This window comes from Lytechinus pictus, chromosome 10 (assembly GCF_037042905.1).
Source record: "Lytechinus pictus isolate F3 Inbred chromosome 10, Lp3.0, whole genome shotgun sequence".
In the NCBI taxonomy this organism is placed as follows: domain Eukaryota; kingdom Metazoa; phylum Echinodermata; class Echinoidea; order Temnopleuroida; family Toxopneustidae; genus Lytechinus; species Lytechinus pictus.
Genome location: NC_087254.1, coordinates 10,959,610 through 11,103,788, shown reverse-complemented (window position 1 = coordinate 11,103,788; position 144,179 = coordinate 10,959,610). Strand labels below are relative to the sequence as shown.

The 144,179-nt window shown below is 36.8% G+C and overlaps 7 protein-coding genes across 9 annotated transcripts in view; 3 read left to right on the top strand and 4 right to left on the bottom strand.

The window, feature by feature from the left end:
- LOC129269098 (uncharacterized) overlaps window positions 1–18,695 on the bottom strand; it is a 34,856-nt gene extending 16,161 nt beyond the window's left edge. Inside the window, exons 1-14 of the mRNA XM_064105328.1 lie at window positions 18,583–18,695; window positions 15,020–15,171; window positions 13,860–14,006; window positions 13,373–13,543; window positions 12,035–12,800; window positions 11,172–11,304; window positions 10,182–10,279; window positions 9,576–9,643; window positions 7,873–7,923; window positions 4,893–5,031; window positions 3,810–3,844; window positions 3,008–3,235; window positions 2,226–2,425; window positions 683–753 (exon numbers count right to left, since the gene is read on the bottom strand). Coding sequence (XP_063961398.1) covers window positions 683–753; window positions 2,226–2,425; window positions 3,008–3,235; window positions 3,810–3,844; window positions 4,893–5,031; window positions 7,873–7,923; window positions 9,576–9,643; window positions 10,182–10,279; window positions 11,172–11,304; window positions 12,035–12,800; window positions 13,373–13,543; window positions 13,860–14,006; window positions 15,020–15,160 — 2,248 coding nt within the window. The 5' untranslated portion in view covers window positions 15,161–15,171; window positions 18,583–18,695. The remainder of the gene's footprint in view (window positions 1–682; window positions 754–2,225; window positions 2,426–3,007; window positions 3,236–3,809; window positions 3,845–4,892; window positions 5,032–7,872; window positions 7,924–9,575; window positions 9,644–10,181; window positions 10,280–11,171; window positions 11,305–12,034; window positions 12,801–13,372; window positions 13,544–13,859; window positions 14,007–15,019; window positions 15,172–18,582) is intronic.
- A 767-nt stretch (window positions 18,696–19,462) lies between these two features.
- On the top strand, window positions 19,463–24,210 carry LOC129269829 (small ribosomal subunit protein uS8). The gene is made up of 5 exons (XM_064105327.1): window positions 19,463–19,530; window positions 21,744–21,882; window positions 22,453–22,532; window positions 23,430–23,515; window positions 24,026–24,210. The coding sequence occupies exons 2-5, from the start codon at window positions 21,750–21,752 to the stop codon at window positions 24,117–24,119; spliced, it is 393 nt and encodes a 130-aa protein (XP_063961397.1). The 5' UTR covers window positions 19,463–19,530; window positions 21,744–21,749; the 3' UTR covers window positions 24,120–24,210.
- A 1,658-nt stretch (window positions 24,211–25,868) lies between these two features.
- On the bottom strand, window positions 25,869–49,308 carry LOC129269101 (ran GTPase-activating protein 1-like). Its single transcript, XM_064105326.1, has 16 exons — window positions 49,073–49,308; window positions 46,242–46,369; window positions 45,203–45,262; window positions 44,297–44,473; window positions 43,306–43,440; window positions 42,510–42,611; window positions 41,965–42,021; window positions 40,841–40,954; window positions 40,216–40,315; window positions 39,663–39,747; window positions 38,428–38,596; window positions 32,864–32,962; window positions 32,066–32,171; window positions 30,390–30,472; window positions 29,710–29,831; window positions 25,869–28,717 (listed from the first exon to the last, which is right to left on the bottom strand). The coding sequence occupies exons 1-16, from the start codon at window positions 49,179–49,181 to the stop codon at window positions 28,648–28,650; spliced, it is 1,716 nt and encodes a 571-aa protein (XP_063961396.1). The 5' UTR covers window positions 49,182–49,308; the 3' UTR covers window positions 25,869–28,647.
- Window positions 49,309–67,081: 17,773 nt separating this feature from the next.
- On the bottom strand, window positions 67,082–73,202 carry LOC129269828 (mitochondrial thiamine pyrophosphate carrier-like). Its single transcript, XM_064105325.1, has 5 exons — window positions 72,845–73,202; window positions 70,547–70,702; window positions 69,915–70,097; window positions 68,990–69,179; window positions 67,082–68,514 (listed from the first exon to the last, which is right to left on the bottom strand). Exons 1-5 carry the CDS (start codon window positions 72,995–72,997, stop codon window positions 68,213–68,215), a joined length of 984 nt encoding a protein of 327 aa, XP_063961395.1. The 5' UTR covers window positions 72,998–73,202; the 3' UTR covers window positions 67,082–68,212.
- A 14,642-nt stretch (window positions 73,203–87,844) lies between these two features.
- LOC129269099 (eukaryotic translation initiation factor 3 subunit B-like) lies at window positions 87,845–106,815 on the top strand. The gene is made up of 15 exons (XM_064105324.1): window positions 87,845–88,040; window positions 89,262–89,381; window positions 89,904–89,961; window positions 91,339–91,467; window positions 92,618–92,775; window positions 93,706–93,837; window positions 95,765–95,878; window positions 97,306–97,516; window positions 99,413–99,608; window positions 100,413–100,491; window positions 101,304–101,448; window positions 101,892–102,017; window positions 103,557–103,634; window positions 104,333–104,441; window positions 105,212–106,815. The coding sequence occupies exons 3-15, from the start codon at window positions 89,908–89,910 to the stop codon at window positions 105,319–105,321; spliced, it is 1,641 nt and encodes a 546-aa protein (XP_063961394.1). The 5' UTR covers window positions 87,845–88,040; window positions 89,262–89,381; window positions 89,904–89,907; the 3' UTR covers window positions 105,322–106,815.
- A 2,196-nt stretch (window positions 106,816–109,011) lies between these two features.
- Window positions 109,012–123,858, bottom strand: LOC129269100 (uncharacterized). Of its 2 annotated transcripts, XR_010294790.1 has the most exons (16): window positions 123,590–123,824; window positions 123,009–123,082; window positions 121,965–122,109; window positions 121,076–121,132; window positions 120,537–120,625; window positions 119,209–119,257; window positions 117,391–117,523; window positions 115,937–116,154; window positions 114,685–114,839; window positions 113,793–113,881; window positions 113,175–113,348; window positions 112,450–112,549; window positions 111,276–111,468; window positions 110,215–110,422; window positions 109,277–109,572; window positions 109,012–109,070 (listed from the first exon to the last, which is right to left on the bottom strand). XR_010294790.1 is itself a non-coding variant. In XM_064105322.1 (15 exons), the coding sequence occupies exons 1-15, from the start codon at window positions 123,656–123,658 to the stop codon at window positions 109,421–109,423; spliced, it is 1,905 nt and encodes a 634-aa protein (XP_063961392.1). In that variant the 5' UTR covers window positions 123,659–123,858; the 3' UTR covers window positions 109,012–109,420. The 2 variants fall into 2 exon arrangements, 1 of the variants encoding a protein (XP_063961392.1); XM_064105322.1 differs by having other exon boundaries at window positions 109,012–109,572; window positions 123,590–123,858.
- LOC129269094 (B9 domain-containing protein 1-like) lies at window positions 123,799–143,919 on the top strand. 2 transcript variants are annotated; one of them, XR_010294792.1, is made up of 8 exons: window positions 123,809–124,085; window positions 126,475–126,543; window positions 127,086–127,197; window positions 128,356–128,452; window positions 132,114–132,176; window positions 139,697–139,764; window positions 140,773–143,328; window positions 143,536–143,873. XR_010294792.1 is itself a non-coding variant. In XM_064105323.1 (7 exons), the coding sequence occupies exons 1-7, from the start codon at window positions 124,026–124,028 to the stop codon at window positions 140,961–140,963; spliced, it is 660 nt and encodes a 219-aa protein (XP_063961393.1). In that variant the 5' UTR covers window positions 123,799–124,025; the 3' UTR covers window positions 140,964–143,919. The 2 variants fall into 2 exon arrangements, 1 of the variants encoding a protein (XP_063961393.1); XM_064105323.1 differs by having other exon boundaries at window positions 123,799–124,085; window positions 140,773–143,919.
- Window positions 143,920–144,179: the final 260 nt, after the last annotated feature.

The window sequence follows — 144,179 nt, the reverse complement described above, 5'->3', positions numbered from 1 at the left end:
CACATGCAAGAGAAATCACAGATCTATAGGATCATCATAAAAACATGGTACCAAATGGCAACTTTAGTGTGTCATGCCTGCGGGAAACATGTATGTATTATTAGAGGATAAACATGGCAAATCTGTGAGTCCCTTTGAGTTATCTCATTCAATCTAATAAAAAGAAACATGATCCCTAATGATTTCATTTCTATAATTTCCATTCCTCATGATAAGAAAAGCAGGGTGAAAAACAATAATCGGTAAGGAAATTGAAGTTATGACAATCTAAATCTAGGGGGATCCACCCTTTACAAGCATTGCTTTTAGTGGACCCCCCCCCCCTCATTTCCATTTATGCTCAATTTCATACTGTTTTTTTTTCAAAGAGGTAAGAATGTTCATCTGTAAAATTGTATCGAATTTATATTACTTTTGTATAATGTTTGAATGGAAATGAAATAAAGAATTTAATCAAATTGGAAATCAAAACATATAATTTTGCAATTAGATACCCAGAAAGATAATAATCCTTTATCCTCATAATTCTTTCTGCGTGCAACGAATCTTTTGATCCTTGTATCACGGACAATCTAAAGATGAAAGAGCTTTATAACTCATCACATATATAAATTAGATAATTCAAAACCTGGCAGAAAAAAAGTATTAATACGAAATTCAAGAAGAAATGAGAAAGTCTTACTTGATCCCATAAAAGCAGAGATTTGAGCCGTTGCCATGGCATTGGCCACTGCCGCATTTCTCCATTTTCTCCTAAAGAAGGAAGATAAACATATAAGGATCATTGATAAGTCATTATATCTATCCAAAACTAATCTATATCAAAACTGTAATTTGGAAAGTATTGATGCCTTAAAATATTGTATAATAACCTCCTTTTGCTTTGAAAAAAGGTAAAGTGGGGGTCAAACCATTCTAGTCTACCAATGTTTTATTCAAATGTGGAACAAAAGATTATTCCTATTTTCATTATTACTATTATTATTGGGTCATGGAAAACTAGAGTATAAAAGTAGTCTACTACTACTACTACTACTACTACTACTACTACTACTACTACTACTACTACTACTACTACTACTACTACTACTACTACTACTACTACTATTAGGCCTACTACTTCTGCTACTACTACTACTACTACTACTACTACAACTACTTCTACTACAACAACAACTACTACTACTACTATTACTACTACTACTATTACTACTACTGTATATTGCTCGAAACTCGAGACTCGAAGTTTAGCAACACACACTACTACTACTACTTCTTCTACTACTACTACTACTACTGCTGCTACTTCTACTACTATCACTTCTACTACTATTACCAGTTTTTTTTTCAAAAACGTAAAAATTACCATTTGATTGTGAAGTTTTGCATGGTCAGCCCCACCCCCTCCCCTTTGGCTCAGCCCCCTCACTACTACTACTATTACTACTATTACTACTACTGTATATTGCTCGAAACTCGCTGCTGCTGCTGCTGCTGCTGCTGCTGCTGCTGCTGCTACTGCTACTACTACTACTACTACTACTACTACTACTACTACTACTACTACTACTACTACTACTACCACTTTTAAGATGACTACTACTACTACTACTTCTACTACTACCACTACCACTACTACCCCTACTAAACCTACTTCCACTACTACCCCTACTACCCCTACTACCCCTACTACTACTACTACTACTACTACTACTACTACTACTACTACTACTACTACTACTACTACTACTACTACTACTACTATTGCTACTGCTACTGCTACCGCTACCACTACCACTACTACCCCTACTAAACCTACTACCACTACTACCCCTACTACTACTACTACTACTACTACTTATACGATGACGCCTACTACTACTACTACCACCAGTACTACCACTACTACCACTTTTAAGATGACTACTACTACTACTACTTCTACTACTACCACTACCACTACTACCCCTACTAAACATACTTCCACTTCTACCACTACTACCACTACTACCCCTACTACCCCTACTACTACTACTACTACTACTACTACCACTTTTACGATGACTACTACTACTACTACTACTTCTACTACTACTACTACTACTACTTTAACAACTACTACTACTTTAACAACTACTACTACAACTACTACTAACATATTCTGCTTCCACTACTACTTTTACTACTAATAATGCAATTCATTCTTAGAAAAACAATGGACTTACATGACTATTGCTCCTCCAACATGTTTCTGAATAGCTAGCTTCGAGCTCTTCTTTCGTTTACTCTCCTTGCTCTTATAAACCAAGAGATTGGTTTCTTTGGCAACGTTCATCTGGTTGACGATTCTCTGAGCTCTCTCTTTACCATCGGGATCATCATCGTTCCAATCGCTGGAGATCCGCGGATAAAACTTTTCATGATTCTAAAGGTAGAAACACGAGTCATAATCATTGGGGGGAGGGAAACAATCAACAAATATATATTTCTACTGGTAACAAGGCTATTTCTCTACACAGAACATAATGATATAAGTCATCTCACTTAATTATCACAAAACATATATGTCATCTACCACCTCAAATTGTCAATTCCAATCTTTCCTTCTCTCATTTTCTTTTTTCTCTATATTTTTCTTAATATGATACTCATCTTGTCTTATCAAGCATCACTGGGTAATTCAATATGTTCCAATTTTTAAACTAAAAGAAACATGTTTTCATCTCTATCTCTATTTTTCTTTGTCCTTGTCCATTTGTCTCTATCTCATACTTCATATATCAACACCACCTCCCTTTTTCATACTAGATTCTTATTCCAATCATGATACACATTTCTTATTCTATTGAGATCAAGAAAAATAGCATTTATCGAATAAACTCTGATTATCAACTATTAAACACTGCTTTTTATGAAAGATACTGTTTATTGATCAATAAACATTTTGTTTTTACTAATAAACCAGGTTTATGAATATTTTAAGGCAAATGGCATGCTGTATACTCACCGTTCTGGTGAGTGGTAGTACGGCAGGCGGAGGTACGGGTTTTGGGTGGTAGACTAGCATGGGAGCGGTAGAGCTGATGGCTGTCCTGGGAGGACTTGCAAACGGCATCGACAGAGGCTCTTCAAACTCCGTCATGGACTTGGCAACGGATCTAGCTCTGACCATGGACATCTTGGTCTGAGGGCGGGTCTTATCTCCTTTGATGGGCGAAGGTTTCCGTGACTCCACCTGAAAGGAAAGTGTCAGTAATATAATGTAAGAAAGTAAAGTTTCCACAAAACCTGAGCCTATTAATAAGGCAAATGCTTGGGGTAAAGATTATAACAATAATAATAACTGGATTTATATCGTGTCTTTTGCCTGAGGATAAAAAGCACATGCAATTTTTACCCCAGCTTTAGCTGTGCTGCCCATATAGGCGCTCAATAATTCAAGGAATTTATTCCTACTGGGTACCCATTCACCTCACCAGGGTTGAGTACAGCACAATGTGGAGAAATTTCTTGCTGAAGGATAACACACCATGGCTGTGATTCGAACCCACGTCCCGCAGATTGAAAGACGAATCATTACCACTTGACCACGATGCCCCCACACAAAGATATATATGTTTGGGGCGACTTTTCAAAGAAAACTTTGATTATCAGAACATCATCATCGTGTTTCAATGTCATTCAGTTCATGCTGTGTATGTTATACAAGGTATATGTTTAGGAATAATTTTCTGAAATTACATAGATGAAATTAACAAGACCAAATGTATGCTTATGTTACAGTACATTTGTTTGTCATTCATACTTACAGGAATAGGAGAGGAATGAGCAGATCCGATCGAACCTAAAGCAGATATAAAATGAGATACAAATAATAAGGACTGAGTTTTCAGATCACAGATGTCTTGCAATTGACATTCACTGTTTTCTGCTCACCTAAAATGGAGTCCCCATCCCCATCCCCTCCCTCCCCCTCTCACATACAAATCTCATCAAATAACAAACACACACACAAAATCGTAAATGTCTCTATATATTTTTTTAATTTCAAATACATTGCCATACCCTTTTCCAGGACTGGCACAATAAACTGCTTTGGAAATCATAATAAACAATTGAGTTCGTCTTTCTCTTTCTGATCATATGTGTCCGCCCAGCTCAAATCTAGCACATTTTCAGCCATAAGAATTCAAATTTGGCATTTAGCACCCACTCTTGGTTATGTTTTTACATTCATTTGAAAATAGTCCTTTTAGCAAGTACTCTAAATCTTAGTAATTGGAGACTTACAAAAGCTACAAAGAATATATCAAGAAATTTTCATCCCATTCCATGCTAGAGAAGAGGTTATATATAAACAAGACAAAAATATACAAATTATTATTTTGATGCAAAATCCATTTAAACACATATTCCATATCTTTCACATAAAATCTGTGTTAAAGCAAACACCTTTATCTAATCTCGTAATGAATTGGAATGGTGACATGGATTTTACTAAAACTAAAAATAGGCTTAAAAGTTTGCTTTCTGGTATATAAATCTAATTTCGACAGGAAATACTTTAAAGCAGTCCTAAAGTGTTTATCATCCACCATAATGATTATTTAAAACAAAAGAGTTTAATTAAGGCTTGCTTGAAATCATATTTATTTCATTACCACATGCTTTTCCTGGTGTCAGTAACACAGAAAACATGTGTTGGTCCACACTTTAAACAGAAAGGCATTTTTCAGTAATTTCTCTCAGTAATCTTCATTTGCTATCAAATAGCTGTCATTACACATTTTCCTGAAAAATCATTCGGCATGCAGATTTCATTTAATTCTGTGAACGGTTTATTTTCTGTTGTTAACAGTACCAGAGTTTATCTTTAATATCATTGTACAAACCTTCAATATGGCTGAGATAAGCCCCATCTTTGTCCGGTGATTTGAAAGGTGAGATGATATCCACAGATCTAGCTGCAGCATCTTCCATCTTCCCCCAAATATCATGAATCCTTTCCGCTATCTTATCCAATGCTACTTTCTATCATGCAAAAATAAACATTCATAAAAGATAAATAAAACTAAGAATATTTCATTACCAGTAACATATTTAATGCTACTTCTCCCAAATAAAAAGTACACATTCATAATAGATAAATGAAAATATAATCTTTCATTAGTACCGATTTCCACTACATCCAATGCTACCTTCTTTAAACTAAAAATAAAACGTTACATATAGATAATTGAAAATCTTTTTAATAGGACTGTTCCCGTCACATAACATGCTCATTGGCTCAAACCAAAAGTTTTTAATATATCTAATCATATATATTATTAACCAATAAAAGTGTATTATTTATTCAAAGCTACTGAGCTGAGGAAAAATATGATCAGATTCATTCTTTAATATCATGCATCAAATGTCTTAATTTGTCTTTCCTACTATTTAGCTAGTTATTCCAAAAATAACTTTGCACACTTAAACTGATCAAATAAACGATATATTATCTTTACAGGTTCCACAGGTACATGTACATGTAATAATCATAAATATTTCTGTCTACAATGACAATTCTTAGATTCAAAATCTCTTTAATATAATAAATAATTAAGGTTAAAAGATGTATATCAAATACATTAATATTCAGAATTCATTCATTATTGAACAAAAATAATAATGAGCCTACTACATGTCTTGCCTATCATATTTGACTCAAATCAACTAGATCATAAAATATTACCACTGAGAGAAATAAAGCAAGAATCTTAAAAAATATATATCTTATCTTCTCTAAGAAAAGTGAAGAAAAATAAAAATAAAACACATGCACTTACTCCTTCGATCTGCAGCAACGTCAAAGCAAATGTAGAAGTCATGCAAAGTAAGACAGAAATAGAGATAAAGAGAGAGAAAAAGAGAGATGCACAAAGAAAGAGTGAAAGAAAGAAAGCAAGAGAATATAAAAGAGCAAGAGAGAGAGAGAAAGAAAGAGAAACAAAAAGGGAGAAAAGAAAACATGCCATGATCAAGAACTCAACATCATCTACAGAAAAATGAACTAAGAACTCACATTGGTTTCTGCTATCAAAAATACAAAGTTATTCATAGAAGGAAAGATAGTCAATATCAAAGAATCAAATCAAAATCTAAAAATACATTGTAAGGACCAAGCACTTGCTCCTTCCCCAACCCCGATCCCACCCCCCCCCCCATTATTCACCCGCACTCCTACATTAAGACAGTATTATTAAATAATGTTTAATTGTTTTCTGTGGTTGCCATGCAGTCAAGCTAAGGTTAGAGTGGCAATTAACCTGCAACGTACTTAAATTGTTATGTTAGAGAAAATACTTTGTTCTTTCTTTTGATTGTCAGATATTTTGCTATGTACGGTACTCTATTTATTGTATTTTCTTTGTTAATTTATATATGAAGAAGTTGCAGAAATCAATCAAATGAATTAGTGCAAATTGAAAATTTCTTTCCTCAAACATGATGTCACAAATCATCAAACATTTATCTTTGTATCAAATGATTCTTAAATGGGATACTAATAAGCTTGACATCTCCTTGAAGTATTACCCTAGAAAACATCACACAAACAGTACCCCTTCCTAATATCTGACTTCAGTCATTTCTTTAGAAATTCTTCATATCAAATTTCCTTTCGCCCTTTACTTTTGCCTTTTCTGTTGTCTGGGATCCAGGGCATATGTCCCTCATTACCCTTCCGGGGGGGGGGGGGGGGGGGGTGAAGGGGGGTGTTTCACAAAGATATAAGTATAACTTACAGTCGCAGTTAAACGCCGATGCTTATAGATTATGTAACGTGCAATCTTATTAATAAATGTGCAGTAGTGCGCATCCTCTTGGCATGATCTGACCAATGCGGTCACACCTTTTATACCGCATGCAACTAGGCATTTAGGTATGTGACTCTAAGTCATACTTTAATCTTTGTGAACACCCCCCTGATATGCTATGTTATAATCAATTGATCTATAAATTTGTCTGCATAGTTTATGTTTCCAACATACTATCCAAAATTTCTGCAATATACTTTATTGAATCATATGTAATTATACAAATGTTAACAATCTTCAAACCAATAGTTTGTTAATGAAGTTTGGTTTTAGACCACCATGGAATATAGATACCCTTCCCACCACCATTTCTTTTAGTCATTTCTTTTAAGTTGTATTTCAAAAAGTAACTTCAGCAATAAGTATAGTCTTCCACTGTTAAACAACCAAGATTATTTTTGCCCAAGTTATTGATTAAATTAAGTCACAAAAGGAAAAACATATCAATTTACAGACATCATATTAATTTAGGTTTTAAAAAAATGAAAAGAATCACCAAGAATGTAATAAGAACAATTTAGGTGACAAATAAACTTTCCAGAAAATTAGGAGACAAGAGAAAACAGAAACATATCATGTATAGAGAGAGACAAAAGACTGATGATTTAAGGATTATTGCAAGAACAATATATTTGCTAATTAAAATCTACTCAGAAATTTTCGATCGAATATGAGAAAATTAATCAATCCATTTGGAATAAACATAAGGAAATTAATATCAAGATTTGAGAATGATTTTGGGACTTTTCTTGCAACATCCCATAATCAAAATATCAAAGTATCAAAAGGAAAAAAGATTATATCACCAGCTTGTACAAAAGTATATTATAAAAGTTAGATAATATTAGAGATCATTAATCCTATCTGACTAGGAAAAAATTGAGTACAACTATCACCATATAAAGCTTAAGTACATGCAGTTATTCTCATGCACTTGATAGTTATATATATATATATATATATATAGATATAGATAGATATATATTGCATGCATTTTTATTTTCAACAAACTAACAAGTTCTTCAGCTTTAGCAGTAACTGGTCGGAGTGGCAGGAGTTTGTTCATCTGGAGGGGTGCAAAGCAATAAACACATCATTAAAACTCTCCAACACCAAAACACTGATTAGATAAGTATAAACAGCAAATTGGGTGGGGTTTTCACTTTTTAAACAGTTCATGGGTTTCAAAATAACAATCCCAAATGACTATCAAAATCAAATTATGCATGGCATACGCATACAGCATAGAATTCCAAGAATTTTTTTTTTTATAGAAAGCAAGTCAGGAGACACAGGTACTGTATCCCAAACTAAATTCACACTCTGCTGAATAAGCCAATATCTTTTGTATACTATGCAATGTATGCATCAATATTTTTTAGTGATTTTTATATGTTCTGCATATTCACAAATTCATAATTTATTTATTATTGTTTTCATTTGCAATTAAATACAGGAGTGGAATTAAAGCAATCATTTTGGGGAGTGTATAACCTAATTTAACTTTATCAACATTGTATTCATTAGTTTGTACATGTATGTATATTGTAAACATGTTCTTCTTGAGGCTCTCGTACTCCAGATTGGGGGTCGATAGAGATTAATAAACCTTATTTAACTTACACCTTGGTTTCCCAAAATTTGATTTATACAATTAGCCATTATGAAAACTTCAGCAAATACAGAATATGTACAAAGTTTGCCATTTGATTTTTTGGAGTATAACATTTACTTACTGACTTTTTATGGCAATGATTTGATTTCACATAATATTCAAAATAGGAGATTCAATTTGATAATCTTTTGCCAAATCTTCTTTTTTCTAGGTATTTAAAAAGTGCAAGAACTTTGCAAAATGAATATCTGATAATCCTTTTCCAAGCCTTTTTTTTCTTCTTCAAAGTATTTATAAAGTGCAAGAACTCTGCAAAATGAAATAAATATTACAACTTTTCTCAAATACTTAAAAATGAAATGGTAATCTAGAAGAATCTTCATCATGTAAATGTATATTTCTCATTCCATGGTAATTATAAGGCTTCATGAACTTCAATGACACTGCTTTTTAATCCATCTCAATTAAAAACAAAGAAAACAAAACAAAAGCAAAGAGCAAGAAAAATATTTTAAAGCAAATGCAAAGCAAACAAAATATAGTTAAATGTGCTGTGACATACATGAAAGTGCTTGGAAATATACAAATATAAAATATTAAATTTTGTTTTAATTAGAAAGCTATCCCATTTAGCAAATGGACTTCATATTGTAGACTTTACTTAAACAAGTCAAGGGAAATGAATATCTCTGACATCAAAATTTGCAGGTATTTTATTTCTTTTCTCCATCATTATGATGTGTGTAGTCATGAAATTCTTTTTTTTTTCTTTACACAACTATGAAATTCATCATGCTAACTAAAGGAGGTATGTTTCAATAACATTTGAAAACCATACAATAAATACTGTTAAAATTGTTTGATATTTTCATTTTCATTTCAATGAGCAAATCAAACATATTGCACATTTTTATTTGAATTTTATTTTCATTTCAATGAGCAAATCAAACATATTGCACATTTTTATTTGAATTTTGTTTTTCACTTCAATGAGAAAATCACATTTCTCGATATTGCACTTATTTTTCATTTCAATGATCAAAGCAAAATTCTTGATATTACACCTTTTTTTCCCCTAGAAACACCACATGCCTATTACTTACATGAACATCAGACATCTGTTCTCCTTTCTTGATAGGTATCCATGGCAACTCTGCTGCTATTTCAGGAGCTTAACAACAAAGAAAAAAACCCACATACTTTTAATTTGTGTCATAATACTAATTATTTATATTTCCTAATGTAGAAATTTAACACTTACTTGATCAGGCATTAGCACAGCAGCTATTCAAAGGAATAATTTCCTCTCAAGTAAACATTTACCTCACCTGGGTTGAGTGCAGCACAATATGTATAAATTTCTTGCTGAAAGAAAATCAATGTGTGCTGTAGGATTTGAGCTTAGGACCCTCTGATTAAGAGACAGGCATCAGAACCACTACACCATGTCCATGCATACTTATAAAATATAAAGATTTAAAATGTTTATTGCTGAGATATTAGATGTACACACATTTATTTTATGATTCTTTCATGAAATTAAACCAATCCATCACAAACAAAAAAGAGAAGTGCGAAGTACAACGATAGTTTGATTATGACTTTGAATTTGAAATGAGAATAAAATGATGTACGACATTTCCAGAGTGCATTATTTTACAAAACTTTCATTTGAATTTTCCCCTTGCACTCACTGTGTGAAATATTACCTGGTTCTATGAATGAAGAACACACAGCTAGACCAAGGTTGTGATATGACATGGGATTCTCACGACTAATAGCTTCACGATGATCATTGTATTCAAACCTAAAACAACAACAATAACCACAGATATTACAGACACCATAAATGATGATCATTGTATTCAAACCTAAAACAACAACAATAAACACAGATATGACAGACACCATAAATCAACAAAATAAATTAATCATCAACTTCTTGAATTCAAAAAGGTGGTTTCAAATGGATGAGGCATATTTGGCGTCAATAATTTATGCTAAATTCATACTTGAATTGTTGTGGTTTAACTATGAATAGCCAATTATAACAGGTCTCTCTAATGGCACAAGTTCAATTTTTCAGCTCATTTGGCATTCAAATCATTAATAACTGACTGGGAATAATTAATGAAGTAGTTTTGTACATCAATAAAACATGAGGAAAGAGCCAAGTAAACATAGGAAAAATATAACCGGTAATGCAAATTTATGAAATTTTTGACTGGAAAGGTCCTCATGTAATGTTATTGAACCATGTGATCTTGATGTTGAAAAGATATATCAATATACAGAGGAGCGAAAGCAAGAAACTTGATATCAATGGCTTGTTATCATTCATTTCACATATACAATATATTGAGAATACCATTGCAGAGAGAAGTATAAAATCTCAACAAATTCATTATAAGAAATGGTCCCCACCTAAAGACCTCATTTGAAATGATTTTAATGATAATTACCTTAATTCACACCTTATTTCATTGTATGTAATCTATACATGTTCTTTATACTGTCATTGTTTGTATTTGGTATGTGATCATATACGTTGCTACAATGTACACCAACAGTTTATACTAAATAAAATTTCAAAAGATAACAAAAAAGTCTTAACACAGAAGTAGACCATGGCCTAAGGTAAACCATACTTCAGAATAAGGGCCTATATGTCTATCATATATTTTGGAGTATTATCTTACTTGTGATGAGGTGATTCCCAGTAAGCAGCAGCCTCATCGACCTCCTCCTCCTCTTTCTCATCATCGCCTTGACCTCCGTCTTCTTTCTTGGAGAGAGAACTCATCAATGACGTCTCTCTGGTGCTCTCAGTTTCTACATTCAAATACATTTAAAAAAAAAAAATTTAATGTAATAATTTTTCTTCCAGTGCTCCTAAATGAGCTCACCAGGGCCCGTTGCATAAAAGTTACTATTATACATGTAGTAACTTTGCCATCCAATGGTAACTGCCATGGTAACAATGCTCATCAGCCAATTAGAATCAAGGATTTCAGGGAAATTACCATTTGATAGAAAAGTTATTATAATAGTAACTTTTAGGCAACGGGTGCCCAGCCCAATTTTGCTAAATTGCATTGCCATAACATTTGACCCTACGGGAATTCCAGGGGCTCTCTCTTTATTTCTCCAACGCTCTTTGAATATACAATAAATGATACAATATTCAGTGTTGAATGTAATAATTTACACTGACTGCATAAAAATTAGCAGACTTACGTTACATAAAAACATGTTATCAATCCTATAGCAGATAGTTATCATGGGCCTTTTCTTCTAGACTGAGTTGAAGTAACATCATAACAACACCTATGATATCTCTCTATACAAGATGGCTCAGAATACACTTGAATAATATGAAATCAAACAAAAATTGTTAAGGAACAAGTATCAATATTTGAAATTTGTTTTGACTTCAGGGAAATTTCAGAGGGTTCTTTTCAAATCAAATTACGCTTGACCAAATGCTACCCTATAGTAGGCATACAGTATTCAATCATCACTAATGAATTGTAGTAAAGTTGATAATACAACATCAACTCACCTTCAGTTGGAGCAGACTCTTGAGTCATGAAGACACCATTTTCAATCCCACCAAGGTCCCCTTCTTCTAGATCACTCCTTGCGCTCAAGTCACCACCAGTCTCTTCATCGTCACCATCATCGTCATCCTCATCATCATCTTCAATCTCTGTGGTTCCGCTACCTAAGATGTCCTCACTGGAGTCTTTGATACTATCTTCCACAGCTTGCTTCCTCGGTTTCCCCCCACCTGTTTTCATCCCTCTGTTTCTCCCAGTATGGTGCTTCGATGCTTCCAGGGACACGTCTGTTTCCTCATCTTCCGTATCCATGCCGGGTTGACGTGACCTGATGGCGTGGTTTCTGTCCACCGGTATATCCCTACCACCAACCTGAACGCCTCTCCCTCCAGGTCTACCACGCTCTCCCGCCCCTCCAGGTCTACCTCTACTGCGGAGAGCAAGGCGGTGCTTAGCGACCCATTCGCCGTCCCCTCCGGCTTCATCCCCGGTGCTCTGAGTCTCATCGGTCTCCAGGCCTCTAAGCTCATTTCGCTGGCGTCTATGATGCCTGTTTGGAGCCTGTCTATCGGTGTTTCCATGCCCTCTTTCTCGTCCACGAGATCTAATAACCTCTCTCTCGCTCTCATCTTCTGTAAGTTGACCCTTTGGAGGTTTCAAGATAGACTTGGGTCTTGATGAGTCATGAGTTCGCTTGGTCTGGTTTGTCCCTGCCCTTCCTGCTCCTGGTCTTGTCTTCTTCTCAGTTATGAACCTTGGTTGAATGGGCTGCAAGTGTCCAACAACAATAATAGTTACCAGAAATAATCATATTGGTCAGGTTTTCTATCGACTGTTAGAAGTATCACAAATACAAACTGTTCTATGCAGTTGAAAAGAGAAACATCTAAAACAATGCATGGTAGATTTACAACATATTGCCTAGCTTAATAATTATGAATGAACAAGCTCGACTATCTGCGCAATTCAGGTATTTAGCTGTATACAATGGGTAACAATTAGAATACAGTATAATTTTTCAATGCACTTACTATGTGAATGTATCTTGAAGGTGCGCCAACGTTTTCATATAGTTACAAGGAACAGGCTTAAGTTTTGTATGAACACCAAAACATGAAAAACATTCCTCCAAACAAGGAAAACTTCTCACTTGTGTGGAGGAAGGAGAGCTCCTTTTCACAACCTGTTGCCTATATCTGCAACATTAGACATAAGCTTTAACACATTGCATTGGATGGGGGTTTCCCATGGCTCTTTTAAGCATTTCGGAGGCAAAATCGCCCAGAGCCCTCAAGTAACGTTTTTCCCTGTTGCATAATAACAGGCAATGTGCTACGTACCAGTGGGGAATTGAGCCTAAACTCATTCCTGTAACGGCCAAGGAGATGTTCCATACGGTCTTCCAGCCAGACAACTCTCTTACGAGCGGCTCCAACGTTCCCCTGTGACTGGGCTGCCTGTTCAACCTCTACCTTGGCATAGAGGAGCTCTGCACTCAGCTTCCTAACAACCTGAAATGATCAGTCACAGATAACCAGGATAATAGAAATTACGTTTGACACAAGGATGAATTGGGTGGTCTGTCAAAATAAGTTTAGGAGTGAACTAAATGATCGCCATCATTATTATACAAAAATCTAGAATAAAAATCATATTTCACCCAATTTCCTTTCGTGTTTCCTTTTCACATTATTTTCTTGGTCAAGAAAATGGGGGGGGGGTCCATGGACCCCCAAGGCCCCCCTCCCCCATCTGTGCGCCAATGATCATCGTGAGCACCGCCCCCCCCCCTTCACTACATTACCTCAACCATATATCTCCTCTTACCTTCAGGATAAGAAGCATCTCATCACATTGAAGCTTGAGTCTATCAACCTCATTCAACCATCCTTTCTGTTCTCTCGCATCCTTAGATGATGACATCATCAACATCGCCTTCTCTAAGGCATCCTGGGTTTCTTTCACTAACGAAATCTGAAGAAATAAATAGTAGGCAAGTAATCACCATGGATGAAGAGCAAGCTATCACTTTCCAGGCATCTAGATGTAGCTAACTCTCCAAAGCAAAGCAGAGGAAAGAAAGTGAGAACATTTAGCAAGCCGAATAAAATAACGACTCCAATTACTGTCACAAACAGAGAGTTCATAGATTTGATAAATAACATATTTTAGTCCAGCTCTCTGCCTCATCTTATTGCTCTTTATATCTGTTTATTAAACTTATTAATCCATATATATGACCAAAAATATGGGCAATTTCAATCCACGTAAAACAGAATTAATAGATTTGCCTTGCCCACTGCTCACAGAGCCAACAAATATATCAATTGAACATACATGTATAGCAAAGACTCCCGATCAGTAAAAGAACTGCTGAAAATATATTATACCATCAAAATAGGTACTAAAAGATTATTCTATCATCACAGAACACATCCAATCAATGTGATACAGAAATGCTGAAGTTGAACGTAACAAGCCATGGATTCAATCTTACTTGATCATCAAAACAAATTATTATTAATTTATTATCATTTATTTATTATTTTCAGTTTTCTTTAATCAGGACGGCCTCATCAGTTAACAAACTGCTGTCCTTGAGGGCCCTGAGATAACATTCAATATGTAGGCCTACAATATTTACAAAGAATGAATACATTTATGGCATACACTACAACAACAAATATATACATGTAAGAAACATTAATAATACAATCCAATAAAAGATCAAAATTGAATTTCAAGAAAACTCGGTGACTTTGATGTTAAGACAAAGGAAAAAGAAAAGGCTATAGGAAACTGCTGAATACGATTTAACAGGAAAAGGGTGGATGACTGGTAACAGAGTAATGTTCCATTGATTGGTAATAATTTGAGTAGAGATTATAATGTTTGCCAAATTAGCATGCCAAATTGCCAAATTAGAAAATGAATCAATAACTCAATGTTATCAATGAAGTGTTTCACACTCAGGATGTCAATCATACCTGATCATCAAGAAGAATATCTGATCGATGTGCTACACGCTGAACTCTGGTCAGTGGAAGACCACTAGATATCTTTCTGGGTTTACCCACAAAACTCCTCTCCCGAGCTCTCGTGTGACGTGCTTCCGCTAATGTCGTCATGTTTACATCACCTAGAAATAAATGTGTGAAAAATGTTTTAATGAATTACATTGTATGAAAGCCTATCAGCTGTGAGGGTGGAGCCTCTAGATCCTTAGTCAAATCTAGAGAAAAGGGGGTGGTCTTGGGGCATTCTACTAAAAATCCTTAAGTCTTTTTTTTACCCTTGACTTTCTATGTAAAGTGCAGATTTTCAGGTTTAAATCATTAAGCAAATATCATCATCATTAAGCAATAAAATTTGAAAAAACAATGTTGAGTTGCCATGAAAATTCTCATTTTAATTTTCACAAAAATGAGTAATTGGACAAGGGACATGAAAAAGCTGCATGTGCCTAGAAAATAGGGAGCAGTTGCACGGTGCTGCACATTTGCATACGGGATAGGCCTATATAGCATGTAAGGCACACACATAGCTTGCAGCATATCAGTATCAGAAATGCAGTAAATGCTTGCATGCTTGTTTTTCAGAATGGAGGCAAGCAGAACTAAGCAAACGCATCCCATTTTTAGAGAGACAAAAGAGGTTCGTTTGGTAAGTAAATAATTATTATTTACCAATTTCTATATCAAAGCTATCAATAGTACTAATAAGCAAAATCAAATCAGCAAAAATAAGTTTTTTTTTAAACAACCAATCAATTATTTTGGGGTTTAAGAGCTTGACTTCAATCACAGAAATGGTCACGGCAAACATCCTTACATGTCCGATATTTGGGAAAAAACAATTCAATATTTATTCACGACATTAATATTCAACATTTTCACAATAATATGGTAAGGTCCCCTAATGTCTGTGCAGTGCCCCTTGTCTGTGCACACAGATCTAGACTAGAGTCTCATTTTATATGATTCAATGCAATTCAACACAAATACCTACAAAATATAAATATGCAAACATTTTGCTGAAATTGTTTTTCTTTTCTACGATATCAGCTTCCCATCGGGCCCCTCTTCGCATGTGAAATATTTTGGTCACTTGAAAAAAGTAAGGTATTACCGAACGTGTGTTTTCTATAGGAAAATTTGAGAAAACAACAAATCATAACCTTGTTCATTGAATGAGTGCAAAATCACTGATGAGCTATGAGTATGACCATATTTTATTATTCTGAGAATATAAAGACTATGAAAATGTGTTTTTTGACAATTTTTCATCATCTTTTTATTCAAGTTCCCTTTGGAAGGATGTTGCAAAGTTTTGAGCATATGAAATTATTTTCTGACACGTATGATCAATGATGCGTTTGTTCAATCACTCACCCTATACTTTGAGTCTTTGTGGGGGCCAATAAACAGTAGAGGCGCACGGCCAATATTGGAGACTGTCTCCAATGTGGGAGATTATCTCCAATATCAGATACTTTTGTAAAGAATTTGGGTATCCAATTTCAGAGACAGTCTCCAGTTTTGGAGACCAATTTCCTTTGTTTACATTTGCTGCAAAAGGATTACCTTGGCGGCAAATAAAAATGTGATAAGAAGATTCCTGATGAAAAATTACCCCTTTTCACCGTCTACTTTCAAAATTCACCGTCTACTTTTGTTTTGATAAGGAATTTTGTTGTCAATCACACACAAAACAAATGGGCTTCTGACCTCGGTGAGACAAAATTTTGGGTGGAAAAAATCATGCTTTTGTTGGTGTTGTTTCTTTTGTCCTTTTGCAAAGCAAGTCTCCAATGTGGGAGATTGTCTCCCCTATTGCAGAGAGTCTCCCATATTGGCTGTGCGGGCGCGCCTCTACTGATAGTGATAAAGGCAAAAGCCAATATGAATATATTATATGCTATTGCTAAGTTATAATTAAGAAGCCTCCAATATGTTGGTACTAACAAATGCTGCACTATCTGAAGAGCTAATTGAGTAACTTCTTCTTCTTCTTTGTTGTTCTTCCCCCGGTATTCGAGGATCAGCGGCTATCCGCAGGTTGGTTGTTGTGTTGAAGCAATTTCTCTAAACGAATATGATGAATTTTAAGAATGTATCTGAGGCAGTGGGTCATGACATTGGCAGCAAGAGTGACAGATAGGTGCGAGGAGGGTAATAAGATATTAGTGGCAAGGATGAGGGGATGAGCAGAGGTGAAGGCTTGGCTAACTGAAGCAGGGAGGCTTAGAGATAGGACATGTTGAATGAGAACAGACCGTTGGGGTTTGAGGGTTGGGCAGGAAGCAAGGAAGTGGGTGGAGCTTTCTTCCTCCGTTGAGCAAAGTCTACAGGTGGCGCTGGGAGACTTGCCTATGGTCTTCAGTCTTTGTTGTGTTAGGTAGGTGCCTGTCAGAAGTTGGGAGCGAAGTCTTGCAGCAATACGGAGGTGTGAAGGTAGTGCAGGGGGGAATAGACTGCTAGGGCTTGGAAACGTTGAACATTGCTTCCAGAAGGCAAGAGTGTGCTTCTCCTGAGTGGCATCAACTAGGCCAGCATTGTGCTTCTTGAAGATGGCCTGGCGGCACAGTCTTTTCCAGGTGAGGTAGTCGAAGCTCAGGGAGCCAGACAGGATGGCAGGCAAGCTGTATTTGGCGATTAGCTGCTTCCAGTAGGAGATCAAAGGGACATCGGCAGCGAGAGCATTTAGAAGTATTCTGTGCTCAAACCTATCGCTTGGTAAAGTAACCAGTTGCCCGAGAGTCATCAAGGTGTTCAGGTCGATCTGCATAGAGAGAGGGATGATTCCGGTAAGGAGAAAGACTGCCTCGTTTGCTGTGCTTCTGGGGAGCCCTAGGAACTTTTTGAAGAGAAGGGCCTGCGCTGAGTCTAGCTTATCCCTGGACCTCTTGGTAACTCTAATGGCAGCAATGCCATATAGCATCCTAGGAATGCAGTAGGTGGTCCACAACTTGGCAATGGTTGGAGGCCAGAAGTTGTTTCTTGAAGCCGAACCACCTAGCAGAGCGAATATGGAGTTATATCCCTTGGCAATGATGTTCGGCGCAGGATCTTGAGATGTTGAAGATTTGGTGACACCAAGTAACTGATAAGTAACATGACCACGATTCTAACAATAAAATAATTTATCTGGAACTTGGAAGTTAAGTTGTTAACTGTTTCTATTCTTTCTTTTTTAATTTATTTTTTAAAGAAACTTTCTCACGTCTCTGACTCTGTGCTCACCGTACAGTAGCTGAATATGCCAGCTTATGATTAAGTGTAGGAGTAACACTGTCATTGAAACAAGCAAAACAGAGACAGAATATAATATATATTCGGTCTATAAAAGTTCAAAATTCACACTCATTCAACCAACGTCAAGTGTCACATCCTCACACAGGACACAAAATAAAGCGTATGGGACTGAGGTGAACAGTGTTGTCAAGGACCTGTTAATGGTTGCTAAAGAATTTGTTTAACTATTTTACCATCGTATTCGATTACACTAGTCTATATAAGTTTAAAAAATGAACTTTCATATTCGAACTTACTATTTAAGAATGTATTGAGCCAGAAACTACATTGCTTCTTCGCCGAAAACGAATCTTTAGCTCCCTCTGATTTAGGCAGATTCGCACAAAATCTTAGTTTTTGACGTAGATTACGCGCCAGCCGTTTTAAAGGGGACGTTCACCCTGAAGAAAAGTTTGTTGTAAAATTAATATCAGAAAAAATAAAATAAAGTAAAAATATTGGTCTATATCTTAGATCTATATAAAATTGAAAAAAAAATCATTCATTTTAAATTTCAATTTATTTCATTGGTGAAGGTTTGAGAAAAATCCATTATTAAAAGCAGTGGCGAATCCGGGGGGGGGGGGGGGCAAGGGCCGACTGTGTCCCCCCCCCCCTGCCCTGGATCTGCCACTCTGCTTTAATGGCTTTTGAGAGGCATAATAATGAAAATTATAGACCTACACTCTAACGTTAAAAATATCGGGTAAAAGTGCGCCATGAGGGTATATCTTTTGTGCATGCAGTGTGATTAAATTTTTGCCCATTCTAAAGTAATTGCTGCTTATTTTTTAACCTTACTGGACGATATTCCTCTGCAATTGGATAAAATGCTATTGGTTGGCCACATATATAATCAAACCCTCGCGGTGGTAACATTTTTACCCAATATATTACAGTGTGTACCCGGTTTTACTAAAGTGTGCCCCCCTTAATTAGTGATCACTTTTTTTCTTTTTTTTCCTTTTTTTTTTTGCTTGTCAAATTTTCAGCGGACGAATTAAATGACCTTCAATTTTAGGTGAAAACGAGCAGATATGTCCCTAGTGTAAAATGCATTCCGAAATTATTTCAATGGTTCGTGATGCCTTATTTTGTTTTATTTTTAGAAACGGGGTGTAAACGACTGGTAATAACGACTAACAAGGAGCTAGGAATGACTTCCGGGTTATTCGACCTTTTCCAATCTCGATCTTGTACCAAGGGTTAGTTGAAATTTAAAAAGCATATTAAAATCGCTCTGAATCTTATTTAATCATTACAAATTGAATGAAATTTTTTTTGTTTTCATTGATTCAGTTACGTACCGTCCCTGTCAAAAATGCCCTGCCACGGTTATATGTGTAAAATTAGTGAAAAATCGTCCCGTAATTTGGCTGGTATTGTAAACATACATGTAACCAGCCGGGCCCCGAGCCGAGTACTAGTACGTTGCAGGCAGGTACACAGCTCGGCCCAGTTGGCCACGCACGGGCACGGTGATCGTGATCCATTCCCTGTTTTCACGCCTTGACTGCACTGCGACATCGTAATTCTTGCACGACCAATTTCCGTGGGAGATGATTTACACACACACCATTTGGCTCTGCACAGTGCACAGTCAGAAATTGGCCTTTCGAAATTTGTTTGCCCCACTCTCGTACTCGTCAATCAAAAGTGAAATTGAAAAGACGTAGGCCTACGGGGTGACCATAATTATGCGCATATTTCTAAAATTATGAAGTTGATTTTCAATAAAAAATTTCTCACAGTTCACACAAAATTAATCAAAATCATGAATAGTATTAGTAAACGGAAGGCAAGATCAAAGTGAAATTCGCTTGATACTATAAACTAAAAAGTAGGTCAAGGGTTTTGCTGGTATCACGATCTCAAAATTCCATGACGATCGACTCCTTCGTTCGGCTGAAAAACTAAAAGTGTCATAAAAAAGTGTGACCTTTGTGTAACTGTAAGATCATTTTGCAACCAAAGCCAAGAAAAAAAAAACGCAGGAAAATTTGATGTTTTTTGTGTGAACTAAATTGAAAGAATGGAATGTGAATGGAGTGTAAAAAATGCCAAAGGCAAAAGTAAAAAAAGTCCCCCTAAATGGGCCTAATTCCTAAGACCTAAATCATACATTGTGGCCAGGAGTTGGATCCTGCGCAAATGCGTGGTTAGAATAATGCACTCAATTGCACAGCACTGTCAGCAGTAAATGGACTACATGGATTAAAGAGAAATTCCAGTATTTGCAGTAAACACTGATTTCATGAGAAAGTCTGTAAAACAAGGCTTAATTGTCAGTATATCATCGAGGATCTAGATCTGGTACAGTTACATAAACTGAACTTTGTGAAATCTTGAAATCTACGCTGAAAAATGTTCACACTGAAGATCACCAACACAGATAGGCACACGTGGGACAGTGTATTATTATTGCTAAAATAAAGACCCGACGGAAGTGACCGAATCCGCGCTTATTTTGCTTATTTCTCAGCAATCACACAATTTCTTCCAGAATCCTTTGGCACATATTTTTTATTCATACAAACAGACACTTTGGTGGTCATTATATTAGATTCTGTAAAAAGTCATTTTTAGATCGTTACCAAAACTGGAATTTATCTTTAAGTTGGTGGCTTTCTGATATCCACAAGGCACAAAGCTGTGGACAGTAGACCGCACATGCTACTGCTAGAAAAAAAAATCAGGAAAAGGGATGTTTTTCACGTGAACTGAAATAAAGGAATGGAATGCAAATGGAGTGTAAAAAATGCCAAAAAAAGTCCCCCTAATCATGCATGGTGGCCAGGAGGAGTTAGATCCTGCGTAAATGCGTGATTAAATAATGCCTGGCACTCAATTGCACATCACCCCTAAGAACAATAAAAAAACTACCAAAGCAATTTTTAAAACAAAAAAAGGTGTGTCAAAAAATGCATTTCGTTGGCAGATGGTAAAATTAATCTTTGAAATATGATGCATGTTATTATAAAATTGTTAATTAAATTCATTGCTATTAATGCTAATGTCCTAGTCTCGACCAAAAGAAAGGTGAGACAAATTTGCTGATCTGCTGATGGTTGGATGATTACGCTCTCTTTGCTTTTGTCATCAGTAGAGGTGCCAGTCCGAAAACAAGGATCGTCCCAGAAAACAAGATTATATCATAAACCAAGACAAATCATGTCTTGATATGATAAACTGAGATTGTCCATATTTATGTCTGATGACAGCTTTTTTCATGTCCCCTCTGTGGGACATAGGCAGTAGTTGCAGAAATTGAGAGTGCTAATTCTGTGACCTCAATCCGCTCCCCCTCAAGTTCACCATCTACTTCTTATGACTTGCAGTGTTGTCTGATGAGGGGGGGGGGGAGACTTTAAGATTCCATCTTTCATTTAAATAAATACTCATTTTGTCTCCTATTCAGGCCACCATGGTGCGAATGAACGTTTTGGCAGACGCCCTGCGGTGCATCTGCAATGCCGAGAAGCGATGCAAGCGCCAAGTTCTGATCAGGCCATGCTCAAAGGTCACTGAAAAGTTCCTCATTGTCATGATGAAGCACGGTGAGTTTATGATTTGTAATCGTTCTTGTTCACCATAACACCTTTATTCCTTTTAGTTAGGAGAATGCTTGTGTCTAGACCTTATGTCCACACAGAATATCAATCCCCACTGATACAAAAATGACGCCCACTGTAGAATTCAGTTCATTTGTCTCCTTTGATATAACCCAAATCTATGCAATTTAAGAGAGGAGAGGGGATGAAGACGAATTTGATTGTCTTCCAAAATGGCATGGGTCGTCCCTGAATATTCACTGAAAAATATGAGAATCATGAAGCTGCTCACAGTGGTCATGCTAGTAATGTGTTGAGACCAAATCCATTGGATGAAAAATGAATGAAGATGCACTAATATCCTGTTGTCAATTTTCTGTTGTAAATCACCATTGTAGTACATTAATGCAAGCCAAGTAACATCAAGATGATTTGTGTTGCAGCCTTGTCATAATTTACTTGCTGCATACATGTTGTTGGTTAGGTATTGATTTTATTTTTGCATGAAGTCTTGCATACAAAACATGACTGTTATTCTGTTATTTATTGCTGCCTATTTTTCTTTTATAAATTCAGGTTACATTGGTGAATTTGAGATCGTAGATGACCACAGGGGAGGCAAGATCATTGTCAACCTAAATGGCAGACTCAACAAGGTTAGTAGATTTTAGATTCTATGAACTTTGGGCTAGAATCAGACAAAATTTGAAATCATTGATCATGATATTTGGAAGTACCTGAAAGGTCAAGTCCATCTAAACGTAATGCCCGAATTCACAAAGGTGCATTTGAAAACCATTGGTTGAACCCCTGATTTTTGCAGATTTCCTGTATAAATTACGGTTAATTTACCGCGTATACTGAAAAGTGTCTTCATGATTTTCTATTGAATTTCAATTATGATTATAATAAAGTCAGGTGATTTTTAAGGACCTATGCAAAGGACGTCAATGTTTTGTTACTTTTGACTGAGCGAAGTGGGAAACGAATCCCGAGTTACAAGCAATCTTGCAGAGACTATGCAATACTCAACTTACATATCAGAGAGAACATCCCATCATGTACCCAATATGTAAACAACAAAACAGAAAAATTCCTCTGGAAAAAACAGGATTTACCATGTACTTTGATTCATTTGAGAGAAAATCTACTCTCCGTGAGCGTTTCATCGAAAAGTTATCAGATCTGACAACTTTCCTTGCTTTTGATTTGCTTAGAAGCGCTTTTACTATGGTAACTGTCTGACAAATCCTCTCATTAAGACTATCCTGGTGGGTGTTTCATAAAGCTGTTCGTAAGTTATGAGCGACTTTAAGAATGACTGGTGATCCTTTCTTGAGTTAAATGGCATGTTCATTGGCAATGGTTTAGCGCGTAAGAAAGGATCACCAGTCACTCTTAACTTAAGAACAGCTTTATGAAACGGCCCCCGGGTCGTTTGGTTTACCAACCCAATTCTCATGAAAAGTGGAGTTTGAATGAAACACGTTATAATAGATTATCTATTCCTCATCATTTACTCATTGTGCATTGTAATTGTTCCATTTTAACAGTGTGGTGTGATCAGTCCTCGCTTTGATGTACCTATCGAAGACATGGAGAAATGGACCAGCAATCTCCTTCCATCTAGACAATTTGGGTGAGTTTCATTTTTAGATAGAAACATTTCACTTTCAGGTAACTCTGCCTCGGTCGATTCTCTTGGGATCGTAGAAATCAGAGTTACGAAAATCAACTTCGAAGAATTATGAACACACATTTGCATATTCTGGGGGGTGTTTCACAAAGATTCAAGTATGACTAGAGTTGAAATTAAATGCCTAGTTGCGTGGGGTACAAAAGGCATGACCGCATTGGTCAGATCATGCCAAGAGGACGTGCACTACTGCGTATTGATCAATGAGATCGCGCGTTGCATATCATGTACGCGTCGGGATTCCTGTGCAGTGCGATTTAAGTCATACTTAAATCTTTGTGAAACACCCCCCTGGTCTAAAATAATGCTTTGTATTAGGCGATAGTGTGACTTATGGAAGGTTGAAATGTGCGAGTCTTCTGTCATTCACTAATGAAATATAAAGCCTCATTATTCATTCTGCTGGTGACCTTTGTCTCAATGCATTCCATTGTTTTCTGTGTGTTTATACAGGTATGTCGTGCTGACCACATCGGGGGGTATCATGGATCACGAGGAGGCGAGGAGAAAACACGTTGGTGGCAAGATCCTGGGCTTCTTCTTCTGAAAGCATGTCCAGAAAACATGGTGTTGTAAAATCCACAACAGCAACAAAAAATTGATAAAATAAACAAAAAAAATGATAAAATACAGTTAAAGCGAATTGATTTCATTATGGGTTTGTTATTGCTGTAGTGTTGTGTGTTACGAGTGCAGTTCATAGGATGTTATATAGGGGTGTATATTTTATTGAGAGCATAGCAAGTCTGATTTGTCCATTGGATGTTCATTCAGAGTTGAGTGATCTGCCAATCGACTGCTTTCCATGACAACATGGTGGTGTTACTAGACAAATACACATTGTGGAAGATATAAGAATGAGAAGCAGGGACTGTTCCCCTTTTTAAATGACCAAATATGTAAAATTTGGTCCCCGTTAGTAGAAAAGTTACGATCATGGTAACTGTGTCATTCAATGGTAACTACCATGGAAACAAGGATTAACAGCCAATCAAAATTGATGATTCCATGAAGTTCACCATTGGATGGTAGAGTTACTGTATTAGTAACCTTTATGCCACTGGGCTCTGGGCCGATTTTCTGAAAATATATTGCATATTTCTTATCTTGATTATCGTAAGATAGCAGTGAAATCAGCGGTGTATCAGTACTCTGTTCACTTTTGACTTTGGTGTTTGTCCATGGACCAAAATTTGTGCATTTCAACCTGTTAAAATGATACCTTCAATTTGTTTTATTACATTGCTAGGATTGAGAGAAGAAATAATTGTTTTTGTATAAGGAATTTCAGAGGATGGCATTAGAAAAAGAATTGGGGCCTGGACTTTGGAATTATGTTAAATTAAGCATTATGGTAACTACCATGGTTTCAGGGATCATCAGCCAATCAAGTTGTAAAGGTTTCCGTGATAAGTGTATTATGATGGCAAAGATACCATAATAGGAAGTCTTCATGAAATGGGGATATAATTCTAATGAATGAAAGAAAGTTGTCGTGAGATGCAAGAATGAAGTTTTTTTTGTTGCTGGTTTTGAATGTTTAAAAAAATTTGATGTGGAGGAAATGTGCAAGAATCAAGTTTTGAAGAAAGAATAAGTAGGAAATAAAGGGAATGATACAGAGAGAGGGAGAGAATGAATGGTAAAGGGGGGAATAATTGAGTTAATAAATGGTTAAGGGAGATTAAATGGTAAAGAGGGATGAATTAGTGGGAAAGAAATGACGAATGATAAGAGGCAGAAATTGAGGTAAAGAAAAAAAATGATAAAGAATAAATGGTAGAGGGAGAATAGAGCCCCGATTCCTAAAAGGGGACATCCAATCTCCAAAAATTATTTTGAAAAAAGTTTGGGGGGTCTGAAGCCCACCCAGCCCCCTCCCCCGGAGCAGTAATCTGTGAGATCCATGTCAAGGAGGAAATCTGAAAGGGATGATGTTTAAAGGCAGAGTTCACCCTAGCAAAAAGTTGATTTGAATAAAAACGGAAAAATAATGTTTTCTTTAAATTTCACAAATATCATGCATGTCCTGGTTGGTATGCAAATGAGCAGGAACCAATGACATACCCCACTCCATTTCTTCTCTATTCCCCTCACACATCTATTCTCGTCCTATTCTATTTCTTCCTTGTGTGCAGCAGTGTGGATAAATTTCTTGCTGAAGGAAATTACACCATGGCTGGGATTCGAACCCACGACCCTCTGTTTCAAAGTCAGAAGACTAATCCACTGGGCCACAACGCTCTACATGAGTGAAATGAAATATCTACAACACACAATTCAAGAGCACAATAACTTACAATTGGATCACTTTATTTCTATACAGAACATGTAGCAACTTGACAATCTCACCCTCAAAATGAAACCATCATTACACTAAATTACATTATTTACAAGTATTAAAATAAAACTACACAGATAATTGATCCAAGTCAGCACTCCACATAAGCATGTAACTTGGGGCTGAAACAAAATATATATATCTCTGGCTACACTGCATTACAAAAGAATACTGTAATCGGCATTTAGTTACTCTGCCAGGGTTGGGGGATCAATGCTTTTTATTTCTTTTTTGCATGGTGGGGGGGGGGGGGGGTTCCAACCCTCTATTCATACCTTACATTACATATAATTATATTTCAGTTTTAACCTAAACAATTCACCAAGGTTACATTTATTTGGGCCAAATTGCCCTTGATAGCCCTTGTGCATCTTCCCTTAATTATTGAAAAAAAGAGAAGAAATAAGCTAGCCATTTATTTGTAACTTAAAGTAATTTCAAAGATGAATCAACTTTGCATTTTGACTAATAATGATATCAACATGCTTTAGCGCTTATCATTATCAAATGTGTCCCTATATGTACTTTGAAGAAGACAGAAAAGCTAAGAGAAAAAGAAAATTGCAATCATATTCGTAGCACTTTACTCATTCAAAATACTTTTTAAACAGTACATTTGAAGGTGGGTGTAGAAGAGTTCTTTACAGATGATTAAAGAGTATGGTAAACTTGCTAACATAATTCCTTTCACTATCTGATCTTTAGGCCCTATACAAAAATCTATTCCGATTTATAGCCATTTCCCAGCTCAAGTGTGCAGAAGTTACAGCAATTTTTCAGATTCACCTCTCCTATAATTCCTATTTTCTCCAACATTAGATTTGATGTCACTAGAATTACTTATGCTACGGTCACAAATACCTTTATGAACGATTTCATACCACTTATAGCTACGTATAAGAATCCTTTGTACAGTGTTTGTAAAGATATTTGTGGCCATAGCATAACATGTGATCTGAATACAAGTTCACGCATTTTGCTTAGCCAAGTATAATACTTGTAAAATCAGTACTTCTGACTGAATACCGCCCTGGTAACTAATGCCACATTCACTGTACACCTGAAGCTGATGTACATGTAATTGCTGCAAATAATGATTTCATGATAATTTTATATAACTAGCAAGGTTGATTGTCACAAGAATTTACTTTATAGATATGGGCGCCGTTTCATAAATAGTTACAACTGTTGTAACTTTGCCATAATGGCAACTCAATACCATGGCAGTTGCCATAATGGCAAAGTTACAACAGTTGCAAGTCCTTTATGAAACGGGCCCATGATCTGAACACCAGTATATGTAAAAAACTTACAAAATCAATACTTCCAACTGAATACCGGCAAGGTTACCTGTACACCTAAAGCTGATGTACATGCAATTGCTGCAAATAATGATTTCATGATAATTTTATTCAACTAACAAAGTTGATTGTCACCATGTCATCATATAGCTGGTACATTTTACTTGGTGAAATTACACATCTAAACCGAAAAACGATCACAATGACTGAACAGCATGGCCAATACACAGACAGTGTATTACTTTTGCTTGGAAAAAGACCCTAGACCTTGCTGACATGCCATGCTTACTTTGAGTTTATCAGCAGCGACACATTTTCTACCATATACATTTGGCACAAATTTTTATTTATAGATACAAATAATTTAGCTGGTCATTTCATTGGATTTTGTTCGAACTCATTTTGAGATTTTTTTTCACAATACCATTTTCATTATAAAAAGATGTGTTACACATTATACACATATACATTACATAACAACCCCGCAAATAAAACATTGTCAAGATGTGTGAATAAACTCAATACGTTACAATGCTATGTCATGAAAATATAGTCTGTGCAAGATAGAATCCATTTTGGGCTTCACTCTTGAAGTTGGTTGGTCGACAAGTTTCACAGGCAGGTGATTAAAAAATGGCTTTTGCCTCTGCAACATTCTATTTTTTTTGCATCATTTCCTGTTGATCCGTTAAATTATTTCTTGGTACATTTTTTACATGTTTTATAGGTTACAAATTTCCATAGGGAAAATGTGCCCCCTTTTGGAAAATCCTGGATCCGCCCCTGGGTATATTACCCCTTCTTATTCCAGATAATAGAATTTAGGTAAACTTAACAAAAACAATGCATTATCTTTCACAAGCAATCAACACTTCCATTTCATAAAAAATATAGAAAAAAACATGCTTGAAAAGTGGACAGTCGTTCTTCAATATCACTAAAGTTCATCAACTCTGAAGTTCATCTACTTTGAAGAGTATTGTAGAATCATCTCGCGAAAGCAATAATAAATCACCATGACAACCACATCCAAGGCAACGAGGTGAAGCAATAGACCTTTTGCATATGACATCATAATCTCATCATAGCGCCCTCCCTCAGAGGATATAGGAATACGCGTAAATGGAGTTGTCAGAGATGCGCCAGCCGAAGATTCCAATGAATGCAAGGCAATCGCTACAGCCTCTAAGACGACGGCGCACCGCAATGACGTCAATGCATAAGATCTCCAACAGCAAAAAATCATCAGTCCTTCCTTTGAATCAAATAAATCATGCCATGATCCAAGATGAACAGAAAAAAGATTGCTTTAATATTCAAAAAGAAAACTTATTCTTGGGACAAAACAATGCAGAATGTATTGTATCTCCCATTACAAGGTTTTAATATAGAGTCCACAGCGTCAATTATCGAGATGCAGTAAACAGTGCTGTTCAAATTTGAAAGAGTGCTTGGAGCAGAAGATGTTTCTCTTTGACGCATCTATCGATCCTATTATCAGGTCTGCAAGTTCAGGAAGAAAATAAGGAAATAAAAAGTAACGTATTGAATATTTCAATGCTTGTATCAAACTTTAATAGAGAATGAGGGAATTCAAAGATCTGTCGCATCTTTCAATGCAAGCCTTGCGTGTGACTCTGGGTGACTATTTTGCGACCCGCAGGTCAACCATGTTGACAGTATCTCACACGCAGTTGCCTGCAGGGGCGCACCCAAATCTGCTCGAGCTGCGGAAAGGTTTTTTAAGATGCTCAAAACTCTGCAAGGCTTGCATCGAAAGATGTGACAGGGTGATAAAGATTATCATTAACCAAATCAGACATCTGAGGAGGGCAACTTTAATACATTATTGCCTGCGATGACTGGGATCAAGTGGTCGGTCAATAAGTTTCCAATTGTTTATCCACGAACCCAATTTATTGCCCGCTCAGGAAAGTCAATGGGGAAAATGCGTGGAAATGTAGCACGCCGGCTATATACGCGTCAAATTGGACCGCGCAGTGATATACGTAATAATGTTGATCAAGTTGAGACCACGCTGGCCTACTGCGTCCCCATGCCATGAATGCGTCATTTCAATTACATTACAATGGTAAAGTTCAGAGGCCCAGTCTGCTCAACATGACAAAATAGATTCCCATTCTTACACTGTAAACTATGTAAATTTTCACATTAAGTATTTCGAGGGACAAAATAAAGTTTTTTCGGAGGGAAAACAGCATTGTCAACTTTTCTCTCATTTCATAAAAAACTTAATTGGCATTGGTGGTGATGTTTCATACTGAAGCTGTTCATATTAATGCACAGCTGGAACATGTTCTTGGGAGCTTTCAATCATTTTATTTGCTTCAGTTGAAAGCTGCCATGTAGATTAAAGTACCAGTACTTGTTGTTAACAACTACCTGAATACAAAAATAATTTGTCAAAATCTTGAATAGATTTATAGGAATTTCGCTCCCACTATGCAATGAGCCCAGAGAATTAGGATACAAACTTTAACAGGAAAGCCTGGAAGATCTGCACTGTGCTCTTGGGATAGTAGTGTTGTTTGACGGCGTGTTCTAGGGTCAGTAGCATCCCTGAGGGATCCCCAACTGGCTTCAGTTTCTCTTCTCCCTGAAAATCAATGGAGTACATGGGATAAGTTCAACAAGCTGCCATGAAGTTGTGGACTAAGCTACTAAATAATTGTTAGATAGGCTGATATAAATCTTTTGATGGAAGACACATCTCTTTCATTATTTTTTTCTTAAGCATAGGGAGTAAAATTCATTTTTGGTGATACGCATTATAAAAGAATGGTTCATCATCATCATCACCATCATCATCATCATCATCATCATCATCATCATCATCATCATCACCATCATCATCATCACCATCATCATCGTCATCATCTTCATCACGCTCTGATAAAAAATGTGATTCAAATATCCTAAGGTTTAATGCAGACTGCAATGTCAAGACATAAATAGCAGGGTTACGGTCAGAGACAATTCGGTGAAGAAGAGGTGATAGAGAGCTACATGTACGTCCATTGCTCGAACTACTCTCGTCATATATCAGGGGAGCGTTTCAAGAAAAAGTTAAGTCAATCAGATGAGAGGATTCGCAGTAGCTTATGACAATAGTTCGGTGAAAATAAGTGACTTTTTTATATAATGAGATTCATACCTTGATTAGACCCAGATGAACAAGAACAGAATTCACAACAGTTTCAGCTTTGCATTTATCAAACAGCTTCTTCAAAATGGCATCTGTATGAGATCAAAATAAGATTAAAGACTACCTTCATGATATGCACATCTTGCTTATCCAGTCAGATCAATATCATTCTCATGTGCACATAGGCCAGGGCCCCGTCTTACAAAGAGTTACGATTTATCAGATCAATCGCAACTATGGACGGCCAGCAACGTCAACATCTATTATGCATGTTTGTTTAAAAAAATTACTAGCTATGATGTATATTCATGCATTCATTGTTTTCCTGAAAATTCACTGCGCTTCTCTTTGCAGACAAAGGACGTTGTGCAAATTTTTTGTACGAAAAAATTATGACACTGATGGATTTCCATAGTTACGATTGATCAGATCAATCGTAACTCTTTGTAAGACGGGGCCCTGGTTTCATACATGTATCCAATAACTACAACTCTTATGCTTCTTCCATTTTCAGGTATCAGAATGAGAATTCCTTGTCAAACCAATAATTTTAACCAATTATTTTTTTTTTCGTGGCCTACAACAAAAGAGTTGTTAATACTGTACATCAGTAAAAAAAAAACAAAAAAACAGGGCTTGTGTAAGTTCGCCCCCTGAATTCTTAAAAGAGCCCTGGAAATAGCCCCAGAAAATCCCTATTTACAGCAGTGTTAAGGCTTACCCGATGTTGCTGATTATTTTTTAAATATCATTTTTCACCTGCTGTACATATATTACATTTTATATCCCTCTTATGAATATTCACGAGTATTCTAGATAAACGATTGGTCGATTCGTGATCATGTGACAAAGTATAATTTCAATAGGAAACCACATCGCTGCAAATAGCTCCATATAGTGTTCTCGTAGCGCGTTTATTTTTCGATAGACTTTCATGGGCAGAACTGCGCATGTTGATATTTTCTCTCAATGTTGAATTGCGCATGCTCCCTGACTTGACCCAGATCATCCGCAATCGATCGTAAATAAAGTAAAATACAAGCTTTCACTCAAATTACTTACAGACAGTTTGAAAAAACACTGGGAATTGGGTCTAGATTACAACACAGAAAATATAATTCCGACGGCCATTCATACAGGATCCTTAAATTTGGAATAATTATACCTTGCAAGGTGAGTCAAGATCTGATACTAATTTTTAGAGCATAGAAACTATATTTAGCCTGCGCGTATTTATTTACATTTTGAGAGCAACTGCAGCAACGGCCAACGCAGCACAGCGGACCACTTATTAAGTGCATTCAGGTAGAAGCCGCGCGCAGCATACCCAGGAACTGCTTAGCATCAACTCGACAGGCCTAAGAATAGGACTAGATCCGGCAACGTTAGATTTGGTCTAGATTAGTTAAACCCGGGGGTTAAACATCAGCAAGGTCTAGGTCCACAAGTTAAAGAGGGATATAAAACAAATACATCAGGCGTTTCTTTCGAAAGCATAGTGGGAATTATCAATCCTCAGTTGGACTGGCAATGTACTAGCAAATAGTAATTGCCAGTCCAACCTCCGATAAATGATTCCCCCTATACTTTCTCAAAGCCTGATATATTTCTATAATGTCACATCTGTTGTGTAGTCTAGCAGAAAAATGTTATAATTATTAGAGGAGTAGGAGTGACAGACGTACCTGCGCATTGATAGACTGCATTTTTGACATTATTATTCTTCTGGTCCATCACAGACGAGATCTTCACGAATGCCTTGATACCAGCCGACTCCTCGTAAACCTCATCCTGTCAACAACAAGAACAAGAAATATATAATATTTCCCAAAGGGCGAGGGTATTTGTTCTACTTTTATTCATTGAGAATTAGGAGTTGTACTGAGCCCTATCACAATTTTGTTGAGAGTTTGGTTAGGGGCAATTTCTTTAACTTCTTTTCATTGAAAATTAGAAATTTTATCAAGCCCCATTAAAATATTGTTGGGAGGAAGGGGAGGGGGGGGGGTTAGTGGATATTTCTTCAACTAGTGCTCATTCAAATTTAAGAATTTGATTGAGCCCCATCACAATTATGTCGAGTGTTGAGTCACATGATATGTATTCATAAACTAAAAGGGCAATCTATTTCATCATGTCTCAATGAGCCTTTAGGTGCTCCTGATATAAGAGCTCCTATTGATCTTATACCTAGTTCCCAGTTACTATTTGTGTCACAATTTGAATCCATGGTCTGAATTGTGGAGCAACTGTAGTGTTCATAACATATGGTATTAGGTCAGTCATAGCAATTGAGTTTTTCGCGATCAGCTGAGAAAGGCCAATTGTAGCATTCAAAGCGAATAGGATTAAGAATTCAATCAATTATCAGATTTTTTTTACAATGTATTAAATACACAATCCAGTATGTGCTTTCATAGCCAATATGCAATATTAAAAATGCACAAATGATTACCATCATCAAACCATTACCAAAAGCTTACCCCTAGCTCCTGAAGTATCTTCTCTGCACGCTGGTTCCCTAGAGCTTGTAGCTTATCGGCAGTGGGGAAGGCTAGAAAGTCTGCTGCCGTGACTGGGATCTGAATCAAATCAAAACGATTGTATACACGCGAATCAATGCATAGCTTAAAGGGCATATTGAATTTCCTACCAAACTCTTGGACATCCCTCACCTTCTCATCATCTCCAAATTCTTCCTCTCATTATATTTCATGTGTTTTTTCTGTGTTTTTGCACTGTGTGATGAGGTGTGGGTGTGTGTGTTATTTTAAAACCTTTTTTTTTTACCAGTAATGATATTTGTGTGATTTGTAGGGCCCCAGCTATAAGCAGTTTTGCTTCTTAGGGGTCCTGACCATTAAGTAATTTGTAACCTGTTATATTTTGTATTAGTTTGTTTGTATCATGATATTTTTGTAAATATTTTGATGTCTTTTTAATGGTCAATAAAATTGAATTGAAAATTGAATTGAATCTACTCCCTCTCTCCCTCCCTCCCCCACCCCACTCTCTCTCTCCTCTTCCTCTTTTACTCCACACTGAATAATTATATCACACATTTTGAGACACCATAATCTTATGAAAAAACACATTCACATTTTAATATAAAATCTACTTTGCTTATTATAAAAACAGTACAGAGTGAAGGCAAAGAGCACAAGAAGGCATAAACACGTAATTATCTACATAAATCATCCCCTTTCACTTTTCTCCTAATGTTCATTTCAAATTTAAAAAACTTGGTAACCACTCCAATAGTCAAACACTAGTTAGTCTCGATTAAACTTGATTGAACAATTAATTGCATCTTCTTTTTTTTGTAACAGGGCCTTGTATAATGATATCTACTAGGACTTGGAGGGAGTGATTCTTATTTTATCCACTAAAGAAATGGTAGAATTGCAGCTTTCTTTCCTAATTCTATTAATGACCTCGTTGTCCTTTAAGTAAAATATGCCTCGAGTAATATAAAATGACAAGTGTATGTTGATAGTTAAAGCTGCATTCAAAAAATCATATTGTTATAATTAGACGAACGGGCTGATGGACAGCATGGCATTAGACCATGTAGAATTAGTACAAAATGGGCACAAGACAAAGTGGTATGAGGTATTATGATCCTAGTATTATTATGATTTTGGGGTCCTTTTTCACTTTTCCTGTTGAAACGTGAAAGGGCATGGCTCATACAATATCCAAATTTGGGCATGTTCATGAAATAATTAAGATTTGTATGTCTAACTTCTTTCTTTTTTTCACTTCACAAACTGCTCAAGCAAACATTATTTGAGAGCAACACAAATTCTCATTTGAATTACAAAACAGAGATAAACTATTTCATGAGGGGCCCACAAACAGGGGGTCAGACGCAGATACACATACTTTATGGAATGGGTACATGGTTGTTACCATTGGAAAAAAGGCATGACTTGTAAATTAACAAACAAAATATTGCAAAGACCTAAGTCACATCATTGTGAGATTTCATTATCTAGATTTCCTATACCAATCATAAAACTACATGTAGAAGATGATTGTATTCTCCAAGAAATCAATGCCTGATGTTATTCATATACATGATAGTGTTTCTACATGTAGCAGGCTGTATGAAGAAGTTGATGGAATGGATGTGTGCTTGACCTAGCAAGCTTTTTCAGTTGTTTAATAGTTTAATGTTAAAAAGTTCTGGCTTATCACTTTAAAATATGTGTGTTATTTAATGTATAACTGTTTCTTTTGTATGTAATTTCATATTTCATATCGTACGCTGAAGATGCAAAATACATGTTTACATCTAGATAATCAGCTGTTTGTTAGCAGCAACCAAGAATGACAATTTCTTCATTTCAAATGGCAGTGGTCATTCCACAGAACAGCTGAATGAATTTCATTTGATAGTTGTTTTTTTTACTTGTAAGATACATCATTTTATTGAAAAAATTGCAGGACTTTGAAATGCTTTCACAAATATATACATACATGATACAGTACACTAAGATCAAAATATTTTCATTTTTCCACTTCACAAACTATCGATATTTCAAGAGAAAGAGGTAGATAACATGCTTTTTGGAAATTCTATTTCAGACCTGCCAACCTCTGGGAATTAAAAATTGTATTCTGTGATAAAAAAAACTTTATTTTTCCCCAAATAAGTGTATTTCATAGTAAAATGCGTGGTGCACTCGCTCATCGCGGTGCTCAAGCTGCATGCAAGCTAAAATGCGCACTGCTCTTGCAGATGAAAAAAAAAACATTGAAACATGTGTATATCTCACCATGGTTTTAACAAAATGATTGAAAAAAAAACAAGTTACCTGAAATTACATTGATCTAATAACAATATTTGTGTAAGTTTTATGAAATAGAGACATATAGAGATGATTTTTCTCAATAAATTACGATTTTTAAAAAGAAAAAGAAGAAAAAAATCTCTTTTTTTCTTACAAAAACATATTTTTTAAAAGAAAAAACGTACTGCCGTATTTTGGTTGCGAAAACGTACTAAATACGCCAAAAACGTACTGGTTGGCAGGTCTGCTATTTGTGTTTACAGTAGCATCGAGGATGGAATATCACTAATTTAAAAAGAGTACTAATTTGTACTGAGATATGAATAAAACAGATACATTGAAATATGACATGTACATTGAACAATCTTGCCTCTACATACTTCTAGCAGAAGACTCCCTGTACATGAGCTGTGTGCTTATCTTGATGCTATATAAAAAAGTTTTTTCTCCCTCAAACTTATTTCTCTTTCCCGTCATTAGTAATAATTTATTTGCACAGAGATGTATGCCATTAGGGAGGACATCGAATGTTTGAAATAGATTGATATATGACAGAGAATAAAATTCTATCATAATAACATAACAATATATTATAATAATTTGACGATTGCTTTTTGGCAAATCATTTGTGGCTTGGTCAAGAAGGACCTACAAAATTTAGTCTGAAATTTGACCTAAATATCATGTTAAAATGGTCACCCAGTTATTGCAGTTTATGAACACTCTAGACTGAACAAAATGTAATATACCTTACCTAGTGCATATATTTTCATATTAAAAAGTTTACCACAATGAAGTCATTGGGTGAACTGGACAGAAACTTAGATACCATGGGGTGCCAAAAATTTGATTTATTAGATCGTTTGTTCATTCTCTTTAACATATCTTTTAACGTCAAGTAGATGATTTTGTGCAAATAAAAATTTTTTTCTTTAAAAAATAATATTGTTTCACGACTGGGTATACCATTCAGGAATAGGATATTTACAGTTAAGAAAGCTATTGACTTTTTATTTTCACATATCAGCTTTGACGATCTCCAGCCATGATTTTCCACAAATATATCAAAAGGTTAAATATTCATGGTACATATTGTCCCTTTTTTGGTCTTAATGAATAATTATTAGTATACAATAACTCTGACATGGAATGGATCCTTCTAAGTCCTGAATATATTCAAATGGTGCATTTCTATCACCATAATCATGTAGGTATGTGACAAGATGAGAAAGCTATGGAACAGTTATTTAGCAGCTCTGCATCTAGGATGATAATGGTCATCATAATATTAATAATGATAATATGCATTCATATAGCGCCACCTTTCTTGAAATAATCTACTCTGAGGCGCAATATTATTACGACTACAGCTTTCACTAAAGCTACTGTTTCCAGCGCTGTGCATTCAATCAAAGAATAACATCATATTCATCAAATAGGTTAAGTGTTAGATAATGAGTGCACATTAGCATTTGGCATGAGTGTAACTCACATTTAACTATTTGTGAACCCCCCGGTTGTTCAAGGCCAGGCCCATGGCATGGGCTGTGTGTGAGGAGAGTTCCATTGCACCACAATGTTATTTCAATAAGATCCTAATTCTAATATTTTAGACAGCTTTTTTGTCAAAGATGTCTATCTATGCATCGGGGAGAATTTCATGAAAGAAGTAGTGATTTTCAGACAACTAATAAGATCTACTGAAATCCTTGAATATGATTTGTTCAGATAAATTGCTGAAAGCCATTCATAATATTTTTCATGAAACACTCCCTTGCTCCTACATGTACGTTAGGACTCTAACCTTAATCTTAGAATCCAATGCTGTTTTCAGCCACCTCCTTCATTACTTGAATTTATAAATAAGTTAATTAGAAACATGTTTTGTTGGCTAAGTCCTGTTGGTGGTGTCCAAATAGGATTTAAAAGCGGATGGAATGTCCTCTATTAAATTCTTTTTCTTGAGATGAAGAACTGTTCTTTTAGAGTTTATTTGATTGCCGAGTTTCACCATCAGAGCTTCATATTGTCCATGACTGATGCTAGATCTCCGGCATCTTGCACGTTCTGTATTATGAAAATAGAACAGAGAGAGAACCAGCATCAAGTCACCGTTTCTTGCTTCAAGTCCAGCCCAAATTCACAAATTTTATTTACCCAATTGCGTTTATTATTTTTCTGTTCAAGTTTAGTCAAAGTCACATTTTTAGAAGTAATCAGCATCAAGTGACTGTTTTCTGCTTTAAATCTAGCCCAAATTCATAAATTTTATAAATGTACAGTATTTTTTCTTTAATGTTGGCAAACATTATACTGCTTCAAGTTTAGCCAAAAGTTTCAGATTTAGAAATGAATCACATTTGCTCTTTTCTGACAGGAGTAACTACAAAGTATATTCCAGTGTGCTACGAACCAAGCCATTGGATAGTTTAAATTTTGGCAGAAGCCTCTGAACCTCTTTACAGTTGTATCAAGGAGACTCCATAGAGATCAGTTCTTCATTGGTTGGCAGAGTTGTCCATATTTTAAGGATGGTTGTGTATCTCAAGAAGTAATCAGTATAATAGCAATAATGGTAATAATTTGATTTATATAGCGCTTTTCCCAGAGGTTACAAAGCGCTATTAATGGCATATAAGACAAGTTGAGATTTATAGTTATACAGGTGTTTTTTTATGTTTTTTGAAGAGGTCAAGAGAAGAGATGTTTCTTAAAAATCTGACACCAACAACAGCAAGACAAACCTAAATTACTCTGTGCTAGAGTTTTCTCTGGAATTGCATCAGCGAATGTGAAAATGTTAGTAAAACACGGACGTCTTTTGTGTCGCTTCTGAGACAGTCTGAACTGCTCAACAAGCATCAGAAACCACAGTTTTGCAAGCAGATATCATCATTTTTGTTTAATGTGCTTGAAATATAAAGAACTCATGATACCTTATTGTTGGTTTTTCTGCTGATGTTCTTAATCAATAAGATGGTATACAGTTATCTAAAAATGTTACATTATGTAAATTTTTCATTTTTGTAGCTGTACATTGTAGCAGTCAGTGTGGTTTGTTACAATTATATGTATTTTGTCAATAGCTGTATCGTTGGGGCAGCGGAATGTGTACCAAAAATAGGAAAATAATCATCTCATTGTGATTTTATGAATGATCATTGCCCATCCCACCCCCACACTTTCAAAAGCATTCAGCAGCCTGACACTATTTTACATGCAACATCGATTTGATAACTTTCATGACTTACCATATACTTTGGTTCCTCTCTCCTTGGTGAGATGGCTGTTCCTTTGATTTGAAGATGAGGATCTTTGGATTCCAGTCCTCCTTTCTCGTCTTCGCCATCCTCGTCGTCCTCCACATCTTCGTACTCGTCATCGTCGTCGTCTTCTTCCTCATCCGATCCTTCGTCGTCGCTAAGTAATCAGATTCAACAAACAATATTTTAGTTTGAACGAGATGAATTTCTAGGCTGTAAGCAATTGAAATGAATGCCTTCACAATCACAAGATCTAAAATCTATTGCATACTTGGATTCTACAATTGTCAATAACTACCACAATCTAATGAGATCACCATTCCCATATTCATTTACACAACAGTTTTATCTTCTGGATCAACAGAAAGTTATGTTGATGAGCCATGACCTCTATGCCCCTGAGCTTGTAACCCTCTCCTGCCCCCCCCCCCCAAATAAAAGATCACCTGAGATTACTATCACTTGGAGTTCTTGGAGTTGATCCAATCAAAGGCTCTTCATTCACCACAAGAATGAAGGATTTCAGGTATATTTTATTTTAACCTCTGTGACCTCCGGCCTTTGACCTAATCAACCCAATATCATTAATTCTAATACCAATAATCAGATTAACAAAGAATTTTTTTTATTTAAAAAAAATTCTACTCGTCAGGGATATTGCGGTTTAACAGTATTTATTAACCATAGCTAAATAACATCATTCATTCAACAAACATGTTTTTTCCCCCCTTTCAAAAACTGTTTCCATTTATAGATGCCATTGGGTTGTTTTTCACAGTATTAAATGAAATTTTTCTTTAAAATTTCTGAAATATGGATTACATATAGTATACTAAGAGCTTTGCACAGAAAAAATTGTTAACTTTAACATTTCCAATTTAAGGATTGTAAAAGTATTTTCCATCAAAAGATTAAAATGGTCACAATACATGTACATGCACATTGTCCCCCTCTTTTTTCTCATTATTTAGAATGATTCTTAGGCGTCTGGATCAAACTACCGAGCTGAAACCATCAATGTGACCCATCTTCGGAACTGAGTCAAGAACAGCTTAATGTATAGGTGGTATTCAAACAGATATCTGGGCCCTTCAACACAAAACCTCGGCACTTGATTATACAGCTAATTCTTAACTATTGATTGGTCAAAATGTGCAGTCAAGTGTACAAATCAACTGTAGTATCAATCACTATTATTTGTGATACAGGCCCCATGATCATACCTCATGGTTCCTAGAGCATCAGCATGGTTGTTAGCATCCATGATTCCTTGTATTAACTCTATGCCTTCTTCTCCTATACTGTTCCCTGAAGTGGAAAAAAGCAAAAAGGTTAATGAACTTAAATTTACAGTCTCATAGCAATATATGCAAGTATGAAGAGATTCATATCTAACTGGTGTGTTGGCTCAGTTGGGAGAACGTCCGTCTCACGACCGGGAGGTTGGGAGTTCAAGTCCAAGCCACGTCAGATGAAAAGACGTTAAAAGATGGGAGTTGATAAAACTCTGTTTGGCGTTCAACAATTCAAGGCATAGAGCTACTTCAAATTGGCACTGCACAGAGGCTGCTGATCCACAAGCAATTGAGCATAAACAATTTTTAGAGTATTTCTTTTTCAGATTTCATTTCGAACAATTAAAAAATATGGATTTTTCATAAAGATATAAATGAAATACAAATGGCATGCACGATTGCAAATTCAGTTTGATTTTACACGAGAAAACATTGTGTTGATAAAATAGACTGGATAAAATGAATCAAAGAACACACTAACCATTGAGGTCCAGCAATTTAAGATGTGGTTTGGTGTCCATACTCTCGGCTACTCTGACAGCTGATTCACTCTTAATCTCACCGAATGCCAGATTCAATTCCTACAAAAAGAAAAAATCAAATCTTTGGTCAAATTCTCAATACCTTTTCCATTGTAATATAGAAAACAGACTGATTGTACAATTAAATGTAACTGTAAGTTTCTGACCAACCATGTGCAAAAGTCACATTAAATTGAGTATATGAATATATATACAAACGACCCAAGTTTACGCTTGGTCTAATTGAAAACATGAACCCAATCTTTTGTGTTATTTATTTCCCAGAAATTCACCCAGTAAGTATGCAAATTCCGGTGAGATAAATGAAAAACTAACGATAATCATCATTTGACAATTATGACCAAATAATTTTATTTCATTATTGATTCAACAAATTTTAGAAAAAAAAAAGAAGACAATATCCAATAATTTCAAAGATACCACACAAAAAGCATGATAGAGAGAAATTATTTATTTGGTTTTTGATGATTACTCAAAATAAAGATCATGGAATTGGGTGACTTGTAAATATTTATTGTAAATTCCTTTATTTTCTTATAGTGCCCATATATTGATTTGATTTACCTTGAGATTTGGTACTCCTTCCCTCAGACTGTCTGCAATAGCATCTGCTCCTTCTGATCTCACCAAGCAATCACCAAAGTTAATCACTTCTAACTTCTTTAGATTCTTTACAGCCTGGAAGATTAGAAGAAACATTCACAAGTATATGAAAAAGAGGCATCGCAGAGCTTAAACCTCAATTGGGCTGGGGGATGAGAGTGAAATCCACCCCCTATGACATTTTTCAAGATAAACCTGGAATGTCAAAAGCTGCCGGGAATGTCATTCTAAAACTGTTTTCTTTCAAGTCTTGCACGACTTTTGAGACCAAATTTGGCTTAATGCACCTGAAAAGCTAATAACATCAAAAGTTGAGATGTTGTGTGCCATATCCCAGCAGAAATAAGGATGCATCTATGCCTCATTGGTTCAGAAAAATCTTGCATTGCAATGACCCTAATGGGCAATTCCATAGGATGGTGGACATGAGCTCAATGTGTCTTTGTACATATAGCCCATCTGAACCGTAACGTTAGTAACCACTTTATCTGCACCCCTAGTAAAAACCATGTGTTCTTTATTTTTTTAATTATATACAAATTTGTCTCCCTAATATACTTCTTTGAAATGGATATAATCAACTTTCATAAAAGCCTTGCATGAGGACACTTTTCACTTATGTCCACTTTTCATTTTATGCATGTCCAAATCATGTAACATGAGTAACCGACACATTTCAAAGATTTGCCAGGAGCATAATGAAATTTCCCAAGTTTTGTTTGTATACAAAGGATAGTCAGACTGCGTACTATGTTGTGATAAAGAGATGTTTAGTTCCTGTCAATAATAATGGATTTACAGCTCCAAGTATGAGTCAAGGTGTCTCCAAATGTAACGTGGGTAACCGTGGAATAGCCCTAATGGCCTTTTTTTTTCAGACACACAATTCGGTGGTTTATCTTCACAAGTGGAACAATTTCATAGGATTGCTAAGGTGAAATGTCATTTTGGTTGTGAAATTCACAGACATAACACCACCGCGAACATATTCAGCTTCTACAAAGGATATATATTTTTTTAAATTCATAATCATTCATCTGCAGGATTTTGAAGACGATCATTTAAAAACAACATCATTACAATACCTTTGCCATTGGTATCGCTCCCTTTGCTGTGAATGTGTTGTCATTTAAATTCAGGATCTGAATTGAGAAATGAGAGAAAAAAAGGGGGAAAGGTAAATCAAATTACTTTGCACTACATGTAAATCAATATTCCGATAACTTAGGGTAAAATTCCATTTACGCAATCAGAAATTCGCAATCAAATGTAGTTGCTGATCATGGATACATCCATTTTAACAGCCTATTTAATACTTGCTCCAACTATTCAGTCTTATAGTCACTTGACCTGTCATTTAGTCTAATGGCCACATGGTCTAACTTCCACTTTGTCATATGAAAATTTGGTTTGTAAGCAGTTACGCTAACAGAAAGCTTCAAAGATTGTACCATGAAATTTCAGCATATTTCATTCCTGACAAGCAGTTTGCTATCAAAAGAAAGAAGTATGCAGATCACGTCATAACCGTCTTTAGGGCTTACATTTCTAGAATAAAGACATACACTTTGGGAGGAATTTACTAAAATAGGGTTCAATGATTGAAATTAAATATCAAGAAGAACCATACCTTGAGATTGTGACTGTGTTCTACTGCTTCTGCAAGCGCTGTTACACCTTCATGGTTGATACCATTCTGAGGCATGGCAATCTCTTCTAATGTTCCTATTGTCTGTAAAAAAAATATTGAATTAGATGTGTCAGAATTATACACTGATTGAACAATACATCATTCTAAAGTCACCTTGTGAATCTAAAAACAAACAAAAAATGAAAAATGAGAAGCTCAATCTTAAACATGCATAGTCTAGATTAGAGAGACCTCTATATTTCAACTGATTTCATTATAATCACACAGACCTAAAAAAAAATGAAATGTGAAAATTCTCTGTGCAATAGTTAACTCTACTACAATCTATGTGACAAAGCCCTTAATGTTAATATTCTTTTTCCTCTACATACATAATCACCTCTTTTCTATAGTTATTGGCAATCTTTTCAATCATCTGAAAAAGTTGTAATTTGCTTCAATCTTTGTAATCAAAGGAAATCAAGGACTTTTTCAGGACTTTCCTGGATTATAATTCAAGGATTCCAGAACTACAAAAAATTAAATAAAACAAGGAAATTTACTTCTGTAATGAAAATAACTATTACCATTTTTGTTAAAATATATTATCAAATCAGAGATAATTTTTGCGGTAGCACGAAATTCCAAGACTTTTTTTTAAAGAATTCAGGGACTTTTCAGGCCTGGAAAAAGAAAATCCAGGACTTCGCAGGTTTTCAAGAACCAATAAGAATCCAGGTAATGATAAAAAACATTCTAAAATAGAAAATAAAGTCAAAATAAAATTCAACCTCACCTTGAATGCCTTAGCTAATGCAATTGCCCCAGGGTTCTCTAGCCTATTTCTTCCCGCTATAAAGACCTTGAGAGCCAAAGGTTTGCCTGCTTTAGTACTCTTCTCATGACATGTGATCAAGGCTTCTGCCATTAACTGCGGGAAATGAAAGGGTTAAGGTAACACTTTCAGTATGGTGGTTACAAAAGTAATATCGAGATACAAATATTAGTAAACAATCTGTAAATTATCTATACACAGCACAAGAAAGGATGGAGACTGCGGCCGACACACCAATTTTGCAAGAATCTTCAATCTTGAAGGAGGCAGACATAACCAGAAGAAGAAAAGGATTTACATGACTCAGGAGATATTTAAAACTCTAAATTGGATATATACTGTAAATCTGAGATATTGAAACAGGTTTAAGCAAATTTAATGCTAAATTCATAAGAAATAAGACCAAAATATTTTCCAAAGTCTTCTTTCTAAACAATTAACCGTGACAAAAAAATGATAGAGTAAGCAGAGGAATTTGATTATGGCAGTTTGACCGGCAGTACATGTATAATTTACAGTACCTGAATATGTAAAGAATTTCGAGATTCATTCAAATATTTGTATACTAGTATTATACATAATATTTCTCATAGAACACATCTAAAAGTGAAGTCAGTGAGGTTCCAAACACGGACTAAGACAGCTGAAAAATTACCATAACTATCAGGTGCACAGGACAAGCCTGAAGTCCCTTTCAACCTTTCAGGATACCGTACATAAAACTACACATAAAAATTTTCATTTCCCCCCTCCCTCAAACACACCACTTACATCCACATGTACACAATGATAATGAATAAAACATAAGAAATGAAATCAGGGTCCCGTAACACAAAGGTTAGCGATTGATTGTACGCTTGATTATACAGTGTAGTCAATGGAATCAATCATAGCAAAATGTTCTACGATCATTGCTAAGTTTTGTGTCACGGGCGCCAGGACTGATAATTACCTTTCCACCAATGCCCAGACCATTGTTATTAAACCTCATCTCACTGAGAGTGTAGCAGGATGTACTCTCTAATAATTCCCTTACAGCCTTCACTCCGTCGGGACCAAACGCGTTATCACTCAGGTCCAGCTCCACCAAGTGAGCCCCCGCTGTCATGATGCCGGCGCCAAGACTCGTCTAAGAAAGAAGACAATGTCAGAATTTTGATGATGGCATGGTGATCCTGAACAAGTGCGGATCCAGGGGGAGGGGCAAAATGGACTAACATTCCCCCCCCCCCACGGTAGGAAATAATTTTTATTTTTAGGGGCTTTTTTTCTTTTCCACATTGGGGCGATTTCAGAAAGTTGGGGGCTATTTCTTTCATTTCAAGGGCTACTTTTAGGAGTAAAAAGTATTTGTGCAGTAAAAGCAAATACTATTCTTCTGCCACAGTTAGAAAACCTTGATTTTTCTAAACAATCTTGAATTTTTTGCATTGTAACATAATGGCAGTGAATTTCCTCATTATGACCTTGCCAAACCTTACTTTGAAAATGTTGAATTTTCCATTCAGAAGCTTACTAAAAATGAGAAATGAAATTGACAAAGATAAGATTTTGACTTCAGCTGATAAGAATCAAAATTGTATAATTTGGCATCAAAGAAAGGGTCACCAGTCATAAAGTTGTTTGTAACCTTTGTTAAGTCATGTGTAACCTTTGATAAGTCACAAACCAGTGGCGGATCGTGACCCGGTGGAGACAATGATCGGAGGGGCACTGTATAGTTTGTGAACAATGCTGTGCCCCTCCAATGCGTCACACTACCCTGGATTTGAACCTTTGACCTCCCATTTGTGAGGCAGGAAGTCATATCAACTAAACCAACATGCATGCCAACACTAATCAGGACTATTCAACTTACCAATGCTGGGGGTATTTCAGCTCGTAACCTCCCTGTAAACATGTCACTCCATCTCGCCCTCTGCGTCAAAGAAAAAACATTGACAAAATAGCAAATATTCAAAACTGTTTCTCAGCAATTCAAAAAAACTTATGGGTGTGGAGACTACCAAGGTACCTCAATACAAGTTTTCAAACTGTTTAAAAAGTGGTCTACAGAGTCTACAAAGTACAAAGCATCTCTGATATGAACTTTGACCCTATAAACAATGCAACATGGAACTGGAAGGCAGCCTGAAAAAAAGTACAAGTTTCTAATTAAATAAAACTAATTTCAGAGAAATGTAGAAAATTAATGGCCATTTCATGGATTTAAAGATGCAAAATGTAAAATTTCAGCAACTATTGGTGGAGCCTTTTTTTTTTTGTTACCCCGCTGGGTATACTTTAACACATGTTTATTAATAACGTTTAAACATTTTTCAAAATAAACGTAATGACTCGGGCCTGGAGGAAATTATATCAAGTTAAACCTCTATACTGAATTTTGAATATGGGTTTGAACATTGGTAGCGACATAATGCTACTGAATCAAATTGTTATATATATGTTGCTACTCTTTGGCTGTTAAAACCTAACATCTCTTTAATTCAAAACAAGTTTTATGACAGATCAGAAAAATTAGAATTATGGCATAAGTGGGAACCATCTTTTGCATAGAGAGAAAGCTCTCTACAAGAATTAGGAGACTATTTTCACGCAATACGGAACAGGGTTATCACCATTGCCATAATTTTAAAATACAGCGTTATGTGTTTTGAACATCGCATTCCGTGGGCTGAAGTGCAGAATTTTCATTTTATGATGCAGTTTTGTGATTTGCTTTTGCGTTGGAATTCATGATTTTCAATCTTCTTTTTTTTACTTCTAACTATTTGGCCTGAAAATTTTAGTTTTCAGTGAAATTGTGTGTTCTTACTGAATTCCCAGATTTTTTTTACCACTTTTCCTAATCACAGAAAGCTGGAGACTCTAGCAGCATCCAGTCATTTTCTACTTACCTGAAACTCTGGTTTAGATTCAAGTGACTTCGCGAGTGCCTTCGCAGCCTCCACACCAACTGTGTTGCCATTCAGCTTCAATGACTGCATCCCATCACAGGTTTTTATTGCTGCAACAACTTCCTTGGCTGAGGAGAGAAGAAAAATTTATACATTATGACTTTATGTAGAGTAAAGTCCGCAAACATCGGACGGTTCCAAGTCTTGGACGAAATGGCTTCAACTCCCTCTCCCCATAACTACAGGGACCCACACTGGCAGGGGACTTGCATGCATAAGATACATGAACATGTACCTGCTATTGAACTGCACACACAGTAGCTAGTAGCTCCAAGTTGCTGCTCAATACAAATATTCCAGGGGATAAATCCAGCGGTAAAATACATGATTTTGACTTCCTGAAATTCTTATGACCCTCACGCTCGCTAATTATCGACTCTAAAAGATCGATGACCAAAAAAAATCTCGTAAGGGAGAAGTGATTTCCGCCAGAAATATTGCAGCCGAGATCGCACATGTTCGATCTATCGAGAAAAAATCTGCAATAGCCTCCGCGGGGGTTCCCTACGGAGTGAAATTTGACACCCTTCCAAATATGGCATGATCCCAAACATCGGTCATATCGGCCGATTGAATTGGAAATGCGTGCTGTTGACGCGTACACGCTCGTTTTCAGAACGAAGTCGCGCGCAGCTGAGCCTGAGATAAGGCGTCCAATGTTCAGAGCCGAAAGAGGTCCGTTTGGTATGTAAAATATCATTATTTAAAGATTTCTATATCAAAATTATTGATACTGATAGTAATTGAAATTTGCGCAACAATTAATTAACGGGAAATAATAAGATGGCAAATATAGCGATCTTCAACGCTTATATATAAGCGTCGAAATTTGTAGCCATCTCCTTGTATTAGTCTATAATATACGACGTGTCAAATTGTAGCGAACTAGTTCGCCATTTCCAGATCTCCTCTATATATATATATACGAGGGGGAATTGTAGCGAACTAGTTCGCTATTTTCCAGATCTCCTCTATATACAAACGACGGGAAATTGTAGCGAACTAGTTCGGTATTTTTCGGATCTCCTCGATATATACACAAGGGGAATTGTAGCGAACTAGTTCGCTATTTTCCAGATCTCCTCTATATACATACTACGGGATTTGTAGCGAACTAGTTCGCTACTTTTCGGATCTCCTCTATAAAATTATATACACGAGGGGGAATTGTAGCGAACTAGTTCGCTACAATTCCGTCTCTTGTATATATAAAGATTAGAAAAATAGCGAACTAGTTCACTAATTCCTCCTCGTGTATAAAATTTTATAGAGGAGATCCGAAAAATAGCAAACTAGTTCGCTACAATTTTCCGTCGTATATATAAAGAGGAGATCCAAAAAATAGCGAACTAGTTCGCTACAAAAGAAGAGATCCGAAAAATAGCGAACTAGTTCGCTATAATTTCCCGTCGTATATATATAAAGAGGAGATCTGGAAAATAGCGAACTAGTTCGCTATGATTTCCCGTCGTATATATAGGGAGAGGAAATCCGAAAAATAGCGAACAAATCCCGTAGTATGTATCTAGAGGAGATCTGGAAAATAGCGAACTAGTTCGCTACAATTCCCCCTCGTGTATATATCGAGGAGATCCGAAAAATAGCGAACTAGTTCGCTACAATTTTCTGTCGTATATAGAGGAGATCCGAAAAATAGCGAACTAGTTCGCTACAAAAGAAGAGATCCGAAAAATAGCGAACTAGTTCGCTACAATTTCCCGTCGTATATATATATAGAGGAGATCTGGAAAATAGCGAACTAGTTCGCTACAATTTCCCGTCGTATATATATATAGAGGAAATCCGAAAAATAGCGAACTAGTTCGCTACAAATCCCGTAGTATGTATCTAGAGGAGATCTAGAAAATAGCGAACTAGTTCGCTACAATTCCCCCTCGTGTATATATATCGAGGAGATCCGAAAAATAGCGAACTAGTTCGCTACAATTTCCCGTCGTTTGTATATAGAGGAGATCTAGAAAATAGCGAACTAAGATCCGAAAAATAGCGAACTAGTTCGCTACAATTTCCCGTCGTTTGTATATAGAGGAGATCTAGAAAATAGCGAACTAGTTCGCTACAATTCCCCCTCGTATATATATATATATAGAGGAGATATGGAAAATAGCGAACTAGTTCGCTACAATTCCCCCTCGTATATATATATATAGAGGAGATCTGGAAATAGCGAACTAGTTCGCTACAATTTGACACGTCGTATATTATAGACTAATACAAGGAGATGGCTACAAATTTCGACGCTTATATATAAGCGTTGAAGATCGCTATATTTGCCATCTATAAAATACCGTTAATTAACTTAAACAATTATTTTGGGGTCTAGAGCACGATTTAAATTGCCGAAATATCAAATTGATCTTAGCGCACAACTCTACACGTTTGATATTGGGAAACTGCATCCGATTTTTGGCAAAAAACAAGCTTCTGAACTGAAGTACCGTAACTTAGATCTAACGACCGTTTATCATCATTTTTTCAATTTTTTTTTATGAGTAGGCCTAGGGCCTAAATTCAACATTTGTACTACGGAAATAAACATGATTTTTATTTGATTAAATGATTGTGTTTTCGCTTTGCTCCAATTAATCATGCTTATAAGCGTCCGATATTTGGGTACTTTACTATGTGTAATTTTGTAAAATAAAAATATGCAATATATGAATATGGGCTTTATTCAAAAACACAAAAGTAAACGAATGGGACTTAACACTTCCTTCAATATGCACGAGAAGAAATGTACGGACACTCACCATCTTCTGCAGAATTCAGCTTCAGTCCTTTTCCAGAGAATGACACTTCTATGAGTTGGTCCACTGATGTTTTTGCTAATAATTCTGTCACACCAGAAACATCTGCCATGATGAATATTTAGTGTAAATCTATCGAAAAATAACTGGACGCTCTTCGCTGTCTCGCGATCGCGAAAATAACTGAAAGTGCGCCCGCCGAAAACTATATTTCGGGAATTATTCTGCGAATAATATACAGTGCGTCCAAAAAAAAAAAAAAAAAAACAGACACCGAGTGCCGAGAACCATCGTTGTTTCATATCATGTCCACAATGTAATTTATAATTGTCTATATAAATGCAAAGCTTTAGAGCCTCTTCTTTAAATTGGAGGTACTCACATGATAATCCATGATTGTAAACGGTATATGAGAAGAAAAATAAAAGATAACAAAGTCAGGGGCCGCGGCCACAGTACAAGAAAGGGGGGGGGGGGGCGGCTAACCATGCAAAAAATCATAATCAGATGGTCCTGTTTACGTTATTGTACACGGTTTTTGAAAAAAAGTGTGGGGGCTGAAGCCTCCGCAGTCCCCCCCCCCCCCCCATTTCCGAGGCCCCAGAAGGTCGTTTGGCGGGTAAGGGGGACAAAATTTGACAAAAAAAGGTCATCACCCCCGGTCATCACCCCAAATGTAAGCTCATTTCGACCAAAATAAATTTGACAAGCAAGCAAGAAAAAAAGGTTCTCACCCCCCCCCCCAAAAAAAAGGTCATCTCGTCCAAAATACATGTTTTATTTCGATTTTGAAAGATGTATTTCTTTCCATCATAAACCAAAAATAGTAAAATAGTAGGGGATATTTAATATTGTGTCCCCCTACTATTTTGGGTAGGGTTATTCTTGGGTTATTCTCTTTGAATTAAGTATCAAATTAAAGAACAGATCATAATTTTTGAGACATTAAATTGTCTTTTTGAAATTCAGATAGGCCTATAAAACGTCAATAACTTCTTGGTAAAGGTCTATCCTCATTCTTCAAATTGTTTCTGCTAATCACTCATACACAATGAGGTAAAATATGAGTTACATCAGACAAAACCCCTAAGCTATTATAATGGTTGACCGATGATAATTTATCAGTGAGGTCAAATTTGTAATCAAGTTCTGATAAAACCTGGGATGCATCTATTACTACAGTATATAATTCGTGGTTTCGTTTTTTTTCTTGGGACGCACTGTATATGAACGACAAGAGTTTTGTTCCATGATGTTAACGTAGGAACAGGGGCGGACGTCGATCCATTTTTCAGATTGGGGGGGGGGGGGGCAAATAATCATGAATCAACTTTCCAAAGGCACTCGATCACACAAAACAAACAAACTCACACACACATATGCCTATATATATATACATATATGACTCATGAGATAGAGACACATATCTCACCAACAAATTAATGCGAGCGCGAGCTGAAATTTCTCTATATTCTGACCTGAGAGCTTGATATTCTAAGCATTTTTGGTACTAATTATTAAGATGGGTATCTAAAAAACAATAGATGCGAGCGCAAATCGCGAGCTGAAAATTTTGATATTTCGATCAGAAAAATTTGAGTTTAATGGACGTTTTTAATAAAGAACAAGATATATATCCAACAAAAGATTAATGCAAATCGAAGTGGGAGTTATTTTGAGGTCTAGAACTGAAAACGGGACATTCTATTCACCTATTTCATCATGAAAAGTATGGGTTTTTGCTACAGAAATGATGCGAGCGCCCAATCTGAAAAGTGGAAATTTTGAGCACGATTTTAGATAAAGAACGAGTTGCCTGTGTGTATCTCAATCTCGCTTGCTGATTTCTGTGTAACATTACAATCTTATTTTATTCTTTGCACATGCGGAATTATTGGGGGGGGGGCTAAACTATATTTTTGCCCCCCCCCCCTGCCCCCCTGGACGACGCCTCTGCGTAGGAAGCACGTAGATCGATGAGCTATAGGCCTAATAATATATGTATACATTCTAGATATACGTATAGTAATCACTTCTTTAATAAAGTTTACATCTGGCCTGCATAAAATAATGAGAGGATATAGGATTGATTTGCAGTGCAATCGACGCCATTATGGAGCTAGGGCATGCACTATATAGTAGTGTCGCTGTACATGCATTTCACTCCCAATACTGGGTGTTGCACTTACTTATTTCTCTATTTTTTTAATTTCAACCCTGTTAGTGATATATTTTTTTTATAGTGATAGATCTGTCTACCTTTTAAACTCACTGTAGAAAATTGGATTAGCATGCACTCCTTTATGTTAATGTTTTATACTAACTATAGGACCCCATTGGAAATAAGCCTTTCGGCTTTCATGGGCTATCCTGTCAAGGTATTCTTCAATTTTATTGTAATCTCCTGTGATATTCTTGACGAATAAAATCAATCAATTTGCCCCCCCCCCGTCTTTCTATGGATCAGAGGCGTCGATCCTGGGGGGGGGGGGGGGGCAGGGTCGGCACCAATGAAAATATTGGGGAGGGCAAACATATCGTTTTGCCTCCCCCCCCCCCCAATAATTCCGCATGTGCAAAAATAAAATAAGATTGCAATGTTACACAGAAATCAGCAAGCGAGATTGAGATAAACAACTCGATCTTTATTTAAAATCGTGTTTAAAATGTCCGCTTTTCAGATTGGGTTATAAAAATTTTCAGCGCGCGCTTCGCGCTCGCATCATTTCTGTAGCAAAAACCCATACTTCTCATGATTAAATAGGTGAATAGAAGGACCCGTCCTCAGTTCTAAACCTCAAAAGAACTCCCGCTCCGATTGCAATAATCTTTTGTTGAATATATATCTTGCTCTTTATTAAAAACGTCCATTAAACTGTCAAAGTTTTCAGATCAAAATTTTCAGCTCGCGCTTCGCGCTCGCATCCATTGTTCTTTTATATACCCATCTTAATAATTAGTACCAAAAATGATTAGAATATCAAGCTTTCAGGTCAGAATATAAAGAAATTTCGGCTCGCTTTCGGCACTCGCATTATCTGTGTAGTGAGATATATTCTCCACATATGAGTTACGACAAACAGTCCTAAACAGGTATCTTTTTCCTGTTTTCAGGTCAGTATACTATATATATATATATATATGTGTGTGTGTGTGTGTGTGTGTGTGTGTGTGTGTGTGTGTGTGTGGGTGTGTGGGTGGGTGAGTTTGTTTGGTGTGATCGAGCGCCATTGGAACGTTGATTCATGATTTTGCCCCCCCCCCCCATCTGAAAAATCTCTCTTAATCTTTTTGATGTCCCTTCTGTATATATCGTTAACCTTTTATCTAGCCTATATATATATGATCTTTTTTCTTTTCTTTTCTTTCATGCAGATTGTTGTGTCTTTTGCATTTTTATTGTTGTTACGAAGGTGATCTGCTCAACAAGGCTTTGCTTTTATACAGACCACCTTCCCATTCTGTATATTCTCAACACATTGTTCATGAGTTTATTCTATTTGTATTAACATCATGGATATTGTATATATTAATTAATGTATTTGTTTGTGCCTTTCAGTGGAAAGAAATAAAACTTGAAATTGAACTTGAACTAGGCCTATACACGAACAATTTAATGACTTGCCGAGGTAGGCCTATACATGATACAAGAGGGTTTCTTGCATATTATATAGGCCATGAACTTCGGGTTATACATGTAAAAATGTACCTAAATTTTTTTAACATTTAGGTCTATCATTCTGTTTCATATAATGGTTCACCTATTATAAAGTATGGTGAGAATAATCGCTAGAGCAGGGGCTCTCAAACTATACGGCCCGCGGGCCGGATCCGGCCCGCAGAGCTTCTCAATCCGGCCCGCGAGACTCTGCTGGAGTTTTTCAATCACTTTTAAGTCACAATATGAAACATACCTCAATATGATTACATTATAATTTATTTCCATGTAGACCTAACCGTAATAAAAGTAATGGCAGTCAAATTAATTTTACTTTTAAACAAAGTTTAGTGGAGTCTGTAACTGTCTGTCTGTTCGATCTACTTTCTTATTAGAGCGCTGTTCTCAACATGATTGGATCTACATACAGGTGCGAAAGTAAATTTTCCACAATGAACATTAAAAAAAACTAACTCATACCGATGTACCTTGACAGGGGCTGCGGAACGGTTTTCAAAGTGGGGGGGGGGGGGGGTGGGGGGCTGTCCATGAAAAAAATCACAATCATATGGTCATTACGTTTCTGTACATGGTTTTGGGGAAAAAAAGTGGGGGGGGGGGGGGCTTCAGCCCTCCCTCCCGCCACTTCCGCGGCCCCTGCTTGACCAGTGAACATTTGCACCAGTGCCTTCGTCTGGCAATTACACCTTTTGTGCCAAGGTTCAAGCAACTTGTTGCTGACAGACTGCCAGGTTTCCCATATTGAAAGTGACTATAGGAGACTGACATTTTTGTTATATAGATTCTACAACAGACATGCTCTATTATTCAATCTACCTTGACGACAATAAATATTGATACTTCAATACATCTGTCTCCCCAATACCAGGTATGTATAGGTACAATCTAGATTCCTTTTAACATGTTTAACAAAGTACTACAATCTTGTTATCATTTGTTTGGATTAAATGCTCCCCAAATAAGGGCAAGATTGCACAAGAGAGCATCTAGGACCCCGACCGCAAGGGTCTTTGCGTTTCGCGCACATTTTTTTCTAAGTATCCACTTCATCCTGGCCCTTTCAGGTTTACTTGTAGTCTTATCTGGCCCCTTAAAGAAAAAGTTTGAGAACCCCTGCGCTAGAGGGTATTCATTTGTCTCGCAATCTACTATGGTCAACAAGGAAATTCGTGATCACTCTCGCAAAAGTGTTCACTAGCTTTCTAGAAATTCGTGATCACTCTCGCAAAAAGTGTTCACTAGCTTACAAGTTCACGAGCTTTCGAGTGCCGCTGCAACTCTTTATCAAGTGACGAAAATTATCTGATAACGTAGTCTATTTATACCAATCCACAGGACCGTACGTGAGACAATCTTATTTAGTGACATCAAAATACTGGTTTATGCAGGGCCCCGTCTTACAAAGAGTTACGATTGATCCGATCAATCGTAACTCTATGGAAATCCATCAGTGTCATAATTTTTTTCTACGAAAATCTTGCACAATGTCCTCTGTATGCAAAGAGAAGCGCAGTGAATTTTCAAGAAAACAATGAATGCATGAATATAAATCATAGCTAGAAAATATTTTGGACAAACACGCATAATAGATGATGACGTTGCTGGCCGTCCATAGTTACGATTGATTATAGATCAATCGTAACTCTTTGTATGACGGGGCCCAGTACTGCGACAAGGGAAACTCGTGAAAACAAATGAAAAATTTCCCATTACCATCATTAATAGAGTCAGTCGTTTCAAACATTGATGTTATAGGTGATAAATGATAGGAAAAGAAATGGGGTAGGAATGGATTGGACCAGCAAAAGAAACATAATTTGTTATAAAACGCGTGTATGCCTCCTGGAACAATTAAGTTAGTGGTGAAATTCGTACAAAAAAAAATGGGATCGGCAAAAGGGGTGTACGTGGGCGGGGCGAGTGGGCCTATTATTGGTCCTTCCAATAATTCCATTCAAAAAGGGTTTTTAGGTGTAAGAAAATTAAGCAGGTCCGCCTCCTTAACCCCTTCGCGAACATTTTTTTCATTTATTTGGGAGCCATCATGTCTAGATTTGTGTTTTTTTAGACACACGATAGAACGTCTGTGTATACCCCCGGTGTATACCGTGGTCAAACCTTTAGGCCTAATGTGGTAAAAAAACAAACTGAATGGAAATTTATCAGCGGAATGTCAGACAAGTAATGGGCTTTCGATTTACACGGGATTTACATCATTTTTTAATTCCGATAATGAAATTTACTCCATAATCTTTACTCAATTTTTAATATATAATTAGAATCAATCAGTTGCATTGAGTTGATGCGGCATGATTCAATATTATTGAAAGAAGGAGCTGTGAGTAAAGTAAGAAAATTGTACTTAAACGGGGGCAACAACCAACGGGGGCAGGGGGCGACTGCCGCTATGAATCAAATGGAGAAAAAATTGGAGGAGGGAGAAAAGGGGAACAGGGGAAAAAAATTGAGACCCTGTACAGTATAACTCTATATTACCCCTAAAATCAATGAAGACACAATATGATGACATATTTAGGTCAATCACCTTGCCCCTCCCCCATGGGCTCCGTTCCTGCACTCAATACAAGACATGTAAGTCATTATAACCCAACTAAATTAATATTATTTCTTGTGCAGTGGAAGTGATAATTCGTAGTCAAAAACACAAACAGAGCCAAGACCTTTTAAAATATTTTACTTAAAGGGAAATGAAACATTTGGAACAAGTTGGCTCGTGTCGAAAAAGAAAAATCAAAGAATAAGAACAAAGAAAGTTTGAGATAAATCGGACAAATAATGAGAAAGTTATGAGTATTTGAATATTACAATCACTAATGCTATGGAGATCCTCCTATTGGCAATGCGACAAGGATGTGTGATGTCACGTGTGAACAACTTTCCCTTTGATCGACTATAAAATACCCCCCAAATTTCTCTTTTTGCTCTTTCTTATGGTGATACAAACTCTTTATCCATGATGTATTCTTTATAAATCTGTATTACATGCTCTCCTATAGAAAGAACTCCTGATCTACTGATAGATGTGATAAGAGGCAGTTAAGGTAAAATATATACTTAAGTAATGGGGAGAGTTGTTCATAAGTGACATCACACATCTTTGTCGCATTGCCAACAAGAGTTGCCAACAAGAGGATCTCCATAGCATTAGTGATCGCAATATTCAAATGCTCATAACTTTCTCATTATTTGTCTGATTTTTCTCAAACTTTCGTTGATCTGTTTCTTTGATTTTTCTATTTTCACACAAGCTATCTTGTACTTAAGGTTTCATTCTCCTTTAAATAAAAAGGCCTACACTATATTTTAGCCCTAAATATGTTTAGGGGTTCCAAAAAACTTATGATTTTGATCTGTTTATTTTCAGAATATGAACGATCCTCCTTTTATTTTGCTAGCGAGATATTCCATTTCATTTTTCTTTCCTGAACAAATTTTATTTCGTCATCAATTGCACTACAGTATCATTTTCCTGACTCGCTTTCATTATTCAGAAACTGATGGTATAATTTTTTTTTTTCAGTGAAGGGTATTTAATTCTTATCAGTGGATGGTAATTAATAAAAGCCATGACCAAAATAATCTTATTGGTAAAAGAATTTTTGTTTTCTTTTTATAGACAGACCTAAACATCAGTGTGGGTATGATGTTGCAATCGTTGATCAATAATTTCATGGGGGGGGGGGGTGTTTGGCAACTGTTATTGACAAGCAAAAAAGGGGGATGGGGGTTATTATGAACAGGAATCCCAAAATTCTATCATCACGGTTCACAGGCTCACATCTTTTCAAGAAAACAAAATTCCCTGATTTTCCCAGATGAAGTTTAAAAATTCCCTGATAATTATTTAAACCCATTCCTAGTTTCATATGTTTTCTAAGTTGTTGCAGTGAATTACATGGATTTTTCAGTATAAAAACAATAAAATGTAACTAATTACCACCATAACCAGTCATTCAAAACATCCATTGAATGACTGGTTATGGTGGTAATTAGTTACATTTTATTGTTTTTATACTGAAAAATCCATGTAACTATAACAGAGTCTGCTTTCGACTTTTGGGCCGATCAAAATTCCCTGATATTGCCCTCATTTTAGGCATTTTTCCCTGACTGGAAAAAAGTAAAATAATTTTCCCTGATCATATGATGGGCTGGGAACCCTGATCATCATTACATTTTAAGATCACCGATCAACTATCTGAAGATCTGACTTTGCCTAGTATTGCTGTTTAAGTTAATAATAATTAATATTAAAAAATAAATACATACATAAAAGTGTATGAAACAATGAGACAGTCATCAACAGGAAATAATAATAACAAAACCATTTCTTTATTCAATGACACATATGCCATATAACACTGCATAGTATAATAAATAAAACTCCCCTACACTAGTGCACACATGCACAACCCCAAAACACCCAAAACAGTTAAAAAGGTTATATTTTTTTGAGTAAACAAGTGAAATGCGCATATCATGCTTTAAAAAATCCACATATAACAAATTTGTGCATAACCCTTAAAACTTGGATATTTTTACACAAAAGATGGGGGCCTCCAGAATCAGCCCCAATCTTAATCCTATGAGGGTTAAAGATGTCACAAACACAAACAAGTGGAATGCCTCTGGCCGTCTCACCTGCATCACGCGATTCAATATAGCAGCAGTGCTGATTTTGAAAACTACTATAACTCGCACAAGATGTTCAGTGATACTTGGTTACTCGTATTTCCACGTTTTATGAACTAGACCAATACACTTATAGAGATATGATGGCAATTCAACAAATACCCCCAACGTGGCCAAAGTTCTTTGACCTTACATGACCTTTGACCTTGATCATGTGACCTGAAACTCGCACAGGATGTTCAGTGATACTTGATTACTCTTATGTCCAAGTTTTATGAACTAGACCAACACACTTTCAAATTTATGGCTGTAATTCAACAAATACCCCAATTTGGCCAAAGTTCATTGACCCTAAATGACCTTTGACCTTGATCATGTGACCTGAAACTTGCACAGGATGTTCAGTAATACTTGATTACTATTATGTCCAAGTTTCATGAATCAGATCCATAAACTTTCAAAGTTATGATGGTAATTCAACAGATACCCCCAATTCGGCCAAAGTTCATTGACCCTAAATGACCTTTGACCTTGGTCATGTGACGTGAAACTCATGCAGGATGTTCAGTGATACTTGATTAACCTTATGTGTAAGTTTCATGAACTAGGTCCATATATTTTCTAAGTTATGATGGCATTTCAAAAACTTAACCTTAGGTTAAGATTTTGATGTTGATTCCCCCAACATGGTCTAAGTTCATTGACCCTAAATGACCTTTGACCTTGGTCATGTGACATGAAACTCAGGCAGGATGTTCAGTAATACTTGATTAACCTTATGGCCAAGTTTCATGAACTAGGTACATATACTTTCTAAGTTATGCTGTCATTTCAAAAACTTAACCTCAGGTTAAGATTTGGTGTTGACGCCGCCGCCGCCGTCGCCGTCGCCGCCGCCGTCGCCGTCGCCGTCGGAAAAGCGGCGCCTATAGTCTCACTCTGCTATGCAGGTGAGACAAAAATGAGGAAAAGAGCACGTTTCTTTTTATAAATGGAAAGAGAAACAAGGAAAGGGATATGCTTTTGAAGTCTACTCATGGTGTCCACTCATGTGTATAAGGTATCCTTTTGCCTGGATTTTTTTAGCAATCTAAAATTCCTTTAATAAGGTATGGGGCATGTTTTTATAGGGTTCACACTGAATTGGGGAAATTATGGTTAGGGGTAAAAATATGCATAAAAATCACATGGAAAACCTGAATAGGCTAGTATTCAGACAATAAAAAGTATGGATTTAGGAGCCATTTTTTTCAAAACCTGTGGCTGCACGTCATGTGTACAGCAATATTAGTGCATCGCAAAATAAAACATGCAATAGTATATTTCAATAAAAATGTATTGCACACTTAAATTGGACTAGAAATTTAGTATAAATGACCTTTTCATGTATTCAAAGAAATAAGTAACTATGAATCACACACTTTGTCTTGTTCAAAGCTCATTGCTATGTTTTCTTTTTCAAGATTAGTAATTTTGTTTTAATAGCACCAGACAGTGTGGCAAGTATGATGTCAGAAATAGCAGTTGCAACAAACCACCATTCTTTGTCTTACAAACTCAAATCTGTGGAAAGGGCCAACACCCGAATTGCTAGACATTTTGAGGATCGAAAACACCTTTCTACAAATCTCTGTTAGACTATACAAGTTGATCCGGGGAGCATTACATGAAAAGTGATTTTCACTGGGTGTCTACAAAACGAAGACTTAAGACCTAAGACCCAAGACCCCATATATATACTACAAAAAAAACTACAAAACTAAGACCCAACCAACTACAAAACTAAGACCCTATGTAATATTGTTGTTGTTGTTGTTATCTTGGGTTTTAAGGCGCGTATCATTCAGATATGAATATTTACTCACAGGATGCAGCCTAGTCTGTACTACAGACCCAGTTATTGAGAAACACTTCAAACATACCACCTATATCCTGTATTTGATTCAAAACTACAAAACTAAGACCCTGTGTAATGTTCATAAAAAGGCTTGTTAAAACGCACATACAGACTAGGCTGCATCCTATGAGTATTACACAGGGTCTTAGTTTTGTAGTTTTGTATTACGTACATAGGATATAGGTTGTAGATTTGAAGTGTTTTTCAATAACTGAGTCTGGAGTACAGACTAGGCTGCATACAAATGAATATTAGACAGGGTCTTAGTTTTGTAGTTGGTTGGGTCTTAGTTTTGTAGTGTTTTTTTGTAGTATATATATGGGATCTTGGGTCTTAGGTCTTAGGTCTTCGTTTTGTAGACACCCATTTTCACTGACTAATTTGCTCTCAGCCAATCTGAGCCAAGGATTTGCAGTAGCTTATAACAATAGTTGGTGAAAATCACCATTTGTTTCATGAAATTATCTGTAATTACCTCATTTCGTAGCTGATACAAGGCTACGGACACTCTCCGTATCGTCCTCAAGGCCGTGGATAAATGTATGCCGTGTATGAGATTTGTATGAGCATCGATCCAGTTACAAAATACCGTAGTGTTTTGAACACTTGCAAGCTTGCAGGCAAAGCACAATTCCTTCTTGTTGGATGCTCGATATGGGGAGCAAGTCTGTTGATGATATAAACGCATCCCTGTCTGAAAAATCTATACAACTTCAGCATCTCACTGTCGTCATAGGTATCCAAGGGATGCGTTCGATCTCTAAAGACTCGTTCCCGTCTCAAGGCAGCTGCCTGTTGTATGGCATACAGTAGAGCAGCCATCTTGAAACTATTTTGCCGGAGTTTTTAGGACTTTGCCCTTGGTACAGGAGCTACGGCAAAAAACCACTAAATTTGCTTGAGTTTTTTTTAAAGTTTTGCCGTAAAAAACTCCGGCAAAATTTTATGCAACAGAAAACTCCGGCAAATTTTCTTTTGCCAGAGTTTCCTGATTTTTTGCTGTAAAAAACTCCGGCAAAAGTTTTATGCAACAGGCCCCTGAAGTGTACAGGCAGGCGGGTGTCTTTCATAAGGTATATCAAAAATACCTAGATGTTTGTTCTTTAGGGTGCTATTCATATATGCAACTGCTTGTTGACCAAGTGGATATAAACTATGCAAAGTATTCTTTGAATTCACTCAAACATGCAGTACTGTAGGTTTATCAAAACAAAATGTTTACATAAGAAATTTCCTGAGGCACATAAAATACAGTGCGTCCCACACAAAAATGAGAGATTTAGCAATGATTTATCCTAGCATAATCACAAGTACAATAGACAAATGACCTATCATTAATGTCAAGTCTCTTCTTTAACCCTAAAAAGACTGGGGGGGGGGCTGATTCAGCCCCCCCCTCAACATTTTTCGCGATAAATCTGTAACCCGAAAAGCTGTCGCCGCGCCGTTCCATGACTTTTTTCTTTCGAGTCTTGCGCAACTTTTGAGACCAAATTTGCGACGACCGGGTACGTGGTTCCAAAATTACGCAACATTTTGTAAGTGCATGTCGACCCGAAATTGCTCAAAAACATGAATTTGTGTACATATCCAATGCAAATTGTGTTTTTAGCCAAAATTCATAAATGTATCATTATTTTCAATTTTACTAATCAAACACAATTAATTTCATCTTGTTTATGGTCCGAATAAAGAAGCGGACGATTTCCAATGAAAAAACAATAAAAAACAAAAAGTCGAAAAACAAAGAAATACATAGGAAATTTTTAAAACAATAAAATACATAAGAATAGAATTGTGATATTTAATTTTTTTTAAAGTACATTTGATCGGATTCCTTCAAAGAGTCTGTGAATGAAAAATTAGCAGTTTAGAGGCCTTATTTAGTTAATTAGAGCAAATCTTTGATTTTACGCATAAATTAGCATAATTAATGAATTATGAGATTTTTCTGAAAATTTGATCCTTCAGTCTTGGAGATTATGCCATGGGTAATGCACGTGCCAATTTTCGTCGCGATCGCGCGGTCGACGGCCGAGATCATAGGGGGGGCTGAATCAGCCCCCCCCCAGTCTTCTTAGGCATCAAAATAGCCCAGTCTATTTAGGGTTAAGCTGGTATAACATAGAAGAATTCTTATTCACGCATGGGGGAGTAAAAACAATTTAAATGAGGAACAATCTAAGTTATTTCAGATGAAACAGGAGACTCTAAGCTTAACAATGATAGGTTATTTATTCAGAATGAATGAATACCAAAGGCATACCCTCAAGTCAGAATACTCAGATGTATCATCAGAATGCTCAATACATTGGAACAATGTGTTTAAGCACTTTAGATACATTATACATTTAATGTACCATGTTCAGTTAAAATAAATATATAATAATGATAATAATAATACAGGTATTATATTTACCCAGGGAAGCCGCTTCAGTTCCGAAAACTGTTCTCCCAGCGGGCCCTGCTATTATTATTACCCCGGCTTTAGCTGGGCTACCTAGGCGCTCAAAGCATTGAAGGAATTTCTTCCTACCGGGTACCCATTCATCTCACCTGGGTTGAGTGCAGCACAGTGTGGATAAATTTCTTGCTGAAGGAAATTACGCCATGGCTGGGATTCGATCCCACGACCCTCTGTTTCAAAGTCCGAAGACTAATCCACTGGGCCACAACGCTCCAAAATATGTAGATATCAATTAGAGCTTCATGAGAAACTTAAGTAAAAATGCAAACAATTGAAATAGCATAAAGATATGCATGGTTAATATCAGTATGTAAATAATTGTAAGATAAATAATTAAAATCAATAAATTAACCATTAAAAATGCACAATGTAGAGACACCATGTCATAGTGGTTCTGACTCCCCATGTTGTAACGTGAGGGTCATGGGTTCATATCCTAGTCCACGCATTAATTTCCTTCAGCAAGAAATTCATCCATTCTGTGCTGCACTCAACCAAGGTGAGGTTAAGGTAAATGAGAACCTGGCAGGATATTTATCCTTGAAATGCTGAGTGCGTAACAGCAGCTCTGCTAAGGCTAGGGAAATTATGCTGCATTTATTCATTATTGTAGAGTGCCTAGAGACTTCTGATAGGAGTTGAATGCTATGTAGGATTAAGCAAGAGTAGGCCCAATTATTATTTCCCTTATATATATAGTGATGATTTCTGTTTGATGAAAAATGACTGACCACATATTCAGCCATTCATTTGATTAGAATCCATATTGATATTTTATCATATAAAACAGTCACAAATAGCTGCACATATGTAATGAGTATTACCTATTCATTAAGGCGACCGCACACCTTACGATTGGTCTGCGACCCGATTTCAGAATAAGATGTAGTAGAATTTGATGCTAATAATGAGACTTGGAATATCTTACTGAGTAATGTTCTAAATCATCGTACGAATACCTATGTTCAAATCTGTGACTATGCTATCATCCTTCTTAGAATAAAAGCGAATTTAATATCTAGTCGTAATGACGTCATAGCAGTCATACGATTGGCTACGATTTGGCCTTTACTCCAAAATAAAGGCTTGAAATCTTTCAAAATGGTAAAATTACTATTCTTTCAATTTCTGCTGTTGTATCACTCCCATGTGATCCTCCTTATCTAATTTGTCTTGTTTTATCCATATATGTTTGATTTTCTGTATTTGTATTTTAGTGTTTTCTTGTTTACTTTCCTTCCATACTTAAACTTGCATAACTTTGTTTTTTGTTTTTTTCTGGTATCTTTGTCTGGTCGATTTTACTTTTCAGCTTGATTTAATTAACTTTGTGTATTCTTATCATCATTCTGTTTTAGGTCCAGTTCAAATCTACTCGACTTTTCTCATTCTTTATATTTGATTTGTTTTGAATTTCCATTTTCTTTGTTTTACACCTTTTTTATTTTTTTATTCTAGGTCTCTTTCAGCTTGATTCAATTAACTTTGTGTATTCTTATTAACATTCTGTTTTAGGTCTAGTTCTAATCTACTCGACTTTTCTCCTTCTTTATATTTTGATTTGTTATGAATATCCATTTTCTTTGTTTTACACCTTTTTTTTATTCTAGGTCTCTTTTCTACCATGACTAACCATCTATCTTTATTTCACCAGCTCAGGAAGATCAAGCTGAAGGCCCTCAAGACCTCTTTTCACCAGGACAATTACAGATTTTATTCCCTTAATCGCATTATACCCACAGGCCTCCAACTTCATTGCACTCCCGGTCTCGGTACGCTCACACCTGAACTTCGCAAACGATGGAACCAGACCTTACATGGAGCTTCAGTTCGATTAATTAACATCCTCTCTGAACAGTGTATTGCTTCTCTTGATTCTTTTTCAGCTGACATCAGTAGCCTGGAAGACGAACTACGTTCTTGCTGTACCCAAACCCAATGGCTTCAGTATAATGATGAAATTGAATCTGATCTCTCTAAACACAGGTCTCTCCTCACTGAACGCAGGAACAAGAAAATAGGCAACCTCACAAAGAAGCGACAACGGTCAAACAGATTTAGACGACATACCAACAACAATGATGTATCCCCCCATTTGGTTGTTAATCTCTCATCCTCCCCTCTCTCCCAAGCAGAAACCTCTCTTCTCTCTAAAGGTCTCAAGTTTTGCCCCACGCCACCAGAAGTTGAACAGATAGCTCTCAGCCAAGACCTCTCTACATTCTATCGCAGGATACGTCTCAAAGAGTTCTTTTTAGATGCACCCCCTTCTGATCCCGAGCCCTTCTACAAGAAAAGCACATGGATTCCACCTAAGAATAGAGTTCCTTCCCTTGAAACTTACATCCAAGCTGTCTCATCCCAAGTTCGCTCCACAGATACCCTCGACACCAGAGCACATGACAACCTTCCTCGAGAAGAACGCCAGGCTCTCTCATCACTCAAAAACAGGTCCGACATCATCATCAAGCCTGCAGACAAAGGATCAGCCGTCGTTGTTATGGACCGCCAGCAGTACATCGATGAAGCCATGAAACATCTCAATAATCGATCTCACTATGCACTCCTCGATTCTGACCCTACTTGTAATTTCTCCCTACAGATCCAATCGACACTGAATGACATGAAAGAACGCGAGTATCTCTCTGAGAAGGCCCACAAATTTCTCTCCCCTACTAATGCTAAACCTGCCCGCTTCTATCTCCTCCCGAAGATCCACAAACCTGGCAACCCCGGTCGACCCATCCTCTCAGGAAATGGTTCCTCAACAGAGAACATCTCCCTTTTTGTTGATTACCACATTAAGCCCCTTGTCTCACGTGCACCCTCTTACATCCACGACACTCCAGACTTTCTCAGGAAACTAAATGACATCAAGGACCAGATACCCGAGACTGCGATCATCGGCACTTTCGATGTTTCTTCACTGTACACCAGCATTCCCCACGACGAAGGTATCCAAGCATCATGTGAAGCCTTGGCCGCCAGTGGCCATTCCAGTCCCCCCATATCCGATATCAAATCTCTGATGTCTCATGTACTAACAAAAAACAACTTCACATTCATGGGCAAGCACTACCTACAGATATTCGGTACAGCAATGGGCACCCGGATGGCTCCTTCATTCGCCTGTCTCTTCATGACGAAGCTGGAACAGCAGATGTTAGATTCAGCCCCCTGTCGCCCATGGATTTGGTGGCGTTATATAGACGACATTTTCTTCATCTGGACCAGGGATGAAGACAGCCTCCATACATTCATTGACCACATCAATTCCTTCCACAGGACCATCCAATTCACTTCTGATTTCTCCCAACAGGAAACCCACTTCCTTGATGTTACAGTCCAGAAAAAGTCTAATGGTATCACCACTACCCTATACTCTAAACCCACAGATACCCACCAGTACCTCCACTCATCCAGCTGCCACCCCCGTCACTGCAAAACCGGCATCGCTTACAGTCAAGCCCTCAGACTTCGCCGTATCTGCTCCGAGGACCCTGATTTTTCCTTCCATGCCAGGAATCTGCAGAAACATCTCTGTGCTAGGGGCCACGGGGCCAGGGCAGTCCAACTGGCAATTAACAAAGTTCGTTCTCTCCCCAGATCTGAAGTTCTCAAACCAAAAAGTGACAAGGAGACCACCGACAGAATACCGCTTGTGACCACCTTCCATCCCAATCTACCCCCTCTCCGCAAAATCCTGTTTGATAACCACCACATTTTACACACTTCTGATCGTCTCCAACAGGCCGTTCCCGATACTCCCCTTCTAGCATACCGACGCCCACCGAATCTCAGGGACCTCATTGTTCGTGCTGAAGTGCCCTCCCTCACTAACCATTCTTCTCCCATACAGCATGGCACCTTCAAATGCACCAGCAACAGGTGCATCATATGTGAAATACACCTTCACGAGGGCGATACTTTCACCAGCAACTCTACCAGCCTGTCTCACCAAATCAAGGGCAACATCACATGCACTACCACTAATGTTGTATATCTCATCACTTGCAGAGTTTGTAGGGTACAATACATAGGGGAAACCAAGACCACACTCAAGAAACGATTCTACGGGCACAGATCCACCGTCAACACAGCAAAGCTGGACACTCCAGTTGGCTGCCATTTTAACCTCCCCAACCACTCCATCACTGACATGATGCTACAGGGCATCGAATCTTTAGGTACCCGTCCTGACTCAGTCCGTACTAGCAGGGAGAAGCTCTGGATGAGACGACTTCGCACCACCCAACCTCATGGCCTGAACATCCAAGAGGGGAACGACTGATTTTTCTTTCCTATCCACTTTCAATTTATATATACATATAATTTTTCCCCTCAGCTCTTTTGAATAGTTACATTATAGTTTCTTACTCTACTTTCCTCCCATATCTCATACAAGCTCAGCTCCAATTTTTCCTTCCTTATTCAGGCGATATAATAATTATTATATATATATATATATATTTGTTTTTTCTCCACTCACCTCTTTTAGATTTACCACATTTGCTTATTTACATGTATACTATGGTTTCTTCATAATACACCCCCTCTCTTCTATATTTGCTTTTACCTTTTTAGGCAATTTGCTTCCTCTTTTTCACATATACAGATTTTTTTTCTTTCCTACTATATAGTCTATGTTTTTTCCCGTCACACCTAGCGGATTACCATATCAGTTACACCATATGTGTATATATTTATATATTTTTTCATATACATTTCTTTTTTGGATATATTTATATACATATCACTTATAGATACATATTTACACTTACCTTCTTCTCTTAGTTTGTTTAATGCTTTATCATATATACTTATATGTCTTTTGCACATTATCAGTTGTTCCCCATTCTTTTTCTTCTTTTTTTCCCCCCACTCCTATGCACCAGTTTATTAAGCCTTTCTTTGTAACCTGTTTGACCCACCTCTCACTAATTCTCTAGTTATTCATCCCTCTATCACTGTTTTGTTCCAGATCCTGTTTGATGTTGCCTGCCTCATTATCTTAATCCCTCTTGGCCTTACTTACACTAACTTCCCTTTGTGTCTGCCTACTCCTTTTCTTTCATCCCCTTCACTAACCTGATTGGTCTTCTCTACTCACTAATGCCCCTTTTGTCTCCTTGTTTCTAGTGTTGCTGTAGCTTGTTTGTGGTCTATATTATGGTTGTTCCACTTTATATGTTTGTCATTTTGCCTCCGACGAAGATTCTGCTAGGATCGAAAGCTTAGGCCCCTTTTTGACTTTATAATTTACTCCATTGGCTCTCTTTTATTAGATAAGCAGTTTTCAGCAGCTTCTTTTTGCAATTAATTTTAACCTCAAATAAAATGATATGTTCCATTCACATTTTCAAAAAATGATCAAAATGCGATTTGCTCCAAAATCAGATCGCGAAAAGTCGTAAGATGTGCGTGCGGTGGCCTTTATGCATACTGTTACTGCCAAGAAGTGAAATAGCGCCATCTCTTGTTCAAACTTGGTAAGGGCTTAAAATTGACGAGGGGCAGTATTTTGTTATAAAAAACGTGTACAAGATGGGACCAGGCGAAGGCATACGAATTTTCAACCTTCCGAATTTGACTCCCTTTCAATACTTTAATTGATTGATTCTGTGTATTTTTGGATCGATGAGTGTGTAACGGAACCCTGCAGAATGACTAGAATTATAGATCATCGAACTAAATTTACTTAGTGAGGTTTCATCTTTTAAGTTTTGATGTTTGTTGTGCCACGGGACGTTTGTGATGATGATTTGATGATCGCGCAAAAGGATGGGGACAACGGAGGAGGGTACGAACGGAAGCGTGTGAAAGTGTCTAATACGAAGCATGAAAGTCCGGGATTAAAGTGCACCTACAAATACAACATATGATAAATTCTAAGTATTGCGTAGGAAAACTCTACATGTTTATCATGTGTACCAAATAAGACCGGCTTGGTAAAGCACTGATTGATACAGCATATATAATACATGTATGTGTATGTGATCAATAAGTGCATAAAAATTGTATACCTGCACAATGACTGATACAGAGTATGTAAAAATATTATTTATATACGAAATAAAAGAGTTAACATGCTTTTATGCAAAGACCCACCTGTACGTAATAAATATTATTTATAATCATATGCTTATACAACATGTATAGGCATTTTTATGCAGTGATCAACACTACATAGTAAATAGGTTATAAATAAATAGATTTTAAAAATATGCTAAGTCAAGGAGTTGGTATTTGCATGAAGACTTTTCACACCTTTTCGGCATATATAGATCTACATGTACACAGGTGCGGCTCCAGCAGTATTTGACACAATACCATTTCAGTTTCAGGGGCCATATTGTTTTTGTACACTAGTCGGCCTATTAAAACTATTGTGTCAAATCTGGCTGGATCTACGCCTGCATGTATCTCTGTATCGGATGTGATGTCACGTCACCTGTCTGCTCGAGCAAGCCACTGACAGCACTTCTCATAGGCAGCAAAGTTCAATCCTACACTGAAGAATGCTTTAAGGAGACTGGGTGAGAGCCCTCTGAAGAGCCCCCTCATCCCTTCCCGTTTGGCTATTGTGGTGGTGCAATGCAGGAACCCGCTGTAGCGGGTGACCCGACCGAAGGGCCGACGGGCCTCTTCGAACCCTTGAACCTGCAGCCTCTTCTTGATGACGTCCAATGGGTAGACCCCCGACTTGGCACACACACCGGCAAGACCACCGCAGAGCAGGGATTGGAAACCTGACAGTGAAAAAGAGAGAGATAGAGAGAGATTCATTTACTTTATTCATTATTTCACTCATATTCTATGCATAAATCACTTAGTTACATACCTGCCAACAACGCAAGTCCAGAAACAGGGACAAATTATAAATCAATGAAAAGTAATATTGGTAACATACAACTCTATGGATAAACTTTCATAAAATAGGGAAACAGGCTCATTATGGGTGATGTTTTTTCCTTTCCCCAATTAGGGACAGTTAGGAAGTATTGTAATTACAGGGTTTTTCTAAGAATTCTAGTTTCCAGTATTTGTAGATTATGTCATGGAAAACATACTGATTTTTTATGAGATTATGCAGTCAACATTAAAGAGCTTGGGGGGAGGGCATTATGGACCCTTAATCTTTATATGCATAAAAAATAGCCCAGTCATTTTAGGGTTTCCTCTTGCTTCGTGAAGTTTGGGCAATGACTCAGAACCAACACTCACCACCAAGCTGATGAAAATCAGTCATATCCTGTGCTTTCTTCCAAATCCTTGTGAAAAGACCGTAGAAACCAAACTGAAATCCCGTTTGAGGGAAGAGCAGTATCATTGTTGGAGTAAGACCCTTGTAGAATGTCCGTATCCCAGCTTCCATGTACATTGAGCGCAAAGCATGGGATATCGATTTGTAAATCTAAAAGGAAGAAACAAATCTCATGAAAGAACTTGGTGTAAAAACATGTTGATCATATAAAAAAAATGATATCATTTATTTTAGTCTCATGCACATTGTAACCTCATATGAATTTCAATACTTTTAAAAAACTGCTCCCATTAAAGGCTCTGTTAATAAGAATTGCAAGGTAAACTCTACAAATGAATAAATTAGCAATGACATAGAAAAGGCATTAGGAATAAGGTAACTGATGAATAATATGACCAACAGGTATAAAATCATTTTGAATGAATGCAAGACTGAAATTTTTTTTACTGACTGATCAGTTTTTTTATCCTATTCACAAATGTTGCAACAAACATGGAAAAAAAAAACTTGTACCATTGTCTTGTAGGATTAATTTGTTCAGTGAGGCATGGTGTCAGTGACTTTTTGTAACCTTTAAATTGATACAAACTCTATACAAATAATTTTTAATACTGCTCCTAGGGAAAAGGTAACCGACTGAGTGAAAACGGCAAATATGTGATAATTGCAAAGTAGACATAAACTCACACAATTGCCATTTTGAAATTTACACACTTCTGTTGTCCCATTATTCAAACAGCCTCATATTTTTTTTACTGCTTGTCCACTTTTTTTTTATATTTTCACAATCTTTATTGTCTTTCATAACAAGAGTTGGTTTTGCCTTTAAATCAATACAGCTTCAAAGAGGTTAAAGCATTTAAAAACAAAACGACGATTTCTTACTTTTGGTTCTCCCTGAGATACTAGTCTTGTCCTGAGAACATCCGCAGGGAGTGACACAAGGGTGGCCACACACCCAGACACTCCCCCACACACGAAGTGATAGACTGGTTTGTACACGCCGGTTGTCAACTCCTTGGGAAGATGAGGGTAGGCCGCGTACGTCAGCCCTTCAAATGTTACAAACTGAAAAAGAATCATGTGTGAAAAATACAAGTCATTATTGAAGGAATCGTATTATCTTGAATCATAAATTTATATTCATCACACCTTGAGTAATGGGAACTTTTGGGGGAAAATATAAAATTCATAGTATCAAATAGAATAGAAATGGTTTATTAATAATACATGATTGCCAGCAAGTGACTCAAATATACATGTTTACATATAGCACAATACCATACAAAAACATTACACAAAGAGTAGATAAATTAAAAGAAAATAATGAGCATTCAATATATAAATTAAACAAAACAAAGGACATTTAAAAAAAATTATTATAACAGATCATAAGGGTTAAGAGATAGATTATAAAGAGGTTCAGTAGTATATAATTTACATTATAAGATCAGGCATAGGCCTATATTTGAAAGTATGCAAGATTTACGAATATGATTACACTGAGTAAAACTTACCTGTGCAATACCATAAATTATAGAGAGGGCTTGGGCAGGTACGTGGCCCTTCCATAAGGATTGTAGCCCTTCTTCTTTGATAATAGAACCAGCAGCTTGTAAGATAGAATTGTACTTGGCAGTGGAAACACCTCTTTTCATTGGCTCCTCTTGAAGCTTGCATTTGAAAGAAATCACAATTGTATGAAGAAAAAAAAATACTGCCTTTCAAGTTCAGATTTCCGGACACTTTATAACTGATTTATTTTTTCAATATATCGGTCTTTTTAATACTAATTTGTCTCTTTGTTTATCTCTTGATTTTAGATAATTTTTCACATCTTCCTTTCAACATCTTCATATCTATATCTATTTATCTTTTCAATATCTTTTTCTTTATCTTCAATATTATATTCAGCACATCCTTTTCATTGTTCTTTCTCAGTATCTATTTCTCTTCATATTCATCTATTTCCTATTTAATCTATATTTTCAAATTTAAAAAAATCTGAAGAGCTTCAAATTTTTGTACATGTTCATAATTCATCTATATCCTTCTACAAAAAAGTTCTACAAAATATATATGAGGAGATTATATTAGATAGGACAATTATATTGCAAAGGTGAATATAGTATAAAAAGGGAGCAATATGTTAAAGTTTATTTAAAATTTTAGGGGAAACATATTAGAAATCAACAAACTAAAACGATAAGTCGATAAAACTATTAAAAAGATACATTAAAAAGAAAATAGGAGAATGTCATTTAACCAGACAGGTAATAAAGAATTAGCACTGGTAAATAGGACTACAATGATAAAAAAGTATATATGATGGTGGTCCCAAGTCTGCGCACCTAACGATTTGAGTTAAAGGAGAATGAAACCTTTGGAACAAGATACCTTGTGTGAAAACAGAAAAACCAAAGAAACAGATCAACGAAAGTTTGAGAAAAATCAGACAAATAATGAGAAAGTTATGAGCATTTGAATATTGCGATCACTAATGCTTTGGAGATCCTCACGTTGGCAATGCGACAAAGATGTGTGATGTCACTTGTGAACAACTCTCCCCATTACTTTATTATATATTTCACTTAAACTGCCTCTTTTTATCACATCTATCAGTAGATCATGTATTATTTCTATAGGGCATGTAATACAGATTTTCAAAGAATACATCATGGATAAAGAGTTTGTATCACCATAAGAAAAAAAAAGGAGACATTTGGGGGGTATTTTATAGTCCATCAAAGGGAAAGTTGTTCACAAATAATGGGGATGGATCTCCATGGCATTAGTGATTGCAATATCCAAATGCTCATAACTTTCTCATTATTTGTCCTATTTTTCTCAAACTTTCTTTGTTCTTGTTTGATTTTTCTGTTTTGACACAAGACTACTTGTTCCTGAGGTTTCATTCCCCTTTAAGATTTAACATGAATTTCTTTTTATTTCACAAAATCTTTCAGTTGATAATGTTCCTTATATCATTATTATGAGTTAGTGTGCCAAATATCTAATAAAAACATGAAAGAAATATATGATTTTTTTGGAAAAAACCTCGGGCAGTCATTTTCAGATTGAAAAAAAATGGTGCCCCATGTCTGCGCACCCATTCACTTTGCACGCGATTCGGGGATCTTGATGAGAAAGGCTGCATTTTGAGGCCGTCACAAGAAATGCCCACATTTCATTATTTTTCTACCATTGTGAGTCGGATTTTGTAATTAATATCTGTCTATATGCATTAGATGTGTAAAGTTTGTGTTCGTTGCGTATCTTCTTTTACTAGAATCGTGCAGATACGCGTATGCGCAGACAAGGTGGACTGCGCAGACTTAGGGGAACTTGCCATATGACTAAAATGGTAAACATGGGAATGATGAAAGTATTTAACAAAAAGATTAATAAATTCAGAATATAATGAAAAGGGAGAAGGAAAAGTTTTTGAAGAGACAAGTAAATTAAAAAGATAATTTTGAAATTATGAATACAGAAATAAGAGATGAAATATTAGACCACAAGCTTCAGTCTCGGTCTTCAGTAATAACCTTGCCTATTTTAATTTCTTGTCTTGTTTTAAATATTTCCTCTTCTCAGACTCAGGCTCTTGTTTTACCCTTTCCAATATTTACTTTTCTTCTTAATTGGGAAGTTGGGTTTTGGTTTCCTTTAATAAAATGACTAAAATAAATGTAGCCTATGGTCTGCTTTAAAATGAAAACGAATATTGGCAGTCTATAGGCTACACTTAGACTATATTATCGACTAAGTCTAGACTAAGCTAAGCTAAGGCTTAGTTACACTACAGTCTTCACCTGAAATCGAATTTTTAGCACATCGAGAGGTTGCAAACAGGCACGGGTGAAGACCCCGCTAGTTGCTCCTGCAAATCCGTAGTCAACCTTCGTCAGTTGCCGGTGCTGTCCCTTGTCAATCTCTGCAGAGCCAGAGGGCTTGTATCCAACCATCCTGATATATGCTGGCAAAGATACCGGCTATAACCTACGGTTTATCTTGTTTATCGTTAATTGCACCTTAATAATTGATAATATTGACATTATTGGGGACATTTCGAGGAGAAAGGCTTCGTGCGAATAAGGAGATTTGTGATCGAAATGCACATGCGCGCGTATACGCTGCTTCCTAGCGCAGCTAGCGCTAGCTCGTTAGTTCGGTGTTTGGGATACCGGTGCTAGTGTAGCGTTGTGATACATCTTTGTATGTGATACTTTTATAAAAGTTATTTTGTCTTTCCAAGCACCAACTCGGATTCAAACCACATAAACTGAGTAAAAAGAAGAAGCTTATCAAACTTTTACAATTAAGGGCACTGCACTCAGTCAAAATTTAATAGACGTGCACATATATGGCATACTTCCATAATCGTCTTGCAATCACAAAGATATATAGCCCATATATCGATTGGTTTCTAAAACCAAATTGGATAAAAAAAACCTTCCCATTATTCTACACGACACACGTCATTCGTGGGCATATGTTTAAGGGGCAAAGTCCACCCCAACAAAAAGTTGATTTTAATAAGTAGAGAAAAATCAAAATTACACTGAAAATTTCATTGAAATCGGATGTAAAATAAGAATTAAAGTTATGACATTTCAAAATTTCTCTTTTAAAATTTCACAAAAATATGCATGTACATCCTGGTCAGTATACAAATGAGGGGACTGATGACATCACCCACTCACTAATATTTATTTTGTATCTCATGAAATATTTCAATTTTCTCCTTATTGTCATGAGAAACAAGAGTTATATTTCTTTAGTGACTTTAGTGACATATAACTTTAATTCTTATTTTACATCCGACCGTTGATGAAATTTTCAGCACCCAGGACCAAAATCCAATTGAAACCAGTTGGATTTCCAACTGGTTTCAATTGGTTTAAGCTGGAATTTAACAATTTCTAGTTGAAACCAATTGAAACCAGTATTTGGGCAACAGGAAATCCTAACTGGAACCAGAAATGACTTACAACTGGAAATGATTTCTATAACTGGAACCAGTAGGGTGACTGGAAATCGTAAATGGATCACCAGTGGGGTAACTGGAATTCCGACTGGAATGATCTATCTGGAACCAGTTGGGTAACTGGAAATCCTAACTGCACCAGTTGGGCAACTGGAAAATGACTTCTAACTGGAACCAGTTGGGTAACTGCATGGAAATCCTAACTTGGGGCCACTAGCGTACCTACGGGGGGGGGGGGGGGGCAGGGGGGCACTCTGCCCCCCCTGACGAGTCACAACCAATGCAAAAGACGTATATTTGCCCCACCTGACGGGCTTGAAAAACCTTTTTGCCCCCCCCCTGACGAGCTTGAAGACCTTTATTGCCCCCCTGACGAGCTTGAAGACCTTTTTTTTTTTTTTTTTTTTTTTTTGCTTGTCAATTTTTTTTCAGGTACGGAATCCTTTATTTTTGATCGAAGACCTTTTTTTTTTTTTTTTTTTTTTTTTTTTTGCTTGTCTAATTTTTTTTCAGGTACGGAATCCTTTACTTTTGATATCGAAGACCTTTTTTTTTTTTTTTTTTTTTTTTTTTTTTCGCTTGTCAAATTTTTTGGCGGACGGTTTTGCCCCCCTGTGGAAAATCCTAGGTACGCCACTGCTTGGGGCCATGTTGGGCAACTGGAAATTGGCTAACTGGCCGAACCAGTTGGGTAGCATGGAAATCCTATATTATTGTTGTTTGATTTTATTGATTCAAATCAACTTTCTGGGGTGGACTTGATCTTTAATAATTAGTGATTGGGTCAATCTCAAGCGGCCGGGATCATATGCAAGCAGCTAAATACAGAAAGTCAACATCCAAATTTCAAATGACTTGAACAATCAATCATAACCAGGGGCGGTATTCTGAGGTCATTTTATCTTTAAAATATTTTATTTTATCTCTTAAAATGAAATTGGTATTCTGAGATGACATTTTATCTCTCAGATTAAATTTACAATTTTATCTTGCGTATAAATTTTATCTTGCGTATCTATGATGATACGCAACAGAGCAGTGGCTGCGTAAACATACCCATCGCGTATCTGGCCATTGCAACGCGGGTGATGTGCTTGCGCCCAAGTTACTTTGAAGAAAAAATAAAATAAACTTAAAAGAGGGTAGGGGCTATTTTATCTCCGCGACGTTGATTTCGTCAATATTTTTTAATTGAATTAACTCCAAATGTTGGCATGAAAATTAAGAAAAATGATATATTCATTGAGAACAACACCTTAAAGTTATTCCTGTACAATCAGGAAGCATTTCATAAGACTTTTCTTCACTAATATTGTCTTTGAAATGATGCTTGAAAAGATGCGATATAGACTTCGAAAAAAAGATGAGAGTATTGCCATTTTTGTTAAAAAGAAATCTCTGTAAAGACGCGCAAGCGTATAGTGCAAGCGTATTGAAGTCAATAAATTGACGCAATCTCACCTCTTCGCCACACCTCCTAGCGGAATGGATTTCCATTGGTTGAGTGATATGAGAGAGCTATAAAAGCGTGTTTCTTATTGGATATTGATTACAAAATAGGTGTGTCTTACAGAGATAAAATGAAGATAAAATTGTTCTCAGAATACCAATTCGGAGAGATTTTAAGGGTATTTTATCTTACTGATTTTAACGGAGATAAAATATTTTATTTTATCTGAGATAAAATGGATCTCAGAATACCACCCCAGCGTTTTATTTCGTATTTAATGTTATGTAAAAATCAACTAAACACCAACACCGAACTTGGTATCTCCATGGGTGTTGTGTGCGCGCGGATTGATTATAATCATAATACTTGCAAAAATGTACGGTGTTCAGTGTATGTGCTTAACGCACAGGTCAAATGGGAGGCTTTGGGGGCGCGCGCCCAATACATGTGCTTCACACAAATATGGCGGAAGGCAGCGAGAGGGAGAGAACAGCAGGCAGAAATAAAATGGACCGGACTCACGAAAATGACCAAAATGATGAAGAGGAAAATGGATATGAGGAAGAGCCAGACTTTAACGATCCGGATGGCTACGTTGACAATGTAACAGATGAAGGTACGTTGAGAAATAGAGATGTTTTTGAAGCATATGCTGAGTTGTCATGTGTGATCATGTGTGTGCAATGATTGAATGAATGAAACTCGGGCTAGCTACATACCGTAAGGGCACTAGTATTCAACCCGTTTGGAGAGTTTCCTCAAATATATAGAAATATAGAATTTACCTGAATTTCAGACCCGTCTTATTTCCAAGAGCAAATGCTGGTTATTCTTTTTCCGTTATTTTTTTCTTCAACCAGTTGACTGTGTGCGCGGGCGATCGAATTATACGGCGACGGATTTTGGTACTAGTATTCAACCCGTCAGCACTAGTATTCAACCTAGCGATGAAAGATGGCCCTGTCTCTCAATCTGCCCTTGTCCCATCAGACTATGGACTAGACCATTTGAGATGAGACCAAACAGGGAATTAATCAAAGCCAGAGACTTACATAGATCTAGATCTAATTTAGCAATTTAAACCCTTTTGAGATTTGCTATCAATCCTCACTAGGTTGAATACTAGTACCATTCAGTGCAAAAGGCCATCGCCGCATAATTCGATCCTCCGCGCATACAGTCGACAGATTGACAAAGAAAATATCGACAACAGATTACCCTGGAAATAATAAAGGTGTGAAAGTAAGATGAATTCCCTATTTCTAAATATTTTGGGGAATATGTCAAAATGTTTGAATTATGCCGGGTTGAATACTAGTACCCATACGGTACGGTACATGTAACGTCGAGTGTCGAGTTTAGACGTGGCCACAGTGCACAGCTCAGTCAGAAGATCATTATTAATATTAGGGGGAAGGGGGTGGATTGCAGGGCGGATCTAGTATTAGGGTGTCTGGACGATCAAACGATAGCCTCAGCGATAGCTGTGGGAGCTCTTTGCCCATACCTAATACACGCACGTCAATGCGCGTCGCGTACTGAAGCGAAAATGGCACACACTTTTTGAATACAAGGTCCCCTTTGAACGCTCAGAAAATTGTGATCTGATCATTTTTTTAAAACAAAAATGATATGGTTCGAAAGGGAATTAAATTTCCTATAATATGCTTCTAAGGACAAGTTTTCTCTTATATTATGAAGTAAAGATAATACGAAATTGCTGCTTACCCTTGCGACAGCAGAGCAATCGAGGGTGCCACAAACTTGTCCAGCTGGACTTAAGTATTTCCGGGATCGCTGATTTCGATGGTGCATTTAGTTTTGGGCTGATTACACGAGATCACAATGCAAAATCAATTTGAAAATACCCTTGTGCAGACAAGCGAAATCTAGAGGCGTGGTGTACGCGTCTATTTTCTTGACAACGAAGCCATACGTAGAGCGCGTAAATCCCAAATTAATTTGCATCATATGCAAATTCGCGGCATGCCGTCCACGTGAGCACAAGCGCGCGAGTTTGAAAACACATGAGTGAATGGGGAGCCCGCGTGACTACGACTTGGTGTGTGAATGTCTGTGTGTAGAGGTGGAACATGTACGTTGGCTATGATGAGAATTACCACGCGGTTGTGTTTGTTGTGTGTGCATTCATTGACGATGTGTTTTAATAATGTTGAGATTTTTATGTTCATATAATTTGTGCATGTTTTGTGTAGAGGATTTCCCTACCCGACTGCTCTATATTTATGTCAATTTCACTCTTTTTATCGAGTGTGTTGTTCTTCAAGCATCCACTGATTTGTACATCGAGTGGATGTATCGCGATTCGCGAGGTCTTTGCTTCTCGGATCATCAAAATTTCGTGATATATCATCCCTTTCTTTGATATTTTGTGGCTGTGCTTCTCCGGTTTCTCCTCCCGCGTTCTTCGTCTACGCACCCGAGAACCAGCCCGTTACTCAGCCTCATACTTCCGCAAGTTCACACCGTCACCGTTCGTGCAACTGCAAGTCAATAAAATAGGTTTGGCCTTTCGAATTTTGTATAGATTAATCCGATCCCGTGTGTTTAATCTTGCAAAAAATTGACTTGCCAGTATACTCCAAGTTATATAATCCGTAATACCATGTCGGATTCACGTTCATTTGCAACCTCCTGTTACAATGACAGGCCCCAAAAAGATGATCTCTGTCTCCGCTATCGAGATATCAAGCATTTTTTTAATTATTGTGATGCCGAACAGCAAAGACCTCGCGATGAGTCACGGCAGCACTGTCTGCTGGCGTTTGTAAATATGTTTCAAAACAATACATATCGTCACGTGCATCTTGGTAATTTGAAGAGAAAGAGCGAAAAGAAATGTAATCAGGGCAAGGGCAATGAAAAAACAACTGAGTTCGAAACACTGTCAGAAGTAGGGCCACATTGTAATCGTTTGGGTATTTACGAGGGAGATGTGCAGGCCGTGTTGTGTGGGGAATATGATAGGGAGAAGATAGGATGGGAGAGCCTCACGAACGGCGCTGTCCTAGAATTATTTTCATGGGGAAGGAAGAGGGATTTAACGACTGGACAATTCAAGATTCTATTAGAAGGTTTTTTTGATGTAGATACGACGCTGATCTCCAATCAGAATTTGTACAAAAAGATCAGAAGTTTGTGTGATAATGTAAGAAAGAACAACAAAAGAGTAAACAAGAATGAAGGTATAATGGAAGATGTGTTTGTGTTCGCTAGAAAAGAAATGAAAAAGAAACAGAAAAAAAACATCAGAATAGAATTCAGAAAGAGTACTGTTTCAAGGGTGTGCCGTCAATGTAGACGGAACTGTGTTAGACCTCGTCAGAGTGGATTTAAAGTAGATGCGTTATATATGAAGAAAGTTGTTATAAGGTTGAAGAAAAAAATTGAAAAACTTGAAGAAAAAATAGATGCATGCAGCGTAAGGTTTGTAAAGGCATGTGCCAAACATAGGAATATAAAGAAGCGGAATGATAGGATGTTGAATGCGATGAAAGTTAGAAAAGAAACCATCATAAGATTGAACATAGAATTGTGCAAAAAAAGGAAAGTAATCACTGGCCTCGAGAATAGAATATTCATGCTTAAAAAAATTGTGAGAAGAGACGGTGACTTAGTAAGACGAAGGCAACAGAGCCGAAGTTATTTGAAAGCGAAGAACAAGATTAATTACATGCTTAGAAAAGAAAACATTCGAATGAAAAAGAAAATGCAGAAAATGACTGGGAAGATCAACAAATTAGAAGAAAGATTGAAGGCCGATTCGCACGTTGTTGAGTTAAAGGAAGGAGGGAGATACAGTGATGAAGTTCGTTCAGTAGTACAAGAATTAGTTTGTTCAATGGGTGTTAGTACTAGGAAAGGTGGTGAGGTTGTGAAAACTGTACTAGAAGGGCTCTGTAATGTAAATATTAAGTCTGTACCAAAGAAGGATTTTGGATCTGCTATGTATATGGAAGCCAGAGCTCTCAGTTTAATACAAGCAGCTAATAAAATCTTAGATGAGAAGGAGGTTGATATGACAGTTGGAGGAGATGGTACTACCAAGTATGGTCATCACTATGGGGCGTATGATATTCATTTAAGTAGTGGGGAGTGTTTGGTCTTAGGCGTCAGAGCAGGGGTTGGGGGTACAGCAGAGGAAATGCTTGAAACGATGAAGACGGTAATAGAAGATGTGTGTTTGGTTACTAATGATGGAAGTAAAATAAATAATGTAATTAAAAGAATAAAAAATACAATCAGTGATAGGCACATAGTACAAAAGAAATTTAATGAGCTTCTACAAAATTATAGGAGAGAGATATTGCCAACAGTTGTTAGAGAATGGGCACAATTATCAGACTTGGAAAGGGAATCACTTTCAAAAATGAATAATTACTTTTGCGGATTACATTTTGTAGTCGGGTTGGCAGACCAGGCGGGACAAACGTTGAAAGTCTGGGAAGATATGGTGTTCAATGGAGAACAGGTAGGGGCACAGAAGCTTGGAGTGGCGCCAAAAGGTGGAGAAGGTGGGATAGTTCGGTTAGTAAGAACGGTGTGTAAATCGATTCAAGACAGAGGATGTGAGAAATCAGGGAAGCCCGTACATTTCCGAGCATTTCTGAAGGAAAGGGGCAAAACGTTAGTTCCGTTAGCACCCTTTAAAGGTAATAGATTTAATATTTTATTTCATAATGGAGGAGGTGTTTATTATTTAAGACATGATTTAAAGGATTTTTTTGCAGATCATAGGGAAGATAACTTATTAATTAAAGCAGTAGACTCAGATCTAAATGTCCCCCACTTTTTAACTGGATGTAGGGCATTGGGCCTAGTAAATAAGTTTGTAACAGCCCCATTGTGGCGAGTATTGGAGGGTAAGGAGAGAATAACGACAATGGACGAGAGATACAAGATCATGTTGTCAAAATTTGAAGAATGGGCAGTCGACTCATCGCCATTATTGGACGGCACAGCCGTGTTATTCCACGATATACCAGTTCAAAGGGATGAAGTATATGAATCACTTCTCATAGGAGACAATGCAGTTACAAAACAAGTTCTCGAACTTATATTCAGTAGTTATGTCATGATTACGAGTAGGCTCCTTGGAGAGCACATTTCTTCTCAATATAGTGATGTTAATGAAAACGAAGTTAGTGGGGTACCTAAGACAAATGTATCCGTTGAACGAGATTTCGGAATGATGGATAGAATAATGAGAGAGAAGCCAAGGGCGAGTATTTATGCAGTGGAAAGCATTATAATGTACACTAAGAACAATACAAATCAATGGGTCAGAGAATTGGAAGAAGAGAAAAGGGCGGAGTACATGAGTATAGCTAGAAAGCAGGTTGTCAAGCAAAGGAAGGAATATTGTCAGAGGGCGAAGCACATTTGGGAAGAAAGGGAGAAAAAAGTAAGAGAAAGGAGAGATAGCAAGGTCCAAAAAGAAGAAAAGGAAACGGTAAGAAAGGAACATATATACGAGGAAGTCAGAAATGTATGTGGTGGTATATGGATGTCAGAAAATGAAATAGATCAAGGACTCGCTAGGAAGAACAATGACATTAAATTGGAAATGCTGAAAGTACAATTGAAAGCTAGACGATATGTGTTCGGAGAGAAAAACACAGAAGGTATCTTCAATTTCACAGAAAGGGGTAGAGTGAAGACGTGGGAAGAGTTAAAGGAACAGCTTATTTCAGTCGTGAGAAGGAGCAGAGAAAGAACCCAAGAAATTGACAAGGATGACAACGAAGTAGAGGAAATCCTGCTCGCACCGGAGGAGAGGGTATACCAGTTCAAAGAAGAAATGAAAAGGAAGAGATCTGAGATAGAAAACAAGTCAAGAAAAAGAGTGAAAAGAGGCCGAAACGTAGATTACAATGATTTAGTTGGTAAAATTGTTCAACATTTAACAGAAGATGATGGAGGAGAAAACTGGTACTCCGCATTCGTCCTCAGTAAAAACAATGAGTCGATGAATTTTGTCTATTTGTCCAATACACAAACTGTATACTCGTATCCCAAAAATGATGTAGTTGAAGACTTGAACAGTGGGGATATGTATGTTAAAGATATATCAGCAAGAGAATTAGTAGGGTATAAGATAAGACACAAATGGGAAGTAGACAACGCAAAGGTATGGTTTACCGGTTATGTAGTTGAGGCAGAAGATGGCTATGGTGTAGATAAATCTTGCAAGGTGGAATACGAGAGTTTAAATGATGAAAGCGATGACGAAGAAAATACATGGGATGGAGCATTGTTGGAAGATTATTGGAAAGGAGATGTGCGAATTTTTGAGAAAGTTTAGTTGGGCCTATAAATCGAATTATATAAGGTATGATTGCCAGAATGAGCTTATTTTAATAGATGCAAGAAAACGGCAACTGATATAAAGAATTAGCTGCATAAATCGAGCTACAATGTATACTCGATTGTAATAGATGGAATTTAAAAAAAGCTTCAGAAATATAAAGTTATTATAACATATACCTATACTAGTATTGAATATCGAGTTGCAATGAATGCTCGATTATATTTTTTTTCCGGAAGGAGAAAATAGTGACTGAAGCATTTAGTTCTGCTATGCATTCATGAACATGGTCGTTCACGGGTCTGTGGTCTCTATCGCTTACATGTATGACATGATATTTTGACCAATAGATGACCTTTGACGTTATGACCATCACGAACACACGTGAACACATTATTTGTACCAATTTAGTGTAAACACAATTCATGCAGAAATAGAGTTAGTTGAACAGACGCTCGAAAATAAAGAGCATGAAGAGTGGACTTACCTTTTGAGTTCAGCAAGTTATCATCTTGTGGTGGAAGATCATCGCGTTATGTATAAATCGAAGACTGTCAACACTGGAGCTCTTTTTATTTATTATACAACACAGCAGTAATCAAGCAAGCTCTTGGCAAACATATTATTCTGAATTGGGAGTATAGGCCCTTACGCAGTAATTACGAAGTAATTAATTGCGTGAATAATATGCACAAATTGAACTGAACTTTTACTCTTATAGAAAGACGAGTTTATTCTATAAATATATTGTCTTTGTAAATGAATCAATACCTGTGTAAATACATATTATGTAATAAGGTAGAGCAGTCGGGTAGGGATTCTGTTGCTCAAATAAAGTATTATCGCCTCGGCTGTATATGGCCATGATAATACGATGATTATATACTCTGTGATAATAAGTTTATAAGAATGTAAAGAGTCGTAACGGTATGTGCAGATTAGAGAAAAAAATGCACTATATATACACTCTGTAAGCCCCTTGCGGTGATCGATCTGTGATGCCGCCAATTTCATGGGGAACTCAATGTTTTGAAAATGAATAATTGGGGATACACAAAATGAAAACGCAAGAGGCTTGAAAGGCCTATTCATAAAAACCACGTCGTGTCCCAAATTGTGCTTAATATTCAGCTGAACTTCCAAATAATACAGCAATTTTCATGCAAAGAATAATGCGTATGGTAGTTCGTGTGTTCAATGTTTTCCCCAATTGAAAGTTGACAAGATATTGAGGCAGTTACTCTCAGTAGTATTATATACAGGTTCTTCAGAAAAACCTTGTGGACATTTTACAATTGTGAACGGTTTAAAATATTTCACTTGGTATTATTCCGTTATTTTGTGTGAGTTAAGCATCTTGAAATGAAACAGCATATATCATATATGTCAACTCGATTTTAGAATAAAGATGACTTGAATAGTTGACAAGGAAACAGAAATACAAGCTCTATATATGTGTTTTATTTTTGAGTTCTCGGTGATTCTCATTTCTTAGGTCCGACGATCGAAACCCCTCTATCGTTTCCTAATAAATCTGAAATAAAGAAAAGTAGAATAAAGTTATATTTTCATCTTGAAGTTTAATTGCATCTAAAAATGATGGTAAACATAATGCGCCATGATGAAGTGTTTTGATGGTGATGATTTGCCTGCATGAAATGAAGTGTGGATTCTGATGTTTATGGTTTTATGGACATATACAAACAGAGAAAAAGTTTTAATGACTATTTCTTTTTTTTCCTAAGTGATGAAATGGATTCACGATGATGATTGGCCTTTGTGATAAATGAACTCAGGGTGATGATGTACGAGTGGGTGTGCATGGTTTTGATTGCATGATGGTTTGGATAATGGGCAATTCCGTAAAATGATCAAGCTTTCTGTACATTCGACCCCCATTTTTCTAAAGTCTTACATCACTTAATAAACTGGCCAAGTCATGGTCATTTGACAGCGTTACAGACTGTCAAAAGAACCAAGAATCATAGAGACCGAAAATTTCATGAAGATCCCAAATATAGAGGTTCGAACGTACATATTTTATGGAATTGCCCTAATAAAAATATGACAATAGTGCGTGATCGATGGTGGTTGACAATGATGATAAATAACGTAAGACTTAGGGTATGTATGTGGGGTGAGGGGGGGGGGTATAAATCAAATCAGCAATGATCGTTATGAAATCGGAATGAAACTCTATGTGAAAAATAATACTATTTGAAACAAAAGTCGACATTATTAAAATTGGACACTTAATATCAAGGTTACAGCATGCTTAAGATTTCAGTGAAACAACTCTTTACTGTCTTCATCAATATTCAATCATGAGCAAAGTGATCGTGTCACGTGAAATATCCCAATTTATTTTTTCGTATATTATAAAATTATGTTCAATTTGTCCTCCAAGAATGAAAACAAAAACTGACAACAGATTTAATACATTTGATACTCTTTGCTGCAAGGCTTGTTAAGGAGACATACCATACTCACATCTTATATGTGATATCTTAAGAAAAAAGAGTAGGGATGTGACATAATCGGCCTAATGAATATTGATGACGACGTGCATATAATTATCTTCACAAAACATCAATAATCTTTAAAATTCAATAACTTAGTTACTTTTTATCAGATTTTCATAAAAATTTCCAGCCTTTGCTTGGTGAATCTTACCCTATTTATTCAGAAATCATTTTCAGCCCTGAGTTCACCTTTCAAACATTTTATTAAGTCAAGTATAGACCTTAAATTGACATGAGGAAATTGATCTGGCGTGTGGTAAGCATTGGCGGCGAAGTCAAAAAATTTAGGGGGTTCCACCCGAAATTTTGTGATGATAACAGGTTAAACAAAATTGACAAGCAAAAAAAAAAAGGCAATCAACTAAAATTTTAGGGGGGGGCAGAAACATTTTAGGGGGGTCCACGCTGACTTTAGGGGGGGGACGCAGGAAATAAAATTGACAAGCAGAAAAAAATAAAATAAAACAGATTATCAACTAAAATTTAGGGGGACCACCCCCCCCCCCACCTCAAATTTAGGGGGGAACCTGTCCCGCCGCCGCCTATGGTGGTAAGAACATTATTATGACGTATTGCAATGTCATTCTGGTACGTCATACTAATGACTCATCACTCCATGCTGCACGTGGGTTGCCGTCGCACATCGGGGAATCCCTGGTACTGGTAGTACCAAGAAGCTCCTTGGTAGTACACAAAAGCAATGGCATATCGCGGTACGGCACGGTGCACGTAAATCACATGGTACATCCACACACCATTATTGTGTGCACATACGACATGTACTTGAATGCAAGTCCGATGATTTATGCATTGTGATGCAACCACTGATCTCCACTCTAAATAAGATGCAACCTTGTGCTTGGCGAAGTACTCGTAATCTCTATTGTGACGTATATGTGACCTTTCAACTAGAGCAGTGACCCAGACGTGTCCGTCTACGAACGCATTATTCATGAGCAGTTGATAAGTTGCGTATTTGAAAGGCAAACTTGACAACGAAAGCGGTAATGAATGTATTGCGCGCCCTTCCAACTCCGCCCCGGCCCCTTCAATGCGATGCGGCGTACAGCAGCTCTGTGTGTGTTTTAGGTCAAGCAAAATGTGCCACTATCGGTGTGATATCGCTTACGTTTTAATCTGAAAATGTGCCAAACTTTAGAAGCAAATATCTCTGGATTTAAATGCTTGTGAGTTATGAAACTTGATTTACATGTTATTTCAGATATTCTCTTCACTTTCTGCTACGTGACAGTGATTTAATTCACAAAATAGGTGATTTCTGAAAAACGTCCAGACACCCTACTAGTATGGAATAGCGGTTGAAAGCTTTAATGTTACAGTTCATGTGTTAACCTGTACTAGTACGTTGCTGATATTTTGATAAGATAAGAAGAACCCCCCCAAAAAAAAACATGAAAAAAGCCTGGCTTCATTTTTGTGTTCATCCATTTATTTTCGTCTCGAGTCAAGACGTCAAGTTCAGTTTCTGGATGCGCTGGTGGAGTTGTGTTACTGCTGGGGCGGTATTCTGAAAACTGTGTTAACGTGTTAACTTTGGTATAAATATTGACCGTGTTATCTCTGATTTAACACGCCCCTAATACCCCCCAAATCCGGATTCTGAAAACCGTGTTATCTCATTTCGTGTTAATCTAGCTTCAGCTCCTCCCAATCTGCATCTTTTTAAGCCAATCAAATGCGCTGTTAAAGAAAAAATCTTTTCAGGGAAAAGGGGAGTGTGCGCACGATGACATGAAGCCTGCATTGTTACATCATTTTGGAAACGCATAGAGCCTAGATCTACAGCTAAATAAAAAGTTAGAGCGAGAAAGAGACATGGGGAGGGGTGATTGTGACAATTAAGAATGGATTATTTCAGACAGCATGGGTACGAAATTATAACAGGAGACAGAATTAAAATTTGATGCGTGTAGCGATCAGCCCCTTCCCCCCCCCCTCCCCATCCTCCCACATCCGAAGCATATAGATTGACTGGCGGGATAGATGAATTAAGGATTACCTAGAAGCATTGAGAGTTTAAAAAATTGTATCAATGGAACTATATATACATGTAACCATTGAAAAAGGGTTTTAAAAAATTGTGAATATTATAGAAGAGTTCCCTAATCGCTAATTCCATTCTTTTTAATTTCCGTTCATGCTTTTTTAAAGATGTTTTTAATTTTCTTTCTCTCCTTTTTAGATGTTTTTAATTTTCTTTCTCTCCTTTTGTCTTTTTTATATTATGGCAAAAAGTAACCAAATAAATAACTCATGAGCATATATGATAATGATTTGAATTAATCCAAATTAAAGATGCATTTGAAGTGTATTTTCACAGGAAATTCCAAAGAAATTTTTGTTAAACTTTAATCATTGTTAGTAGAGAAAAGGGAGATGGAAAATAAAGCTGGAATAATGAAACAGGGATGCCAGTCTTCAGGCAAAAGCCTGAAATTCAGGCTCTGGCAATTTATTTTCAGGCCGTAGTTATAGCATTTTTGTGTACAAATTATTGTATTCTAGGTGATTTTCAGGCCCTCTGATCAATTCCAACTGGCATCCCTAAATGAAAGAAAATTACAGTAAATTCTGCCAGATGATAGCTTTATGCCCGGATATGTTCTTTTTGACGTTTGCGTCTGCTAGAAAAGTGCAGCCATCGTGTTCCCTAACTTAACCTCCTTATCGCAGTGTTGAATTTTTGTGTTATCTACTTATCTTTGAACAAAATTTTAGCTAACACCATTTTCAGAATACCAAATTTCATGTTATGTTCCTCCCTAACACCGCGTATGGGGGTTGCACGTTGCGCACTGCGTATTTCATGACCTACTCGGTGTTACCACTTGGGCCACATGTTTTTCATACTAACACTATTTTTAGAATACCAATCGTGTTAGCTGACACCGTTTTTGTGCTAACACGGTTTTCAGAAAACTGCCCCAGGTGTCTGGACTATGTCTCTGACCCTGACTGTGGTGACCAAATGCCCTTCATTTTTTTTTTATTGATGACCTTTTATTTTTGTATGTTAAATATTTGGTACAACAGTACAAAACCTAATCTAGTCTTCTAGAAATTCACCCTCTTAATCTCAGCAAAAGACTAGATCGCACATTGCAAATAACTGATGATGTAACAATATTAACTGAGCACTAAAAAAAGCCTTAACAAGATCAGGAAAAACATTTCTCACAGAGGATGTGGCTGGCACGGCAGATGATAAAGTTGAGTTGTAACATAAAAAAAGTTGTTCCACATTTTTTTTGACAAAATGAATCAGTAATGTATATGACTTTCTTCACGGAATGCTGTCAAAAAGTTTGATCTTCCTGTGAGTCTTCACATTTATGACCTTGTACACTCGCTGGGTCTAAGATCTTAGTTACGCTCAAATAGCAGAGCTATTTGAGTTACTGAAGAATAAATGGTGCATTCAATGTAAGTTATATAAACTTATTTTTAATCGAACTTGCAGATCATTCTTAATATTATAAACCTTGTATAAACCTCTCATTGCAGAACTTCTCGGTGATATACTTCGAACCAAACCAAAGGAAGCTCTTGGCATCGATTCTGTAATTGTCATCGACAATGTACCACAGGTTGGAGCAGATCGGTTACCAAAGCTGAAGAACGTCATCAGGAAAGTTTGTAGCAAGTATGGAGAGATCAGCACAGAGCACTATCCTGATGCTGAGGATGGCAAGACAAAAGGGTAATAATCTTTGAAGTTAGTGGGGGTGTCGGCTTTCAAGGGGGATTTGACACCACTCTTGGTTAACCATGGAAGATTGAGATTTATGACTTGTTATGTAATGCCACTGGAAAATGCCTTATATGGTAGTCATTTTCTCAGATTTCCTGGCCTGACACTGTTGCCCGAGGCTTCTTGCTGGTATACAGAGTTTGCTTTCCCCAAAAGATGTCTCTGTTATGTTTATTTCCAATTGGTCTAATGCCAATTCCTCTAATTACCAACTCATCTACTATCATTTGATCTATCATCAATTCGTCCACTATAGTACATGGTCCAATTGCCATTTCGTCCACTCACCTTTTTGGTAAATAACCAGTTGGTCCAATAGCCATTTAGTCCATAAACCATTTGGTCTAATTGGATAAGTGTTGAATGGGCGAAATGAATGAAAAGAAAATGGGTATAAGACTACATGTAACTGGTTATTAGACGTAATGGTCATAGACGAACTGGTGATTAGACGAAGTAATTATTGGACCAAATGGTTAATGGACCAAATGGTTGTTAGACGAAATGTTGATGGATGGAATGGCATGAGACTAAATAAAGGTAGACCATGTGATGAGTGGATGAATTGGCAATAGACGAATCGACAGCTTACCCTCTATTACAGGTATTTCCACTGCTTTTTACATAATCTGGGATCAACAAATAATCTATTCCCCATGAGAGCTGACACCCATTCACTGTAAAGGGCATTCCCCCCCCCCCCCCCCAACAAAAAACTTGATTTTGAATAGTTAGAGAAGAATCAAACTAATTTAATCAAAAATCGGATCTTGAAAGATTTCACAAAACATGTACACATGTACAGCACAGTGATGTGCTCATGAGAGAAGCAGCGCCACTGATTCTTTTGCCTTCTGTTACATGAATAATATTTCAATTTTTGCTGATATTTTGACAAAAAGAAGAATGGAGATAAATACAGCTCCTAGAATAGTCTGATGTTGGAGGATAGGAGAGAGTTCTTCCTCCTTTTCTTTCTAGTTCTTTCTAGGTTTCTTTCTAATTCTGTAGAATTGAAATATTCTAGTATTGGTACAAGGAATCTTGAGAGATCAAGAATCCCGAAGTTTATTACCAAGATTTGTTTTTACTGTTCTTTTGCAAAGCATCAACGGAGATCCTTTTTACGTAATTAAGAATTCTTATTCCTTTTTAATTTTTGCACCACAGGTATGTTTTCGTCGAATACAAATCACCTGAAAACGCCATCGAAGCTGCCAAGCAATTGAGTGGGTACAAGCTTGATAAACAGCATACGTTTGCTGTTAACTTGATCACAGATTTTGACAAGTAAGTTGCTCTTCTTGTAGCCATTTTATATTGTGATTTGATAGGGTCATCTTCTTGTGCCATAATCCTGATTTTGATAAGGACAAGGGTGTTGTTTCATGCTTTCATTTATTAGATGACACAATTTTAGTAGTTTATTATAGTAGTTTTCAACTTGTTATTGATGAGCAGCTTTGAAAGTTTTTTTTTTTTCTTTTGGGGGGGGGGGGGGATTTCTATGTTTGCTCTAGCTATTTGTGTAAGGAAAAGTGGTTCATGCTTTTTAGGGGCAAGGTTCTAGAGACTAAGATAAGATGTAGGGAGGGTGCACTGCTAGATGTGACCATGAGAACGTTGGACACACAGATCACAGAAATTTGCTCAGTTTGGCGGCGGCAGCTGTGATGTGTGGAACCCGGATTTAAATTAATGTGAAGAATTATGTCATGAAAAATTGCCTCGTACATAATTGTTGTAAATACATGTTCATATTTAAGAAAGGCTTGATTAATGATTTGATTTGATTGTTCCTTCTATTGATAGGTTTATGAATCTACCGGATGAATGGACCTCACCCGAGAAGCAGCCATACAAAGATCATGTAAGTCTAGCTCAGGCTTTTAGCAATAAACGTACTGACCCATCTTTACCCTTGTGCCTTGTGGGTAACTTATCCATTATGTGTGCACGTCACCTGGTCCAGCTATCCGTCTTTGACAGCTATGTCGGGGTGCTACATAACTTTTTGAATAGTTGGAATATACTTGCCCGAAATCTATTTCACTTGCCCGAAAAAATCCTTGAAAAAAAGTTTGCCTCTTCAAAAGAAAATATTGCGGTTAAACCATTGACCCTTTTTTCTCTCTTTTGACATGAACTGATGTACCTTGTTCTTACATTTCTTTTTCCAAAGTGATTTTATCTTTTCCACCATGACCCTAATTTTGGTCATTCTACTGTGAGAATTTTTGCTTGCCCAATTCGGGCAAGTAGTTTTGGTCTTTACTTCAAAACATTTGCCCGACTTTAACTTTTACTTGCCCCGGGCAATCGGGCAAGTGCTTATGTAGCACCCTGTATGTTCAATAATTTTCTTGCAGTCTTAGGGCCTTTTCACACGAGAATCTTGAATAATCATTGTAATGATGATTGCAATTTGTCTTTAGAATCATTGTACCATTCACACGTTTGCTTGAAAACTGATCTGAATTCGAATTCCTGAGCGAAGGCGGTACTGTGTCCTTGGTGACTTGTCAATCAAACCCAATCAAAGCACTGCATTGCAAAAACGAAACGATGAGTGCATGACAATTGTATTATCTACGGAAGTGCTTGAAAGGTCACGTAAGCTCGGCCCCTCAAAAGACGTCGGGAGGTCAACCCTTTCAGACGAAAAATTTGTACCGTAATTTGAGTGAAACTTAATGGAATTCACCTCCGGAGTAGAATTTGAATTCGTGATCGTGATTAGCGTTCATGGTTCTAGTTCAGTTTCACAAGTGCTAAAAATTTGTCATTAGTATTATTTTTCACTGGAATCATCATTTAAATTACGATTTTGGTGCCGTGTGAAAGGGCGGTTAGTATACTGAATGTACGTTTACAACAACTTTTGTTCTAAAAATGTTTCAATGAGCACTATAGTATTATGCTGAAATGCTTATCTGTTCATCACAATTTGAATTTCATTCTGAAAGAAATATGTCAGTCTGCAGGCCAGCATTGGTGCAGGCTTTTTCTTATTTTAGGCACTGGCAACCTCCCATTTTCAGGCTTTGTATTGTACAACACATGGGATGCTGCAATGTCTACATGCTGTGACTGGCATCCCTGTATAACTTGTACCGCTCATTACATTTTGCTTGGCAGTTTAATTTAGTATTTGACGATGCTCTTGTCTTATGCACATTCTTGGATGCCACTGGTCATTTAAGAAAAAACACCCTCATATAGATGCATTGATTGTTTGTATTGACAGGGTAACATGAGGAGCTGGTTGCTAGATAAGGAATGCAACGATCAATACAGTGTCATATCTGATGGTGGTGAGACCACTGCTATCCTGCTCAACAGCAAGACAGAGGCGTCGGTTGTAGAAGAGAGGAAGGTTAGACAATGTTTGAATATTTTTGTTTTACCTTATAGGGCATTCCTGAAAATTGCAATCAGTTGCAAATCAAATTAAGGTCAGAAATTGATCACAAGTCAATTAATGCATTGTGAAGTTTGAAATGTTATTCAGGTTGCATCATGAATGATCAACTGTAACATAACATGTTATTGACTAACTTCACTAATTTGAAGTCTACATAATACTGTGTTTATTCTGTACATGAGCATTTTTTTTATATACCAAGCCCCATTGTCGACACACTATTACAATTGATGAGCCACTTGAGTTATGATTCAAAAGATTCACCAAACCAAATTTGAAAAAAAAAAAGCATATAGACAGATATTTGCAGGAAGGTTTCGCATAACTTTTCTGATGTACTTATTTCATGGAATGACCTGCCCACTTATTCAAATACACTTGCCATTTCATATAGCCATGTTTCTGCCACATCATGTGACCTGTTCAGTGGTCACTTGGAGTCCAAACAATGGCTGAGAGTAAATCCTATCCGGTCCTTGAAGCAAGGTTACCCTAGCTGTCTGACAGCCATGTAGTCTTGTGCCGACAGACCAGATACATTTTCCTCACAGAATAGTTGTATGCATTTTCAGGCATTTCTCTGTTTTGTAAAATTTAAATAATAGACTATTTGCCATCACTTCTAGTGGGGAAAGAAGTAGATTCTAAATGAGAACTTATTACTAATTTTTATTTTTTATTTCCATATTATTATTATTATTTTTTTTTTTTTGGGGGGTGACATTTTCATTTCCTGAGTTCTGTCTCTAATTGTAAATTAATTTCTTATTTCCTGTTAGGCTTTCACCATTTGTCAAATGTCCACTTCGTCTAAGACCAATTAGACTAATGGTTAGATGAACTGTTAATGATGTAAATTGATTAAATTGTCATTCGTCAAAGTGCAAAATATTTGGTATACGAAGTGGAAATTTGAATATCTGAACATTTGAATGTCATTAGAATAAATGAGAATTAGACATGAGTAGATATTTGACCAAGAATAATCTACCAAATGTCAAGTAGACCAAAGTGATTGTATATCGAATAGGTGGAGATATTAGACTGAAGTAGACTATAAAGTGAATTTAAACCATCTCTATTGCGAAATATTTCTTTCCAGCGGTGGACGGAGACGTACATTCGCTGGTCTCCGTTAGGGACGTACCTCGTGACCTTCCATCAGAAAGGTATTGCATTGTGGGGTGGGGAAAACTTCCAGCAGATCAGAAGGTTTGCCCATCCCGGTGTCCAGCTCATTGATGTATCACCATGCGAAAGGTATGTAATAGGGCGGGAGTAATTGGTTGTACTTTGTTTTACTCATTGGTCTATTTATTTATTTTATTTATTACGTCTTATTTTACCAGGGTCAGTGGGTCAAACACTTTTATACTTAGAGGCCCTGGTCTGTCCTTTCGTTGTGATTAGGATAACTTTGCCCTAATGGTAACCACCCTGGAAACTTTGGTTGTGAATTGCTGTTGAGCATTGTTACCATGGTAGTTACCATAATGGCAAAGCTGCCATAATTGGAAGTCTTGTGAAAGTGGCCCCACAGTGGGACAGTCTTAATGTTGGATTGATATTTGATGCTCTCTCATCCCTGTGCAATACTGCTATTTAATTTGAGTTTAGATAAACGAAATACAGCCATGTTTCTGCCACATCATGTGACCTGTTCAGTGGTTGCTTGGAGTCCAAACAAATGGCTGAGAGTAAAACTAATCCGGTCCTTGAAGCAAGACTACCCATGCTGTCTGACAGCCATGTAGTCTTGTGCCGACAGACCAGATACATAAGTGCATCAGTAGTTATTAGAATTTTGAAGAGGTAGTATGATTGATTAGATAGATCGCTATTCAACTTGTATTAAATATAGTGTTATTCGTTTGCATGTGTAGAAAGAAGGGGAGGGGAAACCTCCCACATAGATCCAGACTATAGATAATTAGGTTCTGGGTTTAATTCCTGCCTCCGCTCTTGATGTCCTCTGCAAGGCGTTAACCTACATTTGCCACAATCATCCTTGGATTATATACCCTGCAAAGCTGTATTGCCTTATTGGCAGCTATACCAAAGCTGGGGTAATGATGTGAAGCATTTAGAAACATTTGTATTATGTATTATATAAATATTGCATATATTGTTTTGAGATATAATTTCTTAGTTAATTCTATTTCTCTCTCTCCCTCTTATTCACCTTCTCAGGTATATTGTGACATTCAGCCCTCTTCATGATCCGAGAGACGAGTTTCAAGCAATCATCATCTGGGACATCAAGACGGGAGCCAAGAAGAGAGGTTTCTCATGTGATAATGCTTCCAATTGGCCAGTATTCAAGTAAGAGGCTTTCCTATTGTAAAGTATCCTCCACCCTCCCCCCCCCCCCACCTCAGCCTTGCTTAGTTATGGTTCGGAAAAGAATAGCAACGTCTTTATATTTTTCATGTAGAGTTAGAAAAATCCCAACTCTTGTGCTAATAAACATGCATCATTTTCTTCAAGTTGTAATGAGGATTTAAACTCCAAAGCTGCATGGAAATCTCAAGATGATATAAAAGATTTTATTGTGGTGTCATGGCTGGCATCATATTATATCATAATGATTTCACCATAACATCATGAGATGTGTTAAATCATGTCAGTAGTTACGATAGTCCACACAAATATGAATCGATCATTTTGCAAATATATGTTTTGAATTGCGTTAAACTTTAAGGCCCAAATTTACAAAGGAGGTTTTTAAAACCATCAGTTTAACCCATGGTTTATGCAGATTTCCTGTATAAATTACAATTATTTACCGCGTATATTAAAAAATGTGCAATGCTGATGCAGGCTTTTGTCACCTGTGGTCCTGAATGAAATGGCGTGGATAACCACAGCAACAGGCATCAATTTGACGCACTGTGACAAAAGTGTGCATCAGTATTGGACATTTTTTAATATACGCGGTAAATAAGCATGATATATACAGGAAATCTGCGTAAAACATGGGTTAAACCGATGGTTTTGAAAACCACCTTTGTGAATTTGGGCCTAAGGATTTGATGTGTCTGTAGTTATTTGTTGCCTTGCCTTGCCTTGCAACAACAGAAAAGTTGCTTGCCTTTGCAACATTTGTGTGGTCTTTCATATCACTAAACAAAGCCCTACCTGTGTAGTTTGCAGCACATGTTCACTGCTAATGCCTTATGTGGAGTTTGTAATGTACAGATTTCAGCCATGTTTCTGACACACTCTATGCAACCTGTTCAGTGGTTGCTTGGAGTCCAAACAAATGGCTGAGAGTAAATCCTATCCGGTCCTTGAAGCAAGACTACCCGTGCTGTCTGACAGCCATGTAGTCTTGTGCCGACAGACCAGATACATTAAGAAAATTATTGGAGTGTTCACATACTTTCTATTGATAAATGATATATCGGCAATTCCGCTAAAGACCTTGAAATGATTTGTCTCTGTCTTCTAGTTCATAAGGAAAGTTGGATTGCCATCCAATCATCACGACTTGAGCAGGTCATGTGGTGGAGTAAGAATGGAGAAATATTGGGGTTGGACCCCAAAGGCCCAAATTCACAAAGGTGGTTTTGAAAACCCACGGTTGAATCCATGGTTTATGCAGATTTCCTGTATGAATTACACGTATAGGGCGCGTGTATAAAAAATGTCCAATGCTAATGCGCGTTTTTTTCACAGTGCGCCAAATTGACGCCTGTTACCATAGTTAGATACGCTATTTTATCCATGAGTCCACTGTTTGAAGAGTGGACTCATTGATTCAAAACAGTGGACTCATGAATAAAATAGCGTGGATAACTACGGCAACAGGTGTAAATTTGGCGCACCGTGACAAAAGCGCGCATCAGCAGTGGACATTTTTTAATATACGTGGTTAAATAAGCGTAATTTATACAGGAAATCTGCATAAACCATGGACTCAACCGTGGGTTTTCATAACCACCTTTGTGAATTCAGGCCAAAGGGTTAGTAGGGGACCGTTTCATGAAAGGACACTTCAGACATTTTATCCGACAAGTACTGTTTTATCCGACAGTTACCATGGTAACAGTACCTCTCAGCCAATCATGCTCAAGGAAAGTTGTCAGACCTGACAACACGTCGGATGAAAATGTTGATGAAATGCTCCCCATGATACATGTTCTAAAAATGACAATGCTGTTTTTTCCGTGTTGCTAACTTGCATTCTTATATCAGATCTAGCCGCACTGTAATCAAATTGCATGTTTTCCCTCTGCCTACTGTATAGGTGGAGTCATGATGGAAAGTTCTTTGCTAGGATGTCAGAAGACACACTTAGTATATATGAGACTCCTTCATTTGGACTACTGGAGAAAAAGAGTCTCAAAATAGTGGGCATTAGGTGAGATTATTACATTTTCTATTAAATTCTCAGTTGTATTTTATATGATGGTTGGTAGGGTATTTTTGTCATGGAATATATGATATTGCATTTTGGGTAAAATAAAGTTGAGTTTGTTATACTGCATAGTAAGCTAGCATTTTTGTCAAATACGATAATCTAAAACAAAATTTCAACTTGAGAATATTGAACTGTTAGAGAACAGATTTCTTCAAAGCTGATCTGTACAGAGTCTGTGTGATATTGGAGAATATCATGAGGCAAAGTGAGGATAGAGAAAAATGAGTTCTTGCAATGCAGTAGATATTGCATTTCGGGTAAAATAAAGTTGAGTTTGTTATACTGCATAATAAGGTAGCATTTTTGTCAAATACCATAATCTAAAACAAACTTTCAACTGGAGAATATTGAACTGTTAGAAAACAGATTTCTTCAAAGCCGATATGTACAGAGTCTGTGTGTTTGAGAATATCATGAGGCAAAGTGAGGATAGAGAAAAATGAGTTCTTGCTATGCAGTAGAGTATATACCAGGGCTCCCAGCCCATCGGGAAAATCATGGAAAATTATTTTACTTTTTCCAGTGAGGAAAAAATAAGGGGATTTGATTAAAAGAATACCGCAAATCTGGGAAAAATGCCTCAAATGAGGGAAAATTCAGGGAATTTTGATCAGCCCAAAAGTTGAAAGCACGGTAGTCAGTCCTACTCTTATATTTTGTTGCATAACAACCTCTTTCTGTATAAGGTGAGGAAAGGATGACTGTATGGGGAGAAGGGAGGCCATTACATGCCTGTGCAATAGTACTAACTTAAGTTTTACATTATTGTTTTTATACTGAAAATACATGTAATTCATGGCAACAACTTAGAAAACATGCGAACTTGGGAATTGGTTTAAATAATAATCAAGGAATTTTTAAACTTCATCAGGGAAAAATCAGGGAATTTAGTTTTCTTGAAAAGCTGGGAACCCTGATATACCCATTCAGTGTAATTTGTTTCCTAGTCCTAGAGATGTGTTATTGTCTAATGATTCAGCCATGTTTCTGCCACATCATGTGACCTGTATAGTGGTCACTTGGAGTCCAAACAAATGGCTGAGAGTAAATCCTATCCGGTCCTTGAAGCAAGACTACCCTAGCTGTCTGACAGCCATGTAGTCTTGTGCCGACAGACCAGAAACATTTTATCTAGGTGAATTCTAATATGAGTATTGTTTGCAGATAGAATCATTGAAATGTTTTAACAACTGAAATTACTACAGATAGGTAGGTAGGTAGGTAGGGCAAAATCTTGAATGGACACATTAATAGATACACTGCAAATAGATAGAAATAGAGATAGGCAGAGAGACAAAATTATATGTGCCTTGCAAACATTGTGATCTACATCAGTGTTATTTTATGTGTATCCCTTCTTTATCCAGGGAGTTCTGCTGGTCACCTGCGAGTAACATCCTGAGTTACTGGACTCCGGAAGAGAAAGAGAACCCGGCCCGAGTGACATTGATTGCCATCCCTTCTAGGAAAGAAGTTAGAGTCAAGAATCTCTTCAACGTGGCTGATTGTAAGCTACATTGGCAGAAACAGGGCCATTACATGTGCTGCAAGGTCGATAGGCTCTCCAAGAGCAAGAAGGTGAGTAGAGTTGAACCTTAAAGTAACAAACGTCTTGGACCTAACAAACAATGTCATTGACCTGACAAACAAGGTCTTTGACGTGACATACAAGGTCATTGTATGTGCTGCATGGACGATAGGCTCTCCAAGAGCAAGAAGGTGAGTAGAGTTGAACCTTAAAGTAGCAAACGTCTTGGACCTAACAAACAAGGTCATTACATGTTCTGCAAGGACAATAGGCTCTCCAAGAGGAAGAAGGTGAGTAGAGTTGAACCTTAAAGTAGCAAACGTCTTGGACCTAACAAACAAGGTCATTACATGTGCTGCAAGGACAATAGGCTCTCCAAGAGCAAGAAGGTGAGTAGAGTTGAACCTTAAAGTAACAAACGTCTTGGACCTAACAAACAAGGTCATTACATGTGCTGCAAGGACAATAGGCTCTCCAAGAGCAAGAAGGTGAGTAGAGTTGAACCTTAAAGTAACAAACGTCTTGGACCTAACAAACAATGTCATTGACCTAACAAACAAGGTCTTTGACCTGACAAACAAGGTATGTGCTGCAAGGACGATAGGCTCTCACAGAGCAAGAAGGTGAGTGAGTAGACAAACCCTGAGAGCAACAAACAAGGTCTTTGACCTAACAAACAAGGTCTGTGGCCTGACAAACAAGGTCATTACATGTGCTGCAAGGTTCATAGGCTCTCAAAGAGCAAGAAGGTGAGTGAGTTGACAAAGCTTGGAGGTAGTGTTTCACAAAGAGTTGAGTGTGACTTAAGTTGTGGTTACATGCCAACGGACACATGACAAGGTAACTATGCGTAAGTTGAATCGCCTGGGATCCCAGAAATCTTTTGACTTCGCAGAATTTTTACTTAGAAGAGGGATATTTCATCTGTTTTGCATAATCTGGTTACAAAAAGTTGCTTTCACTTTGGCGAATATTTGACTTATGGAATTAGAAATTCAGCTTTTGCTATTTTATGTGTGTTTAAGATGTTACCTCATGGGATATGAGCTCTTGCTATGCAGCAGAATTCATTCATTGTAATTTGTGTCCTAGAGATGTGTTATCTTCTAATGATTCAGCCATGTTTCTGCCACATCATGTGACCTGTTCAGTGGTCACTTGGAGTCCAAACAATGGCTGAGAGTAAGACCAATCCGGTCCTTGAAGCAAGACTACCCATGCTGTCTGACAGCCATGTAGTCTTGTGCCGACAGACCAGATACAGACTTGATATATTCAGAATTTGGAAACCTGTGCTTCAGTGTGTCATTGATCGTGTGAAATCAATTTAACTGTCATTGTCATGGAAACATTCGGCCATAGGTATGGAGTTTACTGTTACGCCTCATACTGAGATGGAAGATCTTACTGAATTTTGGAAAAATTGTGTGAAATTCATCTGACAACTTTATTTTTAGCATATCTTTTATTCGATTATCTAACATCTTTATTTTTATGGAAGAAAATTGTCGTAGACAGGGTGCTTGCTATTCATACCCCTGCAATGCCATAGAAAATTATTCTGAAACTGAGAGAAAAAAATTGTGTGTTTGCCAATGATGTTGGTTTCTCCTCCATTACTATTTTATAATTTTCCCTTTTCATATTAAATATTTCAAACAATAATAATATCTGAGGCTATAACACAAAGCTAAGCAGTCATCCTTGAAGAATATCTTTACAATTGATTGCATTGACTACAATGTACAGAATCAGTAGTGAAAATCAAACTTATGATCAACTGCTAACCTTTGTGTTCCAGTGGACCCGAAAGTGTGGTCTGGAATGAAATCCATACTTCTTTTCAGAACCAATCAACTTTGAGTTCTTCCGAATTCAGAAATATAAAATGTTTTCTTGGAGATTTGTCTAATTCCTTTTTTTTTGTGTGTGTGCTCTTCTTTCAGAACCAATTCACCAACTTCGAGATCTTCCGAATGCAAGAGAAGCAGATTCCGGTGGATTCGATAGAAGTGAAGGAAGTCATTGTGGCGTTTGCATGGGAGCCAACAGGGAACAAGTTTGCCATCTTACATGGGGAATCCCCTCGAATCTCGGTTAGCTTCTACAACATCAAGCCAAAGGGAAAAGTAGAGCTTATCAGTGAGTTTGACCTGCAAGCTTGTCTTGTATAACTTTGATTTTGCTCTCATTTGCTCACATTTACAGGTTGTTCAGTTATGAATTTGCTAGTCGGCCTTCAAAATTTGCTTTTGTAAGTGTGTTGATATCGTGAAAGTAACAACTGCTACCATATCGTCCTAGTCATACATGTATCAAGGAAAATAAGTGTGAAAAACATTGTTAGTTTATTTCAGTTCTGGGGTTTATTTATTGTTTGTGTGCGTACTGAAGTTTCAGTCATATTTCACCTCTAATACTTTTCATGATTTAGCCATGTTTCTGACACACTCTATGCGACCTGTTCTGTGGTTGCTTGGAGTCCATACAAATGGCTGAGAGTAAATCCTATCCGGTCCTTGAAGCAAGACTACCCATGCTGTCTGACAGCCATGTAGTCTTGTGCCGACAGACCAGATACACCAGAACGGGAAAAAAATACAAGGGGCCTGGGGCAATTTGGCCCCCAAAATGCTGAAAAGAGCCGGGGAAACTAAAATACGGGGGGCTGGAAAATCCCAATTCATTGCGATGTTAAAGCTTATCCAGTGTTGCAGATTGAGGCAATTAGTTGTGAAAAGTAGCCCCCGAAAAAAATGTTGATTTTTCTTTTTGCCTGTACCAGAAATGTCAAGGTATTGACACAAGGCTATAGTATTGTCTGTACTAGTTAAAATTGTTTAAAAAATAATTCACTGCATATCTGTTGATTAAACATCTGTGACAATGATTTATCATACTGATCAGCCAAAATGTAATATAGTTTTTCGATTTTTATTTGTACAGAGACTCTGGAAAGGAGAACAGCCAATAGTATCTTCTGGTCCCCGGCTGGTCAGTTTGTTGTGCTCGCTGGGCTTAGGAGGTAAGTCAATTTCACTCATGCACTTACCTTTTTCCTTCCTCGCTGTTTCCGCTGAGCCATGTTTCTGACACACTCTATGTGACCTGTTCAGTGGTTGCTTGGAGTCCATACAAATGGCTGAGAGTAAATCCTATCCGGTCCTTGAAGCAAGACTACCCATGCTGTCTGACAGCCATGTAGTCTTGTGCCGACAGACCAGATACACCTGTGTACAATAAAAAATCTTGTAGGGCATTTATGCCAAAAAAGCTTCAAACATTCATCCTGCTTCATGTAGATTTTTATCATGTTTCAAATATCATTGACCAAAGATGATTAAATGATAAAATTCGTTTCTTTCCAGTTTTACAAACGAGATCAAAATATTGGTATTGAGCCACAGAATAATGAAGCAAATTATTATTGGCAAGGAATGGGTTTCAGGCAGTGTTTCTCTACCAAGTTGTGTAGCTGTAATGGATAATTTGCAGAATTCAATTTGATTAAATTCAATCTATTTTCATTTTATTTTCCTTAGTGTGGACATTTGTTGTATAAACATTACTACTACAATGACTTTTGTAAATTTTACATACTGAGTAAAATGCAATCATGCAGAATGGCATAAGACATAAGATTGAGACGGTATCAATGTGTTGCAGGGAAAAGATTGGTTCTTATTTCAATTACACTTTCAGCCTTATTCCCCCGGACCGCAAAAATCATTGTAAATATATCATACAAATTCACTGGTATTTTACGTGTAGAGCACGAGAGTTAAGACCTTTTCTGCAAATTAATAATATTGCTTCCCTTTTCCCCCCACTTGACAGTATGAATGGTGTGTTTGAGTTCATCGACACTGGCAACGATACGATCACCATGATGAATGCTACAGAACACTTCATGGCAACGGACGTCGAATGGGATTCTACTGGTCGCTATGTCATCACTGGGGTCAGCTGGTGGAGTCACAAGGTCAGTATAGGCCAAAGGTCATGTGATTTTTATTTTTTTCTCTGAAGCTGGTTATATTGACAAGTATTGTGCTGATTATAAGAGCAGAACTGAAGCTTCTATTACCACTTTGAACAGTGCCATCTCAACCTCGTTACATCCTTGGGGCCGATTGTATGAAACTGCAGATTTTTTGCGATGCGCTGTATGAGACTCATTGAATGGAAATTCAGTTTTGTCATAGAAACTCTACACAGCAAAAATATGAAATCCATTTTGCAAAGGTAATTTCAAATGAATTTTTACATGAGAAGTAAAGAGCAAAAACACATTTTCCATCTTCCAGAAAATCACTTTCCCTACATTGGAGACTACTGATATATTTTTCAAACTTTAGGATATTGAAGCAAGTAATGGAGAGAGAAATTTGCGCCTAAGTTTGTTTTGTTTCATTGTACATCCAGGTTGACAATGCATACTGGGTCTGGAGTTTCCAGGGTAAGCTTCTGCAGAAGTGTGACCGAGAGAGATTCTGTCAAGCGCTCTGGCGCCCTCGCCCACCTACTCCGCTTAATGAAGAGAAGATTAAGGTATAGTAACATTTTATTCATTTCACTGCATTCCCCGGGGCAGGGGGGGGGGGGGGTTTGTTGATTTTCCAGAATATAGAGTGGATTAACCCTAAAAAGACTGGGGGGGGGGGGCTGATTCAGCCCCCCCTCGACATTTTTCGCGATAAATCTGTAATGCGAAAAGCTGGCGCCGCGCCGTTCCATGACTTTTTTCTTCCAAGTCTTGCGCAACTTTTGAGACTAAATTTGCGACGCCCGGGTACGTGGTTCCGGAATTACGCAACATTTTGTAAGTGCATGTCGACCCGAAATTGCTCAAAAACGTGGATTTGTGTACAAATCCAATGCAAATTGTGTTTTTAGCCAAAATTCATAAATGTATCATTATTTTCAATTTTACTAATCAAACTCAATTGATTTCATCTTGTTTATGGTCAAAATAAAGTAGCGGACGATTTCCATTGAAAAAACAATAAAAAACAAAAAGTAAAAAAACAAAGAAATACATAAGAAATTTTAAAAACAATAAAATACTTAAGAAAACAATTGTGATATTGAATTTTTTTAAAAGTACATTTGATCAGAATCCTTCAAAGAGTTTGTGAATAAAAAATTAGCAGTTTAGAGGCCTTATTTAGTTAACTAGAGCAAATCTTCGATTTTACGCATAAATTAGCATTATTAATGAATTATGAGATTTTTCGGAAAATTTGATCCTACAGTCTTGGAGATTATGCCATGGGTAATGCACGTGCCAATTTTCGTCGCGGTCGACGGCCTAGATCATAGGGGGGGGCTGAATCAGCCCCCCCCCCCCCAGTCTTCTTAGGCATCGAAATAGCCCAGTCTATTTAGGGTTAAGGTATAATAGCATTTACTTCTGTCAGTTTTCTTTTTGGGGAAAAATGATGCAACAAGCTTGTTGATTTATCAAAATATTTAGTGGCACAAAAGCTCTGTTTTGCACAAGCTATTTTGAACTTTAAAGCGAAGGTTGGGACATGCTTTGTAATTTATTTTGAATAATTAACTTTATCATCGACTTGTAATCAGGGATGAGAGCTTTTTAAGCCGATTTCAGCTCGTTTTTTTGTTTGATTTTCAGCTAATTTCAGTTTTGTCAACATTCTTCAGCTCTTTTTATTTGTGATCTCTCACACCCCAGTGTAATTATTTGATTTATAATTTGAAGAAAGAATGCAGCCATGTTTCTGCCACATCATGCAACCTGTTCAGTGGTTGCTTGGAGTCCAAACAATGGCTGAGAGTAAGACTAATCCGGTCCTTGAAGCAAGACTACCCATGCTGTCTGACAGCCATGTAGTCTTGTGCCGACAGACCAGATACATTAGCACATTAGGATATTCTGTAATCTATATACCTTAAGTTTTCTGCTCCAGGACCTTCCTATTTCAAAATGTATTCTTTTTGAAGGGTCATGTTGCCTGCTCAAGAAGATTGTCATTTTTAAGCAACTGTTGATGCATAAATGATTTGTGTGGTAGCTGAAGTGAAATGTATGGTCGTTAATATTGCAGTATGATGTTAACTTTTCAGGAGATCAAGAAGAACATGAAGACGTATAACAAGATGTTTGAGCTCCAAGACGCCAAGAGGAAGTCCAAGGCGTCAAAGGTATGTGAATCAATACATTCAATCAGCTAGCATTGTCTCCTGATGAACACTTATTTCATTAATAGTTTAGATCTCAATGCTGCATGAAAGCAATGTAATGTTTTGCTACTTGGTGGTATAATAATTTGATATGAATGTATGGAGTAGTGAATTCATTCAAGTGGGTCTATATTACAAGACTACACTTCTCACAGTGTTGCATTATGGGTAATGAATCATGCCAGATATGAGAAGTTGATGGCAATGGGGCTATTAAGGCTGCTGTTGTGAATCTCCTTCCCCCCGCCCCAGTTGTATTGTATTGAGAAGAGCCAATGGATGTACGCACCGAGGTCCGCAGGAACGAGTGCGGTATATCCATTTGGCGAGTCGAGCACAGAGTTCATTATTTAGGTCCTCTATGCACAAGAATGCATGCATTGTTTGTTTTATACAACCCTCACCCATGGTACTGAGTTGCCGCGAATGCTATATTTGATCTAAATTTTAGATAATTCTAGACAATTCCAGAACTCCCACTATCCTGCACTCTTGACGTCAGAGTGCAGGATAGTGCATTTTGGATGCAATAGTGCAATTCACTGAATATCATGTGATCCGATTTGGACCAATCAGATTACAGAACATACTTGGGAGTTGTATAATATATTCTTGATCTCTTTGTATTATACTAAATGAATTAATATCTTGTGATTCAGGAGCTGATCGAACGTCGCCAGCAACAGATGAATGATTTCCTGGAAGTCTTGGAGAGGTTGAAGAAGAGATACAAAACTGAGAAGGAGACGAGGATGCAACTGAGAGGAGGTTAGTAGCCACTTTCAGGATACGTATTGGATATCTAATTTGATTTTATTTTTCTTCTACATAACTATATAATATAACATAGATATAACAAATATTGACAATAAATCAGGCATATATCATTTAGCATAAAATTAGTAGCAGAAGATGGATTGCCATTGTAAGCACACACAAAAATGCTTGAAAAATATGACAAACCGAAACATATATTTACCATATAATCATATTATGAGCAGAATTGATCATTACGAATTATTTAAGTATCAATTAAGTATAATGTAAAAAAGAGAAGAAAAAAATCTAACAAGCCAACAATTGCTATAATATATTATCAAGAGAAAACAAAACAATGATAAATGAAGATGATGATGATAACGATGATGGTGGGAATATGCAAGCTTGTTGACTATACAGTGGTGCCCAGAAAATGAACATATTTAAAGTGTTCAAGTTCTGCCATGTTTTAGATGGTTAATTGTGAAGTCAGGTGATTGAATATTACCTTCAATAAAGTTTGTTTCTCTGAGCTCACCAAATATTGTAGTATTGTCTACATTCAACGCTCAGCATGGAGGAATGGATTTTGTGATGGGGTTCACTAAATTTGAGCACAACTGTATGTCCGACTTTTTTAATGGACTCGCTGAAAAACAAACTCACGACTGATAGCAAGTGTTTAAAAAAATTTTTTAAATAGATAGATTTAAGAAAACCTATCGATACAGCATCACATTTTTAGATTGTACTCATTAAAAATTGTCTGTTTTTATCAGGTTTGGACACCGACGAGATTGAACACGACGAGGAGAATGACGAGGAGGAGGTAGTCGAATTCTTTATTGGAGAAGAGAGTGCTGAAGTCGACGAATTCGATCACGAGTAGTCGAGACGATACCCAACCGCGTTTTGAATCCTAGGGGAGTCTGTCATCCCGTGGGATTGCTGCCTTCCTGTCAGTTTGTGTGCGAGATCGAATACGAAGTGTGTCGGGAGACGACACTGAATCTTATAGAACCTGATATCGTTCGGGTCGATATCTCTTATTACATTATCTGAATTGGTAGTTGGTATATTAGAATTGTCATTGAATTTCTGTGTGAAATTTGTTTGTTGCATTTAATCAAAATATTGTAAGCCTTCAAGGATTTTTTTTCGTATTGCACAAGTTATATTTCTCTTTTCAAAGTAAGATCTTGAAGTTAACCTTAATCTTTCTTATAAATTGCTAATACTGTAATACATATATATTTAAGTAATACCTCATAATTTTTATAATAATTGAGCTGTTATAATTACTTTTGAATTCAATTTGTAGTATTTACAAAGGATACTTTTTGTATTCGTTACACACGGCTAGTCTTTTCTTTTGAGAGAGATATTTATCTGCCTAGCAGTCATCGTAAGGCTTGCTGAAAATCAGGAAGTCTTTTGAAGAAATTAGGTACACTATATTTATTAACCTACCTATCGATTCATTCCAATCTTCTGTTATCTTCTTTTTGTTTTTGTTTAGACCGAGTACGTGGAGCAAGATGTGTTTGTTTGATAACATGTTTGATTACCCATGCAATGTGTTAGAGATTGTAGGGCCAGCATGTACTAGTGTCGATCTATCTACCCCTTTTCACAAGAACATTGTTCATTCAACAGTAGGTGTACAGAACCCCCCTTATGGTCGATCGCCAACATCATGCCTTCACTGTATAAGTGCCTGCTCAGTGAGGAATAATTTAGCGGACGAGTCTTGTATTATCTACTACCTGTGCAAGTCAAAATCATGTTCAGATTCGGCCACTTTTAACGGTACAAAAAATATGCAAAGATCATGTAAAGTGAACAGATGTGTGGTGCTCTGGTCTTCATGTGGGAGCTCCCGTGGGGCAGGAACTGTCGGACTTGATTCTACCACCGGTATTGTCGGCTCTCGCCGTCATGCCATAGATGGTGAATGTGGTGCAAGCTGCAAAGCCGAGTCATCACAGGATGTCAAACCAATGGCTTGTTTAGGATCAAGAAATGCCATCGAATGCTGCATGGAGCAGCGGGTGAACTGTACCAGCGTTTTGTGTCAATCTACCGGCTCAGTCCCTGTACAGTCTAAGACAGAAACTACTTACGACTTCAATTGCAATGATCAGTTATGCAAAATACAATGGAAGCGATATGAATTGCTTCTATACCAGGTTATCCTAACTCTTACTGTAATTTTTATCTTTTCCAAATTAGCCCATGAATCTTCCATGAGGTGTTCTATGATCGCATGCTCTTTGAGTATGGTTTGGTCAACATCCACGTGGCACTGTGCCACACACTATGGCATGTACCCAGACCCATTTAGGATAGGATAATAAAATCTTTAGATTAAAAAAAAAGAGAACTTCAGGTGTCTTTATTTTGTAATTTGACGTTTCCTCTTTCTTTCTTTTTCCTTATCACACAAACTTTCCAATATCACTTTTGTTTGTGTCATACACACCCTTTAATATCGCATTCTACCCCCCCCTCACCTATTATTCGTTCCTCATTGATCGTCTTGCCTGCCTTTCTTTCTTTGTGGTCTTCAGGACCACCTCAACATTTTCTATTCCTCATTTCTATATTTTTAACCCTAAAAAGACTGGGGGGGGGGGCTGATTCAGCCCCCCCCTCGACATTTTTAGCGATAAATCTGTAACGCGAAAAGCTGGCACCGCGCCGTTCCATGACTTTTTTCTTTCAAGTCTTGCGCAACTTTTGAGACCAAATTTGCGACGCCCGGGTACGTGGTTCTGAAATTACGCAACATTTTGTAAGTGCATGTCGAACCGAAATTGCTCAAAAACGTGAATTTGTGTACAAATCCAATGCAAATTGTGTTTTTAGCCGAAATTCATAAATGTATCATTATTTTCAATTTTACTAATCAAACTCGATCAATTTCATCTTGTTTATGGTCAAAATAAAGTAGCGGACGATTTCCATTGAAAAAACAATAAAAAACAAAAAGTCACAAAACAAAGAAATACATAAGAAATTTGAAAAACAATAAAATACATAAGAAAAGAATTGTGATATTGAATTTTTCTAAAAGTACATTTGATCAGAATCATTCAAAGAGTCTGTGAATAAAAAATTAGCAGTTTAGAGGCCTTATTTAATTAATTAGAGCAAATTTTGGATTTTACGCATAAATTAGCATAATTAATGAATTATGAGATTTTTCGGACAATTTGATCCTACAGTCTTGGAGATTATGCCATGGGTAATGCACGTGCCAATTTTCGGCGCGGTCGACGGCCGAGATCATAGGGGGGGGGCTGAATCAGCCCCCCCCCCCCCCCAGTCTTCTTAGGCATCGAAATAGCCCAGTCTATTTAGGGTTAAACACCCCTCTCTCTTTTCCACTCTTCTCTTTTTTCTTGCCAACATTATTGTTACTTTGCTATTTGATGAATACGTGTTGCTTTTATTTTGTGAAGCCCCTCCCTGGGGCCCATCGGGGGGGGGGGGGGGGGGGGAGGAGGCACTTCAATAGAGTGGGTACCAGGCACAACCAAAAAAACGTGTAAAAGTGGTCCTTTAAGAATGCGTACGTAACGTAATATGGCTGTCAAAAACACTAAAATATTGAAAATGGGTATAAATTTCGCTAGGAAGCCAAGTGTTTACGGTTACATTAACAAAATTAATAAAAAGACAAATGCTTTATAAAGGATTCACTTTTGGCCCCAACACTACATTTTTAGAGTCCAATTTAAGCGAGGTAAGGAGGTACTAAACCCAATATAAGTAATGTTAAAGCTGACATCTGTGATCACGTCTGACATAATTAAAATATCGCTGTACTTGTTTAGGGGGGGGGGCAATTCAGGGAATACTTGTCAAGGGTAGGGTTTCACATGCTAGTACTTGTTAAAACAAGAGGTGCATTGTCAGAACATGGAAAATACTTGTAAAGGGTACTTTTTGAAACCCCATGGTCTTGCCTGGAATATACTCGATAATGGAAGCGCCCCCCTCCGAGGCCCTTAAAAAGAGTTATGATTGATCAGATTAACTATACGGAAATCCATTGATGTCACAATTTTTTCAAAACAATATTTGCACTATGTCCTTTGTAAACAAAGAGAAGCACTCTGAATTTCCAAGAAATCAATGAATTTTACAGCATATCTAGAAAATATTTTGAACATGCATTTTAGTTGTTGATGTTGCTGGCTTTCCATAGTTAAGGTTGATTGGATCAATTGTAACTCTGTAAAATGGGGCCTTGGTCTCTTCTCTTCCCTCTACCAATGCTGGTTGAATATTGCTGGGGTGGCAGAATATAATTATTCATTTAGCAGAATGAAAAAAAAACATGGCCACAATAACATCCATCAAATAAAAAGATTGTTTCTTTTGATACCACATAGACTTCACTTTCAAATAGAGCGCAGAAACTTTGACATGATTTCACATACATGCCAGCTGCATTAAAAAATCCAAGTGATATTCTCTCAAATTTGAGGTACAAGGTCTTGCCACCCCAGCAAAAATAAACTCATAGGTAAAATGTTACTCTGACTGACATACTAATGCAGGACAAAATGGATAAGATTTATAAATAAATATATCTATATTATTTGTTTGTTACAAAACATATGGTATAGACTCTTTCACAGAGCTGCCAACCTCTGTTGAGCAAAAAACATACTGATCCATAATTAAAATCATATTTTGGTACAAAAATTGATAAATTACACATATAAAGCATGCTAATCAAATTTAACAAAAAACATATTTTGCAATAAAAAATCATATTTTGTCACTTTTAATTATGAAAAAAATACTAATATCATTAAAACATATTATTTGGCAGCTTTGATTTCAGATCGAATAAAGTAGTTAAATAAATTTGACACATTATTCATTACCTGCTTTGACATAGCAAAATAAAAACTATTATCTTCTTGGAAGATCAATATTTACAGAATATATGAAAATTGGAAGAAACCCCATCATTATCTTTTCGAGAAGATTGTAAATCGAAGGGATACATTTCTGATAGCAAATGATCCAATGGAGGCGAAGACAAGATCCGATTTATACGACTCTGAATGATCCCAAGATGTGTTCTCTTTGTACATGGCTATGGTTGCATTCTGCCAGGAACCTGGAGATGAAAAAAAAAAATTAGAAAGAAGATTGAAATAGGGAAAGAGTAAATACCGATATGCAGGGGGGAGGGGGGGGGGGCTTTTCATAGCATTTTGTCGGTGACTTTCACTGGTTAATTTGGAAGGATTGGCATTAACTTGTTACATCTGGGTGGGAAGGGGAAGTGATAAAAAGAATGCAAAACCTGAAATGCCTAGAGAAATAAAAATAAAATAAAAAGTAATTACTTGATAAACCGTGGGCCTCTCCTGAGATTCCAAGATCATTTAATAAGGCAACATCCCCGACCCCAAGGAGAGAAACATTGATAAATGAAGTCAAGCAAATTCAGCTGACACCAGTTTGTGGCAATTTAATTGTACCAGGGGCAGCATAAGGGTATTTTAACGGGGGGGGGGGGGGGGGGGGGGGTCTCGAGACACTTCAACAAAACGTGTAACTTATTTTCTCATCAAGACACTTCAACAAAACGTGTAACTTTTATTTTCTCATTTGAATAATAATGGCAATGCTTTAGAGTTAAATGACACAAACATACCCTTTTTACACTATTTGTAGCCCCCCCCCCCCCTTTCTGGGATGAAGGGTGGGGGGGGGGTAGCTGTCCCCTGCGGCGCTGCCCCTGAATCATACTCACCGCTGGTAGTTCCATTAACATGTATCTTGCACACTTCAGATCTATCTGGCTTTACTGTGTGCTTGAAACACCTAGCCTCCTTCCCCAGTCCCTTAGAGTAGAATGTATACTCATGAGCTGGGTCTAATTTGTGTGTCACACTGGAGGACTTCACTCTCATGTAGCTAAGGCCTGGTAAAAGTGGCTGGTACTGAAACCTAAGCAAGCCCTGGAGAAACAAGAGCAAAGAGAGGAATGATCAATTTCAAGAGATAGAAGTGTTGAATTAAGCATAAGTAATACAATCAATATCAATAGGCATATACACAGTGCCATTTATCTAAGAATACTCCATTCCAAGGCGCACTATTATTATTATTAGCATGGTTTCTAATATACATGTCATAAGAAACGGGGTCTTGTCAAAAGGCTGGTCCCATGTCCAAGCAAGCCTCTATCTTTTCCCCATGGCTTATTTCACTTTTGGTTTTTGCTATGTTCAACACAAAACAGGAGAGAGAGAGAAAAAAAACAAGGTCATATAATAACCAAGGAAAGAAGATAATGAGAAGGGTATAACTTTTTTTAGATTAATTTTTTGGTGAAAAAAATACAAAAGCATCGATGTTATTTTTGAAAGAATGCAGTTTAAAGCTAAATGAAAGTACCCGGTAGTTGCAGTAAAACACTGATATCGTGAGACAGTCTGTAAAACCAACGTTAAGTATTACTATATCATCGTGGATCTAGATCTGGTACAGTTACATAAACTGAACCTTGTGAAATCATAAAATCTAAGCTAAAAAACGATCACACTGAAGATCACCAACACAGGTAGGCACACGTGGGACAGTGTATATTATTATTGCTGGAATAAAGACCCGACGGAAGTGCCCGAATCCGTGCTTATTTTGCTTATTTCTCAGCAATTACACAACTTTTTCCAGAATCATTTGGCACATATTTTTTTATTCATACAAACAGACACTTGAGTGGTCATTATATTGGATTCTGTAAAGTCATTTTGAGATCGTTACCACAACTGGCATTTATCTTTAAATGCATACAAGAACAGGGTTTACCTTGAAGTTGTTTAGCCTTAATCTTGATGCCGTCTCCTCACCCATGTGAAGGTAAATTTGACTGGTTTCATTGATGATATATGATCCATTCTCTATCACCGGTGGAAGGGAGAAAGACATGGTGGAGCTTGGTACCGGTATCAGGATGTCTTCTGATGTGATGTTTGATTTGAGCAGCGACACAAGGAGATCTCTGAATAGAATATTGGTAGGTTAAAGGTCAAGTCCACCCCGGAAAAATGATTTAAATAAATAGAGAAAAATACAACTAGCAAAACGCTAAAAAGTTCATCAAAATCGGGATGTAAGATAAGAAAGTTACATTTTAAAGTTTCGCTTATTTTTCACAAAATGGTTATATGCACATCTCAGCGACATGCAAATGAGAAAGTCGATGATGTCCATCACTCACTATTTCTTTTGTTTGTTTTTTTGTTTGAATTATACAATATTTCATTTTTTACAGATTTGACAATAAGGACCAACTTGACTGAACCACGTAGTAAAACAATGCCTTTTCCACATGTTCAGGGAGGAATTAATCTTTCTTTCACTTGACAATGAGAAAATTAGAATATTTCATACAATGAAATACAAAAGAAACAGTGAGTGGATGACGTCATCAGTCTCCTCATTTGCATACCGACCAGGGTGTGCATATAACTTTTTGTGAAATTAAGCAAAACTTTAAAATGTCATAACTTTATTATTTTACATCCGATTTTGATGAAATTGTCAGTGTTATGCTTGTTGGATTTTTCTCTTTCCATTCAAATCAACTAATGGTTGGGTTGGAAATGTCCTTTAAAAACAAAAAGTATTGATATTGGTGCCTGATGGGTACAAAAAAATGATGAATTATAATAAATGCATCATAAACATAAAAAAAGCATTTAGGTATATAAATTTGTTAATATAACCTATAATTAATATAATTCACTAATCATTTGTCCTTTAGCTGATGTTCTTAATATTTAAGGCAAATTTTCCATGATCCTTTTATATTATTTCAAATTAGTGTGACATAATATGAAGAATATATGTCATTTGTAAAATTTTTGGAAGCAAAACTTAATCATATTTCTATGAATAAGGACTTTGCAAATATCATGATTTATTTGAAGAAACTCCCCCCTCCACTTAAGGAATAAAATAAAAGAATCCCAACACTTACTTTGCATTTTGAATCAGAATGGAAGATTTAGACAGTGAAGATTGTGTTCCCTGGCTTATTGCCAATTTGGCAGCTTGAAGTGAATCCTCAATGGTTTTTACTGAAAGAAATAATAAAAATTAATAGTTACTTGATTCATCTTAAAACTAATTAATTCAAGTTCTTAAATATCATCAAACCCAATATAAAACAAATTCATTGCCCGCAACTCACCCGCAGCCAAATTTTTGAGCATGTTCGAAAGTTTTCTGCGTGCAAATCAGACTTGCGAGATACTGTCAATGTGGCAACTCGCAAGTCACTCGCAAGGCTTGCACGCGGAACAGTGTGACAGGTCCTTAAGGCTGGTCTATTGATCGCATTTAGTGAAACTTGGCCAGACAGGCTATGCAATGCAATGAATTTCTAATTAAAGTTGACCTATATTAAAGTTGATCATATTCCATATCAAAGAGGAAAGGTTTTTTTTAGTCGCTTTGGTCTTAAAAGACCTGGGCCACATTCTACATAAAGAACTTAGGCTAGGCTGTTATGAATCATGGTAATAAACTTAAGCTGTTATGGATTATGGTAACTAGGTTACCATGATAATCACCATGGCGACTGGGCTTTAGCACCCAATGAAAAAAAAGGGGTTCCAAGGAAGTTACCAAACTAGTTCTACGAGACAGGTCCCTGGACTGGGACACATCATTATGTACTTCTGCACAAAACATTGCACTCACCATTAATCCCTGGTGTCCTGTTATAAAACTGCATCTCTTTGTACAACCGATACCATACGGGGCATAGTACAAGTCCTCTGGGATCGTAGGTGGCATTCTTCCATTGACCGGCATACATCAATGTACTGTGCAGGCTTGATACAGATGAATTCACATCAATGATTGGAGTAGCCTCTGCGCATGAAAAATGGACAGTAGTCGATATTATCTCCAAAAAATATATCAATAGTCTTTGAAAAATTATAATCATTAAAAAAAAAGCTGCAATATTTGCATTTTTTGTAAATAGCTAGCCTATACAAACGGTAAATTAGAATTAAGAGTCAAGTTCTGGGCCCCGTCTTACAAAGAGTTACAATTGATCCAATCAATCGTAACTCTATGGAAATCCATCAGTGTCATAATTTTTTCTATAGGAGATTGGCACAATGTCCTTTGTAAACAAAGAGAAGCACAGTGAATTTTCAAGGAAACAATAAATGCATGAATATACATCATAGTTAGAAAATATTTTGAACAAACATGAATAATACATGCTGACGTTCCTGGCCGTCCATAGTTGCGATTGATTGGATCAATTGTAACTCTTTTTGAGACGGGGCCCTGGGGGATACATACCAGGGAAGTCGTTCATGGTTGGTATAATGATGCACTCTGCCGATGTTTTACTACTGATGTGATAATCCCACTGTGCATTATACGTGGATCTAGGTGAGGATGGAGAAGTTTAAGATAAACATTTATAAAAAAGACTAATGCAATCTATGACTGAAAGGGTAATTGCCACACGTGTGGGGGTGAATCTGGCTACCCCCTGATCAACCGGAACAAAAGCAGATTTAATAATAATAATAGGCATTTATATAGCGCCATCTATCTAGAAATATTCTATTCCAAGGCGCGATGTTATTATAATTATCACCCCGGCTTTAGCTTGAGCTGCCTTTCAGCACTCATGCATTCAAGGAATTAAGCCTGCCTGGTACCCATTCACCTCACCTGGGTTGAGTGCAGCACAATGTGGATAAATTTCTTGCTGAAGGAAATTACGCCATTGCTGGGATTCGAACCCACGACCCTCTGTTTCAAAGTCAGAGGACTAATCCACTGGGCCATAAAGCTCCACAATAAAATAATGAATTTAATATTTTGACTACTAGTACACTGAAATTGCAAACTTCCTTGATTTGGCTTGTTAATTATTTCTGATAAACTTTTTCAAACATTCTATTAGATTAACGTCACATGCTTTTTGTTGTGCTTAAACACATGTATGATACTTTATTCTTCCTTTAGATATTTGTACATGTAGGAAAGTACCGTCCACATTTTAAGACTATATTCCATCACTTTAAATTATTGTAATGATCAATCTTTATAATATCAAGTGTACAATTGTCAGGCATTTTACCTGTAAATGCAATCCTACCTGCAATATGCAGGCATTGTTGCAATAAATAAAGATTGAATTGAATTGCAAAATACTATTCTCATGACGACAAGGACCCACCTGGAATGGTTGCTCATATCAAGCCGAGGCAGGTATCGTAGTTCATCACCCCATGCAGCACACCCTCTATTGTCGAAACCAGGAGAGGCTGACCCACACCACAGCACACACCAACCTCCATGTAAACAGCCATCTCCAAATTGGGAGACATTTCTCTGAAAATCAATCAAAAACAGATAGCAAATCAATAATAAAGTTGGAATCCCCGGTTATGAACAGAAATTCAATGAGAAAAATATACTCTGCATGGCTGGGAATGGTAAGCATGCGCCTGTAATCCAAGCAATATGAGGAAGTTTACACACAATAAAAGGAATTGAAAATACATATCCCCTCTTCCACAACTACATGCAATTCTTTAATTCATAATTACTTTGCTACTACAAGGAATTCTGTTTTTCACAAGGAGAGAGAAAAAATATATATTAAGGACCCGGGATAACCCAACATCCACTTTTACTACAAATACTAGGTAACATAAAATGATATCGTTCATATGCAGTAATATAGGTCAGGAATGTTCAGACTCTATTCAACTTAAAAAATGCTTGAGCACTAAGCTACATATTTTCTGAGCATTTTGTGTGCACTTTGTTGGCTTTGTCACGTAAAAATTCATATGAGTTGCACCCAGTGTTTCCTTAAGAACATGTATAAAATAGGGCCATGTCTTACAAAGAGTTACGATTGATCCAATCAAACGGAACTATGGACGGCCAGCAACGTCAACATGTATTATTCATGTTTGTTCAGAATATTTTCTAACTATGATGTATATTCATGCATTCATTGTATTCTTGAAAATTCACTGTGCTTCTCTTTGTTTACAGAGGACATTGTGCAAATTTCCTATAGAAAAAATTATGACACTGATGGATTTCCATAGAGTTACGATTAATTATATCAATCGTAACTCTTTGTAAGACGGGTCCCTCCTAACCAAGTCAAATCTCTTGAAAACACACAAATTTATTTGACTTGGGAGAAATTTATTTGCATGAAGTACACTGGGTGTGATTTCAAGTTCAGTGTTGACCTTTTGGTGTTGGTGTTAGGTCAATTTTTACATGATTATAACACCAAACATAAAATGAAGATGGTCCCGAAAAGTCACTCACTAGTTGTTGAGATGTCATTAATGCGATCTGGCTCAGTTTTTACAAACTCTGAATAAGTTTTGGAGCTAGGGGAAGCAATCCAAATTTCAGCACCAACACCAAGGCCAAAACCGAACTTGAAATCACCCACTGACCTGATACTGGACAGCATCATCCACAGTGCCATAGAAATCCCACTCGGACATATTTGCTGGAGTGGGCCTCGTTACGTGAGGGGACCAGCCAAATGTGCCGTTCAATAGACTACCCCACTCTTCCCACAGTGCTGGGGTAGCAGCGAAAATCAAGAAGCTTCCGATCCACAGAGGAGGCTTTGCACCGGGTGGTAGGTCAAGAGGCATAGACTGGAGGACTGCAAGAAATATAAACATATCTTAAGAATGTATGTATAATGAAATACACATGAAAGGGGATTTGATGGAACACTTATGGGATCTAACTGTGATAACAAGTCTAGTACCATACACATTTTGAAAAATCATCTCTGGAATATATGCAATATATGCCGTGTTTTACATGAGCAGCAAATTAATCCAAACATGGAAATCAATTGATTTGCACTTCTTCATCTCACAGGTGTATGAATAGACAACCTACTGACAAGAATCTAGTTTATCTATCAAATGCTAACCACTATATCAATGGGTGAATACATATAATCATCTTTAGCTCTGGCATTACATGCGCAAGTCATTTGTAAAATAACTTGTAACGTTGATTAAGCAAACTATACGAAATCCCTACCAGCAAGTTATCCTGACTCACTTTCAAAAACTCAAGATCCATAATGGCTAAGATAATGTCAATAATCAATAATGCCAGCCTTTGTATGAAAATTTACGTCAGATGAGGAAAATCAAAATTTCTATTTTTTAGGTTTACTGTGATTTGCCACTCAATATCCAACCAGGTTGCCTACTAATTATTTGGTTTATATTCCCATTTTGCCAATTTACCATTGTATCTAATTCCAGTTAGGCTACACACATTTTATCTATTATCTAATTAGTCTAAAACCACCCGGTTTACACGGTTAAATACACTTTCTCAACTAAATTTCCATTCCACATAATGCAAAAATGTAGATAAAGGGGAAATTAGACTCCCAGCATTAGACCAATGACAGCTACATGTAGACCAGGTGAGGAGTTAAACCAAGTGAGTATCAGACCAAACAATAGTTGGACCAAACGGTAATTGGACTACATGACAGTTACACCAGCTGAGTACCGGTAGTTAGACCAGAGTGAGTATTTGACCAAACAATTGTTGGACCAAACGGTAATTAGGCCAATGACAGTTACACAAGGTGAGCACCGGTAGTTAGACCAGTGTGAGTATTAGACCAAATTAGTCCAAATTGATAGTGGACCGAGTGGGTTTAGCCATATGATGGTGTTAGACATGTGAGATTTAGATCATCTGCATCTGTGATAAGCACTATACAGATATTGGTCATTTAAAAAAATGGATAGAAACCCATTATACCAACATCTAGATATATCATTATGTGACAATGACATATATTGTTAGGTGTGTTTGAGCTAACAATGTAGGCTTCTTAAATAGCACATTGATGGTACAATACCTCTGAACTGTCTCGACGTTAACCCTCCTCCGAACAAGAAGATGACCGGGTTGCCATGGTGATATAACCCCACAGGTGAGCTGTAGAGGGTGTCGATTAGGTATTGTAGATTACGATGAAACACATTAATCACCTGTGCACCAAACATCATACAAAATGTCCATAGATTCAAAACTTCCCTATAATGGAATCTTCACCAGTGCATATTATATGACACCTAGATACATGGAGATCCTTGCCATTTCATTGGTTGTTTGATACAGACCATTCAGCCCATTTTACAATGATGTCGTCATCCATGCAATTTCGGTATCCATTCATCGTGCGATTTTGGATCCACATATTTTGTCCATTGCATGCTCGCCAAGACCGCCAACACGACCCGTAAAAACACCTATGTGGAGCGACATGTGTTACTGTACATCCGAAAGACTGCGCTCGCTCAACTGCACACACTTTTGCACCAAAATTCATGAATGCCAAATGACAAGGATCTATATTAGATGTGATATAAAACAAATAATGATTTTTTTTTTTTCATTTATGTAATGGACAGACTATTTCATGCGATGAAAGATATGATGATCCCTTGCACTCATAAATGTTTTTATTTTTTTTTTACCTTTTCATTATTATAGTTTGGGTGCAAATAGTTGAACATCTGTGAATGAAAACAGTGATTAATCTGATGGTACATAAATAGCGTATAGGTATGAGTGCGATGGTACAAGATTTTGCATTAATTATGAAGTGAAAGATAGTGCTCGATACGACTCGTACAAGTAGTAAATATAACCCATTTACTGTGCATATTTCAGTCTCCACACTGGATAAGGACATCATTCTTATCAATTTGACACCGGGGAGTGTTTCATCGAAAGAATTGTCAGGCGTTTTATTTGACAAGTCCTGTTTTAGGCAACTTGTCATAAGTCTGTGCCACGGCTCTTACCAGGAATCCCACTATAAGGATGCTATGCATCTTTCCAGCAGTCCCCATTGTTTTTGTCTATGGTGGTTGTGATGATTGTGAAGAAAACCCTCTTGCAGGATTCCTGCGGGAAAGACGCGGTTGTGACTTCCGACACAGTATCTTTAACATCCAACGGTCGCCATGGTAACAGAGCTGGTCAGCCAATCAAAACAAAGGAAAGTTGTCACATCCAATAACTTGCCAGACAATGAATTCAGATGAAAAGCTCCCCTGATGACATGGTTGAGAATTACACGTAACTCTGCCTAGGTCGAATCTCTTGGGATTAGAGAAATCTTTTCAACTTAAGGAAAATTCGATTTATAAGAGATATATAATACACGTTTGGAATAATCTGGGACCGGTTACACAAAGCTTAGCAATGATCGTAGAACATTGCCTACGATTGATTGCATTGACTTCAATGTACAATCAATCGTGAAAACAAAGCGTACGGTTAATCGCTAACCTTGGTGTTACGGGACCCTGGTCTAAAAAATTGCTTTGACTTGCGATTATTCGATTTATGGAAGGTAGACTTAGGCAGAGTTACCTGGTGGGAGTTTCATAAAGCTGTTCGTAAAGTTATGAACAACTTTACGCACGACTGGAACATGTTCTTAGGTCATAACTCAATTACATAGGGAATGACATAGCACAAGAAAGGTTCACCAGTCGTGCGCGTAAAGTCATTCGTAGATCTTACAAACAGCTTTATGAAACACTCACCTGTTTATAAAAATCCAGCCTGTACAGGTAACACACATATTTTTGAAATGTCTGAGGAGTATTCCAACCCCCTGCTTTTTCTTGATCTTATCAAAGCTGACAGAGTTTGTACATACCTCTTGTGATGATTTATTTGTTAACTCTGATGCTAACCAATGGTCACACCTGAATGTTTCAAAATAAAAAATAAAAGGCAAGATTTAAGAGAATTAAAACAAGCATCAACACACACAACACTTTCAAATCAAAAGTAAAATGAGAAAATTATGATATTTTAAAGTATTATTTTCATAAAACAGTTATACATTAAAGGTGGTATGCACATGATAAACCATTTTTCCAACATATCTTGCATATTGTTATTATCAAATTGGAAATATTATCTTCTGTACCAGGTGTATATTCTTTATATTCGGTTTATTTGAATATTTATGTCATTTATATTTTCTGCTGTTATGTTTTATTTATTGTAATTATTGCATTATAAATTTTGTTGGAAAAATGAATAAATAAATGAATGAATGAATGTCCACACTCTATGTTTCTTTTGTATTTTAAATATGAAATATCAAATGTATAAATTATTTCTTCCAATGATATAAACTTGGTTTGATATTAAAAACATGTGCAATTCAATTTTCACTACAAGACATAATGAAATAGAATAGTTTACAGGATAATAGGAACCAGAAAATAGAATGAAAGCTAGTCAGGTATGGTACCTTTAAATGCTCAAATACAATATATTTGTCTCGTTGAAAAAAATACAAAAAAAACCCCAGAAAAATTCATTGAATTTACCTTCACAAAATGGAATTCAGGTTTTTGCTGTGTACATTTTCTCTGACAATACAGCAGTTCCATTTTATGTTAAGTTTAAAATGGAATTACGGTATAGGTTCCAAGGAAAGGAAAAGGCCAATTTTTTGAAAGGGAAATCATTGTCCCAATTTTTTTTCTTCATAAATCATGAATTGAGCTGATGAATTGACATAATTGACAGGTTAAGGCTTTTAATAACAAACACCAATACCCTTTTAAGTTTCTAATCTCAACAATTTATTTTTCAAAAATCTTGTTAATGACGTATTTTCAATTCTCAACAATATCTTTAGAGGCAATACTAAAGACTGATTATAAAAGGCCCATCAATGTGACAAATAGAGAATTAAATCAGATTAAGCAAATATCACTCTTTCTGTAATACTATCATATGTCTTACTATTGTTTGAAAGAGCTACAATAAGGATTATGGTTTTTTTTTAAATTCTATTTCGCACCTGCAAAGTGCTCAGTATATTTCTCCCCAAAAAGGACGCAGAAAGAAAAAATCTGTTATCTTTCATTTCATCTGAGATTCAAGAGATTCAACTGAAAGTACAAATCAAGAATGTTCAGATTTTTATGCTTGAAAGAGGCTTTATCATTAAAAATATACACCTACCAATTTACAGCAAGCTGAAAAGGAGCGTTGTTCTGGGTTAGGGTGAGATAACTCTTCAGAGCTTCATCACTTGAATGATTCTGGTATCCCTTCAAAAAAATAGAAGAAAAATATACCTAAAAACATAATATTTTCCTCTACCAAAATGCATGAAGTACCCCCCCCCCCACCATCCATTCCAAAATAAGATATCTAATTACAAAATGGCTTATTGTGAAACCTCTACAGCAATTCTTTTACACTGTATCTGAATTATCTGTTACGAATAATAATGGAAACAAAAACGTCAATACCACATAATCAACGAAGGGGCTTAAATTAATCCAAGGTCATGGCTTCTGATACCCTCAGAAACGGCCTTCATGATCTTCCAAATATTTGAAGGCTTCAGGTTAAAATAAATGCCCTTTTGCCTTTTGCCATTTTGATGAACAAAAATATTAGTTTTCTTGGCTAATTTTAGTTTATTTATTCAGATAGTATGTTCAGCTCTCTGTGCCAATTTAACACATCAACAGAGCTCTTTTTCATGAACTTACCCACTCAATCATGAAACCATCCATGCCCACAACCTTGGCTTGGAGAATGAGATATTCCTGGAAATTGGATTAAATTACAACTCTTGTTACTTTATGTATGGTATTCAATAGGTGATTAATAGGGGCCGGGGAGGGATAAGGTAGGGTCATCAAAATGAAACTTCACATAGCAGTAGGACATACACTGTTGTATACCTGAAAAAATGCATCAGGGAAGACCTGCATGGGGGGCGTTTCATGAAAGGACTTGTCGGACGTTTTATCCGACAAGTCCCATTTTATCCGACAGTTACCATAGGAACAGTGCCTCTCTGCCAATCAAAATCATGGAAAGATGTCAGATCTGACAACTTGTCGGATGAAAATATTGATGAAACGCTCCCCAGGTGCAAAAGACAACCCCCCCCCCAACTTTGTCTCTTTTTTTTTTCTCATTTGGATTGCGAGAGGGGATTATTTACACTATTTTGGTAAGCGAGGGCAGTCTCTACCCCCCCCCCCCTCCCCCCCCCTTCAGTAGGTATGCTAGTGGGGAAAAGGGTGATAATAACAGCAACTTTTCAATAAAGCTAATAACCCTTTCATTTTTAAACTAAATTACAAAATGACAGGAGCCATAACCATAAATACATGATATTTTCATAAACAATGAATCACACAAATGTATATTACTGTTATCAACTAGTATAAGTTCCTAATAACATTCAAGAAATAAAAGAAGAAATACTTGATTTATGATTTATTTTATTAGGGCAGTTTCATGAAAAACTTTTTTACTAACAAATTAGCTCTGAGCCAATCAAATGCAAGGATTTCAGTAACTTATAACAAATAGCCAGAGATAATCACTGACTACTTGTTCCATGAAATGCTCCCTTGATGAGCTCACCTGGTAAATAGGATCATGATCAGAAGTAAGACCCAAGCTCGGATATACCGAAGATGCTATGTCTATATGATGCGAGCCATCAGAGGTCAAAAGGTCAGCATTGTAGATGAAATGTGTCTTGCTAGCATGACTTTTCTTTGCAACTCTGTATTAAATACAAGATGAAAAAAAGAGTAGTATTACTATTAAGGATAATATGTCTTGTTTCATAAAGAGTTGTTATAATAACAATGGCACAATTTCTATTACAAGTTGACTACATGTATCAGTCATCAAATTGAATGATTTCAGTTGCTTTAAACTGTAAATTGCAAATTCGTTTTTGTAACAAGTCTTATGAAATTGGGCCCTGGTCAAGAGTATGAACACTGCATAATACTAACATTCAATGTAGACAGCTAGATCTGTTAGTTGAGAGTGAGGTTATCAAACAATTTGTGAACTTTTTACTCTGTCTTCCTAATGCAAGGAGGTGCAATGAAGCAAGGCATAGTAGTACAGTGAAACAACTTTAGACTGAAAATTTCACTCTAAAGTAAACTGGTGCAATTAAAATACTTGATTCCAGTTTGACATATTAAAATATAAAATTATATTTGCAAATAAATGCAGGGCATGAGCATACAGGATATGATCATATTCAATAGACAAGGACAGTAATCAGAAAAAGAAATAGCTTCATTCAATGAAGGGCAATTTCGATCCTACAACAGAAATTACAAAAGAAAAAACATTTAAAAAAATATATAAAAAAGCAAAAGACTTCAATTAGTGACAAAAATAACAGAACACTTTCTTTTGAAAAATGCATATCTTCATTTTGTATCCATTCCCAAATTGTTTTCCGAGCCACTTACTCCCTTCCACCATATAATAAATCAGCAGGCAACAAATTATTATTATTTTTTTTTTTTCAGGAGCTAATTTTTCAGGGCTCTTTTGAGTATTTTGGGGTGAAATCGCCCCCTTCCTTGTGTATTTTTCCCCCTGTAAGTCAGGTATATTGTGACCTAAATCTTAAAACTAATTAAAAGAAGAAATTACCCATGAAAAGACCATAAACCAAGGCTGCCATCGTGTTGCCTCGTAAGCTTGTTGCTTGTCACATCAGCAAGTATCTAGATGACAATAATAGAGTAAAAATCATATGATCATATTTAATATTTCTTATTTGTTTAAAGTACATTTTTCTTCTTCTTTGCTGGCCAATAGTATTTTTAGTAGGGCCTAACCCTTACTAAGTTACAGCAGATTTCAGAATCGTCAAAATTGTGAAATCTACTTTTTCTTAAGGGGGTGTTGCAAGAAAATATTTGCAATCAATCGCAAATATTCTGTTGCAGTTTTACAACTGATACATCAACGTTAGCTATAGTATACTATAGCAAATCAGATTAAACTTCTTGTTTCAAGGAACAAATTAGCAATCAATCACTAATTTGCAATTAACTGCAAGACATGTGATTAGGATTGACTTGCAATTGATCGCAAGTTTCTTGCAACACCCCATGGCCATTACTACTACTTGACTAAGTAACAAGTTAATACGTTGTCGTTCATAGAAATTTACGAAAAGTCGAAAACACGCAGACAATATGATTAAGTTTAGAACAGATTATTCATACCAACTTTCCTGCACAAGTCCTCCATGACCCAAACCACATAATGAATAGAAGAACAGGTGAAATGCGCATCTTGTAACAGCTCTTCGCTTGGAAACCTAAATTTACTCCGAACTCCGACGACGCGACCGGGAAGCACAGTACCAGCGCAGCTCAACGCTAGCTAGCTCGCTCCCCCGGCCCGGCCCACCCGGCGCGGCCCGCGGTCCCCCGTAAGCCACTGATGCTGTGCGCCGGAATGATCCAGCTGCTAATCACGTCGCGGTATCAATAACATTAACAAGATTGGTATACTTTCTCACAAGCTAATGATACGTAGAAGATACCTCTAATCACCTTAGTTTGTAACACCAAATCGTGCTACAATCTGAATAGTTGTGAAGGAAGATAAGAAAGAGTGAGTCTGAAACTGAGCTAGCTGAGCGAAAAAGATGATGAGATGGCTTCTACTCCAACAGTATTTTTGCTCATGATGAGCGGTCAGATTGAAGGAGGAGATGTGAGTATTATGCTCTGAAAACTGTAGTCATGATATGAATCAAATAAACTCATTTAGAGAGAATGGTGCCTTGGTGGACAAACCGATTTGATACTTAGATTCATTCTGATTCTTGTAGTCTTGTTTGAATGTGTATTTAAGGGTAGTCGCTAAAGATTGACTTGATGTTTTGCGTTGTCTTGGAGTAATGGAGATACTAACTGGCTATGAATTAACATGTGCACATTATTATATGATACACATGTAGGCATTATCGTGAAATTGGGAAGCAGTTCCTAATTTCCACCAGACACTTTTTCATGACAAGACATGTCATGACCTTTTCGAGCTTGCACATGCACACTGCTTCACCGCTGCTGGCGCACTGATTCTAAAAATTCTAATCCTTCAAAGAGCTTGATTTATTTTGTCGCTGTCTTTTCTCTACTCGCTATAATGGGAACCAGCGTGGAAAATTGTCCATAGAATTGTACACGCTGGTTCCCATTTCAGCGAGTAGATAAAGACAGATTATTAATGAGATTTATTTCGTCAGTGATGATTCTGACGAGATGATTTTCTCTAGTAAACTGTCTTTATCTACTCGTGAAAATGGGAACCAGCACAATCCAGGAGAATTTTCCATAGCTGGTTCCCATTTTGAAGAGTAGATATAGATTGCCAATGAGATTTATTTCGTTAGTGGTGATTCTGTCAAAATATATCTCACTAATCTGTCTTTATCTACTCGTGAAAATGGGAACCAGCATGTATAATTCAGTAGAATTTTCTTAAGGGGTTCCTATTTTGAAGAGTAGATATAAAGAGAGATTGCCAATGAGATTTATTTCGTCAGTGATGATTCTGATGACATAAATTTCACTAGTAAACTGTCTTTATCTACTCGTGATGTGAAAATGGATAGAGTGTATTAAAGTGATTCATCCCCATATATATCTTGTTTGTGATTTATTTAGTGAATCGATTTTGTAATCATTTTTTATGTCAACATTGTGAAAGTGGCAGAGTGGTCTTGAAGAGCACGGAAATGCGGGGTAGATGGATATAATTACAAAAATTATGATTCCGCGGAATCGATGTCATCTGAATACTTGTCCACCCACATGCAATCTGAGCCTGATAAATATCGCATGAGGAAAGAGATAACCAGTTGTGTGAGGAGTTTTGCACCGTAAAAAAAGCCTCTCGCATCCATTTTTTCAAAATCGCCGAAGCGAAGTTTCTTTACATATCGTGGTGAAAGGAGGTACAAATTTGATTTGGTGACCAGTTCCCAAAAGCAGGGAATGGCCCATATGTAAATAAAACTTAACTTTGTTAAACTGGAAGATGGAGAGGAGAGAGAAAGAAGAAGAGGAGGGAAGGGGATATGAATAGAATTTCAATTTTCATCATGAACTAAAGTAAAAGTCAAAGACAAACCACAAAGAAAGGAAAGTAAATGTGGAGACTTGACCAAACGTGAAATGAAGAAGGATTCAGCCTTAGTTTGAGGAAGGTTAATGTTGGTAGCTAGAGTAGAGTTTCATGCCCCAGCATACCTCAAGTGATGTTCGTTTAGCTGGGCTCCACTTCACTACCGCTACACTACGCTACACCTACCTGAACATCAAAGTGGTGAACTCTGATACTCCGAGTGACAAAGGTGGATTTTATGGGGGGAAATATAAAATTCATGCAACAACACGATCTTTTAAAACAATGGAAACTAATATTCTTACTTTTCACAAAGTTTCACTTCTTTTCCATGCTTCTATCAGTCACAAAATTGGTATTAATTCTCTGCCGATTCCAAAACATCGCAAACTGCATTGGAATTGGCAGTGAATTAATACATGTATGTGTGAGGAAAATGTTACTGGCTCTAAATCGCCAATTATGAAACTTGTAATCCATTTGACCCTCCCATTCTTGAGCAGTGAGCTAAAAACTAACAGGTGGCCTTATTACCCCACTCTCCATACATGTATTGATAATTCTTGTGTGATATTGGGAAGGGGTGTTTATATTTAAGTGTCCTTTGCAGTGAGTGGATTTGGAAGGCCACATCATCACAGAGATTTCTGTTGGAATAGTTTTCAAACGATATAGCCTAACTTTTAGATAATTCAGACATCCATATTGCCTGGCTCATGACGGTGCTGCTTGGAAGGTTGAAAGGAATGCTTCCCTTATCTCATGTTGATCTCAATATTTTTTGTGTTCATAGTCACAGTATTCCCTTTTATGTTGAAATCTACTAAATGTAGTGGATCTTTGATTATATGATCTCATCTTTATTTTAAAGAATCAATCTTAAAATGCTAGCTGCTTGAACTGCATTGAAAAAGAATATTAGTTTGGTCTCATGTATAAAACTCACTTTTTTTAATTCAATTCTCATATTTAGTTTCCAGAGTTTGATGATCTCTATGTCAAATACAACTTTGTGTATGGTCCAGACTGGGTCATTACAAGTGTAAGTACAAAGTTTGAATAATTCCCATTATTTTCTTGTTTTTAACTTTCAATTCATTACAATACATAACCCTTTGTAAATTGTGTAATCACTGTTTTTATCAGCATGATTTTATTCCCAAAAATTAATTTGAAAAATTATTGATTTTGTACACTGTAACATGATACTGATGTTTGATAATTTAATTTTCAATAAATACACAGATGTGAATACCATTGTGATATCCAGGGCTTAAATAACCTTGAAGGTCATCTAAGTCTTTGACCTCAGATATTCTACTGATTGTCCTCAATGTCCATTTTCTGGCCCTTGGATATCTATGCCCTATTCAATTTTCCCATCAGACCCCTTTTAAAATTGCCCTCGCCATAAAAAAAATATTGAAATTAATGCGTAAAATACATGTATTTCAGTCATATACCTATTCACTATATTATTGATTCAATTATTATGTTTTTATTGTTCGAATGTACATATTTTGTAATGTTTTTATCATGAGAAAAATCAATCATTATTTTAATTGTCTATTTGTCTTATCTTAGGGTCTTGAGGAAGGTATCTCACAAGTTTGCAAGAAGAATGTTTATGGAAACCAATATTTTGTGTGGAACTTTCCTCTGGATGTGACATTCAAGAGCACTAACCCTTATGGCTGTAAGTAGAACTAATAGGAATATTGAATCACAATTTTTTTTAGGATTGTTGATGTTTTTAATCTTCTTCATCATCTTTCTCCTTCCTCTTCTCCATCATCTCATCCTCATTTTCTTCTCTCTCTTTTCTCTTCCATGCCTCTCCTCTTCCTCCTTTTTTGCTGCCTCTCCTTACTCTCTTCCCTTTTCTATTCATTTCTCCTTTTCCTCCCCCAGTCCTCTTCTTTTATTCCTCTCCCCTGTTCTCTTCCCATCATCCTCCACCCCTCTCCCCCTTTTCTTCTTCCCACTATCTCCCCCCCACCACTTCCTCTTTCTTTTCCAGTCTATCTCTCCTCTCCCCTCTACTTTTCTCTTTCCCCTCCCCCTTTGCTTTCTCCTCTTCCCCTCCCTTATCTTCTCTTTCTCTCCTTTCCTCTCACCCTGCATCTCCTCTCTTCTCACTAGTTTTCTTCTCCCTTCCCACTCTCCTCTCCACCTCCTCTCTTCTATTGCCTTCCATCTCCTTATCTTGAATATCTAGAGTATTAGTACACTGTGCATTGAGTGAAATCAGGGTGCTACATAACTTTTTAGAAGCACTTGCCCAGTCGGGCAAGTAAATTTTTAAATAGTTGTAATATACTTGCCTGAAAATCTGTTTCACTTGCCCGAAAAAAAATCCTGAAAAAAAGTTTTACCTCTTCAAATTAAAGAAAGTACATGTATTGCAGTTTTATAAACCATTGACCCTTTTCTCTCTTTTGACATGAACTGATCTACCTTGTTATTGCATTTCTTTTTCCAAAGTGATTTTATCTTGCCTGCCATGACAAAAATTAGGGTCAATATCATATCATATCGACCCTAATTTTTGTCATTTTACTGTGAGAATTTTGCTTGCCCAATTCGGGCAAGTAGTTTTGGTTTTTACTTCAAAACACTTGCCCGACTCTAACTTTTACTTCCCCCAGGGCAATCGGGCAAGTGCTTATGTAGCAACCTGAGTGAAATATTTTGCTTATGTAGAAATGAGAAGCATGAAGTTGGATATTGTGAGGCTTACAGTAAATCCAAGCTTTTCATATGTATTTTTATGCATAGCTTACATACATTTTTAGCACTCCAAAATGGTCTTGATATTACTCCCCCTTTCTCTCTCCCCTATCTCTTGATGCAGGGCCTCAGTTGGTTTTAAGTGTGTACGGTTTGGATGCTTTTGGCACAGCTGTGGTCAGGGGATACGGAGCAGTTCACATACCCATCACACCAGGAAGGTAAATGGCTCCTTGTGTCTTTACTTACTTACTAATTTATTCATTCATTCTTACATTCATTCATTCCTTCATTCCTTTTATTTATTTATGTGTCTTTTGTTTATTTTAGTTTTTGTCTCGCCTGCATAGCAGAGCGAGACTATAGGCGCCGCTTTTCCGACGGCGGCGGCGTCAACATCAAATCTTAACCTAAGGTTAAGTTTTTGAAATGACATCATAACTTAGAAAGTATATGGACCTAGTTCATGAAACTTAGACATAAGGTTAATCAAGTATTACTGAACATCCTGCCTGAGTTTCAGGTCACATGACCAAGGTCAAAGGTCATTTAGGGTCAATGAACTTAGACCATGTTGGGAAAATTATTTCAAAATCTTAACCGAAGGTTAAGTTTTTGAAATGACATCATAACTTAGAAAGTATATGGACCTAGTTCATGAAACTTGGGCATAAGGTTAATCAAGTATTAGTGAACATCCTGCTCGAGTTTCAGGTCGCGTGACCAAGGTCAAAGGTCATTTAGGGTCAATGAACTTTGGTCAAGTTGGGGGTATTTGTTGAATTACTATCATAACTTTGAAAATTTATGGATCTAGTCCATGAAACTTGGACATAAGGTTAATCAAGTATTAGTGATCATCCTGCCTGAGTTTTAGGTCACATGACCAAGGTCAAAGGTCATTTAGGGTCAATGAACTTTGGCCAAGTTGGGGGTATTTGTTGAATTACCATCATAACTTTGAAAATGTATGGATTTAGTTCATGAAACTTGGACATTAGGTTAATCAAGTACCACTGAATATCCTGTGCGAGTTTCAGGTCACATGACCATGGTCAATGGTCATTTAAGGTCAATGAACTTTGGCCGTGTTGGGGGTATATGTTAAATTACCATCCTAGCTCTGAAAGTTTACGGATCTAGTTCATAAAACTTGGACATAAGAGTAATCAAGTATCACTGAACATCCTGTACGAGTTTCAGGTCACATGACCATGGTCAAAGGTCATTAAAGGTCAATGAACTTTGGCCGTGTTGGGGGTATTTGTTGAATTACCATCCTAACTGAAAGTTTATGGATCTAGTTCATAAAACTTGGGATATAAGAGTAATCAAGCATCACTGAACATCCCCTGTGAGTTTCAGGTCACAAAACCAAGTCAAAGGTCAGTTAAGGTCAATAAACTTAGGCCATGTTGGGGTAATTGTTGAAGTGCCATCATAACTTTGAAAGTTTATGGATAGAGTGAATGAAATGTGGACATGGGTGTAGTTGACAGTCTTAAGTCTCTGTTCAAATGTCATTTATGGTCAATGAACGTGGTATTATGTCATTATATGAATGATGTTTTTGTGAATGATTATTTTATAGTAGTTTTCAAAGTTAGCACTGCTGCTATATTAAATTGCGTAATGCAGGCGAGACTGCCATAGGCGTTCCACTTGTTTCATTTATTTGTTTGTTTATTAGTTAACATTTTTACATTAAATTATTTGTTTATCTATTTTTCTATTTGGAAACCTTGATTGTGGTGTTCTGCTGAGCCCAGTTACCATGTCTTTGTCATTAGGACAAAGTTACCTCAGTTTGAAATCTGTATGAAACGAGTCCCAGGTTAGATTTTTTTTGGTGATAATTTTGTATTTGTGTGAGGTATGTTTATGGTGAGCCATGAACATGGCTAGGTTAATGTGAGTACAAACAAAGCAAAATTGTTGCTGATGCTACTATTCACTAAAGTCTTAAACAGAGATGCCAGTCTTAAGGCTTTTGCCTAATTTCAGGCCCTGACTTCCCCCTTTTTAAAGGAAACCAAATTACAAGGAGAAAATCTATCCTATCAGAAAGAAAAAATGAGAGGAGCAATCTAAAAGTTGTTTGATCAAAAACGGTTATAGAATAAGCGAGTTATGGAATTTTGAAAACTCTTGTGGTACTGTCTATGGGGATCCTCAAATTGGCAAACGTACTTCAAAATGGCTGATTTGTGGACAACTCTCCACTTGTTTAGTACACAAATTTTCAGATTTTCCTCATTTTTTGTCTCACCTGCATAGCAGAGTGAGACTATAGGCGCCGCTTTTCCGACGGCGACGGCGGCGGCGGCGTCAACACCAAATCTTAACCTGAGGTTAAGTTTTTGAAATGACAGCATAACTTAGAAAGTATATGGACCTAGTTCATGAAACTTGGCCATAAGGTTAATCAAGTATTACTGAACATCCTGCCTGAGTTTCATGTCACATGACCAAGGTCAAAGGTCATTTAGGGTCAATGAACTTAGACCATGTTGGGGGAATCAACATCAAAATCTTAACCTAAGGTTACGTTTTTGAAATGTCATAACTTAGAAAATATATGGACCTAGTTCATGAAACTTATACATAAAGTTAATCAAGTATCACTGAACATCCTGCATGAGTTTCACGTCACATGACCAAGGTCAAAGTTCATTTAGGGTCAATGAACTTTGGCCGAATTGGGGGTATCTGTTGAATTACCATCATAACTTTGAAAGTTTATGGATCTGATTCATGAAACTTGGACATAATAGTAATCAAGTATTACTGAACATCCTGTGCAAGTTTCAGGTCACATGATCAAGGTCAAAGGTCATTTAGGGTCAATGAACTTTGGCCAAATTGGGGTATTTGTTGAATTACAGCCATAAATTTGAAAGTGTGTTGGTCTAGTTCATAAAACTTGGACATAATAGTAATCAAGTATCACTGAACATCCTGTGCGAGTTTCAGGTCACATGATCAAGGTCAAAGGTCATGTAAGGTCAAAGAACTTTGGCCACGTTGGGGGTATTTGTTGAATTGCCATCATATCTCTATAAGTGTATTGGTCTAGTTCATAAAACGTGGAAATAAGAGTAACCAAGTATCACTGAACATCTTGTGCGAGTTATAGTAGTTTTCAAAATCAGCACTGCTGCTATATTGAATCGCGTGATGCAGGTGAGACGGCCAGAGGCATTCCACTTGTTTTAAATTGCACCTTGCCTCCTTCTGAGCACAACATATGTCATAGGAAAATATAATTCACACCACATATGTCAAGGTCAGGAGGAGATAATGTGAAATATGTAAAATAAAGGGGAAAATCTGAAAATTTGTAAAGAAAACAAATGGATAGTTGTCCACAAAAACAGCCATTTTGAAGCACGTTTGCCAATTAGAGGATCCCCATAGAAAGTACAACAAGACTTTTTAAACGTCCACAACTTGCTTATTTCATAACCGATTTTGATGAAACTTGTTTTAAATTGTTCCTCTCATTTTACTCTTTCCAATAAGATTGATTCTCTTCTTGGGGTTTGGTTTCCTTTAAGGCCTTTTCAGGCTTTATATCATCCGGGGTGTAATACATTCTGGCTATATTTCAGCCCCAGTGATTGAAAATGACTGGCATCCCTGCATAATGTACACAAACCACAAATAAAAATGACATTTAATCCTTATTTTTAAAAATAGAAGAATCTACTACTGACCCTTGCATGTGGTTGAAGGAGATGCGCGGTTTACGACATGATTTTTATGTTGCTATCAGTTTCAATGGTCTTAACCGTTTATAGATTGACCTTACGTCATTCAATTAAATTTTATGGATGATTTTATTGTAACGACCAGTATTCTTTGTTTTTTTTTCTGTTACAGACATTCAAGGGTAGTCCCGATGTTTGTGCCAGAAGCCTCGTCAAGGTTCCAGAAATTCTTAGGGTAAGTCAGCAAGAAACATTTTACTTACCCTATGCCATAATCTCATAGCGCCCTCCCTCAGAGGATATAGGAATATGCATTAAAAGAGTTGTCAGAGATGCGCCAGCTACTGATCCCGATGAATGCAAGGCAATGGCTTCGGCATCTAAGATGCTGGTGCCATAACATCAATGGATAGGTCTACACTCAACTATCATCCTAACAGAGAGATTGAAGTGAGCCCTCTCGTGGCAAAATCAAGAGTGTATTTCATTGGTTTTCTTCCATCAACCAATCACATTCTCTGCTGCTTTCATTGTTGACCAAATTTAATAATAAGGACATTCACATCATGTCCTGTATGAATTTTGTTGTACTGCAGGTCAATCTCGTCAAGGATGTAAATGTTGGCATGGATATTGATACATGTACATTAATGCAAGTACTGGCGTGTCTAATGCAGTTATTCTGCATTATGCAGACAATAAACACGTGTTGTACATATCCATAGTGGAATTAAAGTCATTTTTGTATAATATTTATATAATATTGACTGATCTTGAGGGGAACATCAAATATATTGCCAGCAAAAGAATCATATTGGCTCGAGTCTTTAGACGAGGGAAATATGGGTCTTTTAAGGGCAATATATTTGATGTTCCCCGAAAGAAGGGCAGTCAATATTTTTATTATCATCCAAATCAGATATCTAGAGCAAAAATCATGATAACAGTGATATCTTTTAAGAATAGAGTTCTGTTGTGTCATGATAATATCAGTGTCTAGGCTATGCACTTTACCATTATGACGTAATTTCAAGCGCCCAGATCCAGCGTTGTCTTTATTATGACGTAGATCGTTGGTGCGCGGAACATTTTGAAGCGTATCACTTCATTCGCATCCTCAAAGGCCCGGATGTGAGACCAGTGAAAATACAAAGGTATATTTTGCGTCGTCTCTGCATGCAAAGTCAATACGCGCATTGAGACCGAGGAAAATACAAACAATATACCTATCCCTTCCTGATAATAATAAAATACAGGGAAATATGGTTTTGTAAATGACCAGCTCAGATGTCTGATACGGGTGATAATTATATAATATTGACTGGTCTTGAGGGGAACATCAAATATATTGCCAGCAAAAGAATCATATTGGCCCGAGTCTTTAGACGAGGGCAATATGGGTCTTTTAAGGGCAATATATTTGATGTTCCCCGAAAGAAGGGCAGTCAATATTTTTATTATCATCCAAATAAGATATCTAGAGCAAAAATCATGATAACAGTGATATCTTTTAAGAATAGAGTTCTGTTGTGTCATGATAATATCAGTGTCTAGGCTCTGCACTTTACCATTATGACGTAATTTCAAGCGCCCAGATCCAGCGTTGTCTTTATTATGACGTAGATCGTTGGTGCGCGGAACATTATGAAGCGTATCACTTCATTCGCATCCTCAAATGCCCGGATGTGAGACCAGGGAAAATACAAAGGTATATTTTGCGTCGTCTCTGCGTGCAAAGTCAATACACGCATTGAGACCGAGGAAAATACAAACAATATACCTATCCTTTCCTGATATTCAGAAAATGTAGGGCAATACGACTTTGTTAATGACCAGCTCAGATGTCTGATACGGGTGATAATTGAACATATTCAACAACTATTCAATTCAACATTTATTTCAGTCAGCATTTTCCCCCTGATGAAGGGTTATTTACTCTTGTGCTATGATGATACTACCTCCTTTTACTTCTTTCTGTCTCAAGCATCCTCCTAATTTAGACCAACCTTATTGCTTTCCTTCTTCATCATATCTCTCAAAATATGGTTTATTAAAAAGAAAAAATGTGTCATAGCCAAAAGCCTGAAAAAAGCATGTGTTTCCAATTCAAATGGATATAAACAGTAAACGAAATGACACTTTTTATAACATACATGAATTTTCGCAAGTACAAAATAGTTCACTACCACTTTTAAAAGAAAATGAATTGCTAAAAAATTGAAGTTATACATTGCATTGAACATTGAGGACCACTATAATCTATAAGGTACACAGATTACAATCACTACCCTCTGGCATATTGTTTGGTAGTTAAGCCATTGCTTGCCACTGTGTTCACAAACGAAAATGTACCGGTAATTTTGAGACAGGAAATTGTTCCTGTACAGGTAAATTAGGAAAATATAGGGTTTTCCCATTTGTACATGTATGTATGAACAGACCAAGGAACAATTTTTCTGAATGAGAAATGATTTCAGACTTTAGCTCCAGATCGTACGTGATTCCCTGAACTGAAATGCTAGTACATGGTAAAAATATAAACCTACATTTATATAAACCATATAATACACTGCCTTCCCATGACAAAAAGGAAGCAACTCCCAATTTTTTTAACTGACCTTTTTCTTGATGAGGGATATTCTCTATATTTTCTTGTTCTGCATGATAATAAAGGAGTCGCAGTCACATAGCCCCCAATTTTTTTAATCTAAATTTTTCAAAAGCAATTAACTGTCTATATATATATCCATTTAAAGCAAGGACACCTTTTCTCATTACTTATAGTTGCTTCCTTTTGTCACTGGAAGGCTACCAGCAGATTGATAGTTTATATTGTGCGGTAATTTGAGATTCTATGGTATCTCTAATGAAGCTCCATGTGGGGGTCATCCGTGTATGTGGTCAATCGGGATGGTTTGATATGACTTTAGATTTTTTCCTTGAAAGGCCATTTTGAAATGTGGCTGTATAAAGTTTAGAAGAGGAGCATACCGACAAACACTTTGTTATAAACAGCTAGTCTTGAAGGTAATAGAATGTAGTTGCAGCAAACAATTATTTTGTAAGAAAGTCTTTAAAATCAAGGTTAATTGTCACCCCGTTATCATAGATCTAGATCTGGTACATTAACATAAACTTATCTTTCTGAAATCATGAAGTCTTAGCTGAAAACTGACCACACTTACATGTACGATCACTAACTCAGAAAAATATATACATGTACGTGAGCTACACGTAGCCTTGGTTGTGAATAAAAGCAATGTTGAATGTTCGAAATTATGAACATTCAACAAAACAACATAAACAACAACAATCAACTACTAGTAATCAGAATCCCTGTCCAAACCTTGCAATTGATCACATGTTAATGGGATCAGGGCCCCGTCTTACAAAGAGTTACGATTGATCCAATCAATTGCAATTCTATGAAAATCCAGTATTGTCATAATATTTTCTACAAGAAAGTAAAAAATGTCCTTTGTAAACAAAAAGAAGCACTCTGAATTTTCAAGAAAACCATGGATGTATGAATACATCATACTTAATATGAAAATATTTTGAACAAAGGTGCATTTCATATTTTGACATTCGTGGCTTTCCATAGTTATGATTGATTGGATCAATTGCAAGTCTTTGGAAGACGGGGCCCTGAAATCTCTATTTGGGTTGGTTTCACTTGATGTACAGTACATGTATTATGAAAACTTAGGCTAGGGATGACTAGTCTGCAGGCACAGACTTGTGTTTGACACTTCAACCAATAACAGGTCTAGAGTGAAGACTAGACTCTGAAGAGACTGTCAAAGTAGAGCTAGCCACAGTACATACATGTAGTGATTCTAGTCTCACAAATTCAGACTCTGCATTATGAGCCAAGGGTCTGTGCCTGCAGACTACCAAAAGTGACAACAGGGTCCGGTTGCAGAAAGAGTCTCGATCAAACGCAACTATAAAAAAAAAACAGTCGCAACTTGATTTTTAACCAATGTAATGCGCCCATAAGGGACTTGTGCTTAATTTTTTTAGTTGCGTTTTATGTACATAGAACACACCTACATGTAGGCTGGAGTATTGTAGTACCTGCGTCATTAACCTACCCATACCCACCCCTCATTTTCATAGTAAACAATGGAGTATCGTATTTCAACCTGTATATTTCTTCATTGTCAAAACAAAGTGAAAGATAACACTTTGAATATAAAAAGCTGTATACATGTAGGGTAGCAAATGAAGTAAAGTGGATACATTAATTATACCCCTACCAAAGGAGTTTTTGAAAGGGATGTATTAAAATCGGCATGTGGTTGATGAGGCAGTCTGCATTTATAGTGCTTCTTAATCTTAGTAATGATCATGAAATTTTGCACACATGTTGGCAGATGAAGATTTGCAAGACATAATTTTTTTTTTTTTGATGTGTTGGATGTTAATTAAAAAAAAACCCACATGGTTTTGTCCAGGATTTGAAATTAAAATACCTTTTCCAGCTACCATTGTAATCATGATTGCAAACTCATACAGGAATTTCAAACTTAGTCTTTCATATAAAGATAATGACGAAAGAAAATTCATGTAGCCATGGCTAGCTACTGACCATTGAAACTTACGGTATTCTACTTTTATGAGCAATGATGTCTCTGTATGTTTGATGCTGCTACATGTACGCTGACTGCTCTACTGGCCGAAAAGCACTCTCAAACATGACGCAAGACGAACCCTTATTATTAGTAGCTTAAGACTTTAATTTTGTGTAGAACTTGTAGGATCTTGCACATAACACTCAGAAAATGTAATTCGGAAAGAAGCAATTTTTTACTTCTATTTGTTCATCCATCCCTTTTCATTAATGCAATGTATTCATGTTACCAATCTGGAGTAAAGTTCGTGGATCAACATGTGTTGATGATTTGATCCGCTCATAAAATATGGCGAATATGGTGGCAAGAATATCACCTTCATGGAGTTCAATAATGAAGAACATGCAGGAATAGATTACATACTTCATTATTCTGTTATTCTATTCTGTACAATCAACCCTCATCTCATTTCATCTTTTATTGCTCAATTAAAGAGGGTGTCAGGTTCTTAATCAGGTAGATCACTTTTTATTATACATGTATGTACGTGTACAAGAGCATGTATTGTACATGTATCATCGGTGATGTATAGATGGGGGTGCTTTTCACGACCAAGAAAAAGAAAAGAGAATAAAGAGAAGGGTGAAATGTTTTCTGAATATTATAATATAACAAATTGGATTTTTGTCATTAAAAAAATATCAAAATTTTGTGATACTATATTTCAGTCATAAATGATATTAAATCAATTGCTGTTAATAAGTAAAAGTTAAAAATAATGAAACATGATGATTTTCTAATTTTGGCTACATATGAAATTTGTACATGGAATCACGTTTTGGGCCTGACATAAGTGACATTCACTTATGTAATGTTGCGTAACTTTGAAACAGTGAACAGGGGTGTCGTGAATTTGGTCTCAAAAGTTGCACAAGATTTGAAAGTAACAAGTCATTGGGAGGCGCGATCAAAAAACTTTGCGCAGTGGATTTTTATCGCAAAAAAAAGTTACATATGTCAAAAAATACATACACATTTTCTATGGGGAGTGGTCCCATGTGACCAAAGTATTTTTTGGGGCAGCGGACCGATTTTGATAAACTAGTTATCAAAATGCTCAGGAGAAGACACTTCTTCAATTAAGCTGGTGTGCTAAGCAACATGAAACATCATTATTTTATAACCTACATGTATATCATTCGATATGTAGGAAAGCTGCTCGCATATGACATCACAAATCAAATTAAAATTCTAATAACTTTTTCATTCTTTGATAGATTCTTCTCAAACCTTAGGCAATAATTTTTTCTGCTATTTTTACAACAAACTTTTCCTCAGGAGTTCAGGGCGAACTTCCCCTTTAATATCAATGTTCATTGTTCAATGATTACTGTTTACAATCACAACTTTGCTTTGTTTATATTAATTACAAGCATGCAAGACAGTGTGTGTTTATTTGTTTGTTTTCAGAATTAATATTACTTTTTTTTCAACCTCAATGTCATTGGGAATTCAGTAACCTCCATGATAATGATTACTGAAATCTTTACCCAGCGCGCAACACTAGTCCGACAGTCCCAGATCAGTCAAAATTGCTGTCGGGCCAGTAACTTTTCAAAAATATCCAGATTTACTGGGCCGACATGACTGGTAAAAAAAAGATGCAATTGATATTTTCTAAATCTTAAAAATGGCTCTGCATTAAAAAAAATGGTTATCCAAAATTAAGAAATGGCTCTCATGAATTTTATTGTGAGTGTGTGTTTGTATGTGTACTGTTTGTATGGGTTTTTTTTTGGAAAGGGGGGGGGCAAAATAAATTCAGTCTTTTTTTTTATGTGTTTCTTTATTTTGGGGGACCGGTAAACGTTATGTTTGGACCTGTAAAATATGGTAAAACTTGGTATCTACTAGTCCGACATGAGCAGGTCGGACCAGTAGAAAAAAGGTTAGTGTGGAGCCCTGCTTTACGTTTGTGTTTTGTGTGGATGGCTCCATTATCATAATTCTGTGGGAAGTCATGGATGTTCAGTGTCCCAACACCACAACTCCATTTTTGTCTACCCATGAAATGACTCCTTGCATTTTGTTTTTACAAGGGATCACGTACAGGGTGATACAAAATAAAAGTTCTTGACCGATCGCGTGTATCCTTCAACTGCTTGTGCAGTTCAAGTACTGTCAGATGTACCAGCTATTTTCTTCGAGTATGTTTTGGAGGTTGTTTTTGGGTGGTTGTTTTGTAATGTCATGGCTAGGCTGTAAAAGGTTGATGTGTATTCATTGTACATGTTTATAGTTTGCATATTTAGTGAAGGGGGTATTGGATTTCTTCAGTACCTGGGGAACTGTTGCATCTTCTGAGCTGTTCAAAAAGTGCATGAGCTTTGAGGAGTACCAACTTGAAACTGAACAAAAAATGAAATAAAATATAAAATGAAATTTGGCTTTTGGGGCTACCATACTTACATAATTTCCATTATGTAAAGAATAATGTCAGGCAACAATACAACAGCCACTTTGAATGTACATGCAGCACCAGTTTGATCACTTAATCTGTGAATATGATTCAATATCACATCATTTGAAATACATATATCCATGGAACAATTGATTTTCTTGTCATTTTCAGGCACCAATAATAACACTGCCATCTTGCTTTAAGCACTTCATTGAAATATTAAACAGTAAAATCCAAACCCTGTATTTGATGGTTGTATTTCATTTTTGTGTTAATATTACTAAGTAAGCAATCAAAGGGTTGTGTTAATCACAGAAATGCAACCATTGTATTTTTGCAGTATTTAGTACGTTTTTTGCAAAAAAGGAAAATACATCATGTTTTTTGTTCATAGATACCATTTCATTTAAAAAAAAGGAATAACAATCATCTGTCTATATTTCATAAAACTTACATGTACACATTTATAGGTGATGGACTATTACTAAATGTAATTTCAGTTAACTTTAAACTTTCAAGAAACAATTTTTTTCCTATCAGAAACGTGAACCCTTGTCTTTAATCAAATTTTGTTAAAACCACAGTGAGACATAATTTGTTTCAAGGTTGTTTTTTTTTTCCATCTGCAAGAGCAGTGTACATTTTATCATAGAATTCATGTGCATGACACAATTATTGAATTGTATATGCCTTTTCAATTGTTTCTTATTTCCTTAGGTGGTTTATGGGGCGGAGACCTGAGTATGTTGATACTAATGTCGTAGCCAGAGGAGAGGGAAGAGAAGGTAAGATTAGAAAGGCAGCATTTCATGAAGTTTGTCTTTGCTGATTTTTACCAAAAACTGTTGAAAAATACTGAAGTTCTTGTATGTGATACAAGTGTACATACTGCAAGTTTTGTGAAGTTGGATTTCTATTTGTGTAAACCATTTTGCATCGTTCTCCAAATATCCATGTATGTTACAACATCTGTCATTGATCAGGCCTTATCAGCTTAATAATGACCAGTTTTCCATAATTTCATACTTTATATGTTTATTCATCAAGACAATTTAGATAATAAATATATAGAAAATCACTGGCAAGCACCCCCCCCCCCAAAAAAAAAAAAAACACCTAGTATTATCACTCAGGCCCAGAAATGATGTCATATTTTACCTGCCTGCCTGAAATACAAAATTATACCAAAAGTCTATAGCAAGGGGGGTGGGGTCTTTCATCTGCATCTGTCTTTCAGAAATCCATTGCCAGTCCTTACTTTCATCAAAGACTAAACAGGGGATTACGGGAAAGCTTCTGTGAATGATGCATGACCTGTCTTCTAGCTTGAATTAACCCCACCGGCCAGATTTCAAGCAATCATGACTTGTCTTGAAGTCATATATGTACATGTATCTAGTTTGAATTAACCTCACAGGCCAGATATCAAGCAATCATGACTTTTGTCTTGGACTTGAAGTCATATACATGTATCTATTAGAAGTGTGTCTTAAACAAGAAGCATTTCTTCCATCTCTTTCTGTTTTACCTTTTTCTTTCAATTCTCTCTTTTCCTCTCACACATTCCCCACTTTCATGCTCCCTCTTGTGTCTTTCGCCATCTCCTTATTTATACCCTATGCTTTTTGCCTCCCACCCTCTGCCTCTCTCTCTCACTTTCCCCCTCTTCCCTTCTCTCTCCCTCTCCCTTTCTTTCTCTCTCCCACTTTCACTTCTCTCTATCTCTCCTTCTACACATTCCTCATGCTCACTCACTCTCTCTCTTGTCCTCTCCTTCCTTGTCTTGCCCGCAGTAACCCGAGTCCGATCCCAGGGCAGCATCAAGTGCCAGTTCAACATCATCACCAGGGACATGAAGAAGCTCGGATACGATGCCACGCCCGCTAGCATGACCACGCCCAATGCGGGTCTACCAAACAGTTCCGCGCCGGGAGCGGGAGCCGCGGCGGAACCCTCGTCCAACCAGGGTGGAGACCATTCATGACAGGGCTCGACCGGGGTCGCAAAGTTGAAGGTCACAGAGGTCACATATTGTGATGACTGAAGAACCTTTTGATACTTCAGGTCAGCCATGTCCAAATTTGGTTGAGTTGGCTCAAATGTGCACAATTATGTGAATGACAGGGCTCATCTTAAATTGGGCCGGATTGCTTGCCGAAACAAGATAAATATTGTTCTTTGATAACAAGCATGAACTTCTGTTGCCAATGATGGACCATGTTACTGCTACATACATATGTGGATATCTCATGAATGGTCAGGTAGGGTTAGGAGACTGTTTCTCAAAGCCGTTTGTTAAGTGAACAATGATTTTACAAGTAACTTAGGGATGTTTTGAAGAAAAAAATGAAGTGTAATTTATAGTCCCTCATAAATTATCTCATAAATTCACAGTCGCTTGCGGTGTATTTGACTTGCTCTTCTGGAGATTAATCTATAAGATTAGTGAGTGATTTTTACTGACATATTAGATGCACAGATTTCTGTAGCTTACATTAATATTTGGTGAAAATCATGGACTATTTTTACGGTCCTGAAACGAGTTTAATGTGTAATAATGAGAACAGTCCAAGCGGCCTTGGAAGTGAGCTTCCAAAGCAGTTTGGAAAACCGCTTCGCGATGAAGTTTTCAAGATCACTTTGCCTCGTTAAACTGGTTTTAGCGTCAGTGAGGTCACAGCCATTCTTCAGGAAGTGATCTTCGCACATTTTGAGCGCGCTACCCCACACACTGTGTGTAGAATGTCTACGTTGCCGTTTCAAATTTTGCACAACACACGTAACCCTACTGAGAGTTCCGTAGCAACAAGACCACTTTATGTGAACTGGTCTTGAAAACCACTTTTGGGTGATCAAATGGGAACGCTAGCAAAGCGATGTTCCCAAACCGGTGTCCTGAACCGGTTTCCAGTAAACTAGTTTAAGAAAGTATAGTGAGAACGGGGTCTTTATTGCATGAAATGCTCCCCATTTGTTTACCACAGATGGCCAGCAACGACATTAACATCTAAAATGCAAATTTGTTCAAAATATTTTGTAGATATGATGTATACAAATACATTCATTGTTGTCTTGACAATTTGATGTGCTCCTCTTTGTTTACAAAAGAACTTTGTGCAAAATTTTGGTAGGAATATTATGACAATGGTGGATTTCCATATAGTATACGGATACCCTTTCCAATGAAATTTAACTTTTGTTTCAAGTTCAGTAGGTAATACCAGCTGTATGATCTGATGATTCAAATGTCGACCTATTTAATTCTCCTATTTCTCAATGATCTGACTGAATGCTTGGCTAGCGTACATCCAGGCGCCAAGAAATAAATAACTTCTTGTTGTCTAGAAATCCGATCCACCTCAAGGAAATGAAACCTATTTAGTAATGCCTCATAATTGATACCAATTCTATCATTTTTCCGATAATGAGCTTTTGTTTGGTACGGGGCTCTAAGAAATGATAGGCAAACCCTGGACCTATATCAACCTAGAGAGAGTTTCGTCTTACCTAGAGAGAGTTTCGTCAAGATTATTTTGTCCAACTAGTTGAGAAGTTTCCTTGAGTTTGGCTGAAAAGCACAGTTGCTATGGTAACTGTTACATGCTCCCCTGAAAGTCACAATTTTGTGTCATGGATATATGTAATGCAATATTCAAAGTGACATTCATATTTTTCATTTTATCAGCAACACTTCTTGTATGATGAGTAAGAAAGAGTTTCTGCTTTGGCAATTTTCCAAACACATGTTAACACCATGCATTTCAATACCAGGTCCAAGTGTATTCCTGGGTTCTGTCTTACAAAGAGTTGCGATTGATCCAATCAACCACAACTGTGGATGGCCAGCAACGACATTAACATCTAAAATGCAAATTTGTTCAAAATATTTTCTAGATATGATGTATACTAATACATTCATTGTTGTCTTGACAATTTGATGTGCTCCTCTTTGTTTACAAAAGAACTTTGTGCAAAATTTTGGTAGGAATATTATGACAATGGTGGATTTCCATATAGTATACGAATAATGCATGTAAGCCCGTGCATGCAGGGCCAAATAATGAACAATGTGCGAGAAGAGCCAATGGATATACCGCACCGAGGTCCGAAGGACCGAGTGCGGTATGTGCATTTTGCGAGTCGAGCAGAGAGTTCATTATTTAGGTCCTCTATCTATGCACAAGAATGTGTGTATTGTTTGTTTTATACAACCTTCCTTCACCCATGTTACTGAATTGCCCCAAATACTATATTTTGTCTAAATTCTAGATAATTCTAGATAATTCCAGAACTCGCACCATCCTGCACTCTGACGTCAGAGTGCAGGATAGTGCATTTTGGATGCGATAGTGCAATTCGCTGAATATCATGTGATCCGATTTGGACCAATCAGTTTACAGAACATTCTTGGGAGTTGTATAATTGAGATTGATCGAATCAATCTTTGTAATACAGGGGCCCTGGATTGCAAATCCATGTTATTGTTCACCGGACCAAAGTTTGCTGGCTCAGTTGCACTCAAAATTGACCAATGGCATATGCCATTCAATATAAAGTAATTAAGCTTTATTCGGTCCCAAGTCAGTTTCGTTGGTGTGACAGTGTGGGCGTGGCTTCTTCGGAAGCTGATCTGCATTGTGTACAGTGAGTGGTGGTGAGACTATTCAAAGTGGTGTTTGATTGCAAAAACATCTTTATTTTGTACATTTCCAACAAGTTTTCTGTTACCACTCCTGACACTCTAATGGTGGGTGGGGTGCTTTTGGTCACAGGAACACTCCCTTACATGCATTTGCAGTATGATGTTGTATAGTTCCCCCACCCCCCCCCCCCAAAAAAAAAAAAAAAGTAATAGTTAATAAAATAATAAAATAAATTTTAAATATCTGTAAGTAAATAAATAAATACATGTAGATAAATAAATGAATATTTGAATAATGAAATAAATAAAGAAAGAAATAAAACAAATAAAACATATTAATACAAATAAATAAATAATTGTGTAAAACAAGTGAATGAATAGAATGAAATTAAATATTTAAAAAACAGAAGAATGAAAGAAAATAGACAATATGATGATGATAATCATTTGCAATTAATAAATTGAAATAATAAAAAAAAAACACATGAAAATATACTTTATTTATCTTTTGTAAGGTGAATTTGTGCCAATTTTTTCAGATATTGGTTAAAAAGCTTT

Excerpts from the sequence above, each read along its gene's own strand:
- LOC129269829 (XM_064105327.1), top strand. The coding sequence starts at position 21,750 with ATGGTGCGAATGAACGTTTTGGCAGACGCCCTGCGGTGCATCTGCAAT. Across the intron at positions 22,533-23,429 it reads TAAATGGCAGACTCAACAAG|TGTGGTGTGATCAGTCCTCG; the intron begins GTTAGTAGATTT and ends CCATTTTAACAG. Across the intron at positions 23,516-24,025 it reads CTTCCATCTAGACAATTTGG|GTATGTCGTGCTGACCACAT; the intron begins GTGAGTTTCATT and ends GTGTTTATACAG.
- LOC129269101 (XM_064105326.1), bottom strand. The coding sequence starts at position 49,181 with ATGGCAGATGTTTCTGGTGTGACAGAATTATTAGCAAAAACATCAGTG. Across the intron at positions 46,370-49,072 it reads GCTGAATTCTGCAGAAGATG|CCAAGGAAGTTGTTGCAGCA; the intron begins GTGAGTGTCCGT and ends TTCTCTCCTCAG. Across the intron at positions 28,718-29,709 it reads TTCCAGGCTTTCCTGTTAAA|ACCTGATAATAGGATCGATA; the intron begins GTTTGTATCCTA and ends CTGAACTTGCAG.
- LOC129269828 (XM_064105325.1), bottom strand. The coding sequence starts at position 72,997 with ATGGTTGGATACAAGCCCTCTGGCTCTGCAGAGATTGACAAGGGACAG. Across the intron at positions 70,703-72,844 it reads TGCTAAAAATTCGATTTCAG|CTTCAAGAGGAGCCAATGAA; the intron begins GTGAAGACTGTA and ends TTCAAATGCAAG. Across the intron at positions 68,515-68,989 it reads TGATTTTCATCAGCTTGGTG|GTTTCCAATCCCTGCTCTGC; the intron begins GTGAGTGTTGGT and ends TTTCACTGTCAG.
- LOC129269099 (XM_064105324.1), top strand. The coding sequence starts at position 89,908 with ATGAATCTACCGGATGAATGGACCTCACCCGAGAAGCAGCCATACAAA. Across the intron at positions 92,776-93,705 it reads GATGTATCACCATGCGAAAG|GTATATTGTGACATTCAGCC; the intron begins GTATGTAATAGG and ends TCACCTTCTCAG. Across the intron at positions 104,442-105,211 it reads GAGGATGCAACTGAGAGGAG|GTTTGGACACCGACGAGATT; the intron begins GTTAGTAGCCAC and ends TGTTTTTATCAG.
- LOC129269100 (XM_064105322.1), bottom strand. The coding sequence starts at position 123,658 with ATGCGCATTTCACCTGTTCTTCTATTCATTATGTGGTTTGGGTCATGG. Across the intron at positions 122,110-123,008 it reads GGTTTATGGTCTTTTCATGG|AGTTGCAAAGAAAAGTCATG; the intron begins GTAATTTCTTCT and ends TATTTAATACAG. Across the intron at positions 111,469-112,449 it reads ATTCTGATTCAAAATGCAAA|AGATCTCCTTGTGTCGCTGC; the intron begins GTAAGTGTTGGG and ends TATTCTATTCAG.
- LOC129269094 (XM_064105323.1), top strand. The coding sequence starts at position 124,026 with ATGGCTTCTACTCCAACAGTATTTTTGCTCATGATGAGCGGTCAGATT. Across the intron at positions 124,086-126,474 it reads GTCAGATTGAAGGAGGAGAT|TTTCCAGAGTTTGATGATCT; the intron begins GTGAGTATTATG and ends TCTCATATTTAG. Across the intron at positions 132,177-139,696 it reads AGGTTCCAGAAATTCTTAGG|GTGGTTTATGGGGCGGAGAC; the intron begins GTAAGTCAGCAA and ends TTATTTCCTTAG.